The sequence below is a fragment of the Salmo salar genome, chromosome ssa11 (genome assembly GCF_905237065.1).
Source record: "Salmo salar chromosome ssa11, Ssal_v3.1, whole genome shotgun sequence".
NCBI lineage: Eukaryota > Metazoa > Chordata > Actinopteri > Salmoniformes > Salmonidae > Salmo > Salmo salar.
In genome coordinates, this window is record NC_059452.1 from 24284911 (window position 1) to 24418522 (window position 133612).

At 43.4% G+C, this 133612-nt stretch overlaps 5 protein-coding genes across 12 annotated transcripts; 3 read left to right on the forward strand and 2 right to left on the reverse strand.

Annotated features, from left to right (window-relative positions):
• The first annotated feature begins 14885 nt into the window (after window positions 1–14885).
• On the forward strand, window positions 14886–37193 carry LOC100306831 (plakophilin 3). Of its 3 annotated transcripts, none has more exons than XM_014128941.2 (14): window positions 14886–15116; window positions 16346–16523; window positions 20920–21008; window positions 21440–22116; window positions 22261–22384; window positions 22619–22823; window positions 32670–32844; window positions 32946–33063; window positions 33472–33636; window positions 33795–33977; window positions 34124–34277; window positions 34435–34630; window positions 34747–34834; window positions 36457–37193. In XM_014128941.2, the coding sequence occupies exons 1-14, from the start codon at window positions 15111–15113 to the stop codon at window positions 36496–36498; spliced, it is 2400 nt and encodes a 799-aa protein (XP_013984416.1). In that variant the 5' UTR covers window positions 14886–15110; the 3' UTR covers window positions 36499–37193.
• Window positions 37194–37804: 611 nt separating this feature from the next.
• Window positions 37805–58596, reverse strand: LOC106563532 (anoctamin-9). 2 transcript variants are annotated; one of them, XM_014129214.2, is made up of 24 exons: window positions 58295–58596; window positions 53393–53464; window positions 53123–53245; window positions 52763–52857; window positions 52619–52668; window positions 52459–52517; window positions 52220–52299; window positions 50966–51100; window positions 50725–50818; window positions 50571–50631; window positions 50196–50278; window positions 49848–49952; window positions 49555–49719; window positions 49441–49477; window positions 44415–44526; window positions 43843–43900; window positions 43628–43725; window positions 43166–43365; window positions 42798–42950; window positions 42552–42696; window positions 41470–41592; window positions 41112–41205; window positions 40635–40747; window positions 37805–40484 (listed from the first exon to the last, which is right to left on the reverse strand). In XM_014129214.2, exons 1-24 carry the CDS (start codon window positions 58307–58309, stop codon window positions 40451–40453), a joined length of 2304 nt encoding a protein of 767 aa, XP_013984689.2. In that variant the 5' UTR covers window positions 58310–58596; the 3' UTR covers window positions 37805–40450. The 2 variants fall into 2 exon arrangements, with proteins under 2 accessions (XP_013984689.2, XP_013984688.2); XM_014129213.2 differs by having other exon boundaries at window positions 52763–52905.
• Window positions 58597–58902: 306 nt separating this feature from the next.
• On the reverse strand, window positions 58903–62404 carry LOC106563531 (protein TSSC4). Of its 4 annotated transcripts, none has more exons than XM_014129212.2 (4): window positions 62138–62404; window positions 60834–60958; window positions 60407–60480; window positions 58903–60300 (listed from the first exon to the last, which is right to left on the reverse strand). In XM_014129212.2, exon 4 carries the CDS (start codon window positions 60227–60229, stop codon window positions 59291–59293), a length of 939 nt encoding a protein of 312 aa, XP_013984687.1. In that variant the 5' UTR covers window positions 60230–60300; window positions 60407–60480; window positions 60834–60958; window positions 62138–62404; the 3' UTR covers window positions 58903–59290. The 4 variants fall into 4 exon arrangements, with proteins under 4 accessions (XP_013984687.1, XP_013984683.1, XP_013984685.1 ...); XM_014129208.2 differs by having other exon boundaries at window positions 60817–60958; XM_014129210.2 differs by having other exon boundaries at window positions 60817–60958; window positions 62037–62157.
• Window positions 62405–64750: 2346 nt separating this feature from the next.
• On the forward strand, window positions 64751–91856 carry LOC106563530 (anoctamin-5). 2 transcript variants are annotated; one of them, XM_014129206.2, is made up of 20 exons: window positions 64751–65142; window positions 79907–79977; window positions 81885–81992; window positions 82657–82725; window positions 83481–83765; window positions 83862–83981; window positions 84105–84220; window positions 84855–84989; window positions 85413–85518; window positions 85793–85853; window positions 85986–86137; window positions 86240–86314; window positions 86434–86662; window positions 86921–87099; window positions 87238–87335; window positions 87553–87674; window positions 87767–87972; window positions 88144–88346; window positions 88542–88647; window positions 88847–91856. In XM_014129206.2, exons 1-20 carry the CDS (start codon window positions 65022–65024, stop codon window positions 89069–89071), a joined length of 2787 nt encoding a protein of 928 aa, XP_013984681.1. In that variant the 5' UTR covers window positions 64751–65021; the 3' UTR covers window positions 89072–91856. The 2 variants fall into 2 exon arrangements, with proteins under 2 accessions (XP_013984681.1, XP_013984682.1); XM_014129207.2 differs by having other exon boundaries at window positions 64752–65097.
• Window positions 91857–94125: 2269 nt separating this feature from the next.
• LOC106563529 (vesicular glutamate transporter 2.1) lies at window positions 94126–118220 on the forward strand. The gene is made up of 12 exons (XM_014129205.2): window positions 94126–94696; window positions 96843–97098; window positions 97645–97763; window positions 99538–99652; window positions 106382–106469; window positions 106604–106690; window positions 107313–107455; window positions 111653–111802; window positions 111981–112113; window positions 112299–112409; window positions 113928–114055; window positions 114188–118220. The coding sequence occupies exons 1-12, from the start codon at window positions 94623–94625 to the stop codon at window positions 114527–114529; spliced, it is 1746 nt and encodes a 581-aa protein (XP_013984680.2). The 5' UTR covers window positions 94126–94622; the 3' UTR covers window positions 114530–118220.
• The last annotated feature ends 15392 nt before the right edge of the window (window positions 118221–133612 follow it).

Below are 133612 nucleotides of genomic sequence, written 5' to 3' on the forward strand. Positions count from 1 at the left end.
GCAACGGGATGAGACGGCAGGACTTCGAGAACCGATCCACAACGACCAGGATTGTGGTGTTCCCCTGAGATAAGGGAAGGTCGGTGAGGAAGTCCACTGACAAGTGTGACCACGGCCGCTGTGGAACGGGGAGGGGCTGTAATTTCCCTCTAGGCAGGTGTCGAGGAGCCTTGCTCTGAGCGCACACCGAGCAGGAGGAGACATAAAACCGCACGTCCTTTTCCAAGGTGGGCCACCAGTACTTCCCCTCAGGTTCCGCACTGTCCTCTTGATCCCAGGGTGACCCGAAGAGGGGAGATTATGGGCCCATCGAATCAATCGATCACGGACACCAAGTGGCACGTACTGAACACCTGCTGGACACTGAGATGGTGCAGGTTCCAACCGTAACAGCCGCTCGATCTCCGCGTCCACCTCCCATACCACCGGTGCTACCAAGCACGATGCTGGGATTATGGGAGTTGGATCGATGGCCCTCTCCTCGGTGTCATATAGGCGGGACAGTGCGTTGGCCTTCGTGTTAAGTGAACCTGGCCGATAGGAGATTGTGAACCGGAAACGGGTAAAGAACATGGCCCACCTAGCCTGACGTGGATTCAGTCTCCTAGCTGCCCGGATGTACTCGAGATTACGGTGGTCAGTCCAGATGAGGAAAGGGTGCTTAGCCCCCTCAAGCCAATGTCTCCACACTTTCAGAGCCTTGACTACAGCTAACAACTCCCGGTCCCCCACGTCATAGTTCTGCTCCGCCGGACCGAGCTTCCTCGAAAAGAAAGCGCACGGGCGGAGTTTGAGTGGCGTGCCCGAGCGCTGTGATAGCACGGCCCCCACCCCAGTCTCGGACGCGTCCACCTCCACTATGAATGCAAAAGAGGGGTCCGGATGAGCCAGCACGGGAGCGTCGGTAAACAGCTCCTTCAGACGACTGAACGCTCTGTTCGCCTCTGCTGACCAGCGCAAGCGCGCCGGACCCCCCTTCAGCAGTGGGATAATGGGAGCAGCCACCTGACCAAAGCCCCGGATAAACCTCCGGTAGTAATGGGAAAACCCTAAGAACCGCTGCACCTCGTTTACTGTGGTCGGAGTCGGCCAATTACGCACGGCTTTAACGCGGTCACACTCCATCACCACCCCCGAAGTGGAAATGCGATATCCCAGGAAGGAAACGGCTCGTTTGGAAAACACACATTTCTCAGCCTTAACGTACAGGTCATGCTCCAGCAGTCACCCAAGCACCTTGCACACCAGGGAGACATGTGCGGCGCGTGTGGCGGAATAGATCAGGATGTCATCAATATACACCACCACACCCTGCCCGTGCAGGTCCCTGAGAATCTCGTCGACAAAGGATTGAAACACGGCTGGAGCATTCTTTAACCCATACGGCATGACAAGGTACTCATAGTGGCCCGATGTGGTACTAAACGCGGTTTTCCACTCGTCTCCTCCCCGGATACGCACCAGATTGTATGCGCTCCTGAGATCCAGTTTCGTGAAAAAACGCGCTCCGTGAAATGATTCCACCGCCGTAGCGATGAGAGGTAGCGGGTAACTAAACCCTACTGTGATGGAATTTAGACCTCGATAATCAATGCACGGACGCAGACCTCCATCCTTTTTCTTCACAAAAAAGAAACTCGAGGAGACGGGTGACATGGAGGGCCGAATGTACCCCTGTCTCAGAGATTCCGTGACATATGTCTCCATTGCCAGCGTTTCCTCTTGTGACAATGGGTACACATGACTCCTGGGAAGTGTAGCGTTTACCTGGAGGTTTATTACGCAATCCCCTCGTCGATGAGGTGGTAATCGGGTCGCCCTCTTTTTACAGAAGGCGATAGCCAAATCGGCATATTCAGAGGGAATGCGCACAGTGGAAACCTGGTCTGGACTCTCCACCGTCGTTGCACCGATGGAAACTCCTTTACACCTGCCTGAACACTCCTCTGACCACCCTCTGAGAGCCCCCTGTTTCCACGAAATATCAGGATTGTGATTGGCCAGCCAGGGAATCCCCAGCACCACCGGAAACGCAGGCGAATCAATGAGGAAGAGACTAATCCGTTCCCCATGATCCCCCTGCGTTACCATGTCCAGTGGCACCGTGGCCTCCCTGACCAGCCCTGACCCTAATCGTCGGCTGTTTAAGGAGTGCACGGGGAAAGTTGGTCCAACGACACCAGGGGAATCCCTATCCTTAACGCGAGCCCACGATCCATAAAGTTTCCAGCTGCGCCTGAATCGACTAGCACCTTATGCTGGAAAGAGGGAGAAAACTTAGGGAAAGTTACAAGTACAAACATATGACCAACAGGGAGCTCTGGGTGAGGTTGGTGCTTACTCACCTGGGGTGAACGAGGAGTGCTCTGCCTGCCATCCCGATTCCCAGAGGAGCTCCTCCAGCACCGGTCGGCAGTGTGTCCTCTCTGACTACACCGGGTACAGGAGGAGCCTCTTCCTCCGGTTCCCCTCGATGCGGCCCCCCCTAGCTCCATGGGGATGGGAGCTGGAGGGCCTGGAGGTGGAACCAACAGGGCCCGGTCTGGATGCCCGCGGGCAGCCAGCAGGTTGTCGAGATGAATGGACATGTCGATAAGTTCATCCAGGGAGAGGGTAGTGTCCCGACAGGCTAGCTCCCAGCGGACGTCTTCCCGGAGGCTACACCGATAGTGGTCCATCAGGGCCCTGTCATTCCACCCCGCTCCAGCAGCGAAGGTCCGGAACTCCAGGACAAAGTCCTGTGCGCTCCTCGTCTCCTGCCACAGGTGGAACAGCCGTTCACCCGCCGCCCGGCCTTCTGGTGGGTGGTCGAACACGGCCCGGAAACGGCGGGTGAACTCGGGGTAGTGATCCCTTGCCGAGTCTGGGCCATACCACACTGCGTTGGCCCACTCCAGGGCACGACCCGTTAAGCAGGAGACGAGGACGCTCACGCTCTTCTCTCCCGAGGGAGTCGGACGAACGGCAGCCAGGTACAACTCCAGCTGCAGCAGGAACCCCTGGCACCCAGCCGCCGCTCCATCGTACTCCCTGGGGAGAGCCAGGCGTAGGGCCCCGGGTCCGGATGCCGGAGGAGGGGTAGCAGGTGGAGGGGGAAGAGGTGCTGGGGATGCGGTAGGGAGGCCACTCCTCTCCCATCGGTCCATCTTCTCCATCATCTGATCCATCGCTGAACCGATCCGGTGGAGAATGCTGGTATGATGGAGGACCCTTTCCTCCATCGATGGGAGAGGAGGTGCGGCTGCTCCTGCTGACTCCATAATCGGGTGCAGGATTCTGTCACGATTGCTAGGAGTGGTGGTAGGAGTCAGGCGCAGAGAACAGAGGTAAGAAAAATGAGTTTTATTTTTCTCTGGTTTGACAACGGTCGACGCCAACACAACAGGCGTGAGAACTACGTGCCCAACCCATACACAACGGGTCCACAGTTCGGAAAGAAAAATAACTCAAGCAGATCGCCAGCACATCCAAAAAAAAGCACACTGACAAAAATAATCCCGCACAAACCTGGGCAGGCTAAACAGGCTTAAATAACCACAAATCAAGATACACAAATAAGGAACAGGTGCAAACAATAAGACATACCAACCGAAAGGAAAAAGGGATCAGCGGCGGCTAGCGACGACGACCGCCGAGCGCCGCCCGAGCAGGCAGGGGAGCCACCTTCGGTGGGATTCGTGACAGAGCATTTCTCCTTTGCCAAGATAATACATCCACCTGTCAGTTGTGGCATATCAAGAAGCTGATTGAACAGCATGACCATTACACGGGTGCACCTTGTGCTGGGAACAATAAAGGCCACTCTAAAATGGGTAGTTTTGTCACACAACACAACGCCAACGTGCAATTGACATGCTGACTGCAGCAATGTCCACCAGAGCTATTGCCAGAGAATTGAATGTTAATTTCTCTACCATAAGCCGCCTCCAATGTCGTTTTAGAGAATTTGGCAGTGCGTCCAACCGGTCTCACAACCACAGACCACGTGTAACCATGCCACCCCAGGACCTCCACATCCGGCTTCTTCACCTGCGGGATCCTCTGAAACCAGCCACCAGTACAGCTGATGAAACTGAGGAGCATTTCTGTCTGTAATAAAGCCATTTTGTGGGGTAACCATGGATGCGCCACTGCCCAGTTATGTGAAATCCATAGATTAGGGCCTAATGATTTATTTAAATTGGCTGATTTCCTTATATGAACTGTAACTCAGTAAAATCGTTGAAATTGTTGCATGTTGCATTTATATTTTTGGTCAGTATAGATTATCAATAGTTACATGTACACTGAGTATACCAAACATTAGGAACACCTTCCTAATATTCGTTTGGGCATGGACTCCACAAGGTGTCGAAAGCGTTCCACAGGGATGCTGGCCCATGCTGACTCCAATGCGTCCCACAGTTGTGTCAAGTTGGCTGGATGTTATTTGGGGGGTGGACCATTCTTGATACACATGGGAAACTGTTGAACCCAGCAGCATTGCAGTTCTTGACACAAACCGGTGCGACTGGCACAACAACTCCATTATGCTGATCCTCAACACAGGGGCACCACAAGGGTGTGTGCTCAGCCCCCTCCTGTACTCCCTGTTCACCCATGACTGTGTGGCCACACATGCCTCAACTCAATCATCAAGTTTGCAATGACACAACAGTAGTAGGCCTAATTACCAACAATTACAAGACATCCTAGAGGGAGAGGGTGAGGGCCCTGGCAAAGTGGTTCCAGGAAAATAACTTCTCCCTCAACGTCAACAAAATGAAGGAGCTGACTTCAGCAGACAACAGAGAGAGCATGCCTCTATTCACATCGACGGGACCGCAGTTGAGAAGGTGAAAAGCTTAAAGTTCCTCTGCGTACACATCACTGACAATCTGAAATGATCCACCCACACAAACAGTGTGGTGAAGAAGGTGCAACAGTGCCTATTCAACCTCAGGAGGCTAAAGAAATTTGGCTTGGCCCCTAAGACCCTCACAAACTTTTACAGATATACAATTGAGAGCATCCTGTCGGGCTTTATCACCATCTTGTACGGCAACTGCACCACCCGCAACCCCAGGGCTCTCCAGAGAGTGGTGTGGCCTGCCCAACACATCACCAGGGGTACACTGCCTGCTCTCCAGGACACCTACATCACCCGATGTCACAGCAAGGGCAAAAAGATCATCGAGGACATCAACCACCCGAGCCACGGACTGTTCACCCCGCTATCATCCAGAAGTTGAGGTCAGTACAGGTGCATCAAAGCTGGGGCAGAGAGACTGAAAAACAGCTTCTATCTCAAGGCCATCAGACTGTTAAATAGTCATCACTAGCCCACTACCACCCGGTTACTCAAACCTGCACCATAGAGGCTGCTGCCCTATATACATAGACATAGAAAAACTGGTCACTTTAAATGGAACACTAGACACTTTAATAATGTTTACATACTGCTTTACTCATTTCATATGTATATGCCGTATTCTATTCCACTGTATTTTAGTCAATGCCACTCCGATGATGCTCGCCCTAATATTTATATATTTCTTAATTCCATTCTTTTAGATTTGTGTGTATTATTGTGAATTGTTAGATATTACTGCACTGTTGGAGCTAAGAACACAAGCATTTCGCTACGCCCCAATAACGTCTGCTAAATATGTATATGTGACCAATACAATTTGATTTGGTTTGACACAATCCATGTCACAATTGTCTCAAGGCTTAAAAAATCTTATTTAACCTGTTTCCTCCCCATCATCTACACTGATTGAAGTGGATTTAACAAGTAACAGTCTATGTCATGGAAAGAGCAGGTGTTCCTAATGTTTTGTATAGTCATTGTATACAGTATCTTGTGATGGTATTCCATTGCTACAAAACATGAATGAGGCTTTTTAGAGCATGCTAGCAAGGAATGTGCCACTATGGATTACTTTCTAGGAATCTATAAACGAATGCATAGCACTCTCCAACACACAATTATTATCCTTGATATGTTTTCCACTTCTTTATTCAAGTCACTCAAGATCCATCTATTAAACTCAATCTGTTTGTAAATTACGTACTTAGATCGATTAGTAAAGACAGGCTTCTTGTCTTATCTGTGTTAATGTGAACTATGACCTCAGATCCTAAAGTCTTGGGAAGATATGATGTAGCCTAGGTAGGGCTGGGACCAGGGTTGAGTAAGACTAGATGTCCGTACTAACATTTACAGTCTAAAGATAAGCAGACCTTTGCAGAGGACCACCTAGCAATCCTATTGGCTAGAGCAGGATAACACAGATGCTCAGTTCAACCTGCTCATTAGGCATGCTTGGAAAGAGTAGTGAAATATCCTACTCGTGAAGAAGTACTATTATTTTAATTAAATTTGACTCAAGTAGAAGTAAAATTACTGGTGTAAAAAAACTACTCAAGTAAAAGTAAAAAGTACTCAGAGTAAAAGTAATTGAGTTAGTTTTAAAATAAAAATATTGACCTTCATAATTAGCTAATTTCGCTAATGTTACCTGAATGTTGTTACACATGATCTTTTCCATGCGTAACATTTTTAAAAGGAAAAGAGGAAATGAACTACGTTAATTTATTTTATGAGTTGCAACAAGGCACATCTGTATGTAAAAAAAATAAGGATTTGTTAAAAATATACTTTTAACATTTGAAAATAAATTAAACATAAAATCTATTGATAAATAAAAAGCAATACAAAATTAAGTGAATAAATAATAATGTTGCCAGACTTCAATATATTTCAGACTATTTTTCAGAAACTTCAATATATTTCAGAAATAAACATTTCAAATTCTTTCACCCATTCAATTCCTCATTCACCCCTCTTTTACTCATTACTTGTCCATGTGACCAACTGACATTCACTCACTCACCCATTCACCCTCACTCACTCAGTCCCTCTTTCCTCACTAACTCACTCACTGACTCAAGAAACCCCTCTTTCACTTACTCACCAGGGGTGGAAAGAGTACGGTAATATCCTACTCAAGTAGAAGTACTGTTACTTTAATGAAATTTGACTCAAGTAGAAGTAACACTACTGATTTGGAAAAATACTGAAAAAACCTCAAGCAGAAAAGCTACTCAATTACAGTAACGAGAGTAGTTATTTAGTTACTTTACACCTCAGTCGTTAGGACACCTCAACTCACCTTCTTGTGGCGAGGCACTTTGGCCGTCCTCAGCCCGGATTTAAGGCCTCACTGTAAGGATGAAGAGGCCACTCCCCTGACCCGACAGTGCTGCACAGATTCTTCACATACCAGAACAGTTTAACAACCTTCAACCAGACCCATTAGGGAATAAAGACCAGGCAAACTCCAAGAAAACCTCTAACACTACCTAAGAGAGGGCAGACAGTATACTGTATCTGGACAAGTTTCTATGTGGTCCAAGTTGTACTGAAGAATCTCACCTTATGAGAGTACTCTGTCTTTGGTCCATCTTATGTTTTGGGTCCATTTCATAGTAAATTATAATCAAAGACAAGGGTAGGGAATTATAGATTCTGGACCTGCACATAGGGGACAACGCCTACCATTGATCAAACTCCAAGACTAAAGGTAACAATGGGAACCAGCTGGCTTCATGCGCTCATGGCTATGGGGCCATGGCTTTTTATCATTACTGTATATTTTTTTTATATATATTTTAGTCATTTAGCAGACGCTCTTATCCAGAGCGACTTACAGTAAGTAGAGAAAGCATACATTTCATTTTTTTTTTAAATCCCGTAATGGTCCCCCGTGGGAATCGAACCCACAACCCTAGCATTGCAAACACCATGCTCTACCAACTGAGCCACACGGGACCACGTGTGGCTCAGTGTATGTACACGTGTATGTACACACTGCAGTGGATCTGTCCCAACAGTGGTTTTCTTGTTTAGTTCTCACCTCAATGAAGGCTCTATATATGTGCCTCGCTTTGTACCTCTCATCCTTTTTTAGCCAACGGCTGTGGCGCAAATCTCATGAGGAGTGTGTATGGTTGGTGTCCATAGTGTTTTGTTTTTGTACTTCAAATAAAGTGTATACATCAAAGCCCTCTCTCAGTGGTCTCTTTGGACTACAGGGTCTCTTTATAACCCACGCATAACATGGTCCAGTACCAATAGGTTTTCAAGATGCCTTTGAGACCATGTGTCCTAGGTCCTAACACAGTTACGTTCTGAATATACCAAAGCTGTTAGATACTTTACACACAAAATGCTTCTTGATTCTTGTTGGTATTGTGACACTGGAGTTGGGGAGTGGCACAGCTTCCATACCAATGTCACATCCTCTGCAATATGTGTCATAAAGTATACTAGCCCCATGCTGTTACTTTATGGATCAATGTTAAAATTGGTTACACCTCAATTATTGGGAAGCACTCACTGACATATTTACATTGGTAAAATAACAAAGGTCCTGTACAAAATAACCTGTGTCACACCCAAGCAGCCTAGCCGTGGGCTTAAGACCTCTCTAATCACAGAGATGATGGTTGTGAAATACTCACATTGGTCATTACTTTTTTTAAGGCTTGGTGTGACAAATGCCACACATTTCTGACATTACAGGGTGTGGCTGGCTGGGAAGTGAAAGGAGGTGGGTGTCAGCAAGCACATTCTGTTTTTGTTTTGGAAGGATGGGATGGTTGTGTTCTCCATTAGGAATGGGAGAGAGAAGAAGACAATCGATATGTCTCTGACAGTGACAGCCCTGTTGGAACTGACTGTGAAAGAATGACGAGGAGATGATTTGATTGTGTCACTGATTGAGAGTCCTGATGTGATTGAAAGTTGTGTGACAGCTGTTATGACCATCCTGAGCACAAGCATACAGTCATGCCTGATTTATAGACCCCTGCTATCAGTCCCTCATGTTAAACTGTGGCTTTGGCAATCAGGATCTTAACACCAAGCAGATTAATCATTCAAACATCTGATCTAAAATATGAAAACCAATGAATTTGTGTGACAAAATAAGCCAAGTAGCTGATTACTGCCAGGCAGAAAGTACATCAGCAGTACACTGAGAAAACAGAGTTTTGTATTCTAGAGAACTAGATGTATTGATGAAGCAAGCAGAAAGAAATAATGCTCATCCAACCTTGCCAACATCTCCCAATGTTGTGCTATCTCTACGATATGTGAGATTAACATCTGGTATAACTGCTGTTTTATGCTTTGGTTAGCACTCTCAGAAATACACAGGGGAGTGTGAGAATATAGTGGCTAGCAGCCCATTCCCCACCGGCCTGTCAAACACTAACCCAGGGTTTATCTGCATGAGCCCCTACCGGGGCTCCAAAAAAATCCCCCAATGTTTCTAGGGGGTCAAAAGCCTTCACTTCTTATTTTTCAAAACCTGGTTCAGTTGCTATTTAAAACCCATAAGAATGGTTTTGGTGTTGTTCAACCTGTCTTGAATCTGTTTACTCAGAGAGGCTAGATTACTGTTTCTCTATGATGAGCTATGAAATCCAAGAGCTCAACTGAGTTGTTATTGTCTTATTTCACAACATCCTGTGGTTTCATTGTCTATGTCACGTCCGTCGTTAGAAGGGGACCAACGCACAGCGAGGGTTGGGTTCATCATATTTTAATAAACGCGAACCAGCAAAACAATAAACAAAACACAACGAACGAACAGTATTGTAGGCTACTCACAGCTATGCAAAATCAACTTCCCACAAAAGACAGGTGGAAAAAGGGCTACCTATGTATGGCTCCCAATCAGCGACAACAAAGTACAGCTGTCCCTGATTGAGAGCCATACCAGGCCAAAACACAGAAATACAAAACAAGGATAGGGAACATAGAAATATAAAATATAGAACATATATCAAAACCCCAAAACAAACACCCCCTGCCACGCCCTGACCAAACTACTATAACAAATAACCCCTTTTACTGGTCAGGACGTGACAGTCTAAGGCAGAGTGGACTGTTCAATCACTTTCCCTGGGTTTCTATCTTTCTGAGACGTGAGGTATTTCTCAGCCTTGTCCTCCAAGAACCCAACCTGGTCTCTCTGGATTGGTCATGTTGTGATTTAGGGAACACAGCTATAAGACAATAACATACAGTGCCTACAGAAAGTATTCAAACCCATTGATTTTTTTCACATTTTGTTGTGCTACAAGGTGGTATTCAAATGTAATTAATTTTCATTTTTTTGTCAACGATCTACACAAAATAGTTTGTCGTGTCAAAGTGGAAGAAAACTTTGTACAAAATATTTCAAAAATAAAACACAAATATATCGTCATTACATAAGTATTCAACCCCCTGAGTCAATACAGTAAAGAATCAGAGTAAATATATATATTTTCCTCACCCATCTACACACAATACTCCATAAAGACAAAGTGAAAATACGTTTTTAGACATGTTTGCAAATGTATTGAAAATGAAATAGAGAAATATCTCATTTACGTAACTATTCACACCCCTGAGTCAATACTTTGTAGAAGCAGCTTTGGCAGCTATGAGTCTTTCTGGGTAAGTCTCTAAGAGCTTTGCACACCTGGATTGAACAATATTGCACATTATTAATTTTTTTATTCTTCATGCTCTGTCAAGTTGGTTGTTGATCATTGCTAGACAGCTATTTTCAAAGTCATGCCATAGATTTTCAAGCCAATTTAAGTCAAAACTGTAACAAGGCCACTTGTGTTTTAGGTTATTGTCCTGCTGAAAGGTTTTGTCTCCCAATGTCTGTTGGAATGTAGACTGAACCAGGTTTTCCACTGGGATTTTTCCTGTGCTCAGCTCCATTCAGTTTATTTTTAGAGATTACAAGCATACCCATAACATGATGCAGCCACCACTATGCTTGGAAATATGAATGGTATTGGATTTGTATTCACGACAAAAAGTGAATTGCTTTGCCACATTCTTTGCAATATTACTTTAGTGTCTTGTTGCAAACAGGATGCATGTTTTGGAATATTTTGTATTCTGTATCCTTTTCACTCTGTAATTTAGATTAGCATTGTGGAGTAGCTACAATGTTCTTGATCCATCCTCAGTTTTCTCCTAACACAGCCATTCAAGTCTGTAGCTGTTTTAAAGTAACCATTGGCCTCATGGTGAAATCCCTGAGCAATTACCTTCCTCTCCGGCAGTTGAGTTAGGAAGGATGCCTGTATCTTTGTAGTGACTAAGTGTATTGTTACACCAACCAAAGCATAATTACTAACTTGTTCAAAGGGATATTCAGTAACTTTACCATGCACAAAGGGATGGATATTCAATGTCTGCCCTACTTTGCAAGGCATTGGAAAACATCCATGGTCTTTGTGGTTGAATATGTGTTTGAAATTCACTGCTCGACTGAGGGACCTTACAGATAATTGAATGTGTGGGGTACAGAGACTAGGTATGCATTTAAAAAATCATGTTAAACACTAATATTGCGCACACAGTGAGACCATGCAATTTATAATGTGACTTGTTAAGCACATTTTTACTCCAGAACTTATTTAGGCTTGCCCTTACAAAGGGGTTGAATACTTATTGACTGAAGGCATTTCAGATTTTCATTTTTTATTAATTTGTAAAAGTTTCTAAAAACATAATTCCAATTAGACAATATTGGGTATTGTGTGTAGGCCAGTGACACAAAATATAAATGTAATACATTTTAAATTCAGGCTGTAACACAACAAAATGTGGAAAAAGTCAAGGTGTGTGAATACTTTCTGAAGGCACTGTAGACATTCCTCAACAGCCTGGATGTCACGTATACTCCCTCTCTGGCGCTCGAGGTCGCCAGTATGCTTATTATTACGCACACCTGTCACCATCGTTACGTGCCCCAGTGCCTGATCAGACTCACCTGGACTCATCACCTTCCTGAATACCTTCCTGTAACGACGGTTGAAAGGAGAGGACCAAGGTGCAGCGTGGTGAGCGTACATATTCTTTTTATTAGAAAAGATGCCGAACAAAACAATAAACACTACCCAACAAACCGTGAAGCTAAAGGCTATGTGCCATAAACAAAGTCAACTTCCCACAACACAAGGAGGGAAAAGGGCTACCTAAGTATGGTTCCCAATCAGAGACAATGGTAGACAGCTGTCCATGATTGAGAACCATACCCGGCCAAAACATAGAAAATAAAGAACATAGAAAAAGGAACATAGAATGCCCACCCTAGTCACACCCTGGCCTAACCAAAATAGAGAATAAAACCCTCTCTATGGCCAGGGCGTGACACTTCCCTATAACTGTCACTCACTTTGGTTCTTTCCCTAGGTGTTATTGTTAATGTTCCTGTGTTTCATGTCTGTACAGTACTCGTGTTTCTTGTATTGTTCCATGTTCATTTATTTATTAAATATTCACTCCCTGTACTTGCTTCCCGACTCCTAGCGTACACATTACAGAATAACGCCTCAGCAAAGGGAAGCAACAGCGATATTTTTTGATTATTTTTTACTGGTGACGTCAGGTCCAAGGGCCTCTGCCGAAGCAACCGGGGATGCCTCAGCTGGCTCGTCAGGCTTCCATGGCTCAGCTGGCTCGACAGGTTCTCAAGTCTCAGTTGTCCTGTCAAGCGTCCATGGCCGACGCTACCGAGGATGCCTCAGCTAGCTCATCAGACTCCCATGCCTCAGCTAGCTCGACAGGTTAACAAGACTCGGTTGGATCGGCATGCTCCCATGCCTCAGCCGGCTCGTCAGGCTCCCATGCCTCAGCCGTCTCGTCAAGCTCCCATGCCTCGGCCGGTTCGTCAGGCTCCCATGCCTCAGCCGTCTCGTCAGGCTCCCATGCCTCAGCCGGCTCGTCAGGCTCCCATGCCTCAGCCGGCTCGTCAGGCTCCCATGCCTCAGCCGGCTCGTCAGGCTCCCATACCTCAACCGGCTCGTCAGGTTCCCATACCTCAGCCATCTCGTCAGGCTCACATGCCTCAGCCGGCTCGTCAGGCTCCCATGCCTCAGCCATCTCGTCAGGCTACCATGCCTCAGCCGGCTCGTCAAGCTCCCATACCTCAGCCATCTCATCAGGCTCCCATGCCTCAGCCATCTCGTCAGGCTCCCATGCCTCAGCCGGCTCGTCAGGTTCCCATACCTCAGCCATCTCGTCAGGCTCACATGCCTCAGCCGGCTCGTCAGGCTCCCATGCCTCAGCCGGCTCGTCAGGCTCCCATACCTCAGCCATCTCGTCAGGCTCCCATGCCTCAGCCGGCTCGTCAGGCTCCCATACCTCAACCGGCTCGTCAGGCACCCATGTCTCAGCTGGCTCGAAGCGATCGGCCCGCTTCTGGTCCCCGGGACCGTCCCTCTGGTTGGCGTCCTGCTGCTTGAACCGCACGTCAGGGAGAGGGTACTGTCACGTATACTCCCTCTCCAGCGCTCGAGGTCGCCCGTCTGCTTATTATTACACACACATGTCACCATTGTTACACGCAACAGCTCCTCATCAGACTCACCTGGACTCCATCACCTTCCTGATTATCTTCCTGAATACCTTCCCTATAACTGTCACTCACTTTGGTTCTTTCCCTTGGTGTTATTGTTTCTGTTCCTGTGTTTAATGTCTGTACACTACTCGTGTTTCTTGTATTGTTCCATGTTCGTTTATTTATTAAATATTCACTCCCTGTACTTGCTTCCCAACTCCTAGCGTACATGTTACACTGGGTCACACTTTTTTTGTATAGTCCAGCTTTTCCATCTGAAGAATCTCTACAGATGGTCATACTATCAATAAATTATCTGTTGGTAAGCAACTGCTTGCTAAGATAACGGTCAGGGTTTGGTTTAGGTTTATAATAAAGGTAAAAGTTAACGTTAGGGTTAGTAGATAGTTAGTTAGTTGAGAATGTTACTGATTAACTATCCAAATAAAGTGTTACCACAGCCTGTAATGAGTAGCCATGGATTCTGAACAGACTCCCAAAGTGATGTCACTGTTTCAGAGTAAGGAAAGGCACATGTGATGACCTCACTAATACTTGTTTTTGTTCTCACTCAAAACTATGCAATTAGGGACTGAAATTAGTTTAGCTTGTGTCCTAATGAAACACAGTGGAAACAAAGGATTGGACTTTTTCAACCCAATGCTTTGAATGTATTCATTCATACAAAAATCCAAACAGCAATATAAATGTCTCTTATCCAATGGGCTGCTTTTCAATCACAATAATGATTTTCAATTATTTCTTTAATTTCAGTAAAATTTCAGGCCAATGGTGAGTTTGAAGGTAAGGTGTGTTAGTCTGAACTAGCTTGTAGACATATATCTGGATACATCTGGAAGGCAAAACATGAGCTGCTTTTCTGGTTGAATGTCCCCCCAACAGATAAAGTTATTGTCAAGACCTGTGTGTGTACCTGCAACCACCCTCAACCTGTCAGCTAGCTGCCAATGATCATGACAGGTCTTGACAGGTTCGGTCGTCCAACGGGAATCATTGACAGCAATCTGTTCCCGAGAAAGACTTCATGACACACATTGTCACCCATAGAATCACATGATGAATTATAGGATCTCTACGGTGCCACCTTCCTGCATCACCTTGACAGGCCTTGGCATGGTCCCCACACTACATAATCAATGACAGCAGCCTGTTCATGAGAGAACGTTGATGACATACAGTGCAGGCTATGCTAAGGTCAACCAAAGTGCTCAACACTTTTAACCCTCTAGCCCAACCCTCTGATGTAACCACACACTCATACAAAATCTTCACCAAACAGAACCAGTACACTGACATCAAACCCATTGATATCACCATAACAATTTTGGGCCCTGACAGTTACTGATTCATTTTGACACATTCAGATAAAATATGTTCTCACATCTTCACTTCTAAACTAGCCTCTCCTCTTTGACTCATCTTCCTCTCTGTCTTTATCACTCTCCCATACTCCCATCTTCATCTAAGTCGGGCCAGGGTGTGGAGTATTAGGGAAGGGTTAAGTCAGGGGTGAGCCCTCAGAGCTCGGCACTCCTTAGTCTAAAACCACCGCCTCCCTAAAAGAGCTGAGATTTCAGGAAAAGAGAACAGACGGACTAGAGCTAACTGAAGAGGACAGATAGAAGGAATACTGAAAGAATACAGAAAATATTTTAAACACTCTGGCAAAGAATAATAAAACCTATTATGATGGTGAGTCCCTTAATCTGACTATGTTGGGGTGATTGGATTATCTGATGGGATAATGATACATGTAAACCTTTTGAGTATCCTATTGTATCTTGCACCACGCTGTACCATGTACAGCACCTACATTAGGTACCTAAAACAGGGCATGGGTCAAAGATGGTAAGGCATGCAACGTTGGTTCAGAAGGAGATGACATGGTCTCAAATGATGTCCTGTCTTTTCATAGCTAATTAATAGGCTAAATAACAACATAGAATAATTTCACATCAATTCAGTAGTGAGGGAAAAACAAGATAATAAAGTATGCTGCCTGCCTTGGCTTAAAGCTAGAATCCTTAATTGAAACAGTAACAAAACGGTCACTGGGTCTGTGTTGTGGTAAAACATCGAGGGATGGGCCTGGAGAAATGTAACCACTCTCAAATTCATAGACAAGAGCTATGGATGCAACGACTGACCATCCACGATCTCAAAATGATAGTTTTAAACACGTTTTGAGGCTATACAGTGTTTGTTTCCAGATTTATTTTGCATATTAAATACAATAAATTACAATATGATTGAAATAGTTTTCCTTCCAAACATTTTTCATTAAGTTAGTCAAAAAGCAGCTTCTCTGTGTTGAAATCGTGTGGGCGTAGCCCAACAACAGAATGTTGTGGGCATATACCGGTCATTAAAAATCATGCCAGTAGACGGCTGATTAGCAAGCATTGAGATAGCCTAAAACTTCGAGGTGGCGTTTTTGAAGTGTTTTATGCTTTGGCCACACATACGAGAATAGAATGAGTCAACAACATATGAGTTAACAAAATATGAAATTTTACAAATTCGATTTTCACTGGAACAGTTCTTTTAATTTATGTCCAACCACGTATGTTGCAACTAAGGATTCCAGCTTTAATTGAAACATTCTCCAAGTGGCCAATGTGAGACTGCGTGACATCAAATAACTCCTCCTAGCGTTTGGCTCGAGGAGGCAAGCATCAGTTCAGAGAGAAGGTTGTCACAGACGGGAAAGAAGTGCAGCAGGGTGGTCTGCATTCCTATGGGAATTATAGGAGTTGAATGCATGAGTCTGCCACTTTATACATAGGAGCTGGGCGTCATTTACACATAATAACGAATAGGGACTCTATTTGATTGTCAATTTTAAAGGATTGTTTCAATTTGCGGTTATCGCAATGAGTGCGACCGTTGCATCAGAGAGCTGCTTTCTGTCCGCCCTACAGCCCAACACCGCGGTCACCACTTATGCAGTCCCGTCCGATGTGCAGTTGGGACCGAGGGGTTCCATAATGGACGAGGTGGAAAGAGCTAAGAGGGTTCAACAACAAGTCCATTTGCGCCTCGCCGAAAAGAGGTCTTCATCCCTCACACGGCTGAACGGCTCAAACTGCATTTCCCCAGGTAGGCAACTTATTATACATTTTAGCCTGTGTCCTATTTTAGAAATGTGAGGCATTTGATTTTCAACAAACGAACAAACGAATTACCAGCTGTGTGTAGACCAGACCAAATACTCATTACATTTTTCAATTACAACCTTAGGGAAGAGGGCTCAACCCTACTCTTTCAACACAAGTCCTGTCCAAATTTACTATGATCCGTTTTCCTTTGATGTACAAAACATGGAAAAGGTCATTTTATCATTGGTAGCCTAAAGACTTGTCAATATTGATTGATTAGTATTGTATTCTAATCAGTGAAACTAGTCCTTGTGTTGGCGGACTGGTCTTGCTGGTACCATATGGGGTTAGTGGCTTATAGTGTGGTGTGAGTAGTCATATTAAGATACAGCGGTTTCCCGTTAGACCACCTCCAACTCCCCATCTAGGCTATATTACTCTCTCCTACATGCCATAAAAATGCAGCCCTGCGGGTATTTCATAACATACAGGGGCAAGGTAACACATCTGAGTGATCTGACCGATGGTTCTCACATCTGCGGTCATGGTGTCTACAGATGCTACGCCAAACCAGTAACGCCTTCAATCTGTCTTGCCAGATGCCAAACTTTCACAGTAATTCTGTATATAAAAAGTTATTTATACACAGATGCTTTTACACAGAAGATGTGATATCCTGGTATTCTGAAAAAATCATAACATTTAGTCACAGCCAGGAATTATCACTCCATGTGGCAATGAACCATATTATGTGAGTGACAGATTCCTTTTCATGGGTTTGTCATTCACGGCTGTCACACCCAAGGCTTTAGATTTTAGCAGAAGTTTGATGCCTATACAGTATGAACAAGTAACAGTCACATGGTTCATAAGTGACAGAAGATAAACTCAGCTAATTATTGAAGAAAAGGGTAGTATTTTGTCTCAGAGCTTTTGATCCTTGTGCTGACTGATTTAACACTTAAGGGTTTAAAGATTATTTCATGCCCAATACTAATAGAAGGAATATTTAGCTGGATTCCTCAACATGGTTACACAGTTGGAGAATGTTTATTTTTTAACACTAGAATGATATCCTTAGGTAGCTAGATTACTAGGCAATGTTTTGAGCATGTCCATTTCGGATAGTTGACAGCTTATGACATAATTTTTGACAGGATTGGGGAGGGAAATGATGCACAATACAGTATAATATGATAAAGTATAATGGTAGTTTTGAACTGCTATTCATGGTGGTTGATAACATAAAGCTCAGATGAAAAAAATGGGACCCTCTGATGTATGGAACATTCCTGTCAATCCATTCACCTCTTCAGAATGGGTTATCAGTAGCACCAAGCTGCTCAGCTCATGTTCTATTTTGGACAGGGTTGAGTGGGTTGGGTTGGATATTGTGGTCAGATGGCGTCTCAGAAAGAACTACGTGAAACCAACACATAAATCAGTCAGCTGCCTGTGTTTTGCAATGAGAAGGCAAACAACTTGAGTTAGGAAAACTATACTGTTAATTATAGTGCTGTTAAAAACTGTAATTAAGAAAGGTATTTTGATTGAAAACATACAGTGATGGTAGGCCTATTTCACTCAGCAGTGAAGTATATTCCCAACAATTGATCGTGTGTGTGTGTGTGTGTGTGTGTGTGTGTGTGTGTGTGTGTGTGTGTGTGTGTGTGTGTGTGTGTGTGTGTGTGTGTGTGTGTGTGTGTGTGTGTGTGTGTGTGTGTGTGTAGTCTATTTGACAAAAGTGTACGTTATTGCAACTCCTATTCAAACTCAACAGGGGGCTATAGATAATACTGTCTCAAATGACTTGCAACACCATATTACCACATTGTTGCCATGGTTATACAGTCAAAACATACAGTATTTGTATACACAGTAAGAAAAGTAGATTTTTATGACCTAATGTTCAGACCTAAAGGTAGAGTAACACTTGACCTGCAAAGTAGTGGACAGAGCTCAGCTCTCACACAGTGCAGAGACAACTTTGTGCATGCAGGGAATTAGTTTAACTAACCTCCCCTTTGTTTTTGTTTTTTTATATCACTATTAAAGTTAATGAGTTAAGATATACATAAAAGGTCCAGTATTAATATCAGATTGAAGTGAGCGTCTGTAGTCAGCGTAAATCAATGTTTTTGTTGCCGTTTCCTGTGAGTAAGTAGACACTCTTTTGACCTGGCAGAATTGGCCTGTTCAGTGTCAACCCTCAGGCATGCAATCCTCCCACACAGTTCAGTTGGCCTCTCTCAGCCCCTGCTAGGTCACTCTGCCAGGAGTCAGCCTCACTGGGACATATCCACTCAGTTAACCCTCACTATACCATATTAGTTAAGCTATAGTGTCAGCATTACTTTCTAGTGGTCATTATGTGTTTAGCTGGTCCAGTATGAAATGCCAGGGTCTGTTTTAATGCACTCTCTCACAAAACAAAGAATCTCCCAAAGGTATACTACCCTGCTTGCTTAATGTTTCTATATCTCAGTACAGTGTAGCTCCAGTTTTAGGCTAATCCCCTCTAAAACATGAGGTATTATGCAATATGTCCCTGGGTGTGTGTTTACATTTTTACATGTTTGCTGCTTGGCTTGGTGTACAGCTGAGGCTGATATTGTTGTTGTTTTTCATGCACAAACATACACTGCTGAAAAAAATAAAGGGAACACTTAAACAACACAATGTAACTCCAAGTCAATCACACTTCTGTGAAATCAAACTGTCCACTTAGGAAGCAACACTGATTGACAATAAATTTCACATACTGTTGTGCAAATGGAATAGACAACAGGTGGAAATTATAGGCAATTGGCAAGACACCCCCAATAAAGGAGTGGTTCTGCAGGTGGTGACCACAGACCACTTCTCAGTTCCTATGCTTCCTGGCTGATGTTTTGGTCACTTTTGAATGCTGGCGGTGCTTTCACTCTAGTGGTAGCATGAGAGGGAGCCTACAACCCACACAAGTGGCTCAGGTAGTGCAGCTCATCCAGGATGGCACATCAATGCGAGCTGTGGCAAGAAGGTTTGCTGTGTCTGTCAGCGTAGTGTCCAGAGCATGGAGGTGCTACCAGGAGACAGGCCAGTACATCAGGAGACGTGGAGGAGGCCGTAGGAGGGCAACAACCCAGCAGCAGGACCGCTACCTCCGCCTTTGTGCAAGGAGGAGCAGGAGGAGCACTGCCAGAGCCCTGCAAAATGACCTCCAGCATGCCACAAATGTGCATGTGTCTGCTCAAACGGTCAGAAACAGACTCCATGAGGGTGGTATGACGTCCACAGGTGGGGGTTGTGCTTACAGCCCAACACCGTGCAGGACGTTTGGCATTTGCCAGAGAACACCAAGATTGGCAAATTCGCCACTGGCGCCCTGTGCTCTTCACAGATGAAAGCAGGTTCACACTGAGCACATGTGACAGACGTGACAGAGTCTGGAGACGCTGTGGAGAATGTTCTGCTGCCTGCAACATCCTACAGCATGACCGGTTTGGCGGTGGGTCAGTCATGGTGTGGGGTGGCATTTCTTTGTGCTCGCCAGAGGTAGCCTGACTGCCATTAGGTACCGAGATGAGATCCTCAGACCCCTTGTGAGACCATATGCTGGTGCGGTTGGCCCTGGGTTCCTCCTAATGCAAGACAATGCTAGACCTCATGTGGCTGGAGTGTGTCAGCAGTTCCTGCAAGAGGAAGGCATTGATGCTATGGACTGGCCCGCCCGTTCCCCAGACCTGAATCCAATTGAGCACATCTGGGACATCATGTCTCGCTCCATCCACCAACGCCACGTTGCACCACAGACTGTCCAGGAGTTGGCGGATGCTTTAGTCCAGGTCTGGGAGGAGATCCCTCAGGAGACCATCCGCCACCTCATCAGGCGCATGCCCAGGCATTGTAGGGAGGTCATACAGGCACGTGGAGGCCACACACACTACTGAGCCTCATTTGTACTTGTTTAAGGACATTACATCAAAGTTGGATCAGCCTGTAGTGTGGTTTTCCACTTTAATTTTGAGTGTGACTCCAAATCCAGACCTCCATGGGTTGATCAATTGGATTTCCATTGATTATTTTTGTGTGATTTTGTTGTCAGCACATTCAACTATGTAAAGGAAAAAAGTATTTAATAAGATTATTTCATTCATTCAGATCTAGGATGTGTTATTTTAGTGTTCCCTTTATTTTTTGAGCAGTGTATTAACCATGAGTCCAAATAGCAAAGCAAGTGGCAAGAAGCTAATCAGTCACCATTTGTCACACTTTTTGGTAACAAGGACATGTGGATTGCAGAACAGGTTATAGCTTCATTAATATGTAATTAGACTAATTGCGAAGTTGTAATCTCAGGAGAAAGTTGTGGTTGCATTCTCTGTCTAAGACAGTCTTTCTCTATCCACATGTAGACCATGGTGGCACAATGAGATATAACACGTACAACCCCAGATTCAGCTCTAAGTCAATGGTGTATAACACAGGGAGCAGGACCATGAAGGTGAGTACTGTAGGACTTCATATTTTCTCATGTTCAGTTGTGTTTATTTTTGCCTTCATGATAAACCCTAATCTAACAGCCCCAAAGTCCTGCTTTTCTATCTGATTGCCATGCCACCTTTGTCCCTTATCTAAACTAGGGGAGATGTGCGTTAAAAAAAGAAGCTCCAAGGTCCTACCACAGTGACACACTTCACAGCTGCACCCTCACAGCACATACATGCAGTATTTCACAGGATCCTACCATAACTATGTTTAGATGAGACACAGAAACAAAAATCTCTGGACAGGATTCTACTGCCCAAAGAGTCCAAAAACATCTTAAACATGACCTCATTTTTAGACTAGAGAGATTGGCCAATGTTTGCTTTTTGGGCATTATTGTAGTGTAGATAGTTAAGTGTAACAGTGTCCTCTCTGTATGGCCTCTAGATGCCTCCGGTATCCCAGCAGTACTTGGGAGGTGGGTACTCGTCTCGCTCAGCGGTGGAGTTAGGACCCAGATACAGAATCAGCCAGCCTCCAGTCAACACTGGCTACCTCCACCATGACGACATTCAGCTGGGTGGCTACCAGACCAGCCAGACAAGGACCACCAGGTCCAGATCAGTTTGTCAGGCTGACCAAGAGGCAGTGGTCCAGGGTGTGGGAGGCCTGCTCACCCTGCGCCACCAGCAGCCCAACCCAGTGGCCAGCTGGGTGGCCCGGGATGGCATGGCCACAGAGTTTCACTCCTACCATGGTGGAGGTATACCTGCTCCAGCAACGATGAGGCGCACACTCAGTGGAACCCTGGCGGGGGGTGGTAGCGGTGGGTGGAGAGAGGCGGAGCTAGTTTACCAGCACTCCTACAAAGGCCCCGCCCACCGTACCATTAGTCGCATCAACAACAGACAACAGCAGCAGCAACATCTGAGCTCAGCGTCGGGGCTGCAGCAGTGGCAGCAGGTGTCTGGCGGGGGCGGTGGCAGTGTGTACGGAGGCTGGGGGCAGTACCAGAACTCCCTGCCCCGACCGGCCTCCTTGCACAGCATGAAGAGTATGGGGAAAGGCATGGACGTGCCTGATGGGGGCAGGGATTCAGCTGACAGCAACGAGAAACTCGGAGGGTGAGAGATGCATGGACTGTTAAACATCTCCTGCAATATCAAACGGACAAACGTAGCCCTAGGTACATTCTGTTCTTCTTACATAACTGTTATAGGTTTCTGATTAACCTCACTCTCCTTTGTCTTCCTGGTGTTTGTGTACAGAATGCACAGTTTAGACATGCCCACCGCGGTCAACTACCTCTCCATGTCCGACACAGCCATGCAGGTGCTGGGAGCAGCCTACATCCAGCACCAATGTTACCATAGCAGTGATGCCAAGAACCAGGTAACAGATCCTTCTCAATAAATAGCCATATACAGTAACATACTTCATTGCCCAAAATAGAATTTACAGCCCTACTGTTTAAACTAAACTGAGTTCTCCATGCCCTTATCAAAAATGCCATTGTAATATAGAATTTGTTGTCTTGTTATGGATTAGTAAGTCAGCCTGATAGTCATATAGACTAGTCAGTCATCCACCTGTCTGTCTCCCCCTGACCCGCCCTGTCGACAACAGGTGCGTCTGCTGAAGGGTGTCCCAGCCCTGGTGCAGCTCTTCAGCAGTGACAGCCAGGAGGTCCAGCGCTACGCTACAGGCGCTACACGCAACCTCATCTATGAGAACATGGACAACAAGGCGGCCCTCATTGAGGCTGGGGGAATAGCCAAGCTCATCAGTGTCCTGAACGAACCAGATGAGGAGCTTCGCAAGAACATCACTGGTAAGATCATCTATATACTTTAACAATCAGCTTGGATCTCAAACTAAGTTCAAGGAAATACTGTCAATATAAGAGCAACAAAAGCAAAACAGTCAACGTGACATGAGTTGAGCAGAAGAAGCATACAGTATATTGTCATCAATCAGAGATTCAAGTAATCACTTTCTTTCAATTAGAGTCCAACATAAAGTTAATAAAGTTAAAATCCCAAATAGAATCCCAACCAAAATAATATAGTTTTAGTAGTGATGGACACCGATATGGAAAATCTATATCAATGCCATTTGCTTTTTTCTAACCGATATCAATATCATATAATTTAATGAATAACATAGCTACTGTGTGAATGTTTTATTTTCTGTTTACTTCTACGGCTTTGAGAATTCCAGACAACTGCTTGCTGTGTGAATGTACTAGGGGCCTAACCTACCCAACCACTTTGGATACAATGAAAAGCCAGTTGATGCCCCATCAGCAGTTAAGTTGAGAGGGTTTTGTGCTTGCAGAAATAGTCATGTATGTTTTTTTTATTACATAATTGTGTAAGGTAACAGCAAGCATAATTCAATTTGATATCAATATAGGTTTTTCAATATTGTTGCCCACCACAAATTGTTTAGGCTATATATTTTTATCATTCACATGCTGAAGATTCTGTCAAATATAACAGAGCCTAATTGTAGTCTGCAGAGATAGAATCTGTCTGTACACAGGTTGAGCATGTGGACCGGTAGTAACTATGTAATAGAGGTTCCCTTTGTAAGTGGGTCAAGCTGGGAATGAAGAATGCCCTGTAACCTGAGGACACTCAAATCCCTCAGCCCATTGAAAGGGGCAGCCTAATTTCCCAGCAGTCTCTTGTGCTTTGTTCATGCTTGGCTGCCTCGTCCTCTGAGTAAATAGTCCTTGAGATTCCTGGACCCTGTATGTATTTGAACCCTCCCCTGGGTCAACTGCACTTCACAGAGCGAGAGAGGGCCATGCTGCTCTGATCAGTTGATTGGAGGGTATATGGAGCCACTGACCTTTCATTGGCTAATACAATAACGGAGTAGCTATGGATCCGACTTCCCGACAGCTAAAGGTCCGAAGCTTCTGAGAATGTGCGGAATTCTCTACTTTACAGTCTCTGCTCCACTGTTAGGCTGCCCAGAGAACAAACTACTCTCGGGAATCAATGTCTGCAACATCACATAATGCTAGTATTCTACATAACAGAACTGAATATAATAGCATAGTATAACGTTACTGTAAGACAAAAAATAATAAAACATTTCATATATGAGATTTTAGGATGTTTGTGCAAATGGTTGGATTTTTCTTTCATGTGGCCAAAACTCAGCAATGCGCACCACTAGACAAAATATGTGCTTTGATAAAAACTAAACACAGGTAAGCTACAGTTTGTTAACACCATCTGCTAACATTTTTGCTCACTGTACATAATTGAAAACAACACTGTAGGCTACTTCACTGTTTAGCTCAAGAAGATCTACAGTTGAAGTCCGAAGTTTACATACACTTAGGTTGGAGTCATTAAAACTTATTTTTCAACCATTCCACAAATGTCTTGTTAACGAACTATAGTTTTGGCAAGTCGGTTAGGGCATCTACTTTGTCCATGACACAAGTATTTTTTCCAACAATTGTTTACAGACAGATTATTTCACTTATAATTCACTGTATCACAATTCCAGTGGGTCAGAAGTTTACATACACTAAGTTGACTGTGCCTTTAAACAGCTTGGAAAATTCCAGAAAACGATGTCATGGTTTAGAAGCTTCTGATAGGCTAATTGACATCGTCTGAGTCAATTGGAGGTGTACCTGTGTATGTATTTCAAGGCCTACCTTCAAACTCAGTACCTCTTTGCTTGACATCATGGGAAAATCAAAAGAAATCAGCCAAGACCTCAGAAAAAGAATTGTAGACCTCCACAAGTCTGTTTCATCCTTGGGAGCAATTTTCAAACGCCTGAAGGTACCACGTTCATCTGTACAAACAATAGTACGCAAGTATAAACACCATGGGACCACGCAGCCGTCATACCGCTCAGGAAGGAGACGCGTTCTGTCTCCTAGAGATGAACGTACTTTGGTGAGAAAAGTTCAAATCAATCCCAGAACAACAGCAAAGTGTTACGAGGAGCGGCACAGGGGAACCCAAGAGCAGACTTAGACGAGGAAACAGAGATGAATGAACCAAGGTATTTATTGTAACACAGGGAGATATGGAGTGCAGATCCGGGGAAGCTTGGATGAGTTGTAGGAAACCAGATGTGGAGGCTGAGGTTGGAGTGTGATGGGTTGGGACAGGGTAAACAGGTCCGGAGGGGAATCCAAGGGAGTGGTGGTGTGGTGAGTCCAGAACAGGGTAGCAGGGTGGTGAGATGTGGAACAAGAGACAGGAGCCAGAGTCAGGGCGGCAAAACTGCAGTGAGAGGATAAACGGCGTCAAGCAGGGAAACGGGTACAGCAGGGTAACAGGATTTTGAATAATAATAATGGCTAGAAGCATAAACTGACTGAGCAGAGATTACGATCTGGCAGAGTGGAAGTGGCAGAACTGAGTATTTGTAGAGGTCTTGATAATGGAACGAGTTGCAACTGATAGGGATCTGCTCTGACTCCAGCACACCTGTCTCCAACCACACAATCACACACAAACAGAAACAGAAACAGAGAGGGAGAGAGAGAGTGTACTTGTCATGGCTGCCTGAAGAATGGGACCAAAGTGCAGCGTGTGTATCATTCCACATATTTTATTGAACTGTGAAACTATGCAAGATACACAAACTAAAGAACAAAAACAACAAACCGTGACGAAGAGGTGCAACATACACTAACTCAAAAACAATCTCCCACAAACCCAGGTGGGAAAAACAACTACTTAAGTATGATCTCCAATTAGAGACAACGATGACCAGCTGCCTCTAATTGGAGATCATCCCCCCCAAAAAACATAGAAATACAGAAACAAGAACAGGACAACAGAAAATCTAAACTAGACACAACCCCGTCACGCCCTGACCTACTCTATGCTTCTATGGTCTGGATGTGACAGTACTGGGGGAATGGCTGCAGGTCAAGCAGACACCGGATGACCACTAGGGGGTGTGGCAGGAGCAGATGTGACAGTACCCCCCCCCCTCCCCTCTACGGCACAACCTGGCTTGTCACCTGGAGTGTAGACTGGAGCTGAAGCACAGCAACGGTTAGCTTGGGATTGGGTCCTGGCGGAGGCACGAAGAACAGACCGCTCCCTCCTCCAGGTGCAATGACAGCGGCGCTTGTGGTCCTGGACTGAGTTTCCGTTAGATGGAGGAAGGCCAGTGACGAAGTCCTGAGCTATGTGTGACCAGGGGCGACTGGGTATGGGAAGAGGGCGAAGCCGACCGGACGTAGGTTTGATGGAGGTTTTGTTTCCAGGCACAGACCGAGCAGGCTGAGATGAATTCCCGAGCATGGTGGGCCACCAAAATCACTGTCACGTCTGCTCCCGCTCATCCCTCCCCTGGCGCTTGAGGGCGCCAGGCTGCCCTGCATCACACACTCCTGTCATCATTTACGCACACCTCCCTTCCCTCGTCACGCACATCAGCGATATTGGACTCACCTGGACTCACTCGTCATCTGTTTATTACCTCCCCTATATTTATCAGTTTCCCTGCTCTGTTCCCTGCTGATGGATTGACTGTTTTTGTCTTTGTTTTCTTGTATGCTGACGCCGTTCCTGTCTCGTTCCATGTCCGTTCTATATTAAATGTTTGACTCCCAGTACCTGCTTCGTCTCTCCAGCGTCATTCCATGTGACACAAAGGACCTTGTGAGGATGCTAGAGGAAACGGGTACAAAATTATCTATATCCACAGTAAAACGAGTCTTATATCGACATAACCTGAAAGGCCGTACAGCAAGGAAGAAGCCACTGCTCCAAAACCACTATAGAAAAGCCAGACTACGGTTTGCAACTGCACATGGGGACAAAGATTGTACTTTTTGTAGAAATGTCCTCTGGTCTGATGAAACAAAAATATAACTGTTTGGCCATAATGACCATCATTATGTTTGGAGGAAAAAGGGAGACGCTTGCAAGCCGAAGAACACATTTACATACATTTTACATTTAAGTCATTTAGCAGACGCTCTTATCCAGAGCGACTTACAAATTGGTGCATTCACCTTATGATATCCAGTGGAACAACCACTTTACAATAGTGCATCTAAATCTTTTAGGGGAGGGGGGGGGGGTTAGAAGGATTACTTTATCCTATCCTAGGTATTCCTTAAAGAGGTGGGGTTTCAGGTGTCTCCGGAAGGTGGTGATTGACTCCGCTGTCCTGGCGTCGAGAGGGAGCTTGTTCCACCATTGGGGTGCCAGAGCAGCGAACAGTTTTGACTGGGCTGAGCGGGAACTGCGCTTCCTCAGAGGTAGGGAGGCGAGCAGGCCAGAGGTGGATGAACGCAGTGCCCTTGTTTGGGTGTAGGGCCTGATCAGAGCCTGAAGGTACGGAGGTGCCGTTCCCCTCACAGCTCCGTAGGCAAGCACCATGGTCTTGTAGCGGATGCGAGCTTCAACTGGAAGCCAGTGGAGAGAGCGGAGGAGCGGGGTGACGTGAGAGAACTTGGGAAGGTTGAACACCAGACGGGCTGCGGCGTTCTGGATGAGTTGTAGGGGTTTAATGGCACAGGCAGGGAGCCCAGCCAACATCGAGTTGCAGTAATCCAGACGGGAGATGACAAGTGCCTGGATTAGGACCTGCGCCGCTTCCTGTGTGAGGCAGGGTCGTACTCTGCGAATGTTGTAGAGCATGAACCTACAGGATCGGGTCACCGCCTTGATGTTAGTGGAGAACGACAGGGTGTTGTCCAGGGTCACGCCAAGGTTCTTAGCACTCTGGGAGGAGGACACAAGGGAGTTGTCAACCGTGATGGCGAGATCATGGAACGGGCAGTCCTTCCCCGGGAGGAAGAGCAGCTCCGTCTTGCCGAGGTTCAGCTTGAGGTGGTGATCCGTCATCCACACTGATATGTCTGCCAGACATGCAGAGATGCGATTCGCCACCTGGTTATCAGAAGGGGGAAAGGAGAAGATTAATTGTGTGTCGTCTGCATAGCAATGATAGGAGAGACCATGTGAGGATATGACAGAGCCAAGTGACTTGGTGTATAGCGAGAATAGGAGAGGGCCTAGAACAGAGCCCTGGGGGACACCAGTGGTGAGAGCACGTGGTGCGGAGACAGATTCTCGCCACGCCACCTGGTAGGAGCGACCTGTCAGGTAGGATGCAATCCAAGCGTGGGCCGCGCCGGAGATGCCCAACTCGGAGAGGGTGGAGAGGAGGATCTGATGGTTCACAGTATCAAAGGCAGCAGATAGGTCTAGGAGGATGAGAGCAGAGGAGAGAGAGTCAGCTTTAGCAGTGCGGAGAGCCTCCGTGACACAGAGAAGAGCAGTCTCAGTTGAATGACCAGTCTTGAAACCTGACTGATTTGGATCAAGAAGGTCATTCTGAGAGAGATAGCAGGAGAGCTGGCCAAGGACGACACGTTCAAGAGTTTTGGAGAGAAAAGAAAGAAGGGATACTGGTCTGTAGTTGTTGACATCGGAGGGATCGAGTGTAGGTTTTTTCAGAAGGGGTGCAACTCTCGCTCTCTTGAAGACGGAAGGAACGTAGCCAGCGGTCAAGGATGAGTTGATGAGCGAGGTGAGGTAAGGGAGAAGGTCTCCGGAAATGGTCTGGAGAAGAGAGGAGGGGATAGGGTCAAGCGGGCAGGTTGTTGGGCGGCCGGCCGTAACAAGACGCAAGATTTCATCTGGAGAGAGAGGGGAGAAAGAGGTCAAAGCACAGGGTAGGGCAGTGTGAGCAGGACCAGCGGTGTCGTTTGACTTAGCAAACGAGGATCGGATGTCGTCGACCTTCTTTTCAAAATGGTTGACGAAGTCATCCGCAGAGGGGGAGGATTCAGGAGGGAGGAGAAGGTGGCAAAGAGCTTCCTAGGGTTAGAGGCAGATGCTTGGAATTTAGAGTGGTAGAAAGTGGCTTTAGCAGCAGAGACAGAAGAGGAAAATGTAGAGAGGAGGGAGTGAAAGGATGCCAGGTCCGCAGGGAGGCGAGTTTTCCTCCATTTCCGCTCGGCTGCCCGGAGCCCTGTTCTGTGAGCTTGCAATGAGTCGTCGAGCCACGGAGCAGGAGGGGAGGACCGAGCCGGCCTGGAAGATAGGGGACATAGAGAATCAAAGGATGCAGAAATGGAGGAGAGGAGGGTACACCTTCCCAACCGTGAAGCACGGGGGTGGCAGCATCATGTTGTGGGGGTGCTTTGCTGCAGGAGGGACTGGTGCCCTTCACAAAATAGATGGCATCATGACAAAGGAAAATGATGTGGATATATTGAAGCAACATCTTAAGACATCAGTCAGGAAGTTAAAGCTTGCTCGCAAATGGATCTTCCAAATGGACATTGACCCCAAGCATACTTCCAAAGTTGTGGCAAAATGGCTTAAGGACAACAAAGTCAAGGTACTGGAGTGGCCATCACAAAGCCCTGACCTCAAACCTATAGAAATCTGGGCAGAACTGAAAAAGTGTGTGCAAGCAAGGAGGCCTACAACCTGACTCAGTTACACCAGCTCTGTCAGGAGGAATGGGCCAAGATTCACCCAACTTATTGTGGGAAGCTTGTGGAAGGCTACCCGAAACATTTGACCCAAGTTAAACAATTTAAAGGCAATGTTACCAAATACTAACTGAGTGTATGTAAACTTCTGACCCACTGGGAATGTGATGAAAGAAATAAAAGCTGAAATAAATCATTCTCTCTACTATTATTCTGACATTTCATTGTCAGGCGGTGGGTGTAGCTGGTGCATGAAGTCAGGCGCAGGAGAGCAGAGATAAGTGAACAATGCACTTTACTTGAGAAAACAGCACAAAGTAACAATACCAATGTGCGAACAATAACGGTTGCCACAAAACACGGGTGAAAACAGCACCCGGAAAAAAACCAGCCGGAAACGTACCGACCGTAACAATAAACAATTGCACATAAAGACATGGGGGAAACAGAGGGTTAAATACATGACCAGTAATTGGGAAATTAAAACCAGGTGTGTGGGAAACAAAGACAAAACCAATGGAAAATGAAAAGTGGATCGGCGATGGCTAGAAGACGGGCGACGTCGACCGCCGAGCGCCGCCTGAACAGGGAGAGGAACCGACTTCGGAAGTCGTGACATTCATATTCTTAAAATAAAGTGGTGATCCTAACTGACCTAAAACAGAGAATTCTTACTAGGATTAAATGTCAGGAATTGTGAAAAACTGAGTTGAAATGTATTTGGCTAAGGTGTATGTAAACTTCCGACTTCAGCTGTACATGCATATCCCCATATAATTCATGACTGACAGTGAGAAGTGTGAAGGGAGGGTGACCACAAAAACTGGTGAGTAAAGTAGAGGTAAAGAAACACACGAGCAGAACGTGATTGGGATCTTCAGCTCTGGGGAAAAGGGATCCAGGGGGGATGGGGCGGAATTACCTACGAATCCGCAGTCTCGGCCATTAGATAAACTAGTGTGTGGGCGATAGATGTGTCACTTATGCTCCGTAAATACTTTCCCTGAGATTCTTATCATACTGTGATAGTTAATGTATTATAGAAATAATATTTCCCATTACAGATCCGTAGAAGGTCCAAAAGGCTTCTTAACAGCTTCTACCCCCAAGCCATAAGACTCCTGAACAGCTAATCAAATGGCTACCCGGACTATTTGCTGCTGCTACTCTCTGTTTATTATCCATGCATAGTCACTTTACTTCTACCTACATGTACATATTACCTCAATTACCTCGACTAACCTGTGCCCCCGCAGATTGACTCTGTACTGGTACCCCCTGTATATAGCCTCGCTACAGTAACTTTTTTGTTGCTCCTTAATTATTATTAAAAAAAATTCTAGTTTTCTTATTACTTATTTCTTTATTTTTTTACTTCAGTTTATTTGAGTAAATACTGTCCTAACACTTTTTTTCCCTTAAAACTGCATTGTTGGTTAAGGGCAACCTGTTAGGGCTAGGGGGCAGTATTGACACGGCTGGATAAAAAACGTACCCGATTTAATCTGGTTACTACTCCTGCCCAGTAACTAGAATATGCATAGAATTATTGGCTTTGGATAGAAAACACCCTAAAGTTTCTAAAACTGTTTGAATGGTGTCTGAGTATAACAGAACTCATATGGCAGGCAAAAACCTGATTAGATTTCATGCAGGAAGTGGCCTGTCTGACAAGGTGTCGTTCTTCTTGTCTCTGTTTATTGAAGAGTGAGGATCTTAGCTGTCCCGTGACACTTCCTACGGCTGCCATAGGGTCTCAGAAGGCGGTAAAAAGCTGAATCGTGGCTTTGCAGGCTCTGGCTGAAAAAAAGTAGCGCGTTTGGGTAGTGGCTGGTTACAGTACTGTGAGACTCAGGCTCGTGCCCGCGTCGACCGAAAGCTTTGTTTACTTTCCTCTGTTTAGCTAAATGGACATTCCCGGTCGGAATATTATCGCTTTTTTACAAGAAAAATGGCATAAAAATGGATTTTAAACAGCGGTTGACATGCTTCGAAGTACGGTAATGGAATATTTAGATTTTTTTTGTCACGAATTGCACCATGCGCGCGACCCTTATTTACCCTTTCAGATAGTGTCTGGTACGCACGAACAAAACGCTGCTATTCGGATATAACGATGGATTATTTTGGACCAAACCAACATTTGTTATTGAAGTAGCAGTCCTGGGAGTGCATTCTGACGAAGACAACAAAAGGTAATCAAACTTTTATAATAGTAAATCTGATATTGGTGAGTGCTAAACTTGCCGGGTGTCTAAATAGCTAGCCCGTGATGGATGGGCTATGTACTTAGAATATTGCAAAATGTGCTTTCACCAAAAAGGTATTTTAAAATCGGACATATCGAGTGCATAGAGGAGTTCTGTATCTATAATTCTTAAAATAATTGTTATGCTTTGAGTGAACGTTTATCGTGAGTAATTTAGTAAATTGTTAGCGAATTCCCCGGAAGTTTGCGGGGGGTATGCTAGTTCTGAACGTCACATGCTAATGTAAAAAGCTGGTTTTTGATATAAATATGAACTTGATTGAACAAAACATGCATGTATTGTATAACATAATGTCCTAGGGTTGTCATCTGATGAAGATCATCAAAGGTTAGTGCTGCATTTAGCTGTCTTCTGGGTTTTTGTGACATTATATGCTAGCTTGAAAAATGGGTGTCTGATTATTTCTGGCTTGGTACTCTGCTGACATAATCTAATGTTTTGCTTTCGTTGTAAAGCCTTTTTGAAATCGGACAGTGTGGTTAGATTAACGAGAGTCTTGTCTTTAAATAGCTGTAAAATAGTCATATGTTTGAGAAATTGAAGTAATAGGATTTTTAAGGTATTTGAAAATCGCGCCACTGGATTAGACTGGCTGTTGCGTAGGTGGGACGAATTCGTCCCGCCTAGCCCAGAGAGGTTAAGGGCTTCTATGTAAGCATTTCACTGTAAGGTCTACACCTGTTGTATTCGGCGCATGTGACAAAATAACATTTGATTTGATATTGATACATTAGATATTATTTATTGGCCACATTGAAAATAGGATTCCCAGGGTTTACTTTGGCATCATATGACATGAATCCCACTGTGTTAACAGTGAATATTAAGACCTGTTGAAGTTAAATCATTTGGATGTCAGGTTATCAGCACACACTCTATCCTGGTCATAGAGGCTGTTTTGTGTATCTGACAGAGTGGTTCAATAAACCCTCTCTCTCCTCTGTCTGTCCTGCAGGTATTCTGTGGAACATGTCCTCTAAGGACAGTCTGAAGGAGAAGTTGGCCAGAGAGACATTGAGTGAGCTCACAGAGAGGGTGCTGGTGCCCCTGTGCAGTGGTGGAGATTCAGAGCTGAGCCGTCAGAGTCCGTCTGAGGCAGACATCTTCTACAACACCACAGGCTGCCTGAGGTAGCTATACCTATCTGCCTACTTGTTGTATACATACACACTGTACACAGACTGATACATGTACTGTATACAACTTCTCTGTACTCTCTTCCTCTGTTCAGGAACCTGAGCTCAGTGAATGAGAGGACGAGGCAGCAGATGAGAGACATGCGAGGGCTGGTGGACTCTCTGGTGGCCTACATCCAGAACTCCCTTCAGGATGAGAAAGCAGAGGACAAAGTACACCTCAACTGTTCTACCTATGTCACATTATTGTGTGTTTCTTTCACAACTTGATTCTTTTTCTGGGCATGTTCTATCAGGTCAAACCCTTTTCCCTGATTTAATAGCTCATATGATTTGATCTCATATACTACAGTCTTCAGCAACTCATGGGTTCAGCTGGGGTAGAGTGAGAGCCAATCATTGTATCTGTACAGTTCATCATTAGTGGTACTGTTTGTATTATCTACCAGACAGCCAGACTGGTCATGCTGTGGCCTATCTGCTGTGCCTTTTATGTAACGCAGACTGCTTTGAGAGACACAATGGCCACCTATGTTTCTCTCACCCTCTCCTCACCCCCTCTCTCACTTCTCTCTCTCTCTCTCTCTTCCCCCCTCCCTCCATCTATGTCTGTGCCTGCAGGGTGTAGAGAATGCAGTGTGTGTCCTGAGGAACCTGTCTTATCAGCTGTACAGTGAGATCCCTCCCTCAACCCTACTGCGACTGGAGGGGCCTACGCGGGCCAGAGCCACTACTGAGACTGAGTCCATTGGCTGTTTCACCCCACAGAGCAAGAAGGCAAAGGAGGTAGGTGTCATTTACACAAGGCAACCCAAAGGAAATATCAAATTACGGCTGGACATCAAGACACTGAAACATGTACAGTATGTCGTCATACAATCCTGATGGATATGGGACCATGATATGTTTTTTCTGTAATGAATCTATCCCCCTGATCTCTATAGCGACAGAACCAGGAACTGTCCACCTTCTCAGAGGTGGCTAAGCAGCCGAAGGGGGCGGAGTGGCTGTGGCACCCCCAGGTGGTGGGGCTGTATAACCGTGTGCTTCAGCACTATGAGACCAACACGGCAACACGAGAGGCTGCAGCAGGGGCCCTGCAGAACATCACAGCCGGCGAGACCAGGGTAGGTCCCACCCCTCCTCTCCCCCACGGGCTGACCTAGCCATCACTTTCACCATGACAGGCTACTTATGCTTCATTCAGATTTACAGTTCAACTGAAAATGTACTCAACACTAGTGTTGAATTCCCCTTCCTCCTTGTGTATCAGTGGGCATCAGTGCTGAGTTGGGTGGCTTTAGAGCAAGAGCGGATGCTGCCTGTGGTGCTGGACCTCCTGCAGACACAAAGCGACCAGGAGATGCGTTCCCTCACTGGCCTCCTGAGGAACCTGTCCCGACACAGCAGAAACAAAGACGACATGGGTGAGACTCAACCCCCAGTACCCCACACCGTTCATTTCTACCTCTGTCTCTCCTGCCCACAACCTTGTATCCATCCTTTTCATGCATATTAATCACAGTAATTCCCCTTATAAGGAGACTTTAAAGAATGGCTACTTCACTCCCTTCTGACCTCTAGCTACGAAGGTAGTGAACGTTCTGGTGACCAAGCTCCCCAGTGATGGCCACCAGAAGGAACCCTCCGGTGAAGTGGTGGTCAACATATGTGGGACCCTCAACAACCTGGTTGCAGGCAGCTCACTGGCAGCGAGAGACATCGCCTTCTTTGATGGACTCCCCAAACTTGTTGCAATCAAGTCTTCCCACGACAACAGGTTAGTGAATCTTGTCTCTCAGTGTTCTTGGTTTTGTTATTCATTGAGTCTGCTTTTTATTTCCAATTTCCTGTCTGGCTCCTGTTGTGTTTGACTGTGTTTTTCTCCTACTATAGCTCAGGGAAGCTGAAGGCTGCCAAGGCTGCTTCCACGGTACTCTTCAACATGTTCCAGTACAACAAGCTGCATAAAGATTATAAACAGGTGAGGCTAACACCATTTAACATAGACATTGTGATAGATGGGATTGGAGAGCAGGAAACGGGGGGGTCGTTTGGCCTCCTCCATTGTGCATGGCCCTCTAACCTCTTGTCTTGGTCCAGATGGTTCTTTATTTTCTTTATGGCCTCTAATGGTTAGTCTAACTCTTTTTTTTCTCAGTTCTAAGAATTCTCCCCTCCCCCTCCCCTGGATCTACTGATATCCCCCATAGTTCTTTGGCACAGCACATATAAATATTTTCACTAAAGCTGTTAGTTATTAGATTATTATGGAAGTGAATTTTTCTTGTGGCCCTTAGGAATCCTCATTCTGTGCAGGTACTACAGTTATCAGTTCAAGTTTATACAATCTAGTTATCTGTTATCAGTTATATATTTAGACTATCTTTTATATCATGTGTTTTTTTGCTTGAGTTGTTTTGGGGTTTATTGAACAGGACCAGTAAAACACCTTGACTTGGTGGTTGGCAACTGGACAGTCCTCTCCTTTGTGCTATAGTGCTACTTGAGTTTGTAGTGCAGTGTCTTGTGTTTCCTTGGATGGTCAGTTAAATGGTATGTTTGGAATCTGGCAGTGGAAAGCTGGGAGCAGCCAGGTTGCCGTCTCTTGCAAGATAATGGCTGTCTGTTTTTTCTCTGTGCAAAATATCAATCTTCAGTTGACACTTGTAAACAGTTTGTCCCTTCTATATGCCCTCTTCACACTGTAGAATATTTAGGCCTGTTTACTAGGGCCGGGACGATACCAGAATCGTGAAAAATTGTCATTGACTGTTCTCTCTACCTCACGGCAAGTGGTACAAGAGCGTCTGGGACCAAAATGCTCCTGAACATCTTCCACACCCAAACCATAAGATTGCTGAACAGTTAATATACTAGCTACCTGGACTATTTACATGGACACCTTTTATTTAAAAAAAAATTGCACTACCTACATCAGTGGAGGCTGCTGACAGGGGAGGATGGCTCATTATAATGGCTGAAATTGATCCAATGGAATGGTATCAACCATATGGAAACCAGGTTTGATGTGTTTGACACCGTTCCACTGACTCCATTCCAGCCATTATTAATAGCCGTCCTCCCCTCAGCAGCCACCACTGACCTACATGTACCTCTGCACATTGACTTTGTACCAGTACTCCTTATGTTATTTTATGGTGTTACTGTTTTCCTTTTTTTATTTAGCAATCATTTTTTTTGTACTTTTTAACTCTGCATTGTTGGGAAAGGGCTCGTTAGTAAACATTTCACTGTAAAGTTGTATTCGTGGCATGTGACACATAAAATTTGATTATTTAATTTGATTATTTTTAGTATCGTGGCAAGGAAACAAAAAAGTGGATTTAACTTCTTTAGCCCTAATGTTGGAAACAAACATCATTATGTTGTCATCCAGTCACATGTATTGATTTTCCAAGCTATAGCACACACTATTTCACATACAGCAGGTTTTTAAAGGAGCAAAGACTTTGATCTGCTTCGTGTTTTCATTTTTGCCATGGAACAAAATATTGTGATACTGGTATCGTCCCGGGCCTTCTATTTACCCTTTCTAAAAACAGACTGCTCTAGCTAAGTGGCCTTCTCCCTTGTGTTTTACAGAAAGGGTTCACGAGGTGTGACTTCACCGACACGGCCATTTAGAGCAGACTGCTTGGCCCTTTTACTGGATTCATATTCTGGACCTGCTGGTAGACCCAGCAGGAGGACCCCCACAATGAACCTGACACATCTGGTCTCAAATGGATGCATTGATGGAACCTGAATAATTCTGAGGAATGTATTTACCGGCCGCCAAGGACGGAGGAGAAGCAGCTTTTCTTTACTCAATATTTTTTAGATTTGATCACATTTTATTGGTCTTTCAAAATGGACTGCTTTACCAGCTTAATATTTGCATTGTCATGAGTGTGTTGGATGACTGAGGAATCTTCACTTCAGGACGGTGTGTGTGTGTGGTGTATGCCTGTGTACATGCTTGTGTGTGAATGTTTGGACTTAGTGGACTCGTCCTGTAAAAGGCATTGGATGCCTCTTTTCATCTCTGATACCATATGGGCTCAACCTGCCATTCCGACAGACATACTGTGAATACAATCCTCTATATTGTTATTTCTACAGTACATGGATGCTTCACTGAAAGACAAGCTACAGGATGGGTGCCCTCCAAACTCCCCTTTGAACTAATAATCACCAGAGCATTTTAAAGAGCTCCTGCTATTAATCAGCCCAGTCTCCACTTCATGGTAATACAATGTTTTCCTGTTCCATCCAAGGAGGCTCTTCTGTGCTTATTTTCACCCCAAATAACTAACAATAAACAGCATCTGACATGACCAGACAGTTGTCCCCAGTGTGTCCTTTAAGAATGAAAATAAACTTCTCATTATCTTACCCCTCCCTCACAGATCTGTGCTACATTGTTTGGGCGGCAGGTAGCCTAGTGGTTAGTGTTGGACTAGTAACCGAAAGGTTGCTCGATCAAATCCCTGAGCTGACAAGGTAAAAATCTGCCATTCTTCCCCTGAACAAGGCATTTAACCCACTGTTCCTAGGCTGTCATTGTAAATAAGAATTTGTTCTTAATGGACTTGCCTAGTTAAATTTAAAAAATAATATAATAATAATGGTTACTAATCGTAAACGTTCCCTGCCTCTGAAATTCACTCACCCTTGTGTCATTTATGACGAAGAAATCATTTGTAATAATGTCTAAATAAAGTGCTGAGGAGTGCTGATTATGAAAGCTGACTTTACAGTACTACCCAGTATGACCTCTGACATATTGATGTATGTCTGAGTGAAGCATAGAAGAGTTGGAGGTGTCTGATACAGGGAGTTTAACCCAACTCTGAGGCCACTGCACACACAGGTCATTACTTCTCTGCATTATTCATCTACATGGGCTAGCTCAGACTGTTAGGTTACAGTATGTGAGTTGAATTGCTTCTCATAAGTAACAGTTTAATTTAATTGTTTTGGCATGATACATGATTGCATTTTAAAGATACAATCAAACTCAAGGGAACTTCTGTTTTCACTTTTTTCCTTGGTAAGTTGAATTACATGCACATAGTACGGAGTTTCCTCTGAAGCATTTGGGCTCCCTGTACTCTTGCCTTCTCTTGTGGGAGGAATTGTTCTCATTGGCGGCAGGCCAAACAGGGCGTGTTTAAGTTACAGATACTGTTCCTCAGTCTGGCAGCACACTATGAGGTATGAACTGTGGTGAGAGGGTAAGGTTCTCCGGGAAGTCATGGGAAATGGTGGGGGAGTGAAAGGACCAGATGAAGAATAAAGACACAGGCTAACAACCCTCTTTATAAAGGGAATGTAGAAAGCCTTGGAATGCAGACAGTAGCATCTGGCTTGGTTTTATCTCCTCTGAGATCAACAGTCAGCAGAGAGAGACCAGAGAGGGGGTTAGAGAGTTTTAGTGAGAAACTAAAGTTGAGAATAGAGAAAGGAAGATTGTGATGAACTGTTCAACCATGAGTTAGTCTGATATGTCCACACAAACATGCCGTTTTTAAAATAGGAACAAAAGTATTTTATATGCTCAGTGTTACGTTAGTATTTCTGCAACCTCACTGAATGCATTCCGGATATGAAGTGAACCCACTAAGAGGATTTATGTTATTGGAACATTGAGAATATTTTTGGTTTAACTCTGGAAGAGGGGAGGAACTCTCAATGACAGGCCAGGGGACATGGATAGAATAAATAGTTTTAGCTACAGTAAGATGACATGTAGTTAGGAACTGACCATGTAGATGACACCTTTCATTTCCCTTCACTTTGCCAAAACTGTTTACACAAGGTAGGTTATGTAGTTTAGTGCTGTATATAACATTGGGCTGTAGAAGAGAAGACCACTCTGCCCTCTTGTGGTATACAGACACTATGTTCATTGAGGGTTTTTCATAGAAACCTTCTAATGGACCAATTGTCTCTATAACATCTCTCCGTTTTATTTACCTGACCTAATGTGAAAAGTATTTTTTGTTGTTGATCAGGCTCAACTTGTTAGGGAAATAGACAGGGTGTGGTCCACCAAATGGCAGTTAATTGTGTCTACTTAGTTTACCAAAAAAAGTCCTCAAGTAATCTTTGTCCCGTCTGTCCATCAAAAGTGAGAAGCAGATGGACAAAATTACAATGCACTTTCACGCAGGTGATAGACTGGTGAGCAAAACCCTGTCACATACTGTATGTACAATATACAGTAAAAAAAGCAATACAGCAACTCAAAATGTACACCTTTCCAACAACAATACAATATCCATAGGTATTGGCTCAAATCATTTCTGAATTATACTTAAAAAAATATGTTTTTACAAAAACTCTTGCTCATACACACAACATGAAGCAACCCTATGTTTGAATTTAAAAAGGGATAACACAATTTTTCCGAATATCATTTTAAATAAATAATGCAGTGGATTAAAAGTAAAGTTAAGAGATGCATAATTATATAACAAATTATATTATTCACACTTGATTCTATATGTTGAGAGAACATTGAGGTTACTAAAGGCATGTAAACAGGAAACATCAGTACAGTATTTGCAAAACAGGTTGTCACACCCTTACCAAAAATAAAACTACCGCAGTTCTTTGTAAAACATTAATATTGGCCAGTGTAAGGGATTCAATACATTTCAACTCGTGTTTTCCATTTGTATGGCATGTACAGTTTGTGAAACAAAATTAACCCCAACTCTGTTACTGTATAGGCATCCCTGCTAGGTTAACCTAATGTAGCAGGCATAAAATAAATCTACACACTGAAGAAGGCTGCAAAGTCTGTACGCTATCCCTGATGCAGTGAAAAAATGTTTGGTGTACGGACCCATCACACCTTTTCATTTATCCGATTTCACACGTTTTACGCACCAACCAAACTTCTGAGAGACTGCGATGGTCCCCTTTTGATTAGGAAAAATAAATGCCTGAAACTAGATCCCCTACATACTGGTCTTGACCAGAAGGAAAACAACGTTATCTTCTGCACTGTTCAACTAATGTGGAGGAGGAGTTCAGATGGAGTGTCGCCTTGTTAACGTCCAAAACAGGAAGTTGCGTCACAGGCTCTCTGTCCATATCCCCTGAAAACCAGAACCCCTGGTTGTTGGGGACACGGTTGAGGCTACTGCTTGGTCATCAGTCATTCAAGAAAATACAATGTTATATGGACCTCTTCTTATGAACCACAGTTGTGGTATCTGGGGTTAGTCTGTCAGTCTATTGGTTCATTTATATTGGGGTACCCTTGCTTATATGTGAAATAGAGTTTGGATCAGTCTAATCCTCGTAGAAACTTGTAGCCCCGATCGGCTATTAAGATACGTTTGCATGCGCCACGGGTGGCCATTAATCACACCGGTATAAACAGTGTGTTGGCCATGTGGGAGAAAACTCAGAGGTGTTGGGAGATGGGGCTGTCCTACCTCTCATAACGACCAGGCGCTAACTATGCTGTAAGATGCTGATCTCAGGTCAGTGCAGAGAGCATCACTTTTAATGTGTATTTTTCAAGGCTTCAAAGTCATGTGTCATGCTGGTCATGTCTCAGGGTGTCCCTCCGTTGCGGTCATCACACATCTGTGGACTGCCTGTACGTCATATCCCTGTCAACACAGACAACATTCGTTTTAATCAGATCATGGAAATCACTATGGTGATAATAAGTTCCATGCAGATGAAGTACGGCAACACTTAATCATACATGTTCATGCAAGGAATAGTGTGGTAGTCTATAACCATATGTTTTAACTCACTGCAGTTCCTCTTTGAGTCTACAGAGTTTATCCTTCAGTCTGTCGTTCTTCACCAACATGGGGGAGTCAGGCACAAACCAGGCAGCAATGCATTTAAAGATGACCACTACATGCTACAGAGAGAGGTGAAAGACAGACAGGCTTGTTCAACCATATCCATGATATTTGGCATTGCTCAATGGCCATTTGGAGTTGCAAGGATATGGTTTTGACAAAACCCTAAACTCACCTTTTAGCTTGGCCTTTAACAAGTGATTTTATTGTTTTAGACATCCTTTGCGTTTGTTTTTACAGCTTTAGTTTTATTGTAAAGTGTGTCACAATTTTAAATAATGTTTGATTTGATCATGGGTGCAGACCTTAATTAAAATCAATAACATGGAATTCAGTGATTCCTGATGTGCCACAACTATACTGAAAATAATCTAAGTAGTTTGACGTAAATACACATATTCACAGATGCAAAGAAAGACATACCTCAAATAGGACGACGAAGGCAAAGCGTACAGCCATGATGAGCCAGAACTGGGAGGTGAGTCTGTAGTCAACGTCATTTCTGTAGTCTTTATAGCTGAGAAACACACACCAGTTTCACCATCAACAATCTCTCTCAACAACTTCTGGTATCACTGGACTGGGTTTCTTTCTGTTTGTGACTGCATAGACTCTAGCTACATGTATGGATGCCTGAGGAGAATTGGTTGCTTTGGTTTCTGATTATTCAAACACTTCGTTAATATAAACAGTGAAATTAAGAGATGGGCAGTAGGGTTGAGCCAGGCTTTGGTAAATAGTAGCTTCCGTAGTGACCTAGTTGTGCCTCACAGATGCCCACCTGCATTGTGTAACATTGAAGCCGCTCCCTGTGATCAGTTGACTGGGGAAAAAGTCCTTCCGCACGTTCAGGTCTGTTATCTGAGCAGTGGATAGGGTGTCGTTGATATAGCCCTTCATACAGCTATAAGGGGGGGAAAGGGATTATGGTCATATAAAAACAAACCTGCTGTACCCTTCTCCAACTCATGAGGTTTTATGCAGCTAACCGTTTAGAGAACCCATAAAGTAATGCCCCATGAATCAACACAAAACATACATTTAAAAGCATACAGCTTAGCTTGCTTATACAAAATCATAATTGGAAATACATTTCCATATTAATTTGTCTTGGAATTTGGAAACAGAATTAAATTGCGAGCCTTTTTCACAACCAGTGTTTACCCACAGCATGGTTACTTATGCCAATAAAGACTAAACTAGGGAACTGTTGAACTCTGCCTTACAAAGCCTTTGGAACAGTTTCAATAGAGAGAGACAGTAGCGAATGTAGTCTTTATTTTATTTTTCAAAATTGGTAGTTACAGTCTTGTCCCATCGCTGCAACTCCCGTATGGACTCGGGAGAGGCGAAGGTCGAGAGCCATGTGTCCTCCGAAACACAACCCTGCCAAGCCGCTCTGCTTCTTGACACACTGCTCGCTTAACCCGGAAGCCAGCCACACAAATGTGTGGGAGGAAACGCCGTACAACTTGCAACCTTGTCATCGTGCATGCGCCCGGCCCGCCACAGGAGTCGCTAGAGCGCGATGGGACAAGGACATCCCGGCCGGCCAAACCCTCCCCTAACACGGACGACGCTGGGCCAATTATGCGCTGCCTCATGGGTCTCCCGGTCGCGGCCGGCTGCGACACAGTCCGGGATCGAACCAGGGTCTGTAGTGGCCCCTCAATCACTGCAATGCAGTGCCTTTGACTACTGCGCCACTCGGGAGGCTCGAATGTAGTCTATCAGATGACATTATCTACATGATTACTATGGCATTCATTGCTTTAAGAGTCCAGACCATGTGTGAGAGGTCTACTCTACTGTAGGTGCAACTCATGCACCAGTCACTGCACAATGTGCTACAGTAGAACTTACTGTACATTATCTTCTCCATTGGCACAGGGTCCGTAGTGGTAGCGATAGACCAGCCGAGGGATGAAGTCTGAGGACACCCCAATGACTAGCCCATTGGCAATGACAGCCAGAACACCAATAGCTTCCAGAATGTTGGTCCATATACCTGAGAAATCATATTATGGGATGAGCATACAAGCCCCAACAAAAACACGGTAAGGAGTTTACCAGAGACGCACAAGCTTTTAAATATACTGTTTAACTCACCAATATTATTGGTTTTCTTGGGGACTAATCTACGTTCCAAGCTGACCATCTTGATGGCATCCAGACGGATCTCAAAGATATTGTTGATGAGGGCCAGTAGAGGGGCCAGAGGGAAGGCTGCCACAAAGATGGTGGTGAAACTGAACTGAAGAACTGCATGAGGAGAAGAGTGTAATAACACAACAGAGATTTAACATTCAAGACAGGGGATTGGGAAGTCAACAAAAACCATCAGGGGCAGAATCATTGAACATAAGAGACCATGAATCAGTGTAAGAGAGAATCACTTCGGTGAAATAAATAAAGACGTTGGACTTAAGAGACAATGAGACATCCATGGAAGGTAGCGACTTGTTAATGTGACGTACCCATTTCCAGAAACTCATTGAAGAGACTGAAAAAGTTTACGTCATTCAGATCGTAGTTGCGCAGCCAATCATGCAGCTTGCAGATATCACATGGGTCATGGCCCCTCTTCTCCTCTTTGCGACATGCATTTTTGTTGCAGTCACCACTCTTCCTCTCCAGCTTCTTAGTTGTATTCCTTCTGAACTTACTCTTGAACCAGCTGCACAACAACATAAGACAACCTAAAGTGAGAAAGTATGATGCTCCACTTTGGATGTCCAATTCGGTTAATTAGAATTCATTCAATTCATTAACTAGAATTCATATTTACATGGGGTTTTATCGTCTGACTGACAGTCAAACGTTTATTTGCTTTACCAAAAGCTTACTCAACACATCAAAGGGCTTATTCAACCTATTTATTTCCTCAGAATGTATCTATGTTAAGCAGGTAGATAACCATAGCTATATACTGTACTTACGGCACAATAAACTCAAAGATGTTATTCAGTGTCTGTTTGAGCAACATGATTACGGCCATTTGAATGAAGAGGTCAGTGAGGCAGCCACTGGGATGACACTGGCAAGGACAGGAAAAGGCAGATATGGTAACAGTATAAATACAATCCAAACCGTTCAACCGTGTCATTATCCCATGTTAAGTAATACTTTTTTTAAATAGTGATGAGCTACCCACCTCCTCCAATCTCCATTTACCAAAAATACGAACGTAGCTGCCTGGGCGACCATTTATCCTATGCACAAGAACGGCATGTTAGATTCATTAAATGTAAGCACATATGCATAAACATTTCAAATACTTACACATTTATGGTTCAGGACTCAAACATTTCAAGAGTCACAGATACATGGACACTTGTGGATACAGAAAGCACCTTCTCCATACAGCTAGGCTGCCCATGACAGCTGACACAGAGCAGTACCTTACCAACTGTTTTCCCCTTGGTTTTAGGCTAGTCTGCAATCTTTAATTTTTATTTCTTTGATTTAACCTTTATTTAACTAGGCAAGTCAGTTAAGAACAAATTCTTATTTACAGTGACTGCCTACCACGGCTAAACTCTAACCCGGATGACGCTGGGCGCCGCCCTATGGGACTCCCAATCACGGCCGGTTGTGATACAGCCTGGAATCAAACTAGGTTCTGTAGTGACACCTCTAGCACTGAGATGCTGCGCCACTCGGGAGCCCCATGTACCATCAGCCCGATCAAATATGAACACTACACACACACGTTGCACTCAGTACCTGCCCAGGAAAAATGCCACATATATGAGCGAGGAGAAGAGAGTGAAGAACTGGAAGGTAAACATCTTGACAGTGAAGCTCCTCTCAGTGGCCGTCATCGACTGTGTCTTCTCTGCAGGCAAGAGCAGCAACATTAGCTTCATTCACTGACTCACTTAGCTAAGTACAATTCCATCTGATAGAATGACAGTGATGAACATGTACAGTTGAAGTCGGAAGTTTACATACACTTAGGTTGGAGTCATTAAAACGTATTTTTCAACCACTCCACAAATTTCTTGTTAACAAACTATAGTTTTGGCAAGTTGGTTAGAACATCTACTATGTGCATGACACAAGTAATTTTTCCAACAATTGTTTACAGACAGATTATTTCACTTATAATTCACTGTATCACAATTCCAGTGGGTCAGAAGTTTGCATACACTAAGTTGACTGTGCCTTTAAACAGCTTGGAAAATTCCAAAAAATGAAGCTTCTGATAGGCTAATTGACATAATTTGAGTCAATTGGAGGTGTACCTGTGGATGTATTTCAAGGCCTACCTTCAAACTCAGTGCTTCTTTGCTTGACATCAGGAAAAGCAAAATAAATCAGCCAAGACCTCAGAAAAACAATTGTAGACCTCCACAAGGCTGGTTCATCCTTGGGAGCAATTTCCAAATGCGTGAAGGTACCACGTTCATCTGCTCAAACAATAGTACGCAAGTATAAACACCATGGGACCACACAGCTGTCATACCGCTCAGGAAGGGCGTTGTCCCCTAGAGATGAATTTTGTGCGAAAAGTGCAAATAAATCCCAGAACAACAGCAAAGGACCTTGTGAAGATGCTGGAGGAAACAGGTGCAAAAATATTGTCATGACGTTGCCCTCTTTGGGTACAGCGAGCACCATCCCCCTCTCCCTCTCTATACCCCTTTCACCAGGCTCTGTAAGAGAGGTCGTAAATTCCTGGAGGAGATCCTCTCCTCATGGCCACAGTATAGAGAGAGAGTGAGTTTCATAGAGAGAAAACAAAGGAATTTCTTCCACCTCACAGAACTGGAGAACCGAATGACATTTATGTTCTGGAGAAGGTATAAAAGATTGGTGAAGAATCCAGCTATGAACTGGTCCGTTTGGTACAATTTTGTGAAACTCATGAGACAATACCGCCACATTACCATAACCATGTTTAAAGTAGAGTCTCAGGTATGAGACTTACATCTAATGGTTGTATAAAATGAATGAATAAGGATGAAGCTAGTTGTGAGATGATGGGATGCTATGTAATGATGTTAATGTGAGAAAATTGTATTTCTGTTTAAAGTTTCACTAAGTCATTGGCATGCCCCCAGGGGCACAGACAGGACCTGGCGTCATGAGACAGCCTTTTTCTATGTCCCGAATAAAATCCCCACCTAGGTTTTCTATCACCAGACCAGCTTACCTCGATAGCGAGAGGGCCAAGGTTTGAGAGGAGACCAAGCTTACCTCAATTACGAGATGGCTAAAGGTTGCAGACCATGCATTTCTCTTGCTGAACTTTTAACCATACCACGTGGTTAAACTCTTAGACTATCGATACCGACAGAATAAGAACAAGTCTTTGATATTAATTACTAGTCTGCAGCTAGGAATTCGGTATAATTGAACGCGAAGACCGACAACCACCGAAACATCTATCTATAACGACATGAATGAATGTCACTCAGAACTATCCATTCTAACCACGACAGAGAGAGAGAGAGAGAGAGGGCGGACAAACTCTCCAACAGAAACAAACTTTTCAACAGAGATCCCGACGACACACTGAGAGTAAATATATATATTGATTGCAATTATTCCCGAATGAGTGAGCATTCATGTGCAAAGGATAGCATTTCAATTGTTATAATTATCAACTCTGTAGTGCCTTCTCAGCTGACCCCCACTCCCCTTTTGTCTAACAAGCCGCCATGCTGGTTTAGCCCACTACGGCACATTCCTCTATCATTTCCTTGTAACCATATCTACTGTTTGTTATGCATTTCTGTGAATTACTGTCACAAATAATGTCGTTGTGTTGAAGGGAGGACCAATACGCAGCTGGAATGTGGATACTCATCTTTTTAATAAAACACGAGCAAAGCATCCACAGGAAAAAACAATAAACAATACTCACGACAAGAACAGTGTGGAAGGCTAAACAAAAGCAGTGCTCACAAACAACTACCCACAACCACAAAGAAAAACACACACCTGTTTATAGGACTCCCAATCAGAAGCAACTAGAAACACCTGCCTCCAATTGAGAGTCCAGCACCCAACCTACACATAGAAAACCTACCTAGAACCTACACACAACACAAACCCTCTGCCACATCCTGACCAAAACTAATACAATTACTCCCTCTGCTGGTCAGGACGTGACAGTACCCCCCCTAAAGGTGCAGACCATGACTGCACCTAAAAGAAAAGACAAAAACCCCAAACAACAACAAATATCCCCCTAAACTAAAGGGAGGGAAAGGAGGGTGGCTGCCGTCAACGACGGCACTGTGCTACACCCCCCCTCCCCAACCCACCTATATAGGAGGCGGCTCAGGTGCGGGACGTGGACCTCGCTCCACCTTCGGCGTCGCCCACTTAGGTGGCGCCCCTGGCTGCGCCCGGCTGGCGGGCGGCGATGGCTGCGCCGGGCAGGCGGGCCGCTCTGGCGACTCCGGGCAGGCGGGCCGCTCTGGCGACTCCGGGCAGGCGGGCCGCTCTGGCGAATCCGGGCAGGCGGGCCGCTCTGGCGACTCCGGGCAGGCGGGCCGCTCTGGCGACTCCGGGCAGGCGGGCCGCTCTGGCGACTCCGGGCAGGCGGCAGCTCTGGCGACTCTGGGCAGGCGGCAGCTCTGGCGACTCCGGGCAGGCGAGGCTGGGCTGACGCACTAGATGCCTGATGCGTGGGGCTGGTACAGGACGTGCCAGCCTGGAGACACGCACCTCAAGGCTAGTGCGTGTAGCGGGAAACACTGGACCGTAGAGGCGCACTGGCGGTCTCGAGCGCAGGGTTGGCATCACCCCTTCAGGCTCGATGCCCACTCTCCCCTGGCACATGCGTGGCGCTGGTACTGCGCGTACCGGCCTGAAAATACCAGGCCTCACCACAGCCCCTACCCCAAAGCACGGGACCTGTCCAGTCTGTTTCTGTCCAAAAAGGGTACGGGGAGCTGGCCTGGGTCTCCAATCTCGCCCTGCCAAACAGCCCTTGTGCCCCCCCCCCCAAAAAAATATTGGGGCTGCCTCTCGGGCTCCCTTACCCGCCATGTTCCCCAGTCCTCGCCAGAATTCCTCTGCTGCTTGGTCCTGGTATGGTGGGTAGTTCTGTCACAAATAATGTCGTTGTGTTGAAGGGAGGACCAATACGCAGCGGGAATGTGGATACTCATCTTTTTAATAAAACACGAGCAAAGCATCCACAGGAAAAAACAATAAACAATACTCACGACAAGAACAGTGTGGCAGGCTAAACAAAAGCAGTGCTCACAAACAACTACCCACAACTACAAAGAAAAACACACACCTGTTTATAGGACTCCCAATCAGAGGCAACTAGAAACACCTGCCTCCAATTGAGAGTCCAGCACCAGAACCTACACACAACACAAACCCTCTGCCGCATCCTGACCAAAACTAATACAATTCCTCCCTCTGCTGGTCAGAACGTGACAATTACCTAGTTAGTAAATAAATGATTTTAAGACAATTGATGTATGGATGACTCATAGTGAAGACTGGGTTCGTGCAGATAACCAACAATTTACGACATTTGGAATGAGACTAACGTGACGTAAATATTAAATCGAAGACTAATTGATCAGATATTAAAATATCTGAAAGTTATATTAGGAAAATTTAACTTTGTAATCTGAATATTTTCCTTGGTGCCCCGACTTCCTAGTTAATTACAGTTACATGATTAATCAGTTTAATCGCGTAATAATAATAATTTGATAAATACGTCTTCAGTTTTAATGATGCCAAAGACACGACAGTATCTATATCCACAGTAAAACAAGTCCTATATCGACATAACCTGAAAGGCCGCTCAGCAAAGCCCTGCTCCAAAACCGCCATAAAAAAAGCCAGACTACGGTCTGCAACTGCACATGAGGACAAAGATCGTACTTTTTGGAGAAATGTCCTCTGGTCTGATGAAACAAAAATATAACTGTTTGGCCATAATGACCATCATTATGTTTGGAGGAAAAAGGGGGAGGCTTGCACGCTGAAGAACACCATCCCAACTGTGAAGCACGGGGGTGGCAGCATCATGTTGTGGGGGTGCTTTGCTGCAGGAGGGACTTGTGCACTTTACAAAATAGATGGCATCATGAGACAGGAAAATGATGTGGATATATTGAAGCAACATCTCAAGAGAATAGTCAGGAAGTTAAAGCTTGCTCGCAAATGGGTCTTCCAAATGGACAATGACCCCAAGCATACTTCCAAAGTTGTGGCAGAATGGCTTAAGGACAACAAAGTCAGGGTATTGGCCATCACAAAGCCCTGACCTCAATCCTATAGAACATTTGTGGGCAGAACTGAGAAAGTGTGTGCAAGCAAGGAGCCCTACAAACCTGACTCAGTTACACCAGCTCTGTCAGGAGGAATGGGCCAATATTCACCCAACTTATTGTGGGAAGCTTGTGGAAGATTATCCGAAAAGCTTGACTGAAGTTAAACAATTTAAAGGCAATGCTACCAAATACTAATTGAGTGTACGTAAACTTCTGACCCACTGGGAATGTGATGAAAGAAATAAAAGCTGAAATAAATCATTCGCTCTACTATTATTCTGACATTTCACATTCTTAAAATAAAGTGGTGATCCTAACTGACCTAATACAGGGCATTAAATGTCAGGAATTGTGAAAAACTGAGTTCAAATGTATTTGGCTAAGGTGTATGTAAACTTCCAACTTCAACTGTACATGTTTGATTCTAAATGAAAATGTTCAATGCAAACATATGTTCTGCTCATCCAAATTAAGATGTTCCTCTTCAGACTCACCTATCTCACACAGCTTGAAGGCCACGGTCTTGTTGACCTATCCGGGTAAGAGAGGAGAAGAGTTAGGGACTGTGCAGGTCTACATGACTTAGAGGGGTTGCTGGTTGAACTTACTCTGGTCATAACTTGCATGGTGATGTAGTGTAGTACAGCACCCAGCATTACAGCTACAGTGTTGGCATGGTCCCTTACAAACTCCCATGTTCCTTCTGACAACACCACAGCAGCAACCACACGGAACACCACCAGAGCCTGGGTTAGCCCAATGATCAGAACCAACTGGTAAAAGAACATACACACAGTGAGAGGACAACAATGACTGAACCGGAGCTAAACACGGGTATAGCCCAGGATGAAAACTGCTATGTCTAATGCAATATGGTACTGAGTGACTGACTGGGACTGACCATGAGAGTGACCAGCACCAGAACAAGAGTGCTGCGCAGATAAGAATGGCGAAACTCTTTGGGATGGCAGTCTGGATCATTGACTACTCCCAGGATGAGCTCCTCCTGCAGGCCAGATGGAACAATATTCAGGATTATACTACAGAGGTCTGAGGTCATATCAATCACACAATGGGTCACTACCATAAGATGTCAGTAATCAATGGGACATTATTTTAGTTATTTGAAAAAGTATATGATTGGGTAATATCAATGAGTAACAGACAACAGAAACCATGCTAAAACCATCCAATAGTGTACACTATATCCAGACATATAATGGTTTCTTAGGCCTAAGTGAAGCTGTACCTCTTCCTCACACCAGTCAAAGACATTCCATTTGGACACAAACGTTGCTTTGTGTCTCTTCCACAGCTCCAGAAAAATGGTAGCTGGAAAAATAAAAAGGACATGAGTCATGACGGGGCGGCAGCGTAGCCTAGTGGTTAGAGCGTTGGACTAGTAACCGAAAGGTTGCAAGATCGAATCCCCGAGCTGACAAGGTACAAATCTGTCGTTCTGCCCCTGAACAAGGCCACTGTTCCTAGGCCGTCATTGAAAATAAGATTTTGTTCTTAACTGACTTGCCTAGTAAGATAAAATAAAATGACAATGTCAAGATTTATCTGAATTAAAAATGTATTGGATGGAAAGAATCCGTTTTATCCTGTGTGAGAGACTTACCCCAGACTGCCATGAACATAGCAAAGGCCACCGTCCCCTCATTGTCAAACAGATGACTCACCTGCACACAAGACACATTTTGAACATAAACTTTATTAACTATTTTTTTTAAAGTAAAGTTTGCAATGCAGTATGGTAGAATGACATGAGTTACCTTGGCATAGGTACAGGTGTCACGCAGCTGCCATACTTGACACCATTTGTCACACCTTGGGCACATAACTGTGTCAGACTCACAGACCTCCTTTCTGTAATATGAAGACACACAATGCACCTTCAGAAACACATGAGTTTTAAAGAGGAGCAACTCCATGTAACCAATTTTTTATTCCTACTAAAATGTCCGCAACAATCAGCTTAATAAATAATTTGGCTCAGTGGGCCTGTCAACTCACATGAGGGGGCTGGTGTTGAAGAAAGCCAGTGCATACAGGAACACAATCACACCCAGAATGGCTGCAGGGACCAGCAGGATGGTGTACCAGCCCAACCACAGGTAATACAGAGCCACCTTCTCTCCAAAGTAACTCCTGACAGATACATTTCATTTTGAATGTTCAAATTCAATCCAGGAAAAGGACATTCCTTTTCAGTTAACACCCCTTACTAGGTTTCCAGGGGGATAACACAAATATTTAATTAACATGTAGCTAAGTTTCACAGTTTAGTGTCATCTTGATAATTTCCCTTTCACACCACTGAGGTAAATGACATGTTGTATTGCTATTTGCATGCTGTATATTTAAGCAATAAGGCATGAATGGGTGTGGTATATGGCCAATATACCACAGCTAAGGGCTGTTCTTAGCTGGTTCAAACTAAGCTTGATGATGAGTTGGTTATTTGAATCAGCTGTGTGGTGCTAGGGCAAAAACCAAAACGAGCACCCAGGGGCGGGCCCAGGACCAAGTTTGGGAAATCCTGCTTTCGGTAAGCACATCACATTTAGCTGCATCGGCAAACCCAAAGTTCTGTGTGGATATAACCACTAGCTGGCATACTTCTTGGTAACAGAGTTAATTGCTTTGAAAGCGAGAGAGATAGGCCTTTTCTTCATTGGGCAAAAGTCTGTTCTCCACCCTCTCTCCCCAGTCCTCTCTCCTCGTTGACCTGGAAACCGATAAGTGGTCAAGGAGAGACGAAATTTTTTGTAGGGAAACGGAAGATGGTCCTCCCTTCCTCGATAGCCTCCTTTTGGCATGGAAGCACAAGTGAATCCTACATGATTCCTTCGCGGAAGAGTTTTTAATCTTCCACACCTACTTTGAAATCAGCTATTTTCTTGATGGAGAAAAGGATGCAAACATTTCAAAACAGTATTCTATTGATCATTTTATCTACAACATGTCTTGCATAACTAGCTAGCTACATTTGTTTTTATCACTGTATACATTTACTTGGGGATTCCACCCTGTAAACGTCATTTTCGTCCATGTGCTATTTGACAAGGAGTCTCATTTCATACAAGCACAATTTTGTCCACTTTTCCCCTTCTCGATGCCTCTCCTCGATTACCTATGACCTTTTTCAAAAGGAGGCCAGAGAGGATGGAGGTGAGAGGATGCAAGAGTTGAGCAAATCGAATTGAGGAAAGGCCACTGTGAAACCAAAAGACACAGAAACACAGCAGGATATATAGAAGGTCTTACCTGACATCATCGACAGGCTGGGTGGAACAGAGAGCAGACCATCGTGCCCACTTTTGTTTCAACACCTTTTGCTTGTTCATCTATAAAAACAGAAAGAGGCTCATACTGTAGACGTATTTCACATCAATTAATTTCATATGGGCTACGTACGATCATACAAGACATTAACAGCTACATTGCCCCTCAAAATTGAACAAGTAATCAGGTATACAAATAGTTAAGGAGATGTTTTTTTTTACCTCATGCAGGCAGAACGTGGCCTCAAAGACACCCTTCTCCTGGAGCTCTCTGAGGTTCTCTGTTGTGTTTAAATGAAAAAGAGGGTTAGGAGTGCCGAACAATTGAAGTCAGGGACAAATATGTTGCTAAAGAGATCAATGGAGGGAGCACTTCACATACCTCCTGTGTTGATATGGGTGTGGTGTAGGATGTAATGCACTACTCTGATCCTGAAAGAAAAACAGGAACAAGGTAAGAGGACATGTTGGAAGTTAACATTATTTGCATATGGAATGGCAAGAGTGAGAGTTCAATGCATCTCACCTGGTTGAGTGAGGGATTCTGCCACATTTCCGGTCGCCGCTCCAGTTGCAAGAATCAGACACCTTTAGTAGGTACCTGTACTTGTCAAAGATCTCCTTCGGGGCCCGGACACCATAAAACACCTTGTCAACATGAACGATTTTCTGACACAAAAACAGGCAACGTTCATGATGAGCATTGAACCAGGTGAAATTGGATCATTTTGGGAGGATTGGCCACGATGTTACAGTACAACTTTCACACATTCTCTACAGTTGTACACATCCCAATAAAATATTGAACACATCCCAATAAAGTAACATTGCCTCAGCATCGCTCCATATGGAATTTAAACGTGATTCAATCAAGGAACAAACTCACTGTCACTTTCATGTTTTTCTTCCTCAGGTGGTCAATAAAAGCCACCTGCTTCAGAAACTTTGGGTGTTCCTGGTCCTCAACTTTGTCAGCAACTAGAACATAATCATATGTCCTCTGCTGGTGCTGTGGGAAACACACACAAGGCTTTCTGTATTCTAGGGACTGTGTCATACAAACAGGTTGAATAATTATCACCTGTATGACTATGTATGGCTCTAAGTTATGAATGCAGTGAAATGAATAGATGATGTGTGTTGTGCGGTCTCTTACCAGAGTTGGGAGTAATGCCTCCATGGTATTGTCAAAGCCATCCATGTTTCTCTCCTGCAGCTCAATACCATCCTAAAACACAGGGTAACAAAGAGGGACAATGTGACATCTCTCTTGTTATACAAGGGCTGGCCCTCCTCCCCACCTCACTGCAGTGGTCTGACAGGCATGTGCCAGTCAGCATGGACCACAAGGAACCTCTCAGCTAACATAATGGTCAATGATGTGCCTTCATTCACTACAGCCAAATCATCATTGTGGCTTCACTATCCTGTGTCGAAAAAAGGGATACTAGGCTAATTCCTTTTTACAGTTGGTCCATGAGATGTTAATAACACACATCTCTAAGCAGTGGGGTAAAACATATAAAGGCAACTGGGCCATCCCTCTTGCCATCTCTGTTGTTATGCAGGTTTCTCTCTAAAACCTGTCAGTCTTTCACTCTTCCAGACTCCCACAGGATTTTCCAGATTACAGGCCCCAACACGCCCGTCAGTGAAAATGTTCCATAGACTGCTCCTCACACTCAGTGGGTGGGAGGGCTTGTAGGCTTTTGCTGTACAAAACGATGGGATTATTTACATCTCTGAACTAAATATAAATGTTATATTCTAAGGCCACACTGAGTTCTATGCTCTGCTATGTCTCGAGAGATATGATCCAATCTTGACTGATCATATTTTGGAGGTGTGCCACTATTACCCTCTTTAGTGCAGTTGCATAAGCTTTAATGAGATAACCTGTTTCACCAGGAGCACAGCCAAGAAGACCAGGCAAACGTTGAAAGGAGGCTGGCTCTGATGTAGGGTACTGTGTAGTGGATATGGCATGGGTTGCCAGAGGAGAGGTGTCATACATCAGGCCTCAGCATCACATACAGTGGGGAGAACAAGTATTTGATACACTGCCGATTTTGCAGGTTTTCCTACTTACAAAGCATGTAGAGGTCTGTAATTTTTATCATAGGTACACTTCAACTGTGAGAGACGGAATCTAAAACAAAAATCCAGAAAATCACATTGTATGATTTTTAAGTAATTAATTTGCATTTTATTGCATGACATAAGTATTTGATACATCAGAAAAGCAGAACTTAATATTTGGTACAGAAACCTTTGTTTGCAATTACAGAGATCATACGTTTCCTGTAGTTCTTGACCAGGTTTGCACACACTGCAGCAGGGATTTTGGCCCACTCCTTCATACAGACCTTCTCCAGATCCTTCAGGTTTCGGGGCTGTCGCTGGGCAATACGGACTTTCAGCTCCCTCCAAAGATTTTCAATTGGGTTCAGGTCTGGAGACTGGCTAGGCCACTCCAGGACCTTGAGATGCTTCTTTCGGAGCCACTCCTTAGTTGCCCTGGCTGTGTGTTTCAGGTCGTTGTCATGCTGGAAGACCCAGCCACGACCCATCTTCAATGCTCTTACTGAGGGAAGGAGGTTGTTGGCCAAGATCTCGCGATACATGGCCCCATCCATCCTCCCCTCAATAAGGTGCAGTCGGCCTGTCCCTTTTGCAGAAAAGCATCCCTAAAGAATGATGTTTCCACCTCCATGCTTCACGGTTGGGATGGTGTTCTTGGGGTTGTACTCATCCTTCTTCTTCCTCCAAACACGGCGAGTGGAGTTTAGACCAAGAAGCTCTATTTTTGTCTCATCAGACCACATGACCTTCTCCCATTCCTCCTCTGGATCATCCAGATGGTCATTGGCAAACTTCAGACGGGCCTGGACATGCACTGGCTTGAGAAGGGCGACCTTGCGTGCGCTGAAGGATTTTAATCCATGACGGCGTAGTGTGTTACTAATGGTTTTCTTTGAGACTGTGGTCCCAGCTCTCTTCAGGTCATTGACCAGGTCCTGCCGTGTAGTTCTGGGCTGATCCCTCACCTTCCTCATGATCATTGATGCCCCACGAGGTGAGATCTTGCATGGAACCCTAGACCGAGGGTGATTGACCGTCATCTTGAACTTCTTCCATTTTCTAATAATTGCGCCAACAGTTGTTGCCTTCTCACCAAGCTGCTTGCCTATTGTCCTGTAGCCCATCCCAGCCTTGTGCAGGTCTACAAGTTTATCCCTGATGTCCTTACACAGCTCTCTGGTCTTGGCCATTGTGGAGAGGTTGGAGTCTGTTTGATTGAGTGTGTGGACAGGTAACGAGTTCAAACAGGTGCAGTTAATACAGGTAATGAGTGGAGAACAGGAGGGCTTCTTAAAGAAAAACGAACAGGTCTGTGAGAGCCGGAATTCTTACTGGTTGGTAGGTGATCAAATACTTATGTCATGCAATAAAATGCAAATGAATTACTTAAAAATAATACAATGTGATTTTCTGGATTTTTGTTTTAGATTCCGTCTCTCACAGTTGAAGTGTACCTATGATAAAAATGACAGACCTCTACATGCTTTGTAAGTAGGAAAACCTGCAACATCGGCAGTGTATCAAATACTTGTTCTCCCCACTGTAAATCATAGACACTCTTCAGAGCAACATGGTCCAAGGTAAAAAGCTGACCTGACAATTTCTCAAAGATCTGCATGCTTTAGATGAGGATCATGGTGGGAGACTGTTCAGCCGACTTTGAGTTAAGTTATGCTTTAAAACACAAAAGGCCAGATAAGTGACCTTTAAATCTGTGAAATATTTTAAATTGGTCTGGGATTTTTTATAATTAATTTATTTAGCTGCTGCAATGAATCTAGCCTATACATTGCCTTCGGAAAGTATTCAGACCACTTGACTTTTTCCACATTTTGTTACGTTACAGCCTTATTCTAAAATGGATTAAATGAAACAATTCCTCAGCAATCTACATACAATACCCCATAATGACAAAGGTTTTTAGATTTTTTTGCTAATTTATAAAAAAAATTGGAACAGAAATACCTTATTTACATAAGTATTCAGACCCTTTGCTATGAGACTCGAAATTGAGATCAGGTACATCCTGTTTCCATTGATCATCCTTGAGATGTTTCTACAACTTGGGAGTCCACCTGTGGTAAATTCAATTGATTGGACATGATTTGGAAAGGTACACAGTTGACAGTGCATGTCAGAGCAAAAACCAAGCCATGAGCATGAAGGAATTATCTGTAGAGCTCCGAGATAGATCTGGGGAAGGGTACCAAAAAATGTCTGCAGCATTGAAGGTCCCCAAGAACACAATGGCCTCCATCATTCTTAAATGGAAGATGTTTGGAACCGCCAAGACTTGAGGGGAGAAGGGCCTTGGTCAGGGAGGTGACTAAGAAGCCAATGGTCACTCTGACAGAGCTCTAGAGTTCCTCTGTGGAGATGGGAGAACCTTCCAGAAGGACAACCATCTCTGCAGCACTCCACCAATCAGGCCTTTACGGTAGAGTGGCCAGACGGAAACCACTCCTCAGTAAAAGGCACATAACAGCCTGCTTGGAGTTTGCCAAAAGGCACCTAAAGACTCTCACCCCATGAGAAACAAGACTCTCTGGTCTCTTTGGCCTAAATGCCAAGCGTCACGTCTGGAGGAAACCTGGCACCATCCCTACGGTGAAGCATGTGGGTGGCAGCATCATGCATGTAACTAGCCCATCCAACTACCTCATCCCCATATTGTTATTTTATTTTGCTCCTATGCACCCAAGTACCTCTACTTGCACATTCATCTTCTGCACATCTATCACTCCAGTGTTTAATTGCTAAATTGTAATTACTTCGCCACTCCGGCCTATTTATTGCCTTACCTCCCTAATCTTACCTCATTTGCACACACTGTATATAGATTTTTTTTCTATTGTGTTATTGACTGTACGTTTGTTTATTCCATGTGTAACTCTGTGTTGTTGTTTGTGTTTGGCCAAGTTGAAGTTGTAAATGAGAACTTGTTCTCAACTGGCCTACCTGGTTAAATAAAGGTGAAATAAAAATAAAAAAGCTGTGGGGATGTTTTTCAGCGGCAGGGACTGGGAGACTAGTCAGAATCGAGGCAAAGATAAACGAAGCTAAGTACAGCGAGATCCTTGATGAAAACCTGCTCCAGTGCACTCAGGACCTCAGACTGGGGCAAAGGTTCACCTTACAACATGACAATGACCCTAAGTATACAGCCAAGACAACGCAAGAGTGGCTTCAGGACAAGTCTCTGAATGTCCTTGAGTAGCCCAGCCAGAGCCCGGACTTGAACCCGATCTAACATCTCTGGAGAGACCTGAAAATAGCTGTGCAGCAACGCACCCCATCCAATCTGACAGAGTTTGAGAGGATCTGTAGCGTCATACCCAAGAAGACTCGATGCTGTAACGTAACATAATGTGTAAAAAAGTCAAGGGGTCTGCATACTTTCCGAAGGCACTGTACATGGTGAGGCAGAAAATAGTTTCAGGGAACCTCAGCTAGAATGAGCCACAGTCATGTGTTCTCAGTCCAAATAAAATACCTGTAATATTTTATTTCACTAGGCAAGTCAGCTAAGAACAAAATCTTATTTACAATGAAGGCCTAGGAACAGTGGGTTAACGGCCTTGTTCAGGGGCAGAACAACAGATTTTTACCTTGTCAGCTCGGGGATTCGATCTAGATCTAGGGTGTGTGTGATGTTTGACCCACATTTAGTTCATAGATAAGGCACTGTAGACCACTTTTGGTACGGTAACATAACACAACTCAGCATACTCACACACAAACGTATAGATTTCTGATACAGGTTATAGATATACGGAAATAGATTTTAACCTGCTATGACCGTCACCTCAAAGTATCTAAAAAGCAGTTTCATTACCATAATCCATGAGTATAACATTTTAAAAATACATTATTCAGTCCAACTGATTTTTATACTCATTCAAAATACTGTAGGCTACATGAAAATATGTTTCCTAAACAGTTTGCAGGTGAATTGTTTATAAATAATCTTCCTCACCTGCTCTGGATCCATTAAATACGTTGCAATACGCTCGTTATCCAAATTGAGCGAATATTGAAAATCCTCATTCACATCTGTCGTTCGAGTGCCGTTTTCTTCATTACTCACGAAACGTTTACCTCTACTTCAGACAGACGGGGAGATCTAAATATAAAAAAATTATGAAAACTACTGTACTGAGCTAAAAAATAAGTTGACTTCACTTCCGTGTTTCTGAGTCAATCGCTTTCAGGTAAGTAGCGTCACTGCTTCTCAAAAGGTGAGGCGCTGATATTGAGTGCTTCTACTGGATTAGCAATGCGGCCATCTGGTCATAATAGGACAGTCGCAAACGTTTAATAGGTCTACAGTTAGTGACCAAAACTTAGTCTCTGTATTTCTCTACCCATGAAAGTGCATGCAAATGATCTGTGAAACCAACGAATGCTACGTTCATATCAACTAATTAAATGCAATGTCTATGACTCTCATAAGGACATTCTTCAAATACTGTAATATAATAACACGTTGAATAACTTCTAGATTCATCACAAATTAAACACTATTGGCTTCACATCAGTCACGGAAAATACAGGAACAAAGATTCATAAGTGACAAAGAAACGATTGAGTTGTGGGAAGACTTTACTGCTCCAATAATCAATAATAGTTACAGCAATAGGAAAAATAATGCCACTTACTATGGTCTACTACAAATACAATTGTTTACATTACACTTCCACCAGTTTACTTGACAGCTAAATTCAATATTCTTTGGACTTCGAAACAGCCATATACATTAGCATTACTGACATGTGATTTTCATGTCTGAAGTTAATATTCAAAATACACATTAATTCTGATGAAAAGTCAAGAGGCCGAAACCATTCCCTTGATTAGGAAAAAAACTCCCCTGGTTGAGGTTCTACAGGGAAGCACTAAAATACTGTCCATATTTAGGGTCCTCCATTATTTCCAGAGGACTTCAATTGATTTAGGTCATGTATGTGTACTCTCAGTCCTCATCTTTCTCTGACGTCTTGCGGAAGTTCTTCCTGTTGATGTTCCTATTAATGACGAAGCCAATAGGCGGTTGATCCTTCCTATCACTCAGTGCGCCCTCTTCGTCCCCCACCGGGGTCCACTTCCTCTTCCGCTCACTCTCCTTTGGGCGTTGAGGGGCGATTGCCAGGCCTATACCTTCCTCTTCTTCATCATCTAAGTGACAGAGACCCATCCCTACCTTCTTGGTTCGATCAGGCTTGTTAACTTCTTCAGCGTCATCCTTCTGTGGCCGGCTAGGCCTGGAGAACACAATCTTATGCTCTGAGCTACTGCTCTGGCCCTGGTTGAAAGTAGGTATAAAAGGCTCTTCAGGATCATCTTCCGTCGTGTTCTCCTTCTTCTGCTGCTGCAGGCTTTGTATGTACTGCTGAGCCACCATGCTATTCTTGCTGTCACTGGTCTCTGGCACATCCTCCAGGTCATAACGCGTCCAGCGCTCAGGATTCACCAGGTAATCTGGCACTCCTCTCTTCTGAGGAGGCTTGCTGACCAATTCCCCCACCTTCTCCCCATACTTCTTTCCACTTGGCAGCAGTGGGGGTGGAGGGGGACGTGCAAAGACCCCGTCAATGACATTGTCCTGGCCCAGATGGGACGAGGACAGCTTAGCGGCACTCTCCAGGCAATCAAAGATGCTTCGGCTGCGGTTGGAGAAGCTTGAGCTGCCACCTGTCAGACTGAATGCAGGTTTCTTGGGACCGGGACCAGGGCTGGAGTTCTGGTGCACTTCATCATCAGATGAGGACAAGTCTTCCACCTCTGGGTCTATGGACTCATTACGCTCTTCAGGGTCGGAGTCACTCAGAGAGAGGTCATCTGTCAGCTTGATGGCGTCACTGTTGGACAGCTTGTTACGGGCACCGTCTCCGTGGTCCTCTTGCTCACACATTGCTCTCAAGGGCCTGGGTCTGATACCACAGGAAAAAATGACGACTTTCACAAAGTCAAGGGGTGAAGAGCCTGGAAGAGTATGAGAGGGTTGTTCTGAGTGATAATTGAAACATATCATGTGTGAAGTAATATAGCATGGATTATAATATTTTCATTTTGCCAAGAAATGACTGACCTTAGCCTGGTAGAGCTGCAACACCGCCACTTTCTGTATCAGTGAGGTTCAAGGGTGATGGCAGTCCTTCCACCCTTAACAGACACAAAGAAAGATATACATAAAAAAACAGCGATACGGATCTAGTCATTTAAAGCTTAGGCCTATAGTGTAAATAATAAGTACATTGACAGGTAAAAACAATGAAACTATCATTTCAGAGCAGTTGCACAACATCAACACAAGATGTCAAGTGTGACGTCAAGTGTGGTGAGTCAACTGCAGATGAGTAGGCCTATAAGTCCTCTGCAGCGTAGTGTGAACATTGAGTACTGTAAGTGGGTGCATCAGTACCGAGGGCCTTCAAATAATGTCATGTTTGACATCCTACGTAATGTTACCGTTTGTGTTAGTGTGAGGACGTATCTTACTGGAGTTGCAGACTCACAGGTTGTGGGAGCTGGTTGGAATTCTGCTCAGCTCAGATAAGACAACAAATGTGTGGGGATAGATGACAGCTCCAACTTTTGCCATGGTGTGACCAATACCAGACTAAAATGGTGTAGCGACAATCTGTAAAAACAAATACACACAGATCACAGTCTGTTACCCACTCATGCATATATGTCAATAGTGATTACATTGCATACATACAACCAGTCATATGTAGATGGATCTGCATTACAACACAGTAACTCTGGTCCATCACGCAATGACAGCGAGTTGCCTTGTATACCGCCCATAGAGATATTGTAGTTAGAGGACGCAACTTTGTATCTGTCCCATTATGACATCTGCGAGAGCATGGGCAATGCCACTGAGGCCATCTCCATTTTGAAGTAGTCAATTTTCTCCTTCTACTACTACGGAGTTTGTAAACAAACTGAAAGGAGGCATATTGCCACCTGGAGTGTTGTTTGAAAAGGTATAAAGCCAAGGTTGGCGATTTACTGACACCTGCAGTTATGGGATGTTTGCTCATGAGTATAATGAATTGGCTGATCCCTCATGATGACCTGGATGAAATTATATGATCCTTCCTTAACCTATAGATGTCCCACCCAGTTCACTACTTAAAAATGTTTAAAGTCCTCAATGGCGCTGCCATCCTAAAATGGGCCCGAGTCCTCCATCTAGCTCAATGTTACCGCCAGACAAGCTCTTGTCCACGCAGCTCGTAGTGCAGATCCGACGCATACGCGTGGATCAGGGTATTTAGACGGTAATCAAAGTACTCATATTTTGGGAGAAATTACACCCTACACATACAGAGAAAAGTAATCCCGCACTCTAAAAATATGTTTACTTTGGTGAGTTACGATGAAAGGATATGGAAAACGACAGAACATGGGCATCTCGTCGTCGTGCGATGGACAAGACAAGAGCTAACACAGCGACTACGCCCCCCAACATTAGTAGCTAGTTCGTGCATCTCTCAGCAATCCTAACTAGCTTTTGTTTGTCATGGTATTCGGTGGGAAGACAGCAGAAAAACATCGAGGGTTGAGTAGTTCACCACGAAGTAAACCAGTTATGGAAATCGACGTTGAATATATAGCTAACGTTAGCTAGTAGCCTGGTTGGCTAGCTGACTTTCAATAAAGGGAGGGTGGAACACACCACAACCACACATAATCATTCTATATCTTACAATACTTCATTGGTACGTTGGGATGTGTTCATTAAACTATCTAGATACTAAATAAAGCGTTCTAAGCTGATCTGTGTTGCTAGCTGCATCTCCGGCTTTACCTTCTTCACGCTGGCGCTGCAACTTCGGTTTGCATGCTGCAATGTATGCTGGGTAGGGTAGTTTTCCCCGCTCCTGCCTTTGGTGGGCTAATAACCCAATCTTCGATACCCTATCGCCATAGTCTACTGGATTGTAAATGTAGGCCTACATCAGAGTTTCTAAACCTACATCTTATTCCCGGAGGTTTTTCGGTGGTTGGCATCCAATTTCTGTTGCATTACCGCCACCAAGACTGGGGTATAAATTCATTATTCTTTGATCCACAAAATGGGAAACTAAAAACGTTTAACTGACTCTACCATCTAACCCTACACTCATGAAAACCATCGTTATGAAGCATACATCACTCATTGACCTATCCCTCGGTGCTGTCACAGATCTACTAGGCCTACTCACAGGGATTCTCTCAGGATCCCTCACCCTTTACCCATCCTCCTCTACTTCACTGCCTCAGCATAAAACACCTTCTGTACTACTGACTCTGACCCTGGCCAACTCAACCTGCCACTCTGGCACCGACACTTCCGATCCCCAGCAAACACGGGCGCCCCTACAGTTGACACAACCTTTTCCACCGAAACTACCGATGTACATCTTCCAGTGTTTCCCCCTTTTTCTCTACAAAAAAACCCTGAAAGAAAGTAGGTTACATTTTAAGAACCATCACCCATCTTCAATTAGTACTGTAATCTGTCAGAGAGAACATCACTTGAATAAAATAGAATTATATTATAAATCAATTAGGCCTAATTCTAAGACAAAGTAAATATACACTGCTCAAAAAAATAAAGGGAACACTTAAACAACACAATGTAACTCCAAGTCAATCACACTTCTGTGAAATCAAACTGTCCACTTAGGAAACAACACCGATTGACAATAAATTTCACATGCTGTTGTGCAAATGGAATAGACAACAGGTGGAAATTATAGGCAATTAGCAAGACACCCCCAATAAAGGAGTGGTTCTGCAGGTGGGGACCACAGACCACTTCTCAGTTCCTATGCTTCCTGGCTGATGTTTTGGTAACTTTTGAATGCTGGCGGTGCTTTCACTCTAGTGGTAGCATGAGACGGAGTCGGAGTCTGGCTCAGGTAGTGCAGCTCATCCAGGATGGCACATCAATGCGAGCTGTGGCAAGAAGGTTTGCTGTGTCTGTCAGCGTAGTGTCCAGAGCATGGAGGCGCTACCAGGAGACAGGCCAGTACATCAGGAGACGTGGAGGAGGCCGTAGGAGGGCAACAACCCAGCAGCAGGACCGCTACCTCCGCCTTTGTGCAAGGAGGAGCAGGAGAAGCACTGCCAGAGCCCTGCAAAATGACCTACAGCAGGCCACAGATGTGCATGTGTCTGCTCAAACGGTCAGAAACAGACTCCATGAGGGTGGTATGAGGGCCCGACGTCCACAGGTGGGGGTTGTGCTTACAGCCCAACACCGTGCAGGACGTTTGGCATTTGCCAGAGAACACCAAGATTGGCAAATTCGCTACTGGCGCCCTGTGCTCTTCACAGATGAAAGCAGGTTCACACTGAGCACGTGACAGATGTGACTGAGTCTGGAGATGCCGTGGAGAACGTTCTGCTGCCTGCAACATCCTCCAGCATGACCGGTTTGGCGGTGTGTCAGTCATGGTGTGGGGTGGCATTTCTTTGGGGGGCCGCACAGCCCTCCATGTGCTCGCCAGAGGTAGCCTGACTGCCATTAGGTACCGAGATGAGATCCTCAGACCCCTTATGAGACCATATGCTGGTGCGGTTGGCCCTGGGTTCCTCCTAATGCAAGACAATGCTAGACCTCATGTGGCTGGAGTGTGTCAGCAGTTCCTGCAAGAGGAAGGCATTGATGCTATGGACTGGCCCGCCCGTTCCCCAGACCTGAATCCAATTGAGCACATCTGGGACATCATGTCTCGCTCCATCCACCAACGCCACGTTGCACCACTGACTGTCCAGGAGTTGGCGGATGCTCTAGTCCAGGTTTGGGAGGAGATCCCTCAGGAGACCATCCGCCACCTCATCAGGAGCATGCCCAGGCGTTGTAGGGAGGTCATACAGGCACGTGGAGGCCACACACACTACTGAGCCTCATTTTTGCTTGTTTTAAGGACATTACATCAAAGTTGGATCAGCCTGTAGTGTGGTTTTCCACTTTAATTTTGAGTGTGACTCCAAATCCAGACCTCCATGGGTTGATAAATTGGATTTCCATTGATTATTTTTGTGTGGTGTTGTTGTCAGCACATTCAACTATGTAAAGAAAAAAGTATTTAATAAGATTATTTCTTTCATTCAGATCTAGGATGTGTTGTTTAAGTGTTCCCTTCATTTTTTTGAGCAGTATATATATATTGGTGGACTGTGTTTCTTCACATAGCCCAAATTGAAGGAATTTAGTAGGCTAGTCAATTAGGCTCATATGGTTAGGCTGTACAAAATATCAATTCGTTTGGTGAGAATTGAAGGGTTTTCAAAACCGTACAAAATTGCCAAACATCAAGTTTGAGGCCATTCACATGGGTAGCATAACCCTCGCGGACAGGATTCCAATGCATGATGCACTAATTCCCAAGCGCTACTTGTGTGAATAGGTTACTTCTTTATGGACAATGATTTGCCGACAGAATGTGCTTGGTTTTGCCACTCCCCTTAAATATGTATAGTGGCTAGAGAAGCAGAATGAGTGCAATTCTAATATGATAGGATATGTCAAGACAATGTTGGGGCATTCTTTCAGCCAATAAATGCCTGAAACGTTGATTTTGGTGTGAAACCCAAGCCTCAAACTCAAATACATTGTGTCGAGGATCGAGTCGTGGGGTGGCATCCTCTCTCTCCGTCCTCACTTTCCTGAAAAAGCAGCTCCTTCCTTGTAGTCAGTGGAGATGAGAAGAATAACGGGAATGGCAAGCGAAGAAACTTTGATCGAAATGAAGAGCGCAATGGATTCGCAGATTGGAGGTAAAGAGCACATTCGGAGATTAGCCTACTTTGGTAATATACAAGGTAAACGTAGGCTATACCATAATCTTTGTTTTCATTGGCTATTAAGAAGTTTACTATAGCGCGTTCAGAAAATGTTCAAGGAAACACAACCAACTAAAGGTTGGTTCTATCAGTTTTGTGACTAGAACTACCACTGTTTATTATTTGGGTTCGGAATAATGTTTGGCTAATGGTTTACTTGTGTCTGTGCCATATGTCACTATGTCAGTGGGCTACCTAGATGAGAGGCACATACAATGTTTAGCCTAAATATGAGCACATTTCATGGAATGTACATGTTATTTATAACAGATTATGTTTCAGAAACAGTTTCATGTGTTTGTACAGTTGTACAACTAAATGTATAGTTCTTAAATGACTGAATACATGCGGTGACGTCATTCACATGCTGACAGGTCTACTGGGAGAGAGAAGGACAAACTTGAAGTTTGAGAAACTGACATATTAAAGTAACTGTTCAGTGTTTCTAGATTTATATGAAATATGACCAATAATGAATTACAATATGAGTGAAATAGTTGTCCTTCCAAAAAATGGCAATTAAGTGTGTTATGTTTTCTGTGTTGGAATGGTGTGGGCATAGCCCAACAACAGAATGGTGTGGGCATATACCAGTCCCAAAACATATTTACACTAGTAGACTGCTGATTGGCCATCTAGGATGACATCATCCTCTATAAGGAAATAACAAGCATTTTTGAAATGTCTGTTTGAGATACAGGTTTGAGGCGGGGGTTTTATAGTGTTTTTTTCTCCAATTTATGCTTTGGCCACAAATACGAGTCAGCAACATTATTTGGGTATGAGTTATCAGAATATTACCTTTTTATAGAGATTTTTACTGGACAGTTACTTAAAGCCCATTGCAGAAGTCTGTAAAATGGCATGTATTTGGACATTTCTTTGTTGTTTTATACATCAGCATTCAAAGTGATCAGTATTGACCCCAAATAAGTTCAATATTATTCATAATGATGTAATTTCCAAGCAGGTTTGTGATTAAAAAACATAATTATTGCAGATGGGTGTCTTATTCAATGCAAGCTTGATCTGTTGTGCCAATGTATAGGCCTAGTAAAGCTGATGCAAGCGGCACTCTGCTTATCTATATCCCTTTATTGAGAATTTACAGTATTAGTCACTCCACACTGCACAAGGAATGTCGATTGAAACTGGCCATTGTTGTGTCCATGCCCGCCCTTTTAAACACCATTAACTATAAACACCATTAACTAAACCATAACTTCAGTATTGCTCTCAGTATTGCTCCCCTACGTCTCCCCTTAATGTGCTCCTGTGTGAATAAGCTGTGTCCTATGTTCATGTTTTCTGTAAAATTTCATGGCGGAAAGGAAACAAGTTATAGGTAGACATCTGCAATGGTGTGCTAACACAGACATGTCCAGTCCATCGCATGTGGTTGTCCTTAACTGTCTAATCATGGATTTGTAAAATCCAACAGAAATTGGAATACTAATTGTTTTCAGTTTTTCCCTAGTTTCAGGATGTCTCAAAGGACGTCAGTAGGCCTCTAATCCATATCTATAACCTTTGCTTTGTGTGGTGCCACACTGTCCCAAGGTAATACTCACACAATTACACGCTAGAGACCAGATAGTTGTTAACATTGAGTGCATGAACACTTAAACACAATTATCTGCTGATAGTCTCCCTACCTTGAGTGCCAATCTAGACAGGGATAGACCATGATGCTACGGACTGACTGAGCAGTCACTCACTGAAGAGATCTGTAGGGAGGAGTTGGACTGTAACAGTACTACTCTTTTTCCAATTGTGCTTACATCCAGAGATGTCAGAATATATGCAGAATATATTACTAGATCACATTTGTTATAACAAACATGTCACATTTTCTCACAATTTGTGAGAATGTGGCAGTGTGCCTATACAGAGTTGCCCACAGACACGACTTGGTCTCCGGATACAGCCATCCACTGCATGATGTGTTAAGCTGTCATGGTAGCAAGGGTCCCTCTATGAAATGTTGTTGGTTGAGAGGTAGCTCAGAAAATGTAGAGCTGCTGTGGGTAATAAATATATTTCAACAATTACAGATGTTCCTTTTGTTAAAAATACTTTGTAGGCTACAATTTATTATGTATGACTTCACAGAAAGAAAAGTACGTGATCATTCATAATGTCGACAGTAAAGTGGTTTCAATAATGCCGCAGTAATTATGGTTTTGAGATATTGTTATATCCGTCTCTCCTCTGCTGGGAAATTAAGTGAGTCGGAGCAAGTTCACTGATGGATGGAAACAGTCCGGCTTCTCTCCAACCTCCCTCACACTGTTTACATCCCTCTTAGCATCTCACCCCTAAAAGGCGGCAGGTAGCCTAGTGTTTAAGAGCGTTGGGCCAGTAACTGAAAGGCTGTTGGTTTGAATCTCCGAGTTGATTAGGTGAAAAATCTGTTGATGGGCCCTTGAGCAAGGCACTTAACTCGAATTGTTCCTATAAGTCACTCTGGATAAAGTGGGTCTGCCAAAATGTGAATGGAAACCGTAAATGGAAGATTCCTCAAACAAACTCTGCTGTCCATTTTACTTATTTTGGTATTACAGAAACAGGGCCAAGCGATGTGGTTCCACTATCTCTGAGCAATAGGCATTTATGTTCTTAATGTGAAGTAAGTTGACTGAGCAGGTTCATTTAAGGACAATCTGTCACTTGCCCTTTGGTGTTAAGGCTCCTTGTTAGTAAAGACCCACCGTATGGCTGACTACCCACACTGGGTCTAGATAGTGTGGAGTTCCGTGTTGATAGACTGCCCTTTCACACCAATGACTTTGTGTTGGCTGTTATCAGGGAAAACCTTCCTGCACAATAACAGAGAAGATCTATTTATATGTGCATCTGTGTTGTGGATCACCATGTTGAAATGTTTATGTAGGGACTGAATCTGAGTAGACTTCAGGTTAATCTGCATCTATAATACAGAATCATTTATTTTGATAGTTATATTACCCACATGCTCACACTGGCTGCCTTGTTATGGCTCTCATGGCTCTAAATAATTTACATTGACAAAATAGTTGTATTGAAAGGTTCTGATAAGACAGTAGTATTATCAAATACTAGGCCTGCTATTCTACAAACAACATCTCTCACTATTCCAGTAAAACCTCTATTCATTCAAACTCAATGCTTCAAGTGAGGAGACCTAAGCCTTTCATAGTGTGTTGCCAATTCTGCATGCCTAATTGGTCTTGATCAGGGGCAGTCCTGCACAAACTAGGCCTAAATAATCATCTTTGCATTACAGCACTCTCCCTTAATCATTGATGATCTAATAAGAAACGTATTAGACAGTTGTGCACCGCTTCCATTTAAGGTGTTTTATATCTGGTGGGGAGGGCAAGCATCTTGGCTCACAGACTAGGGGGAGCCCCGGTGTTGCCATGGAAACTGGCTGAGTCATTAAATTTTCTCTTTGATAGCTGAGTTAGACAGACTGTGGGCAGTATCTGAATATCGGCGTGAGGGTTAATCCACTTTTCATTTCTGTTAGTGCACTGGATGATAAAAACATTACATGTCTGGACTTTTCTCCTTTCACCTCCATTTGGTTATTATCCCTTCTTTGGTCTTCCACAATTCCATTTCAATGGCCCTGAGCAGATTAATATATAAATTATGAATAACATTGATCGATGCACTTGATCACAGTGGGCTTTGTGATTGTGTTGCTTTGTGGGTTTAGGAAGCTCTGTGCCAAAGCATTTCATGTTCTATCTGTGGGTTAACCTGGGCATCACATCTGATTAGGCTAACAGGCAACAAGCTACGAAGAACAAAGAACAACAGTTTGTTTTCATGTACTCTGCCATATCCTCAGTGGCGGTTATGCAGTACATAACGAGGCCAAAGGGTGCAGATGAAGAAAATTAGGGGAAGGACAAAATCTGTAATATTCTAGCATTTCTACTTTTCCTCCTTATTCAAGAATGCCTCATTCAAACAGTATAGTATTAGAAGGATGACATTTCATGTCTGTTTTAGAGAAGATAAAGTATGAATTCTGCTATCTGCTCTGCCCATGATCCCTCGCTGGGAGGTGCACCGGGGTGTTGGTCCACTCTACTGATCTAACTTTCAGGGTTTTGTCAAGGCACAGTTCCCTTCCGGGACTAGGCCTATTGTATCCTGGAGATAAGAAGGGAGATTGTCACGTCCTGACCATAGAAAGCTTTTATTTTCTATGGTAGAGTAGGTCAGGGCGTGACAGGGGATTTTGTCTAGTTTATTTATGTCTATGTTTGTTCTAGTTTCTTTTTCTATGTTGGGGGTTTTGTCTTGTTTCTGTATTTCTATGTGGGGTTCTAGTTTCTGTATTTCTATGTTGTTTTTTGGAATGATCTCCAATTAGAGGCAGCTGGTCATCGTTGTCTCTAATTGGGGATCATATTTAAATTGTTGTTTTTCCCACTAGGTTTTGTGGGAGATTAATTTGAGTAAGTGTATGTTGCACCTCTTCATCACGGTTTGTTGTTTTGTTTATTAGTTTATTTGTATGTCTTGCATAGTTTCACAGTTATAATAAAATGTGGAACGGTACACACGCTGCGCTTTGGTCCCATTCTTCAGACAGACGTGACAGAATCTCCCACCACCAACGGACCAAGCAGCGTGGTCAGGAGGACTGGACATGGGAGGACATCCTGGATGGCAAGGGATCCTGGATGTGGGAGGAGATCCAGGCCGGATGGGATCGCCTCCCATGGGAACAGGTGGAAGCAGCGAGAGAGGAACGGCGACGATACGAGGAACTAGCACGGCAACGACGGAAGCACGAGAGGCAGCCCCAAAAAATGTTTTTTTGGGGGGGGCACACGGGTAGATTGGCAGAGTTAGGGTGGAGACCTGAGCCAACTCCCCGTGCTTACCGTGGGGAGCAGGTGAACAACCAGGCACCGTGTTATGCTGTGATGCGCACTATATCTCCAGTGCGCATTCATAGCCCGGTGCGCGCTGTGCCTGCGCCCCGCATTTGCCATGCTAGAGTGGGCATTCAGCCAGGACGGATTGTGCCGGCTCAGCGCTCCTGGTCTCCAGTGCGCCTCCTCGGTCCAGGATATCCTGCTCCAGCTCTACGCACTGTGTCGCCAGTACGCCTTCACAGCCCAGTTCGTCCTGTGCCAGCGCCCCACACTTGCCGGGCTAAACTGAACATCCAGCCAGGACGGGTTGTGCCAGCCATACGCTCCAGATCTCCAGTGCGCCTCCACGGCCCAGGATATCCTGCGCCAGCTCTACGCACTGTGTTGCCAGTGCGCCTTCACAGCCCAGTTCGTCCTGTGCCAGCGCCCCGCACTTGCCGGGCTAAAGTAAGCATCCAGCCAGGACAGGTTGTGCTAGCCTTATGCTCCAGACCTCCAGTGCGCCTCCATGGCCCAGTATTTCCTGTGCCTGCACTGCGCACCCGGCCTCCAGTGCGTCTCCCCAGTCTGGTGAGACCTGTTCCAGCTCCACGTAAGAAGCCTCCAGTGATGATCCATGGCACGAAGCCTCCAGTGATAATCCATGGCCCGGAGCCTCCAGTGATAATCCATGGCAAGAAGCCTGTAGGGATGATCCATGGCCCGGAGCCTCTAGGGATGAGCCATGGCCCGGAGCCTCTAGGGATGAGCCATGGCCCGGAGCCTCCAGTGATGATCCATGGCACAAAGCCTCCAGTGATGATCCATGGCGCGGAGCCTGCAGTAATGATCCATGGCACGGAGCCTGCAGCGACGGTCCCCAGTCCAGAACCTCCTGAGACAGCCTACAGTACGGAGCCTCCAGCGGCGGTCCCGCAGTCCGGAGCCTCCAGCGGCGATCCCGCATCCCGGAGCCTCCGGCGATGATCCACGGTCCGGTGACACGAAAGCAGAGGGATCAGCTGGCGGAGTGGGAGCTACGGCCCGAACCGGAGCACCTCCTATGCTGGCGGATAAGCAGGATGTGAGGGTTCTTTGTCTCACACCAGAACTGCCTCCGATGCAGGAGGATCCGCGGGATGTGAAGAGTCTTCGTCCTGCACCAGAGCCGCCACCGACATTAGACACCCACCCTAACCCTCCCTGTTTTTTTTTTTGTTGTTTAGGTTTTTGCGTTCGGAGTCCGCACCTTTGGCGGGGTACTGTCACGTCCTGACCATAGAAAGCTTTTATTCTCTATGGTAGAGTAGGTCAGGGTGTGACAGGGGGTTTTGTCTAGTTTATTTATGTCTATGTTGGTTCTAGTTTCTTTTTTCTATGTTGGGGGTTTTGTCTTGTTTCTGTATTTCTACGTGGGGTTGTAGTTTCTGTATTTCTATGTTGTTGTTTGGGATGATCTCCAATTAGAGGTAGCTGGTCATTGTTGTCTCTAATTGGGGATCATATTTAAGTTGTTGTTTTTCCCACTAGGTTTTGTGGGAGATTAATTTGAGTAAGTGTATGTTGCACCGCTTCGTCACGTTTTGTTTATTAGTTTGTTTATTTGTATGTCTTGCATAGTTTCACAGTTATAATAAAATGTGGAACGGTACACACGCTGCGCTTTGGTCTCCTTCGTACGACAAACGTGACAGAGAGTTTGTTTGTTCCATGTGCAGAAAGTCATCAACAGACGATGTGAGAATTGGGATTCAAAACAGCTTTCCAACTTGGCAAAAACTGGTTGTATCAACATTGTTTCCACATCATTTCAACAAAAAAATGTAATGTGGTGACGCTGAATCAACATGGAGAACTGATTGGATTTTTAAAAAGTAATCAACAAAAGAGAATTTAATATTTTTTTCATTGAATTTACAACCTAAATCCAATGACATGGTGTTTTGTTGAATTTGTGTTAATTGACAACTCAACCAAATGTAAATCAAAACTAGATGTTGAAATGACGTCTGCACCCAGTGGGTTTCTACCTTTAGCACTGGGAGTATGGCCTCCCCCTAAACATAGACCATATGCTGCTTAATTTAAAACATGCTAAATAAAATGTATTTCAAAATCCTGGAGTTAGCATTTGGTGACTTCAGCAAGGTAAACAAAAGCAAAGCATGGATTGGTCTCTCTTCCTACAGGGTTACAAAACCAATGTAATTTCAGTGAGGTATCCTGTATGTTGTCTTTCCCCTGAGAAAATGAACTTGGGGATGATGTCAATAGTTAGGCTATTGGAGCCATGAGTCATGTATGTTTGAGTCAGTCAAAATAAGCCAGTCTGATATGTCATGGTGCTATTTTTAGCTGGAGCTACAAGGATGATAAGAGTTTAGATATAATAGGTCACATCAGGCCATGGTAGCAACATAGTGACATTGTTGTGGTTCATTGTGTCTCTTACAACACTAACATCTTTCAACAATAGGATGTATGTTGCGCAAGCCTCACATGCTGGCCTTCTAGATGATCCATCTGCTGTGTGTAGGGCCATAAGACATATGGCCGGTTATCTTACCATGTTGGTCATGAGTGAATGAGAATGTTGTGTATGTCTGTGGCCTACAGTGTTTCCCTGATAAACTAATCAGCTCTAGTTATGTGGGGGAGGAATGACACATAATGGGCCACTGATTTCCATTTAGTACTTATTGACTTACAGTAAATACAGACATATAGGAATGCTTTAACCTTTAGTCTAGAGATCCGTCTAATTAAATAGCCAGAAACAGGGTACAGCATCACTGTGCAGCATCACAATGCCTATTATAAACTGTCATTTCATCTATTATAAACTGTGAGAATCCCTGGCCTAACATGAGATGAGACTGGAGTACTTTTTTAGTTCATCAGAGAACAATTTCTCCTTCTTCAATAAGCTTTCTCTGGTAGAGCCAACTGTAATATGATAATGATGCTCAGAGCCCTGGGTCTGGACACCTGAGGAAGGCCTGCAGCATCATCAAGCACCTCACACAGCCCAGCCATCAGCTGTTCACTTCATTACCATTGGGCAGACGGTATCGTACCATGAGGTCTGATACCAACAGGCTTAGAGACAGTTTCTATCTAGAAGTCTGATGGCTTTTGAACACTTGAACTGGACTGACCACCTGCACTGACTCTCCTCACCTTAGCACACAAGCACTCACTCACACACACACACACGCATGCACATATGCGCACACACAAACACACACGTATAAATTCATGCTACACACACATCACAACTGCTGCTGATAAATTGTGCCTTCCTGTATTATACTTATGCTAAATATTTTATTCTACTGAGCCATTTACTTTATGTTCATATTCTTATTTCTTAGTGTTGTTGCATTGTCAAGAAGGAACCTGCAAGTAAACATTTTGTTGGACATTGTATGCCCTGTGTATCCTGAACAAACAACTAATAAAACTTGAAACATGAATAACAGGGGAAGCCCAGTGGCTGAAACAGAAGAGGAGAAGGTTCATTAGAGGAAAGTAGCCTAAAGCTCAGGCCTCGTATTACCATTTAAATCACTAACCAGATTGGCTTGGTCTGATGAAATACATCATTTACCAGGCTGTCTAAAGGTTTATCTGGCTGAAACAATAGACAATCAGGAAGGCACTGTCACTGGAAAGTAGACAGGTGCCACCGGTGGGAGCAGGTGACGCAGGTGCTGTTAGGTCCTCAGCAGCATCAAGGTGACAGCTTCTTTATGGCACAAATAAAACTTGAATAATGTATTCCTGTCCTCACGCTGCCACTTGCTGTGATTGAACCAAACAGAGAATATATCAAACATATGTAACAGCTGGCCTGTTTCTTTGAGGCTAGTGTGTCTGTGTCAGTGGTGGGTGCAAAAACAGATTGTTTTTCTGCTACTCTAGATATTCTAATTCAGAATTTGTGTATTTGTGATATCATAAATCTATCTATCAATGTCCAGCAGCATATTGTTAAGCAGACTAAACCCTTTGTCCTGTGTCTCTCCTCTGAAGAAGATGGCCCTGCTATACTGACAGCATTCAGGATGATCCTATTAACAGGTACTGGCAGATGAAAGGCTTAATGTGATGCCTGTCTGTCCGTCCTTTCATCATCTCCACTCCAAACCTCACCTCATAGTCAGTGGCTGTGTCAGTGGCTGTGTCTGTATGTACTGCTGTTGGTTACTCTGAGGCTTGTACTGTGCTTGTACTCTGCCCAGCCTCCCTCCCTTCATGCCAGTGGCTGCAGAGCCAGGCTCCTCATAACCCAAACCCAGCCCTATGCTACTCTGCATCCTCTGGTCCTCTGTGAGTGAGTGCCAAGGCCTTGGGTTTACCAGTGGATCGCTCCATTTGATTTAGTATAGGAAGCAAGGAAATGACCTTTCAAATCCAATACGCTACATTTATTGAATTTACCTGCACCATATTTGACATTTAAAAGATATTTTTTTGTGTGATTTTGTTGGGATAATTTAATCTATGCATCTCTCTGTGGATTATTTGATATTTCAGAAAGGGAAACATGAGCAGAAACCTGCCAGATATCTCCCTTTATAAAGAGCTAGGGCTAACTATGTTGGTAACCGGTTTATAATAGCAATAAGACACCTCGGGGGGTTTGTGGTATATGGCCAATATACCACAGCGAGGGGCTGTATCCAGGCACTCTGCGTTGCGTTGTGCATAAGAACAGCCCTTAGCCGTGGTATATTGGCCATATACCACACCCCCTCGGACATTGTCTTGCACATCCATTTAAGCAATAATGTGAGATATTCATCACTCTGGACTGCCCACTGAAGGTAATTGTAGGTCAGCTACAGTAGGATGAGATGTTCTCTAGGACTTCATCAATGGGGTTATCAATGTCAGTTTAATTTAGCGTGTGCTGGAGACTACAGACGTGTTTACAGTAACTTGGTGTTCTGCAGACAGTGGGTGTTTATTTAGATGTACATCTTCACTAGTGGATCTCCTATTATCTGAATGTGGGTCTAGTTCCAGGAGGTGGTACACTACATGACCAAAAGTATGTGAACATCTGCCCATCAAATATCTCACTCCAAAATCATGGTCATTAATATGGAGTTGGTCCCCCCTTTGGTGCTATAACAGCCTCCGATCTTCTGGGAAGGCTTTCCACTAGATGTTGGAACATTGCTGCGGGGACTTTCTTCCATTCAGCCACAAGAGCATTAGTGAGGTCGGGCACTGATGTTGGGCGATTAGGCCTGGCTCGCAGTCGGCCTTCCAATTCATCCCAAAGGTGTTCGATGGGGTTGAGGTCAAGGCTCTGTGCAGGCCAGTCAAGTTCTTCTACACCGATCTCGACAAACCATTTCTGTATGGACCTCGCTTTGTGCACGGGGGCATTGTCATGCTGAAACAGGAAAGGGCCTTTCCCAATCTGCTGCTACAAAGTTGGAAGCACAGAATCGTCTAGAATGTCATTGTATGCTGTAGCGTTAAGATTTCCCTTCACTGGAACTAAGGGGACTAGCCTGAACCATGAAAAACAGCCCCAGACCATTATTCCTCCTCCACCAAACTTTACAGTTGGCACTGTAACGTTCTTCTGGCATCCGCCAAACCCAGATTTGTCAGTCTTGACTGCCAGGTGGTGAAGCATGATTCGTGTTTCCACTGCTCCAGAGTCCAATGGCGGCGAGCTTTACATCACTCCAGCCGACGCTTGGCATTGTGCATGGTGATTTTAGGCTTGTGTGCAACTGCTCTGCCATGGAAACCCATTTTATGAAGCTCCTGACAAACAGTTATTGTGCTGACGTTGCTTCCAGAGGCAGTTTGGAACTCGGTAGTGAGTGCTGCAACCGAGAACAGACGATTTTTACGCGCTTCAGCCCTCAACGGTCCCGTTCTGTGAGCTTGTGTGGCCTACCACTTTGCGGCTGAGCCGTTGTTGCTCCTAGACGTTTCCACTTCACAGCACTTACAGTTGATGGGGGCAGCTCTAGCAGAGCAGAAATTGTAAAAGGTGGCCTCCTATTATGGTGCCACGTTGAAAGTCACTGAGCTCTTCAGTAAGGCCATTCTACTGCCAAAATTTGTCTTTGGAGATTGCATGGCTGTGTGCTCGATTTTATACACTTCATACAACGGGTGTTGCTGAAATAGCCGAATCCACTAATTTAAAGGGGTGTCCACATACCTTTGTGTGTGTATTTATGTGTTAAACCATACTGTGGTAGTTTTATTTGAGGATATGTGTTTCCCATTGTATTCATTTTTGAAAACATTGAAAAATGTGTGTTGCTTGGATGCTGAGGTGTATGTGAACGTATGTATACTATGCGTATACTATACTGTGTGTTTTTGCATGTGTGTGGATGTGCTGCCATCTATAAATGTCTAATAAAAGTGGCCTTGTCTGTCTTTGGTAACACACTCCCTCTCTCTCTGTGTTTGCTCAGCTCTGGACTGATAATGACTGTTAGCAGTACAATCATCACAGCTTGACACAACTTCTGTGACCTTCATAGGGGTTAGGGATGCTTGTGCTCAGACTCATCTGGCTGGCTGGCAGTCTCAACATCATTCCTACCTCATGAGTTGTCTCTATAATTTACCTCTCAGCTGTACAGAGCGGCTCCCTCAAGCCTCTCATTGGCTTGCAAGGCACTCAGTAAAATTCCGGTTCTTAAACAATATCCTCCTCATCCAATGGAAGAAAGGCTCAGGGCAGAACGAGTCCTTCCTGTGGTAAGCTAGATTGTGTTATGTCTGAGGGAACTACAGGGCCTCTGACTGGGCTGCTGCTCCCTCCCCCATCCCTCCGTGCACGTAGAGGCCTAACCTCCCCCACGGGAAGTGCTTGTTTCCCAGCATTCAGAAAAAAACAGGCGGCAGGCTGCGCTGCAACATGAGCACATTCCCTCTAGCAGGGTCTGCCAGGCTGGGGGAGTGCGCTGCTCTGCTGCTGGAATGCTGTGTGTTTCTGTCTGTGTGTCTCCAGATGGAAAGTGTGCTTTTGTGATAGTGGGTCTTTATATTTATATGTGTTTAGTTCTTTCCCCTGGTTTTATCTCTGAGAGCTCTTGAGAGAGTGAGTGTCTTCATGTCTATTTCACCATGCTGTTGCCCTGAGGGCAGTCCATGTCAACACAGTGTTGTGTTGGGGTGGTCAGATGTCAGAACACAACACAGTTCCACTGACAGACTAATGCTGTTTTCTTCACATCAGCAATCCCTCCTCTCAATATAGAAGTATTACGTAATAGGAGGGAGACCGACTCGATCATCTGCAAAATCACTGGCAAATCTGTAGAAAAGGAATGTGGATGGAAACAGAGGAATGGGTCATGGGATTTCATGGGCTTCAAGTAGTGTATCTGATGACATTACAAAGTAATTGTTGTTAAATAACATAGCTTTATTTTTCTGGGATTCATTTAGCCAGTTGACTATATGTAATGAAGGTATCATACACAGTGAACAAGTTTGACAACATACACTTGATTAGAAAATGTATCTCATTAAGACCTATTAGGCTAATTGGTGTGATGAGGCTGGAATAATTACGCTTCTGGACTAGTGAAGTAAAGTATTTAGACAAACAACCCATTGCTTTCTCTCTCTTAAATAAATGAGTAGATACACATATCACTATGTAATTTGTACATTGTAAATAGTTTTCTGTTAAAGAGGCAATCCTTAGACCTATCCCTCTGGGCACAGACCACAGTTCAACATACATTTGTTTATTTACATTTGGTTGAGTTGTCAACTAACGTGAATTCACCATGACATTGGATTTAGGTTAAAAGGTAGGTGAAATAGAGACGAAATTCCCTTACGTTGATGTCTTTTTACAAATCCAATCAGTTTTCCACGATGATTCAATGTCATCACATTTGATTTCTTTTCTTGAAATGATGTGAAAACAACATTGATTCAACCAGTTTCTGCCCAGTGGGATAGATGCAAGGACTGACCTGCCAAGATATCAACATTATAGTTTTAACCATGTTTTGAGACTATACAGTGTTTGTTTACATTTACAATATTTACAAACATTGGATTAAAACTAATTTATGTTTTGGGTTCTGATGGGGTTTGACAGTTAAACTAAGCTCATGAGGCATTTTTAAGTAATATCATTCAAGAATCAATGGACTCATATACAGTATATCATTATACTATATATCCTAAGTCCAAAAATGTATGTACAGTTGAATTCGGAAGTTTACATGCACCTTAGCCAAATACATTTAAACTCAGTTTTTCACAATTCCTGACATTTAATCCTAGTAAAAATGCCCTGTCTTAGGTCAGTTAGGATCACCACTTTATTTTAAGAATGTGAAATGTCAGAATAATAGTAGAGAGAATTATTTATTTCAGCTTTTATTTCTTTCATCACATTCCCAGTGGGTCAGAAGTTTACATACACTCAATTAGTATTTGGTAGCATTGCCTTTTAAATTGTTTATTAACTTGGGTCAAATGTTTCGGGTAGCCTTCCACAAGCTTCTCACAATAAGTTGGGTGAATTGTGGCCCATTCCTCCTGACAGAGCTGGTGTAACTGAGTCAGGTTTGTAGGCCTCCTTGCTCACACACGCTTTTTCATTTCTGCCCACAAATTTTATGTAGGTTTGAGGTCAGGGCTTTGTGATGTCCACTCCAATACCTTGACTTTGTTGTCCTTAAGCCATTTTGCCACAACTTTGGAAGTATGCTTAGGGTCATTGTCCATTTGGAAGACCCATTTGTGACCAAGCTTTAACTTCCTGACTGATGACTTGAGATGTTGCTTCAATATATCCACATATTTTTCCTCCCTCATGATGCGACCTATTTTGTGAAGTGCACCAGTCCTTCCTGCAGCAAAGCACCCCCACAACATGATGCTGCGAACCCCGTACTTCACGGTTGGGATGGTGTTCTTTGCCTTGCAAGCCTCCCCCTATTTCCTCCAAACATAACGATGTTTATTATGGCCAAACAGTTCTATTTCTGTTTCATCAGACCAGAGGACATTTCTCCAAAAAGTACGATCTCTGTCCCCATCTGCAGTTGCAAACCGTAGTCTGGCTTTTTTATGGCGGTTTTGGAGCAGTGGCTTCTTCCTTGCTGGGCGGCCTTTCAGGTTATGTCGATATAGGACTCATTTTATTGTGGACATAGATACTTCTGTAGCTGTTTCCTCCAGCATCTTCACAAGGTCCTTTGCTGTTGTTCTGAGATTGATTTGCACTTTTCGCACCAAAGTACGTTCATCTCTAGGAGACAGAACGTGTCTCCTTCCTGAGCGGTATGATGGCTGCGTGGTCCCATGGTGATTATACTTGCGTACTATTGTTTGTACAGATGAACGTGGTACCTTCAGGTGTTTGGAAATTGCTCCCAAGGATGAAACAGACTTGTGGAGGTCTACAATTGTTTTTCTGAGGTCTTGGCTGATTTCTTTTGATTTTCCCATGATGTCAAGGAAAGAGACACTGAGTTTGAAGGTAGGCCTTGAAATACATACATTGGTACACCTCCAATTGACTCAAATGATGTCAATTAGCCTATCAGAAGCCTCTAAAGCCATGACATAATTTTCTGGAATTTTCCAAGCTGTTTAAAGGCACAGTCAACTTAGTGTATGTGAACTTCTGACCCACTGGAATTGTGAAACAGTGATTTATAAGTGAAATAATCTGTCTGTAAACAATTGTAAAAATGACTTGTGTCATGCACATAGTAGATGTTCTAACCAACTTGCCAAAACTATAGTTTGTTAACAAGCCATTTGTGGAATGGTTGAAAAATAAGTTTTAATGACTCTTCTGACTTCAACTGCAGACTTCCCCTTTCAACTCATCTCTGCTCGTGTTTCTTTTCTCTACACAGAGGAATGTAATGGCCACAGTCGTAATAACTCTATAGAGGACAGAGGAACACAGCTACCTGGACACACAGAGGTGAGTTTCACACAATTCACTGTAAGGTCTCCACCTGTTGTATTCAGCGCACGTGACAAATAAACTTTGATTTGAGTCCCATGACCCCATGTTGACCTGCCTGGACACTCTCCTTTCCCTCTACATTAACGTATCCCTGCCCTAGATGACTTCCCAAGCTCTCTGTGCTGTAATGCAGCAGTGTTCTGCAATGCAACGGGCAAATGAATTGAAAGCTACAACAAACAAAAAACAGATCATATTATTTACCTGATAAAGGTTAACACAATTTTGAAGGTATACTGGATTAGTAGATTCATTTTTGCACTTATGTGCATATATGGTTGTAAGAAATGTATGATTATGTGCTTGTTTTTAGTCTTCCTCCACATGCATGATCAATCCTCATCCATGATCAATATTCTTGATCAATAGCGAGTGTGTATTGAAAAGAGGTTGTTTTGCATGCCTTTGTGTACCTTGCCTATGTTGGAAACAACTGACCTCTTTCTACTACAGTTCTCATTGTTCAGTCACAAGACCTCAGTGTCTCTCAGAGAGCTCCTCTCTTTATCAGATCAGCTCTCCCCAGGCAATAAGCACACACTAAAATACTGCCTACAGAGAAAATATTACTGTGTTTGTTTTGTGTCTGTGTCCGTGTTCTCTATCCAGCATTAATCTGTTGTTCAAGAACTAGGGAACTTGAACATTTTCTCTCTCACTCATATTCAAGCATGCTTTGACACATAAAGGTGGAAGGCCATACATTTCAAACTGTTCTAATAGGCTTTCTCCAACCTAATTCTGTTGATGATCTTGAGAATTGTATGCTGTATCCACACCCTGTTTCCTTCCTCCCTGTTTGTGGGTGTGGGAGGCTGATAAACAAAAAGGGGAGGGGCTCTGTTTCTATTCCCGACCACAGAGTGTCCTCCAGAGCCAGGATACTGCTGAATATAGGGACCCGCCTGTGCTTTATCGCTAATTGGACTGAAGCGCTTTTCCTCCTAGTCACATGATGAAACAGACCCCACACAATCCTTCTTCACAAATGAGGTTCAAAAGATGATGTAAGACCTGGAATCGGTGAACATAATCTTAGCCGATTGGATCAAGAAAAGCCATTTTCCTCCACTCCAGGTCCAATGCTGTGTCAAAAAGGTTTTTTCCCCACTGTCGTCCTGACTGCAGGGCATTGCACTGTAAATACTTAGCTGGTCCCCTCAGGTGGAATAAAACCAGGAGTTAACAAACCTAGTTGAGAAACAGCCTTTAACCCACTGCATATACAATCTCCTGAATTTCACAAGCATTTATCTTTTTAACAAGGGTGCAGTTTCTCTATACTAAGACTTTCTCCTGCATATCCTTAATATGCTTATAAATAAACTGGAGTGTGAAGTGTAGCTGCAACCCTGGCAAACTGGAGTGTGGAGCATTGTGATTGAAGAGCATTGTCAGTGCCAGGTTTGGGGCTTGAATCAAGAAGTGGCTGTATACTGGTCTGGGATGATCTGAGAATATCAAGACTAGGTTTAACGTTATTATAAAAAACAAAAAGTTCATTTCAGGCCCTAGTACAGTATGTACCTCTTTGCTTGCCATAGTTGAGGGCTACGTTTAGTATAATGATAGGCATGCTTTCACTGGAAAATGTCCAGGATCCACTTCCTCCTAACTCCTATTCAAGTTACATAAGACAAACCACACAAAAGAGAGAAACTCCACTATCATTACAAAATAAATCTGTTTATTTAATTTTGGGCGTGTCCTAAACTATATACTAAACTACTACCATGTACTTTTAATGTGCTTCTAACGTACATCGTCACATTCAGTAAACAGATGTTCTCTGTTCATAGGAGGAGGAGAGAAATAGTTTGTGTGGGTTAGTGTTCTGACACTCTTCTCTGTCTGCCCTCCAGACTGACAGACTACAGCAGAACAAAGACACCGTGTTCTTCAGGGACGGGGTTCGCAGGATTGACTTCATACTGTCCTACCTAGATGACAAGGATGGAGAGAAGAAGCAGGTGGGCAGCATCACGCACCATCATCAACACAGAGACAGAGAGCATTGTGTGGTTACAGAGAGACACATGGCAGTTTATCAACACGGACATGACAGCACAGAGCATTAACCTTGGAGTGGTCAGGCTTGCTTTGAGCCTGAATGGCTTCAATAAGAACACAGCTATTTTCGTTTTCCGTTGCAAAACATTTTGTCACAGTAAAGACAGTGTCTGGGGTCAACTGACCAAGTGACCATGACTCATAATCAGCCTGAATCAGGGCGGTAAGAGGAGAAGGTGGCTAAAAGGAAGTGGCTGACAAGTTCCCAGTGGTTGAAACTTTGTTGTTCGGGTAATTGCATCACGTCTTTCTTGACAGAGGAGCAAAGATTTCATGCCACAGACAGACCATAGACAGACCAAAGGTCATTATTACAAGGCCCTCTAGCCTCTGATTTTTAGACTTTGAGAATGCTGTGACTGGTGCCAGGCAGTCTTTCAACAGAGCTTCTACAAGAACAAAATGGATTATGAGAATGAATTGGGAAGTTAGAATACAAGGATGGATGGAAGGATAAAGTAATAGCAGCGATGATAGAGGGGGAGATACAAGGGAAAATGCTTTTCTGCCCTGGTCCTTGCTATTGCTTAAAGTGCATGTGTGTCTGTCTCTGTATTTGTACAGGAGAGGAGGAGGGAGTTTGAGGCCAACCTTAGGAAGGCTGGACTGGAGCTTGAGACTGAGGACAAATCGGTGAGTTACCCATCTGTGGCACGCTGGTGTTCTCTAGTGGTCATCATGCAGCAGCACATCACATTACTGCAAGGTGGGGAATATCTCAGCAGAGCTTTCTTAAAGGGGAATTCCACTCCACAGTCTTCTTTCCTCAGTGGTAGAAGGGTGTTTAATGTATAGATGTAGATGAAGGGGATGAAGGGGAGGAGACAGGTTAAAGAAGGATATTTAAGCCTTGAGACAATTCAGACATGGATTTTGTATGTGTGCCATTCAGAGGGTGAATGGGCAAGACAAAAGATTTGAGTGCCTTTGGATGGCGTATGGTAGTACGTGCCAGGTGCACAGGTTGGTGTGTGTCAAGAACTGCAACGCATCTGGGGTTTTCACACTCAACAGTTTCCTCTGTGTATCAAGAATGTTCCACCACCCAAAGGACATCCAGCCAACTTGACACAACTGTGGGAAGCATTGGAGTCACCTTTTAGTCCATGCCCCGATGAATTGAGGCTGTTCTGAGGGAAAAAGAAAATAACTCACTATTAGGAAGGTGTTCCTAATATTTTGTACACTCAGTGCTTCTATGTTTTCTTTACACATTTTTAGGTGAAAATGTGTACTATATTCAAATGGAAATGTAGAAAATATTATAAATGTTATATAATTATTAAATGTACTCTATATTTTAAATGATTCCTCTGTTTTGTGCTTAAATGTTATTTATGGTCAGTCAAACTGCCTCTCTCTGTCCTCTCTCAACTCATTCCTCTTAGGACTCAGATGATCTGAAAACGTACTTCCTGAAGATCCACGCCCCATGGGAGGTGTTGGCCACCTACGCTGACGTGCTGAAGATCAAGGTTCCCTTTAAAGAAAGCGACATCCCCCACGGACAGGACGTTCCACTGGAGTGGCTCTCCCGACCGTTCCGCCTGCCAGAGAAGGTGATGCGCCCACAGCCTGACTACTTCACCTCTCCATTTGATAAGGACAAGATAGACTTCTTCCTCATCAAAAACCGAGACACCTTCTTCCCCCCCTCCACACGCAACAGAATTGTGAGTATAGTATCTTAACACAGAATCTAGCGAGACACACACACACACACACACACACACACACACACACACTGATCTGATGTCCCTTCCTGTCAGGTGTACTACATCCTGTCTCGCTGTCCGTACTATAAAGAGGACCGCAAGGAGACAGACAAGAAAGGTATCAAGCGGTTGCTGAACAACGGGACCTACACCTCAGCCTTCCCACTTCATGATGTAAGAAAAGCGTAACGCCCTACCTACATCTGCACATCAACATACTCACAGTAGATTTCATGTGAGGATGTCAGATTTTTTCTAAACTAGAACTGTTTATTCTCCTGTCCTCTATGCTGTCAGTGTCGATACTGGGAGAGGAACACAAATGAGCAGTGTGAGAGCGAACGCTACCACCTCTATAAGAATTGGGCTAGGTTCCTCTGTTTCTACAAGGAGCAGCCCCTCAACCTCATCAGGTAAGACAACATCGGCTGGACATCGGTTACATTTCCCCCATGCATAGACACAAAGATCTACGTCTATAACGGGGGGAGTGGAGGGAGGGAGTGGAGGGGAGGGAGGGAGGCGAACTCAGTCCGGCTTTAAACTTATTCTTGAAAGTTGTAATAGTAGAATGCACAAGGTACAATTTCTAAATAGGGTAGTGCATCATCAGTTCCTCTTGTCATGTCAGTCATTGTGTATCTTAGAGAGCGAATTATAACTTGTCAGAAATGTCAGCTGACGTTTTTTATTTAGGTTTTTTAGCCCATAGATATTGTTGTAATAATTGTTGTCACTCAAATATCACATGAATACACATTAGACATGACAAAATGTATAGAATTGCATGAAAATTTGCTTTAAACCTGCAATGTTCTCTCCACCAACAAGAGAGGTGTGAACAGTTTATATCATGAACAGTCCCTGTGCCCATAGAAATAGACGTGGTGTGTGTGCGTGTGCAGGGGAGATGCAGGATGTCCCCCAATGATGGAAGGGGGCCCCGAGTTAGAGTTTGGGAACCCCTGATCTATAACACCACGCAAATACTAAGTGTCCCTACTCCCTAATGCCAAATAAGTTAAATTATCTCTGTGTTGTTAACAGGAAGTATTATGGGGAGAAGATTGGGATCTACTTTGCCTGGCTGGGCTTCTACACAGAGATGTTGTTCTTTGCTGCGGTCATGGGCGTCATATGTTTTACTTATGGTGTGCTAAGCTACGATGATAATTTAACAAGGTTAGTACCACCAGGGGGCAGAAAGGTGCCTTATTTGAAAAATAGGAAAACAGTTAATTGGCTGCATTTAAACAGGCAGCCCAATTCTAATATTTCGCCCAATTATTGGCAGAAGATCTGATATTGAATTATTGGGCTGCCTGTTTAAACACAGCCTTTGAATCATGCCTAAGTGGGCCATCATACACACACACACACACACACACACACACACACACACACACACACACACCCCTAATGGTGTGTATTCAGTATATTAATAATAATTGTGTAAAAAAAAAAGACATCTTTGTTGTTGCACATCCAACAGTACACTAAATCACACAACTTTGTCAGTCTATACAGGACATGTAAAGTCACGTCATATCAAATGTATTAATGTTCTTTCCCACTTTCTATTCTTCCTATGTATCTCTCCCACAGTAAGGAGATCTGTGACCCCAGCATTGGAGGGAGTATTGTGATGTGTCCACTGTGTGATAAGAAGTGTAGTTACTGGAAGCTCAACTCCACGTGCCTCTCATCCTGGGTAAAGGAACATACACATTTTATTCTGTCATTCAGTCACAACGTAATCTATTACATCTAATTCTTGATGGCTCCTCACACTTAAAAAAATTATGGCTGTGTAAATATTATGCATGATTAGCTTATTGTTATATTGTTTAAACCATCCTGTCAATCAAAGCCAGTGAAATCTCTCATGCTGAGTGTGCAGTATGTCATCTTGCTGTGGCCAAAGCACAGCATGTCATTTCCTCTGGGGGGTTAGGAGCTCATCCTGTCCATGTTCCCTCTTCCAGCAATCCCATCTGTTTGATAACGAGGGGACCGTGTTCTTTGCCATGTTTATGGGGATCTGGGGTAAGTGTCTGTCCACTCTGTTGTTACTGTATTTAACCTGTTGGAGAATTACAGAATTACAGAATTACAGTCTCCCCTGTGAGGGAGACAGACTGTTACTGTTAGAGTGTAATGACCCTGTCGGTTCTGCAGTGACTCTGTTCCTGGAGTTCTGGAAGCGGCGCCAGGCCCAGTTGGAGTATGAATGGGACCTGGTGGATTTTGAGGAGGAGCAGCAGCAGCTCCAGATCCGCCCGGAGTTTGAGACCAAGTGCACTGACCAGAGACTCAACCGGATCACCCAGGTACGGGCTGACAACTGGTTATTACACACTGCTTGTGTGAAAATTCTAAAGTATTCAATGTAAACTACTGACTGGGCTTTCCGTTTATTTGTAATTGTGCAGGAAATGGAGCCATACCTTCCCCTCCCCAAAAAGTGTGGTCTCTTTTGCTTCTCGGGTGTTACTGTTCTGTTCTGGGTAAGCCAACATACTACATCAACTCTGTGTGTCTGCAAGCATTTGTTCGCCAGTGTGCAGTATACTGTTTGTGCGCTGTATGTGTGCACTGTAGCATGTGGATTTTGTATTCTCCACAGGTGCTTCTGATTGTGGCCTGTATCACTGGGGTGATAGTCTACAGGCTGGCTGTGTATGCGGCCTTTGCCAGCATCATGAAGGACAGCCCCACTAAGAAGATCCATCTGGTGGGCTCTCTCATCACCCCGCAGCTCGCTACCTCTGTCACCGCCTCCTTTATCAACTTTGTCATCATTATGATCCTTAACTTCTTCTATGAGCGAGTGGCCATCTGGATCACTGATATGGGTGAGGAGGAGAAGCTCGCTATCATGGCGATTAGATCAGGAGGAGCAGGAAATGCAGGGAGATGGAACACAGATGGCACATCAAGTTAAAGTGATGTTTACCCCAGGTCACATTAACTACCCATTTCCTGCTCATTCCCTTTTTTATATTTTCTCTCCTATACAAATTCATTCATACCTCAGCAGTACATTGCACCCGTTAGTTTAGGTAGCTGGTGTGCCTTGAATGGCTTTGACCTCCAACTACTTGCTCCAACAGAAATTCCCAAGACACATCTGGAGTATGAAAACAAGTTGACAATGAAGATGTTCCTCTTCCAGTTTGTCAACTACTATTCTTCATGTTTCTACGTGGCCTTCTTCAAGGGCAAGTTTGTGGGTTACCCAGGCAACTACACGTACATGTTTGGCAAATACAGCAGGCTGAGGAACGAGGAGGTGAGCTTTGTCACACAGCATCTACAGTATATGAACACATTCTACTATATGAAACTCACACCTTTTGAAGAATAAACTACAGTATTTATGTTTTGATCTCAAACCTAACTGTTAAACACCCACTGCAACTTGTCCCAGTGTGACCCAGGAGGCTGTCTGATTGAGCTGACCACCCAGCTGGTGATCGTCATGACAGGGAAGCAGGTGTGTGGGAACATCCAGGAGGCCCTACTGCCGTGAGTTTCACTGACCTCTGTGCTACTTCTGATAGACTGCGAAATGTACCTCGATGACCTTTCAGTTGCATATCTACTCCACCATGGGGTGTGAACCAGCTTAAACTGGCTGTGTAAATATTATGTTATAAAGATGTCTGACATTCAGTATGTCATTTGTACACATGTGCCCTCCTCAGAGTTCAATATTCTCTCAATCTATATTGTATCCTGTCAGGCTGCTGAGGAACTGGTGGTGCAGCAGGAAGGCCCGGAAAGATCAGTACAGCCGCTGGGAGCAGGACCATGACCTGCAGAACTTCAGCCAGCTGGGCCTGTTCTATGAGTACCTGGAGATGGGTAAGAAGGCCCTTAACCCACTCCACTCTCTTCCCACATAGACAGGAGACTGTGTATGGCTGTTCATCAACATTCTCTCTCTCCCTCTGCAGTAATCCAGTTTGGCTTCATCACTCTGTTTGTGGCCTCTTTCCCCCTGGCCCCCCTGCTGGCCCTCTGTAACAACATCCTGGAGGTCAGAGTGGACGCCTGGAAGTTCACCACCCAGTTCCGCCGGCCTGTGGCGGCCAAGGCCCACAACATCGGAGCATGGCAGGAGATCCTCAATGTGGTAGCCATCTTGTCCGTTGTCACCAATGTGAGTAGGATTAAATGTTATTAAGCTGTAGCCACGTTGTTGTTATCAAGTGTTCAAATCTATGTCTTTATTGTTAAACAGACCCATTTTACAATTCATATACACTGTATAATCAAAATACAATAATTCAATGTGTCTCGGATCCCCTCTCATGCTCTCTCATCTCCCCAGGCATTCATCATGGCCTTTACTTCAGACATGATCCCCCGCCTGGTCTACCTGTATGCCTACCACCCTGGCTCTGAAGCCACCATGAGTGGCTACATCAACAACAGCCTGTCAGTGTATGACATCTCCCAGATCCCTCTTCTCAGTACGCCCGAGGAGGGGGCGATTCCTGCCTGGTTCAACAGCTCCTTCATCACCACCTGCAGGTGGGAAGCGACTGCAATGCCAGGCCACTCACTTGCACATTAAAATACCCTTTGTCTTGACTTCACTTGAAGTCTTGACTATGGAGCTGTGATTGTATTAATCCAGATGTTTACAGAGGACAGGTCAATGCTTGGGGTTTAGCACTAGTGTATGTAGTTGTTGTGTCCTGACATTAGCCCTATATGTTGTCTCAGGTACCGTGACTACCGCTACCCTCCAGGCCACCAGAGGCAGTACTCCCACACTATGCAATTCTGGCACATCCTGGCAGCCAAACTGGCCTTCATCATTATCATGGAGGTAAGCCAACCAAAATATGTGTATGGAACACAGCACATCTCTCCACTCTAAACCAGCAGGTGCTCTCTCCATTATATACAGTATGCAGCAGAACCCAATCTTTGCTATCACTGTCTTTCAACATGTTATCATCTGTACTTCATAAGGTGAGTGTGTGATAATGGTATGCTCTGTAAAAACCCTCTTCCTTTCCCATCAGCACGTGGTGTTTGTGGTGAAGTTCTTTGTGGCCTGGCTGATCCCGGATGTGCCATCCGAGGTGAAGGCTCGGATCAAACGGGAACGTTACCTCATCCAGGAATACCTGCACAACTACGAGGTGGAGAAGCTCAAGATCCAGCTGAGTCAGAGTTTTATCATTGAAGCCAAACCTGAGGTCTGCACTGCCACCGACAAGCATGACGTGTTATCTGAGTGCCTGTAGGCCCCCAATCAGTAACTCACACCCACCTGGCTAACCTGGCTAACCTAACTGGGAGGGTGTTTCTGTGAAGGCTCCTCCACTGATGGCAAACAGAAGTACAGTAAAGGGCTTCTGTCAGTGGGGCAATCCTATCAACTGTTTCTCTTTGTTTTGTTGTTTGTTCATTTTCTAATGAGCAGCTAGCAGATTTCAACCTTTTCGCCTATATTAGGACTTTCATTGGAGGCAGGGACGGATTAATTTCATCGATGATCCCATCTCGTCACCTTTTCTCAGCGTCCAATGCTGATGCAATGCAAGCTCCTATTGTTCAGCTTGCTTCATATCTTCTGTGCAATGATGTTTCTTGCAAGTGATTCGTCATTCAGTGCCAGTGTTGATTGTGATAGGATATTATGGAATCCTACAAAAGTATGTGCCAACTTGTTAAATGCTATTGGGATTCATGGTATTGTACCAGACAATATACAGCTTCTTGAAAAAAATGTAATATCATGCTCACCTTATCCACAATGTCATAATATGTTACTAACATATCCAGCAAAGACTGCCAAAGATATCCCATGGCTTTTATCGGCAGCTATCTAATTAATTACCTTTAAAGTAATATGCATGTTTGATAGAATGTAACATATAAAATCTAATTTATTTGCCTTCAAATGTTGGCATGTTATCTGCTTCAATTTGGCTGTAGCTGGGCTACGTTAAATGTGATGTGTTTTCCTTTCATTACTGTCATGTATTTGAGATATTTTCATTGGAGTCAATGTAAAAACTGTAAATTAAAGGCCCAATGCAACCGTCTGTATATCAATATCAAATCATTTCTGGGTAACAATTAAGTAACTTATCGTAATAGATTTCCATAAAAATTGGCTACAATTGCTTCTGAGCAAAAAACTATTTTTTCAAACAAGAATTTTGCTAGGACTGTGGGAGTAGTCTTGAGTGGGGAGGGGAAAATTCAAAACTAGATGTTATTGGCAGAGAGGTTTGGAACTCTCTTTGTATTTGGTCTATCAACCAATTTACCACATGGTGATGTCACCATGGAAAGCCGAAACTCCTATCCATGCAAACCTGATGATTAGGAGGTCCTGTGTATATTGTATGTTCAACCAGCGATTATCAGGAAATAACACTGATCACATTTTTTCACACTTTTAGAGTGTTAGTTTCATCAGCTGTTGTACAATTGCAATATAAAACGCAGGAAAAAAGCATTTTGACTGCAGTGGCACTTTAAAAACTGTTTCTCTCAGCTGGGTAATGATAGATAGAGATACTGTAATGGTCCAAGACGGTAATACACCCATATGTCTACTGTATATATGTTTGGTCTGATAGAGCCCTTTCCAGTGGATATAATCTACACTCAGTTTGAAATGTTTTGAGTGGCATATTAAGTCATACCAGACAAAATATTAGCCCTGTGTTTGGGGTTGCATTCCTCTTCCTTGTTTAGATTTATGGCGAGATATGCAACTTGTATGTGTGATTTCTTCTGGTGTGGGACCCAAATGTGTTTTTGCCTGTGTTACTTGCACATGTATCTATCTGCTCTTTATTTTGACACTTATCAAACTCATTGTAAGCAGGAAAATCAGATTCCTCAGCCCTGTTAGTCATTACTCACTTAAGTTAAGTTGATCATTTCTATGTGCTTTTTCAGTCATACTCTATATCTGTACACAGTAGCACAATGGGAGGCCTTCTCTTTTTAATGTTGTTTTAGCACAGAGCGCTTATATGGGACTAATTGTATTTAGCCAATTAGTCTTTCAGACAGAAAACCACTACATTATTACTGTTTAATGTCAATCATTCCAACATGTCTGGATGGTCTCATATTAAAAGGAAAGTTGACTTTAGATTACATGTTTCAAAGCAATTGTTATGAAATTCAACTTCAAAAGGGACTGTAGCTTATTGAATCGATTTGAAGTTACTGTAATGTGATTTGTGCAAACAGAGGTGTTAGCTATACAGTATATAGACTCAGAGTATGCATCACAATCTCGTGTCCCATAGACATTTAATGTAAGGAAACATGCATCATTTAACCTGCATAATGTCCCCTTTACAGCAATCAGTTCACACTATGTTATCACAGCCTGTATACACATGAAGAATGTTGGTATGTACAGTAGTTGCCACATTAAGTTCAGTTAACAAATCACTTATTTAGATTGTTGTACAGATTACATTTGTAAAGTATAGTTTACTCAATGTAGGATTAGGTCTTATAATGCAGTTAATTCTGTAATATATTGATCAGATTTTATTTGTAGGCTTTTTCTAGGTTCATCTGTTTTGAACTAATCTGTTTTGTAAATTTTAATAGCCTCTCATGCTGATGGTGGAAACTATACCCCTGGATGATTTTACTTGGTATAACTTCAACTTTAAAGTCACATGCTACATCACTATCTCAGGCTTGTCAATATTCCAGTGCTTGACTAACACCACTCTCAGCCATACAGACAAAATCCCTTGGGAGACTCTTGACTCCACATGTCCTTTTTGCATGCAGGGTGCAAGCCATAGTACATGACCAGTAGATCAATGCCTTAAATGTCTATGTTCACTTTTTGTGATGTTCTTCAAAAACAATAACTTTCTATTGTTCTATTCCTGTGATGTTTCACAACTCATATGTTTTAAAATCATAGTCTGTGTTGTCATTATATGTTGTCTTGCTTGTTTTGCATGAAAGGCTATTGACCTTATTAACAACATTTTGATAATGTAAGTCCTTTTAAATAAAATATTTCAGGATTTTAAATGTGTGCACTACAATTACTGTATAACTAAGAAATCTTAAAAACATTGTCAAACAAACATGTATAGAATAGGATAATTCAAATCAAATCAAACTTTATTTGTCACATGCGCCAAATACAAGTGTAGACCTTACCGTGAAATGTTTACTTACAAGCCCTTAAACAAGAAAGAGTTAAGAAAATATTTACCACGTAAACTAAAGTAAAAATGATTAAAAAAGCAAGACAATAAAATAACAATAACGAGGCTATATACAGCGCGTACCGGTACCGAATCAAAGTGTGGGGGTACAGGTTAGTCGAGGTAATTTGTACATGTAGGTAGGAGTGAAGTGACTATGCATAGATAATAAACGCCGTGTAGCAGCAGTGTGAAAAACAAATGTAAATAGTCCGGTGGCCATTTAATTAATTGTTCAGCAGTCTTATGGCTTGGCGGTAGAAGCTGTTAAGGAGCCTTTTGGTCCTAGACTTGGCGCTCCAGTACCATTTGCCGTGCGATAGCAGAGAAAACTTGGGTGACTGGATTCAGTTGGGTGACTGGAGCAGTTACCATACCAGGCGGTGATGCAACTGGTCAGGATGCTCTTGATGGTGCAGCTGTAGAACCTTTTGAGGAACTGGGGACCCGTGCCAAATCTTTTCAGTCTCCTGAGGGGGAAAAGGTGTTGTCGTGCCCTCTTCACGACTGTCTTGGTGTGTTTGGACCATGATTGTTCGTTGGTGATGTGGACACCAAGGAACTTGAAACTCTCGACCCGCTTCACTACAGCCCTGTCGATGTTATTGGGGGCCTGTTCGGCCCGCCTTTTCCTGTAGTCCACAATCAGCTCCTTTGTCTTGCTCACATTGAGGGAGAGGTTGTTGTCCTGGCATCACACTGCCAGGTTTCTGACCTCCTCCCTGTTTCATCATTTTCGGGGCCTACTACTACTGTTATGTTGTCAGCAAACTTAATGATGGTGTTGGAGTCATGTTTGGCCACACAGTCGTGGGTGAACAGGGAGTAAAGGAGGGGACTAAGCACACACCCCTGAGGGGCCCCAGTGTTGAGGATCAGCGTGGCAGACGTGTTGTTGCCTACCCTTACCACCTGGGGGCGGCCCGTCAGGAAGTCTAGGATCCAGTTGCAGAGGGAGGTGTTTAGTCCCAGGGTCCTTAGCTTATTGATGAGCTTTGTGATGAGCTTTGTGGGCACTATGGTGTTGAATGCTGAGCTGTTGTCAATGAACAGCATTCTCACATAGGTGTTCCTTTTGTCCAGGTGGGAAGGGCAGTGTGGAGATTGCGTCATCTGTGGATCTGTTGGGGCGGTATGCAAATGTAAGTGGGTCTAGGATATCTGGGAGGATACAGGCATGACAAGAAGCCTATTCATATCAGAAATACTTCAAATCAAATATCATGGTTTAAAAATATATATATTATCACGTTTTCATCCCATCCAGTACTGCATGTAAAATGTAGTGTTCTTCGAGGATGTCTCACTGGCCTAATGCTTAAAACCTGACAGGAATTATACTAAGTGCCCGCCAGATGGCGTCAGTTCCCCAATCCATTTATACTGTATTAGCGTTAGGTAGCTGCCAGTTTCTTTAAGAATTCCCATGTCTCTCAAAGGTGTCTGGCTCTTACATTTTAATATTTCACAATGACCCAACTTCAGAATGAATTGTGGTGGAACCGCAAGTCTCTCAAAATATGTAAAAAAAACAACTTTGAGCTACCCTTTGATGCTGTAGTTACAGGTGTGTGTGTGTGTGTGTGTGTGTGTGTGTGTGTGTGTGTGTGTGTGTGTGTGTGTGTGTGTGTGTGTGTGTGTGTGTGTGTGTGGGAGCAAGCAAGGGAGAGAGGTGGGTAAAAGTGTATGTGTTGGGGGGATGCCTAAATTATTGATGAATTCCTGTTTTCATGAGAGCTCATAGGAGAAGAATCCAGCCCTCATCTGGTTTCCATAGCACCGCCCTCCGGAGGCTAAGACAGTATTTTAGGTAGGCTTAACGCCTGATATAAAAACAAATATTGGGAAAGGTTGTAAAACTGAAAATGACTTGCGTTTGTATGTCACCACGCATAGCCCTCACACTTTGTAAGGTTATGATTTCCAAATGCAATCAAACCATCTAACCATTCTTTCTTATTCCAGCCTGAACCACTCCCTAAAACAGTCGATTACAGTGTAACAACAATAGCTTTCTGGACAGTAGGCTATATTGAGTATTGCTCTGGTGATCACTTATGGGGATGCGGCGTGCACCACGCGCAGATAGGGTGCACGAGGCTGTCGCTGACCTTGGTTCTGAAAAGCCAGAGGTTCTCGCGACGTCAGAAAAACTGGCGCTCTCCACATGAGACGCGCAAGCCCAGCTCTGTGGTTTATAGAAGCAACTCCACACACCGCTAGTTCCCGCTTTTACTGGTTGTTTCTTGTTTTAAATGATATGGTTATCACCTTAGACGCTTCTAAGGTTTTTCTCTTTCGTTCGCTTTAGGAATGATCTGTTGATTTTCATTGCGATGGCATTGCATGCACTTGTACGTGAGGCGAACGATTAGTTTATATGGGGAATGGGGAATCAGAGCTCATCTGATTTCTCTCACATGTAGGCGTTTTTACAGCGATCGACGCGTGATAGGCTACAGATCTTGTCTGCTTTTCTAATCAAATAATCAGATACATCGCTTGCTCCACCGGTTTGTTCGGTCACATTGCACCGTAACATGAAGCTTAAACAGTAGACATTTTTTAGAAAAACATACATTTGGATATGGAATCCGTCAAGATGAGAGCCAAAGAGGGGATAAAGGAATTTGGGGCGAAGACCCTGGGACAGATGTACAAGTAGGTGTTGAAATTCTGTTTTATGTGCAGGCTAGTCCATGTTTAAACATAGGGCTGGTTATGATTTCTGTATTGTCAAGTGATAGGCCTACAATATGGTGGTGTAATATGGTGGTGTAATATGGTGGTGTAATATGTAACACCGAGAAGTCGGTTACTTTTATCTCAAACAGCTTGCAGTCATGGTCACGCCTCTAATAGACGTAGTGGGAAAATTATGCATAACCTCATGAAAGGGCAGGAAGGACCTTGATGCATGTGGAAAAGGTCAACAATACATTAATGCATTAAACAGATAGCTGTGAAAAGCATTTGCCGTGAACTAGCCTAGTATGTATGCGATTAGATACAAATCCACGGAGTGTTATCTTCGTTTGCAATTGGCTTGTGACCGGGTCCCTGTAATATTTGTAATATTTGACTGAAACCCTCCATCAACGACATGAGGTTATCTCTTCCATTATTTATGGGTTGGGTATCGATTTATTGCTAGTAGCCTAAACGTCTAACTGATTTGTCTTGCTAAGTGGCAAGGGCTTCATGCATCAAAGCTGGGACCGACAGACTGAAAAACAGCTTCTATCTCAAGGCCATCAGACTGTTAAACAGCCATCACTAACTCAGAGAGGCTGCTGCCTACATTGAGACCCAATCACTGGACACTTTAATAAATTGATCACTAGTCACTTTAAACAATGCCACTTGAAATAATGCCACTTTAATAATGTTTACATATCTTACATTACTCATATCACATGTATTTAATGTATTTTAAACCGTTTATTGCACCTGGCCTATGCCGCTCGGTTATCGCTCATCCATATACTTATATGTACATATTCTCATTAACCCCTTTAGATTTGTGTGAATTAGTTAGTTGTTTGGGAATTGTTAGATTACTTGTTAGATATTACTGCACTGTCGGAACTAGAAGCACAAGCATTTCGCTACACTCGCATTAACATCTGCTAATCATGTGTATGTGACAAATACATTTTGACATCTATTCTGATGCTTGTAGTTGCAGCCTAATGTCAATCAATGTATTGTTGAAGCTCTAATTGAATCTATTTCGTTTTGGTTTGGATTTTTTTTCGATTCATTGTTGTTTCCTTCGATAGGCCTATTTGGATTCCAAGTCCCATTTTAAACTTAGGTTGTATGAAATAACAGTTGTATGTTGTTGCGTTAAAAATATGTATTTTTCGTTGGGCATAACGAAATGATCACATTAATGTGGTTCATGTAAATTACACATTATGTGCAATAGTTTTGATATTCCAAATGTATGTTCTAAACAGGAGTGCAAAAGTAGCTATCGTCATTGTTATAGTGCCGTTGTGAATAAGATAGAGAGTTCTTGTAATTTTTTCCTTATGCCGATTTTACATAATTGTTTTAGCTATAGGCCTAATACTGTAACTGTAGCCTAAGCTTTATTTGGGCTTATTTTGGCAAACGAATTAATTGTGCATATGGCCAATAATGCATTTGAAACCGCAGGGTGAATGTTTGCCTGGAGAGATGAGCAACTGCCCAATCCGTGAATGCAAATGAGGGTGAAGGTGAGCGGTTGCTGCAATGCGGTGGACGCATCTTCATTCGCTTCTTGCTCCAATGTACGATGCTTTTTTTGGCATTCGATGAAATTGAACCTGGTGCCGCTAACATACAGCGCTATTTTCTATTAATAGTTGTTCAATTACCTTGCTAAAGTAGACTTTTCGTTTAATGAAAAAAACGAATACATTTTCTGGATCATGTTGGTTTTCATTCATCAAATAGCGCCCCCAGTCGTTGGGGCGAATACACTATCCTCATAAAACAGCGGATCGAATAGGCATAGATATTTAATGTAGACCTAGATAACCTAATAAAATGATGTTTCAGTACGCTATCCGAAGAAGATGGTTTTAAAATATAAATTAGTCTCCTTCCTTATTTTCAATAACTTTTACATTTCAAAGATTTTTATTGGACATGATGCAGGCTATATTTTGAAGGCTGCAGACTACAACATATAGCCCTGTATAGGTCTATCATTTAACTTAATTACAGGCCTGAATTTTTTCTACACTAAAATGTCTTTATTATTCATAACATTTTCCGACGAAATTGGATGACTTTTTTATCTGTCTGTTTGAAGGGTGATGGAGAAGCGACAGGGAACTGGTGAAGTTATCGAACTAACAGAGGATGGCAGGCCCTCTGAGGCCCCGGAGAAGAAAGCACCTCTGTGTGACTGCACGTGTTTTGGGCTGCCCCGCCGATACATCATCGCCATCATGAGCGGTCTAGGCTTCTGTATCTCCTTCGGCATCCGATGCAACCTGGGCGTGGCCATCGTGGGAATGGTCAACAACAGCACTATTCACAAAGATGGGAAGATCATCATCACAGAGGTGTGTGTGGTGCACACTTTACTGACGTCGCCATCGTGTCACCGCCCTCCCTAATTTGTCGTCCCTATAAATAATCCAGATGTTGGAGGTCTCCTAATCTTCTTACACTTGACTTGACCTTATATTGAAAATAAAAAATAAGCAAAGGCAGATACAGAACATTTACCTTCATGTATTGGTTTCACAGCGAGATTCATTTTGTTCCATGCTTTTTCAATGCAGCCATATGCCACAGCCATATGCCACAACCATAAACTATTGTATTCCATAATAACACAGCATTTAGCATGTGTATCCTACACATCGTGTACCGTATATGATAGTAATGATTATAGCTCACATTTCTGCTACTCACTATATCCCTATTTCCTGTTCTGATATGAGACCGTAGGCTTTGGTTATTAAGGTTATTATACGGCTTTATACGTTTTGTGAATTATTGTATTGAATTATAATGGAATTATATATGTGAAGAGGATTTATTACGATGTTCCATCGATTGTGTATTGTTTAATTTATTGTCTTTGTTTTTATTTCACTGGACAGAAAGCAAAGTTCAACTGGGACCCAGAGACAGTCGGTATGATCCATGGTTCGTTTTTCTGGGGCTATATAGTGACGCAGATCCCGGGAGGGTACATATGCTCGAGACTGGCAGCTAACAGGTAGGCCTACATTCATTATTTATTTTTACAAAAGTTCGTATTCCTTCTCACATTCTCAAATGCGATGTATTCGTTATTATTCAATTGGTTACTAAAATGCATCACTATGCAATGAACGACTCTCAAGAAAAAAATGAAAATAGGTCTGATTTATTTTAGTCATCAAGAGATGTACACAATACGTAACTTCCGAGCAACTGTGATGATGACGTAGATGTAGATTACTGAGGCCTGGATTTATTATCGGTTTTCAACTTGTCATTATCACACCTTTTCCCGTCAGAATAAATTGTGTGATGAACGAATTTTCAAACAAAATCAACATTTTAATGGTCTGAAAATGTTGCAGACACAATGGCATCCCATTAATGGGACGTTTCAAATCTTTATGACAATTCGGCCGTTATTGTAAATGAGAGGGAGGATTTGCAGGCCTGTATTGCGACCCAAGGTTTAACAGACAGTAGGCCTAGTAACCAGTGTGACTGCAATGGAGAAGGCCATTAATGGCTAATTCATTTGGGAGGGAGCGACAGCCGCTGACGCTGGCAGGGCTATTGAGATTTGACGGTGTCGCTCCGGTCCACAGGGCTTTCTGCCACCTGTTAATGAGGTCCCCGGGGGGAGCCGTGTCTAACTTGCTGCATTCTGGGGGCATGGCGACCAGCCCGATCCTCGTCGCCAAAGACTTACTCACGCTCATATGCACGGTGCACACTAAACATGGCTTATAAATAAGGTTTAGGCCTAGCTTACATGAGGCATGAGCAGCATTTAAATATAAGATATTATAATAGGAAATCTAGGTTCAATTACTATATATTTTAGTGGGTCTTTGGGCCACTGTTCATAATAGTATTGTCCATAATTGGTGATCGCAATTTATACCCTGAATATACACGAAGAAAAACAATCAATTTGGCATCATAGTATGTTTTGTTGAGTATATACAATATTATTATTTGTTGAGCGGGCTATTTAAATATATACGATGTATTACATTTGTATAATGTAGTTTAATGTATAACATGTTTATTGTCTATATGCTTTCTTGATTGACATTGAGATGTAATCGAATCAACCTGTCTCGTGCCAGAGAGTTGCCTCAATCGGATTAGAGTTGCCCCCCGCGTGCGGGTGGGAGGGGCGGGGTCTTCGGGTGTTTACAAGACGTGACAAAAAAAAAAAAAATACCATGTTTCGTGTTATTCATTAGGGATTGCCTCCACTGGCTCAGCTGCGCTCAAACCAATGCCGTCTGCTGTCGGCACTCCCGGTCATCACGCTTTCATTTATTTCTCCAATTGAATTATTGCTATCTAACGTAAATGAGAAGTTAACGGTGCACTAGCCAATGCTTGACATGAAAAAATCTAAGTCTTAAATATTTGAATTATGCAAGAAAATTATACATATATATATTGGACGTAAAATTGGCCATTTGATTAGAAGAAGAACAGCAGGCCGAATATACTAACTCCATTTCGATAGTAAGCCAGTAAATGAGTGTGGAATGTGATATGTTCGATGGGTCCCTGCTGAATTTAGCCCGGATGGCTATAAAACCATCTGAGATTAATAAATTAAACATAAAGTCAATGAGAGGCCTAGGCCTAAGCTATTTCTGTTTCCCGCTTTGAAGAATAAATTGGCCAAGACATAAATACAGCTTAAATAAATCACTAGGCCTACTGGACACATTGTTTATCAAAATGATGTATAGGCCTACGACATACGATATATGCAAATGTATATATATTTCTGTTTCGTTTAGGGTTTTCGGTCTAGCCATTTTCCTTACCTCGACGCTCAATATGTTAATCCCCTCCGCGGCACGGACGCATTATGGATTGGTCATCTTTGTGAGGATATTGCAAGGGCTGGTGGAGGTAAGGAGTTCTTTAAATCAAAAGTCACATTTTTTGAGAGATATTTTTTTATATGCACATTGTAATTAAGATTGAGTAAGCCTATCCTGTCAATAGCAGAGTTTTTGAAAATAGCCAGTTTTCCTTTGTGGCATTTAAATTATGATTAGGCTACAGTAAGTCAGAGGCAATGGAATAGAGACAGTACAACAACCAGAATGCACCCTGGGAAATGTGAGACTGTTGTATTGATCTGCAGCTGGGGTTTTGTTGTGGGAGAGTCCCCTCCTCTGTCTGTTCTAAAAAATATGTTATACGTTTCTTACACAAAAATGAACTGTTGTTGTACAGGCTCTGGTCTTGTCCCATCTTGATTACTGTCCGGTAATATGGTCAAGTGCAGAAAAGAAAGACCTAGTAAAGCTGCAGCTGGCTCAAAACAGAGCAGCACACCTTGCCCTTAACTGCACATGCCAGTCTTTCCTGGTTGACGGTTGATGAGAGATTAACTGCTGATTAACAGATGAAAATTCCAGATTGTCTGCATAATCAAATAACATACAGCTCAGACACCCATACATACCCCACAGGACATGCCACCAGGGGTCTCTTCACAGTCCCCAAGTCCAAACGAATTGACGGCAAAGCACAGTATTATACAGAGCCATGATCGCATGGAACTCCCTTCCATCTCCAATTACTCAAGCAAACAACAAAATGACCTTAAAACACACACACAAACACACACGCACACACACACACACACACGCACGCACGCACGCACGCACACACACACACGCACGCACGCGCACACACACGCACGCACACACACACACACACACACACACTATCACACTCTAACATACACAATCTACACACACATTATTCTTTAGTTGTATTGTTTATATATATTTTTATTTTAAATTTGTGACTGTTCTTTTCTATCAGTGTATCAGTGTTTTCCCACTGGGCACAGATGGCAATTTAACATCGATTCCTTGATGGTTCAATGTAATTTCATTGAAATGACGAGGAAACAAAGTTGATTCAACCAGTGTGTGCCCAGTGAGTTGTTACATGACATGTTTTATGTTTTTGTGTGGGCCCCAGGAAGAATAGCTGCTGCTTCGGCAAAAGCTAATAGGGATCCGAATAAACCAATAAACCTGCTGAAACATATCTGCTCTGCTCTACTCTAGTAACATATCTGCTCTGCTCTGCTCTAGTAACACCACAGTTAGGAAAATGCTGGCCAGAATCATATTCCCAAAGACAATGTGCTGATATATCAGCAGCTCATGAATCCACTGTCCAGTAGGCATAGTGAAACAGAGATGTTGGCAGCGGCTGCCTTGTACAGTAAAACATGATGCCATGTTGATACTGAAGGGCAGGCTACATTCACAGTCTCATAATAAAACACATCCAGCTAAACCGATCAGATGTGGAAAAAGTACTCAAAGGTCATACTTGAGTAAAAGTAAAGATACCTTAATATTTTAAACGAGTCAAGTAAAAGTGAAAGTCACCCAGTAAAATGCTACTTGAGTCCACCAGATGTGAGACAGTAGGGATGACCAGGGACGTTCTCTTGATAAGTGTGTGAATTTGACCTTTTTCCTCTACTGCTAAGCATTCAAACTGCAACTAGTCCTTTTGGGTGTCAGGCAAAATGTTTGGAGTAAAAAGTACATACTTTTCTTTATGAATGTAGAGAATTAAAAGTAAAAGTTGTCAAAAATATAAATAGTAAAGTCAAGTACAGATTCCCCAAAAACGACTTATGTAGTACTTTAAAGTATTTTTACTTAAGTACTTTACACCGATACACCATCCTGGCACCAGCCAACCATTGAGAAGCATTTTGAACACCATAGATGGAATTTTAGAATAATACTTTATTGTCCATTATCTTGCAGAGAATGGAAATGTGTATTTATTCTCACAAACCTGACTCATTACTAACTACTTTCAATGCAATAATTCTCTTAAAATAATTGTCTATAGGCTGTGTTGGCTGCGAGTGATAGAAATAGGGTTCAAATGAATGTCTTGTGATAATGAATGGTGTAATTCAATAACAACAGCACATTTATGTGTTTGGCATTGATGGCTGAGGTGAGACTGGGCCAGTAGCTCCCATCTGGGCACACACTGGTTGAATCAATGTTGTTACCACGTCATTTCAATGAAATTACATTGAATCAACGTTGTTTCCACGTCATTTCAATGAAATGTGGAACGTGGAATAGACATTGAATTGACGTCTGTGCCCAGTGGGTCCTTGATTTGAATGAGCCATCAGGTGACAAAGGCTGATGGCTGGTTATGTATTGGTTATGTATTGTTTTTGTCTCTGTAAGGAAAAGCTTCAGTGTTTTGGGTATATTCAGTAAATAGAGCAATATTAATTAAGTTTGGAGTGGTACACATTCCATGAGCTTCCAGGAGGACCTAAAAGTGATTCATATATAGTGATCTCAGATCAGTCCAGTGGATAGCTAGGATAAATCTCCTCCTAGCATGTCCATGCAGATTGCATTTTGAAATAGCACACTCTGTTCCAATTAGCAGCTAATGAACATTTAATGGCAGCAGCATTGTCAGTGTTATGAGAGGCTCATCAGTTAGCTCAGAGCACTGCGTCTCTTATTAATGTTAATCAAAAAGGCAATGAAGAGAGTATGTTGGTTTTTGTTTGTGATCATATTTGATTTACAACCATGGCAGCTCATATCTAGTAGTATCATCTCTTGTGATTGTCAGCTCAGTGCAGGCAAATCTATTATCAGTATGTCTTATGTTTACAATTTCTCCCATTATTCTGTGACAATCTGTTTGAAACCATCTGTTTGAATAACAAGTTCCCTACATTTGTGTGTGTCAAATCGGAGGGCTTGTTGTCCGGGCCTCTGGTAGTCTCTATGGGGGTGCCACAGGGTTCAATTCTTGGGCCGACTCTTTTCTCTGTATATATCAATGATGGCGCTCTTGCTGCTGGTGAGTCTCTGATCCACCTCTACGCAGACGACACCATTCTGTATACTTCTGGCCCTTCTTTGGACACTGTGTTAACTACCCTCCAGACGAGCTTCAATGCCATACAACTCTCCTTCTGTGGCCTCCAACTGCTCTTAAATACAAGTAAAACTAAATGCATGCTCTTCAACCGATCGCTGCCTGCACCTGCCCGCCCGTCCAGCATCACTAGTCTGGTGCAGTAGTGACTCAGACTCTGACTTAGAATATGTGGACAACTACAAATACCTAGGTGTCTGGTTAGACTGTAAACTCTCCTTCCAGACTCACATCAAACATCTCCAATCCAAAGTAAAACCTAGAATTGGCTTTCTATTTCGCAAAACAAAGCATCTTTCACTCATGCGGCCAAACATACCCTCGTAAAACTGACCATCCTTCCGATCCTCGACTTCGGCGATGTCATTTACAAAATAGCCTCCAACACTCTACTCAGCAAATTGGATGCTGTCTATCACAGTGCCATCTGTTTTGTCACCAAAGCCCCATATACTACCCACCACTGCGACCTGTACGCTCTCGTTGGCTGGCCCTCGCTTCATACTCGTTGCCAAACCCACTGGCTCCAGGTCATCTACAAGACCCTGCTCAGTAAAGTTCCCCCTTATCTCAGCTCACTGGTCACCATAGCAGCACCAACCTGTAGCACGCGCTCCAGCAGGTATATCTCTCTGGTCACCCCCAAAGCCAATTCCTCCTTCGGCCGCCTCTCCTTCCAGTTCTCTGCTGCCAATGACGGGAACGAACTACAAAAATCTCTAAAACTGGAAACACTTATCTCCCTCACTAGTTTTAAGCACCAGCTGTCAGAGCAGCTCACAGATTACTGCACCTGTACATAGCCCATCTATAATTTTGCCCAAACAACTACCTCTTCCCCTACTGTATTTATTTATTTATTTATTTATTTTGCTCCTTTGCACCCCATTATTTCTATTTCTACATTGCACTTTCTTCCACTGCAAATCTACCATTCCAGTGTTTTACTTGCTATATTGTATTTACTTTGCCACCATGGCCTTTTTTTGCCTTTACCTCCCTTATTTCACCTAATTTGCTCACATTGTATATAGACTTATTTTTCTACTGTATTATTGACTGTATGTTTGTTTTACTCCATATGTAACTCTGTGTTGTTGTATGTGTCAAACTGCTTTACATTATCTTGGCCAGGTCACAATTGTAAATGAGAACTTGTTCTCAACTTGCCTACCTGGTTAAATAAAGGTGAAATAAAAATAGAATAAATAAACATTTAGTCTTTAAAATGGTTGTGTGCAACCTCATGTTTTTAAAAACATTTTTTTTATATGTATTAATCAGTTGGGCCAAAATGGGGGAGGTATTTGAAGGACATGTGAAGAAAGATTAGAAGACAAGGTTAAGATGACAAATGAATGTTGCATTTTACCTAATGAATCCAATAACAGGTGGTACTGTAACACGTTACACTATGTCTCAGCTAACCCGTTAAGGGTGATAGACTGTAACAAGGCTCAAGATTCAAGGCCTGCCCACTGGGCAAACACTGATTGAATCAACGTTGAATTGACGTCTGTGCCCAGTGGGTGGTTATTTCATGTTTACCTAATGAAACCCATAGCGGGTGGTAACACTAACAAAAGGCTAACAAGTATAAGAGATTACATGTTACCCCAGGAAAGGTAGCCTATTGGTTAGAGCGTTGGGCCAGTAACCGATTGGTCGCTGGTTCAAATACCTCAGCCGACAAGGTGTCAATGTGCCCTTTAGTCAGGCACTTAACCCTAATTTGCTCCAGGGGAGCCGTACTACTGGATGACCCTGTAAAACTGTACCTATCAGGTATATGTGACAAATAAAACATACAGTACTAGTCAAAAGACACACCTACTCATTCAAGGGTTTTTCTTTATTTTTTACTATTTTCTACATTGTAGAATAATAGTGAAAACATCAAGACTATGAAATAACACATATGGAATCATGTAGTAACCAAAAAAGTGTTCAACAAATCAAAATATATTTTACATTTTAGATTCTTCAAAGTAGCCACCCTTTGCCTTGATGACAGCTTTGCACACTATTGGCATTCTCTCAATCAGCTTCATGAGGTAGTCACCTGGAATGCATTTCAATTAACAGGTGTGCCTTGTTAAAAGTGTATTTATGGAATTTCTTTCCTTCTTAATGTGTTTAAGCCAATCAGTTGTGTTGTGACAAGGTAGGGGTGTTATACAGAATATAGCCCTATTTGGTAAAATACCAAGTCCATATTATGGCAAGAACAGCTCAAATAAGCAAAGAGAAACAACAGTCCATCATCACTATAAGACATGAAGGTCAGTCAGTGCGGAAAATCTCAAGAACTTTGAAAGTTTCCTTGAGTGCAGTCACAAAAACCATCAAGCGCTATGATGAAACTGGCTCTCATGATGACCACAGGAAAGGAAGACTCAGAGTTACCTCTGCTGCAGAGGATACGTTCATTAGAGTTACCAGCCTCAGAAATTGCAGCCCAAATAAATGCTTCACAGAGTTCAAGTAACACACTTGCGTGGGCCAAGAAACACGAGCAATGGACATTAGACTGGTGGAAATCTGTCCTTTGGTCTGATGAGTCCAAATGTAAGATTTTTGGTTCCAACTTCTGTGCTTTGTCAGATGCTGAGTAGGTGAACGGATGATCTCTGCATGTTTAGTTCCCACCATGAAGCATCGAGGAGGAGGTGTGATGGTGTGGGGGTGCTTTGCTGGTGACACTGTGATTTATTTAGAATTCAAGGCACACTTCACCAGCATGGCTACCACAGAGTGAAGGAAAAGCAGCCAACAAGTGCTCAGCATATGTGGGAACTGGTTGAGAGAATGCCAAGAGTGTGCCAAGCTGTCATCAAAGCAAAGGGTGGCTACATTGAAGAATCTCAAATATAAAATATATTTTGATTTGTTTAACACTTTTTTGTTACTACATGATCACATATGTGTTATTTCATAGTTTTGATGTCTTCACTATTATTCTACAATGTAGAAAATAGGAAAAATAAAGAAAAACCTTTGAATGAGTAGGTGTGTCCAAACTTTTGACTGATACTGTATATTTAAAAGAATATATTAGATTTTTTTTTAACCCAGTGTGTGTGGTAACTGTAAAAAGTCTATACTTAGCTTTACCCCAGGATATCAGTTATTAAGAGCTGTAACTATAGAAACAAGGTAGCTTTATTCACGTCAGGGGAATTTAGAGGAACAAGCTTGCTATATTCACATCATGGGAACTTAATGAAAAGTGTCAGCCTATTTGCAACGCACCTCCTTGTTATTGTATTTCCATTGTTGTGTGTTTCACCTGCATTCAGTAGTCTATGAATCACATGATTATGAAGGCATAAATGTATGAAAGCATGTAGACTTATTTACAATGTATGTAGTTCTGTCTTGTGATGTACTTGTGTACATGTATTTTGTCATGTTTTATGTTTTGTGTGGACTCCAGGAAGAGTAGCTGCTGCTTTAGCAGTAGCTAATGGGGATCCTAATAAAATGCTAAATACTAAATGTTAAGCAGTGTTGCTAGAATCCATTGCTATTGCCATAAGGAACAGGATGATCCGAATTTTCTGGCCATCTTATTCATTATAACTTAAGAATAATTGCAGCAGTATGATTTACTTTAAACCAGTTACCTACTCTTAGTTGCTCATGGTTCTGTGGTGTGTGTGACCTACCCAGGGAGTGACCTACCCAGCCTGCCATGGGATCTGGAGTAAGTGGGCTCCCCCTCTGGAGAGGAGTCGCCTGGCCACCACCTCCTTCTGTGGTAAATCCTCTTTTCAATAGTATCTTATCTGTCACACTATGGTAGTGAAGCAAGAGGTACAGTAGTTGTACTTCCTTTGTCTATTTAGATTTCCTTTTTCTTCTCATCCCCCTCTCTACCATTTCCTCTTACAGGTTCATATGCTGGTGCTGTCATAGCCATGCCTCTAGCAGGGATCCTGGTGCAGTACTCAGGCTGGTCCTCTGTGTTCTATCTCTACGGTAAGATAGAGTTCCATGGCGATGTTATAGCTTCCAAATGTAAAAAGCATGAGCTGATGCACACCCATCCTGAATAAGTCACTGCGTGCCGAAATGTTGGTTAGGTTTACCCACTCAATTGTTGGGAGCATATATAGAGTTTTCCACTTTCTTTCTATCTTTTTATATAGCTTCCAAATAATTTTTTTACATTTTTTTTAATCATCATCACATTCTAACCAACAACCTATTTTAAAATATTGAAAATATGTTGGGACATTTTAAAGCTGGTTGCTGATGCTTTCAGACCTCCAGACCATTGATTTCTTCCCAATGTTTTGGTGTGTCTGTTCTCCAATCATTTTCCATCTCTCCCTGGACTAGATGAATTTGGCCTTTCTGTCTGGGGTTTAGTCTATGGGGGATTTCTAAAAGATCAGGCTGCCTTTTAAGAATGTAATGTTATTGTATAGGCCAATCTAAGCTTTTCACATGTTCACATACAACAATGACACAATTAAAACACATTTACAATAGGGTTTCTGTAGCTTTGCTGCTTGGTTCCCTAATGACTAGAAGATATACATAATCCACCACCCATATTTTATTTATCCTGTGTAACAATCCCAATATCATTGTGCAGGGTGCTTTGGGATCTTCTGGTATATGTTCTGGATCCTTGTGTCCTATGAAAGTCCTGCTGTGCACCCTACCATCACCCAGGAGGAACGAGTCTACATAGAGGAGAGCATCGGGGAGAGTGCCAAGCTCATGGGCCCTGCTGAGGTGAGGGACAGGGCTTGAGGTTGGTTGAATAAAAGTTGTTTGAAGGGTTTCAAACAACTTTCACTCAACTAACCTCATGCCCTGCTTCTCTGTTTCAGTCAAATAATCCAAATCTGTGTGAAAGTTTGACAAAGTTTTTTAGTAGGCCATTATATTTTCTGAGTGATATTAGGCCAGTTCTCAAAGTCTTCAAAGTCCACTTCTCCTTAAATCGATTCCTATGATATTAAATTGGGAGATGATGCTATGCCCCACTTCCTACTCAGGCTTGTTTTGATCTCTGCTCCCCTGAGGCCTCATGCATTAAATGTGAGTATGTCCAAAATATACCACAAAGTGTGCATGCGCCGAATCTTGAGACAAAACTTGAGACAATGTGCTAACCTATCCGTAAACTTTAGACAATGTGCTAACCTATCCGTAAACTTTAGACAATGTGCTAACCTATCCGTAAACTTTAGACAATGTGCTAACCTATCCGTAAACTTTAGACCATGTGCTAACCTATTTGTAGACTTTAGACCATGTGCTAACCTGTCTGTAAACTTTAGACCATGTGCTAACCTATCCGTAAACTTTAGACCATGTGCTAACATATCCGTAAACTTTAGACAATGTGCTAACCTATCCGTAAACTTTAGACCATGTGCTAACCTATCCGTAAACTTTAGACCATGAGGATGCACATCTCTGAAAATCTATGTGTTTAATTTGATTAAATCTAACATATAGACATAGGAATCTTTTCCTATTTATTTTATTTTCATAACCATTGCAGAATAAATTCCTTACCTTTTCTTGCCATGACAGGTTCATATTCTTGAAGTAGCCATACATCAAATTACAATGAGCATTTCTCATTTAAGTGGACCTTGTAGCCTAGTAAATAGATAGGCTATATACAGTTGAAGTCGGAAGTTTGCATACACCTTAGCCAAATACATTTAAACTCAGTTTTTCACAATTCCTGACATTTAATCCTAGTAAAAATTCCCTTTCTTAGGTCAGTTAGGATCACCACTTTATTTTAAGAATGTGAAATGTCAGAATAATAGTAGAGAGAATTATTTCTTTCCGCTTTTATTTCTTTCATCACATTCCCAGTGGGTCAGAAGTTTACATACACTCAATTAGTATTTGGTAGCATTGCCTTTAAATTGGGTCCAACATTTCAGGTAGCATTCCACAAGCTTCCCACGATAAGTTGGGTGAATTTTGGCCCATTCCTCCTGACAGAGCTGGTGTAACTGAGTCAGGTTTGTAGGCCTCCTTGCTCGCACACAAAATTTCTATAGGATTGAGGTTAGGGCTTTGTGATGGCCACTCCAATACCTTGACTTTCTTGTCCTTAAGCCATTTTGCCACAACTTTGGAAGTATGCTTGGAGTCATTGTCCATTTGGAAGACCCATTTGCATCCAAGCTTTAACTTCCTGACTGATGTCTTGAGATGTTGCTTCAATATATCCACATAATTTTCCTTCGTCATGATGCCATCTATTTTGTGAAGTGCACCAGTCCCTCCTGCAGCAAAGCACCCCCACAACATGATGCTGCCACCCCCTTGCACCAAAGTACGTTCATCTCTAGGAGACAGAACGCGTCTCCTCCCTGAGCGGTATGACGACTGCATGGTCCCATGGTGTTTATACCTGCGTACTATTGTTTGTACAGATGAACGTGGTACCTTCAGGTGTTTGGAAATTGCTCCGAAGGATGAACCAGACTTGTGGAGGTCTTGGCTGAATTCTTTTGATTTTCCCAAGATGTCAAGCAAAGAGGCACTGAGTTTGAAGGTAGGCCTTCAAATACATTCACAGGTACACCTCCAATTGACTCAAATTATGTCAATTAGCCTATCAGAAGCATCTAAAGCCTTCCGACTTCAACTGTATATTTCAAGTTTTGCAATCCCATAGGCAGCACGGTTTATAATATATTTTAGAATTTAACAGGTAAACAGTTGATCTTTTACATTGAAGTAGGCCTATGTTGGCGACTGTAATACACAACATAATCTCAGGGCAATCTCTGACACTCTGACACTCTATTTAGTATGGTATGTTATGTTAGCCTCCTGTGACCCGGAAAAAATTGTTTGGAGTCTAAAAATATGGTTATTTATATTTTAATGTATGTGCAAAATTGTCCTCTGTACCGGTCATTAGGACTAAATATGACAAAATTGACGTTACAGTCAATGGGTAAAGTAGATGAAAACATAGTTGCGGCATGTGGGTGTCCACTATAGAGCACATTTTTTTATAAGCTCTTGTTTAGCTCTTATTTAATGTGAAAAAAATATTACAAGTCCTGACAACTCACTTAACTATTCCTGAGAAATCCACTTACTAGAAACAATTTGAATATCAAACTCACAAAAATGATAATTTATAATTACACACACTTCTTTTCAAATTACCATAAAATGTGTACATTTTGAACGGCATCCATTATTTTTAAGAACCAGGGAGATAAAGTTGTCACGGTCACACCCCCACATGTAATATCATTGAAAAGCCCATGATGTCCTCTCAAAGGGACAACAGGTCTTAATACAGTGGCTTGTATGGCCTTAGAGATACGGATCAAGAACTGATGAATTGCTGGGTCTCAGGAGGTTAGGTTTATTATGAATGGAATAGCGGTCGTACAATATTCTATGAATTAGAGGATGTATAGTATCATACATCTTACCCAGTCGTACAATAGCATACGAATTGGATGACGTAAGTTATCATACATCTTGAATGACGTATAGTATTGTACGTCTTGATCTGAGACCAGGTTGCTTGTTGCACCATAATAACAAAGGAGAAATATGGAGAGAATTTATGTTGGCGGTTAGGGGAACTAACGACAAAAAGTTAGGAGAACTAAAATGATAAAGTTTACGTGAATTTATGTAGCTGGTTAGGTGAATTGGGTTAAGGTTAGAATAAGGGTTAGGAGAAGGGTTAGCTAAAATACAAGAGTTGTCCCTGACGTGACTTGAACATGAAACTTTTGGATTGCTAGTCTGCCGCGGATTAAGATGTCAGCATGCTTCAATTTGGCTGGTGCTTAGCCAAGCTTGGCCAAGTGAACCGAACGAGTACTACTTTAAAAGTCCTTCGTTGAAAAATGAGAAAAAGCATCAGTAGTACTGTTTGTCCATTTGGAGATGCCATAGCCAGTATACGCTTCCTCAAAATAGTCAGAATTAATCTAAGATAACTCAAGAAATTGTCAATTATTTTCATAGTCGTGCAGTTTTGCATCTGACTAGGATGTTCGGTGCAGTATTTTTTCGCAGGAGGACGAGTCGTCTCTCGTTGAATGACAACAGACACTTTGGCTTCCAACTTTGGCTTGCCTGGAGAAAATGTTTTGTGTGCCCGAACAGCCGAAAAAACCCTTGCCAGTCCACAATGAAGAAAAAAGTCACAAAATGTAATCAAAATATATGCACAAACTGTTCCGAACTGTTTTGGCCCACCAATCCTCCCCGACCAACCTCCCTATTTTCGCTTATGTCCAAAGTAACTAGACCATTAGTAGGTATGATACAGTACGTCTTGGAGGTGCTCAGAAATTCGTAAAGTATATTGCATATGGCTCTGAGGCCAGGCTGATGTACTGCAATAGATGTGTTTTTTTTCGAGTAGACAATGTTTCAGAATTTGCGTGCAGACCATCGTAAAAAGGATTGGGGAAAAGTTGATGCAAAACATTGTTGAATTCAAACTTTCTGCTGACAGGTCAAAAACAATTTGCCATTGTTTTCTCTTTCAGAAACTGACAGTTCTTTTGCCAGCTACAGCATAAATTACTGCAAAAGATTAAAAGATTCTGCCAACACAGTAAATAGACCGGTAGCTTATGTAAAATATTTGACAGTATGGGTAGATACAGTATTGCTGTTTGATAGGAGCGTAACATCATAGCCTATTTCAACTCAGAGCCTATAGGAAGGCAGGACATAGAAACCCAATGATATAATGATAAACTAAATATTGAACAACAATTCGTCTTTTGCATAGACGTGTGGGCTGTAGCATTTAGCCTACTTTTAAATTGTTTCAAATATACAATAAATCTTGCAGAATGTGCAGACAGGCACTCTCTATAGGCTGCATGTATGTGTTTCTCTCTTTCTCACCCCTGCTACCCTTTCACCGGTAACTCATGTATTTCCCTCCCTTTTGCTCCATCGTAGAAATTTAAGACCCCCTGGAAAAAGTTCTTCACCTCCATGCCAGTCTACGCAATCATCGTGGCCAACTTCTGCAGAAGCTGGACCTTCTACCTACTGCTTATCAGTCAGCCGGCCTACTTTGAGGAGGTGTTTGGGTTTGAGATAAGCAAGGTGAGACCAGTGGAGCAATCCCAGGATAGGGCACCAGCTTAGCCAAACAGGATTTCTGGGGTATGGTACCTGAGGCCTAGGTGAGGGATGTGTGAAAATGTTGAGCTAGGCTCTAACTGACTTTAATACCTTTTAATACCTCTATGTGGATGTTGATTGCAACTGTTCCTGTCCTCAGGTTGGCATGGTGTCTGCCCTGCCCCACTTGGTGATGACAATCATTGTGCCCATTGGAGGGCAGTTGGCTGACTACCTACGCAGCAGGAACATACTATCTACCACTACAGTCAGGAAGATCATGAACTGTGGAGGTGAGAGAGCCCCTCCAGCACATTATGTACAATTATATCAAATATGTTTGATAGAATAGTAATGCTTTTACACTATCTGTATGATCGTGATACAATGACTTTTTGGGACTGTAATTAAATTGCAAATGTGATGGCCCATAGCCCCTGGGTTACTGTAGCATGTGTGTGACTGTCTGTCTCTGCAGGGTTTGGCATGGAGGCTACGCTGCTGCTGGTAGTGGGATTTTCCCACACCAAAGGGGTGGCTATTTCCTTCCTGGTCCTTGCTGTGGGCTTCAGTGGATTTGCCATATCAGGTCAGTGTCTGTTAAACACGTAGTATCAGAGAGTCTGCCAGTATAGATCACAGCTGCCTGTAGGATACTCCTCCCTTACTCTTTGTAGACAGAGAACAAATCTACCAACTACACCGTAGATTCTGTCTAGAATGGACACTATTTATTGCATGAATCTTGCCATGGAGGCAGAACTGAGTGATTTCCTCTAGATGGGCACATGAAAAATCGAAATTGGCTATATTGTAAAAATTCAAGAAAACACAACATAGCTTTTTGGTCTTAATTTAAGGTTAGGCATTAGGGTTAGCAGTGTGGTTAGGGTTAGGGTGAGATTTAAAATCAGATTTTATGACTTTGTGGCCTTGCCAGCTAGTGACTACCCTGCAGAGCTGCCTCCAGAACAAGATTAATGATGAAAACTCCAACTTGCCTATTTATCGTTCAACAGCCACCGATGTGGTCTAAAAAGGACTTGCAATCAGCAATATCCAGCTACAAAGGGAACAGGGTTGATTTCTCACATTTCTCAAACATCTATTCCAGCTGGTGCTTGTGGCTGCAAGGCAGACCTTGGTTTTACTACTACTCATTTTTCTTGGGCTTTCTCCTGGAGTATTTAATAATTCAGCACAAGTCCCAGAGGAGCTGCCATACAGGCTGGCTGTGTGCAGCTACAGAGGACACTCAGTGTGGGGGAGGAGATTCGCTGGCTAGCTACTCCCTTTACAACAAGATGGCTGCATGGTGCTTTGTTTTTCATCGCAATTTCATTTCCATTACATTTATATTATGTTTGGGGTATTTCAGTAGTTTTGATACATCTGCGTACTAGTACTCCGTTAAGGGAGACGTGTTCTTCATTAAAGAAAAAAAGGTCATTACTAATGGTGGTTTTTATTACCGTAAGGGCTAGAGCCTATCAGATCTGCGCTAGCCGACACCCACATAGCGGTTGTTTTGACGGTGTCTGAGGTGGAACTGCGTTAGAGCTGTCAAATCCATAAGCGGCTCCTTGCGTCAGCTTATCGCGGACACTGCCATTGGATGCAAATACGAAACTAACCGACTTCATAATCCAACTTTATAATTAGAAGTTCATGCAGCCGCGTTACAAGTTCAAACACTCGAATGCGTGATGTTTTATTGTCTGATAGGCTATAAATCTCCCCATCCAAATTAGCATTAAAACATGCATTAGCCTACACGTTCTATCAGCGTTTTGAACTTCTACCGCAGTGGGGATACTAAGGAAGGCAGTGGTTTGTGACACAACAGCAGCCACTCACTTATTTGTCAGTTCATACCGCAGTCACACCTCCAACAACAGTCGCTATGCAGATGTCAGCCAACGCCGGTTTACACTCGATCTGATTGAAACGAGGTCTAAGTTATAGTGAAATCAGTTAAACCACAAGAACTATAACCACTTGTTTTTTATTTAATCAAGTGCTAATCAATTGTTGTCTTAGAGATCTGTCTTACAGAGAGTAACTTCACACTGAAAACCTTGAATTTCATTCTGAACGTTCTTTTCAGGATTCAATGTCAATCACTTAGACATTGCTCCACGCTATGCCAGTATCCTTATGGGCATATCCAACGGTGTGGGCACTCTGTCTGGCATGGTATGCCCATTGATCGTAGGTGCCATGACAAAAAACAAGGTAAGACATTCTGTTACCCTTGGAAAGTCCATAAAACATTATGGTTAAACGTAGATTCATTATCGTCGGATAGAACTACAATTCTCTGTGACTTTGTATAAGACACTTTATATTCCATCTGTCCACATGAAGACTCGAGAAGAGTGGCAGTGGGTGTTCCTCATCGCTGCTCTGGTTCACTACGGGGGAGTCATCTTCTATGGCATCTTTGCCTCTGGAGAGAAGCAGCCGTGGGCCGACCCAGAGCTGACCAGCGATGAGAAGTGTGGCTTCATCGATGAGGATGAGTTGGCAGAGGAGACGGGCGACATCACCCAGAGTTACGGTGCCCTGGGCGGCGGTCCGGCCAAAACGTACGGTGCTACTACGCAGAACGGGGGCTGGGCTAACAGCTGGGATAAGAAGGAGGAGTTTGTCCAGGAAGAGGCAGAGGGAGGGCCGTATGGCTACAGGCAGGACCAGGACAACTCCTAGAGACAGCAGACTCACTGACCATCAAACGGTAGACTTATTTTGTATTGTTTACCAGTTTAGATGAAACGAGTCAAAAACCAAACAAAAAAGATAACAATCCATTGTTGTATGTTTGCACAAATTCAAATCAATATTTCAAAAGAAAAAATTTGTTCAAAAGATGATTTTATTGTACAAATAAAAAAAAGAATATAGCGATGTAGCACATCAAATTGGCAGATCTATTTGTAAATGTAATATGCATATAAATTATAGATATATGTATTTGGAGTGCAATTGTGTGTAAGTGTGAACCATTTCCACCTCATCAATCTGAGCTTCTTCATTCTGGAGAAGCCTGTTATGTACGATCAGACAAGATTTAACTGGCTTCCTGGATCATCATGCCTAACTGGTTCTTATTACAACTCCTCATGAGCCAGCCATCGCAGTGTAAAAGAAACATGTCACTGTAAAAAGGGGTCTTAACCAGGAATGAGACTATGTCTTAGGTTGTACAGTATCTCTTCTGAATGCACTGAAAGTAGTGTGTCCGTTTAATGCATAATCATTTTATTTTTTTATTATGTGTTTGTATAACTGTCTTTAACACAGAGGCATAAAGATACAATAACGTTTTGAAGAACGACATAACACTTTCGCTAGCTGATGTAAAAGTCTTAAGATGCATGAAAGAAAAAAAGGATGAAGCGTTGCTCACGTGTTTACAGTGCCGTTTTGAGAGCTTGGGACTATACGGTTCTATCTGCCTTTTTTTCAAAATGGAGTTAGTGACATAGCCTTGTTCTGTTCAATGTTCTCTACCTATATACCCCAATTCAAGTTAAGTTCAAAAGAATGCAAGATTAAAAATAACGGACACCATTCAAACCACTGAGGGTTCAGGAACTTTCAAGCCAATTATCTGTAATGAACACGACAGAGAGCTGGTTTCAAGCGCAGGGCGCAGTGTTGGTTTTTATTGCAAAGGACCACAGGAGGAGGCAGGTAGCTGGGTCCAGGGGCAGGCAGAAGGTCATACACAGGAGGAGGCAGGTAGCTGGGTCCAGGGGCAGGCAGGTGGTCATCCACAGGGGGTCCAACAAGGCAACAGTACAGGCAGGGAAAAGGCTAGTAACGTCGTCCAGGAGATCAGGCAATATGTAGATAACAGGAAATCCGATAGGCTAAAGTACAGGCAGGGAATAGGCAAAAGGCATCGTTAGTGAGGCAGGCAAAAACTATCATACACAGGAGGATTAACTTACGGGAAACCCAGCGCTCCGAATAGAAGTGTGTCACAAAACAAACAATACCTCACAATGATGGGGTGCAAAGAACTGAACTAAATAGTGTGTGATAATGACATACAGGTGTGTGAACAGGTGATCAGAATTCAGGTGATTGGGATCTGGAGAGTGAGCTGCGTTCAGGGGATCTATGTGTTTGAGAGTGTGAGTTGGAAGCAGACATTACATTATCTAAGAATCATCTTTTTGCAGATAGAACCTTATAGTCCCAAGCTCTCGATTTCATGCCTATAACAATGTTACATCTGTTGTTAAATGTTTATGTTTGGAGGTTACAAACATTCATAACTCAGTTATGTCATTCTTATGATCATTATGTCAGTTGTATTATCTGATCAATTCAAGTCATTTCAAGGCATTTCAATTCGATTTTTTTTTTTTTAAAGGTAAATGTTTGTCTGAGGTGACTAAAGAAATATAACTAAGAGCACATGGACAATATAAAGAAATGCTGCCTGGCACTATGAAGGGCCTGTGCAATGCAGAGAAAGACCAGCCAGCCGATCCAGAAGTAGCCAATCAGTATATCTACTGTACAGACAGTCCATCAGCAGGAGATATGTTTTGCTAATAAAAAGGGAACTTTTTTAGACTGGGATAGTGATCCAGATAGACAGTTGTTAAAGAAAACTATACCTTGCCAGTCCAGGAGGACAATTAGCCAAATTGGTGAGTGAGATTTATATTACGTCTACATGTAAAAACATTAGAGCATTACTGAATTAAAAAAACATGACAGTATAGCTGTTACTGCCTATGTAATGTATGTCACATTGAACGTTTACCATTCCTAAAAGAGTAGGTAGACAATCAAAAGAGCAGCAAGACATGATTTAGCCAGTGTGTATAGAGTGGGAATGACCAGTGTAGAGATACTGGGTTCCAGTCAATGATTTATATATACACTCGATGACTGACAGGGGCCTTGTTTAGAAGCCACCGTGCCTCCATCTTGGCACTCCCGCACATTGTAAATAAATATTTTGGAAGCTATAGAAATGTATTTATTATTGTCTACATTTGTTTTTGCCACATTTATTATATTTCAGAACATTTAATGAATACTTTTAAATTATATTATGTGAGCTAAACATTAAAATAAAAATATATTATAAAGAAATCCTTAAAAGTATAATTTTTTGAAAGTTCTAACGTTACTGTCCCCAATACAACAAGAACAAATACTTAAATACATGAAATTCTGTCCTATAAACATTTAATTAAAATACTGTAGAATTCCATTCATTCCAATGGAGGACTGCTCCTACTGGGGAGTGCCAATATGGCTGACCGGTGGCTTCAAAGCCTCTCATTGGCCAATACATAGCATCAGCAATCCAGGGTTAATATACACCATTGGTTTCAGTAGCGTGTCAGGGACCTAAACCTGCTTTTCACTGTCTGTCTGTGGAGACCTGAAGTCAGCACTTCACAATGTATTTATGGAAATGTATTTATGCATGGAACAAAGCCGTAGTCTAAATGTTTTAACATTTTATTTCTTTCACAAAATGTATTTTGTCTCTCAAACTGTTACTAATGTGTCAATTTCTTTGCACAATTAACCAAAGGTAACGTGTCAAGCTGGGTTTGAACAGGAGGGCTATATACTAAGGGAATTGCTGGACATTGTAGTGAAGGCCTCTGTAGGCCTCTCCAGGTGGCGCTAACCATACTCAGTGTACAAAGCAATAAATCCATGGTAACAGTTGTTGTCAACCATTGAAAAATGTAAAACACTAGCATATGTAACTAGAGCGTTTCTTTTACGTTTCAAGTCGTGTTTTTTGTGATATCAAATATAGAAAAGAACAAACACAAGTACTTGTAAAAATAAAACCTATGTAGTTAGAGTCCTCCACACAGCTCTTTGACATGCTGATAATGCAAGGAGTTTGTGAGGGGACTGCTCACCAGAAGAGAATGATACCCTGGGACATTCCTGTGACATGGATGATGTCCTTCTCCATATCTCTATGGTTCCACTCCTGTTGGTGTCTGCGCATCCGTTGTTGTTCTGTACAGTTTCCAGTGGTCGTTTTGGAGGGTGTGCTATTGTTCAGTTTTCTCTCTCTCTCTAAACCCTGTTGGTTTGATTGATGTGTGTTCTGCCAGTGGCTGGACCCTTATTTCCCCCTTAACCATCTCTCTCTAACTACCTAAACCCCTTCCACTGTTGCAATATTCAATGACGTGAAGATTGTCTGTAAAGGTGATCTAACATTTACAAAAATGGCAGATGTATAACATGAAGTAACGGTACCTTCTTCCTGTTTTGTGCCTCTGAGTGAAGTTACAGTGTGATTCTATGGCTTATTTTGCTGTGTCAATGGAGAGATTTGTTGATGTCAAAATGAAATGCTCTATATATCCATTTTATAAAAAAACGAATGAACAAAACATAACTTGTGTCTGTATTTGTGTGAACACATCCACAATCATACAGCTCAGTCAGTGACGTCTGTATAGGCAGATGAAGAAGCCTGGCTTTAAGTCCAACTGCGGTATTTAGGATACCAAAGGAAAAAGTGGCAAATGTGTCTGACTACTAACGTTGGTACAGTGGACCTTCAGAGTTACAAGCTTGCTCCAGAGCACCCTCTCTCCCAGAGAATTTGCTTTATGGTATACCTTACATGATGTCTGCGAAAGACCAGAGTCCGTCTTGCACTAAGCTTACAGGACATGGTGACCCCTCTCCACTAAAGGACCCTTCCTCCCTCTCTATTCTCCTTCTTTGACTTGTAGTGAAATCAATGGACCAGTCCCTCGTGCTCAGCCGAACCTATTGACTGTTCTAACCTCTTAATGGAGATGGGAGGGAGGAGCAGCACTTATAGGGCTATTTGGAAGAACTGCTCGATTCAGAGTGACCCTTGGGACTAAAGCCCCCCTCATGGTGGGAGACCCACAACACTCTTTATGAAACAGGCCCAGGAAATATTTCCTCATGTTCGCAACATTCAGCACTAAACTGGTACACCGGGTTTATATATTTTTTACAGATTGTTAAATCGATAGATTGAGTGATTGTTAAATGGTTGCTGTGAAGACCAGCATGATTGCTAAGAGTGGTTGCTTAGAAGGCACAGATGAATTGTTAAGGGCTTCTCCTCTTGCATTCACTGCTAATTGATACCAACAGTCAGTAAAAAGATGACCTTCAATTCAAATAAATATTGGCAGAAACTGAAAGGTTACAGTCTCTGTTACACTTCCCTGTGTCTCAGCATGTGTCTGTGCATTAACAGAGAATCCTGTCACCCTGTCATGCCAATTGAATTAGCTACCTTCACTTGCCAACTAATTTACAACTGAAGAGATGAGTAACTCCCAATTCAACTTCATTAACTGTGATTAATTCATTACATGTCCCTTCCCCTAAACCCTACAAAGGTAAAACTATGTGTTAGCATTCCGCTATTGTCCTGGCTTTATTTCCATTTAGTAGATAAACTAATTCCAAATAGAATAGGCCTGGGCCTCCCGAGTGGAGCAGCGGTCTAAGGCCCTGCATCACAATGCCAGAGGCGTCACTACAGACCCGTGTTCAATCACGGGCTGTATCACAACCGGCCATGATCGGGAGTCTCATAGCTCAATTGGCCCAGCGTTGTCCGGGCTAGGGGAGGGTTTGGCCAGGGGGGCTTTACTTGGCTCATCGTGCTCTTGTGACTCCTTGTGGCAGGCCGGACGCCTGCAGCCTGACCTTAGTCGTCAGTTGAATGGTGTTTCCTCCGACACATTGGTGCAGCTGGCTTCCGGGTTGGCAGGTGTTAAGAAGCGCGGTTTGGCAGGTCATGTTTCGGAGGACGCATGACTCGACCTTCACCTCCCGAGCCGGTTGGGGAGTTGCAGCGATGAGACAAGATCAAAATTGGGGAGAAAAAGGGGGTGTAATACCTTTTTTTTATATATAATAATACATTAAAAAAATTGGCCTACTGTCAATACATAGTTTTGTCACATTGTCAAGTGTTGACTGGTGCCCTGGAGAAAACCAAACTGCCACCTTTAAATCAAATATATCTTCAGCTGCTGCTCAATAGCATTTAACACCCGATGAAAGGTACCAGTACACAGGGACAGGACTAGAGAGTTTTTTCAACACGTCTGTTTTTTGGTGCCTCTGTGAGGCGTATTTCCTGGTTTCTCTGCTAAACAGCAGAATGTTTGCAGAAGCCATGGGGGCGGAGCTCCTTTGCTGATTGATGGCACCTTCTGGATCAGCAGAGGATAAACAATCAAGGGGGAGGGAGCGTGTAGACACAGACACCCTGCAATTACACCATGAGCCGTGTCCTGGCTCAGCCCATTGCTTTCGTTAATTTGACAGGCTCGATAAATGTGTCACCAGCCCCTTAAATTATGTTTTCTCCCAGCCAACCAGCCAGAATGGTCATGGTTCTCATCTCATAGCAAACAAGGGGAACTGACCCATAACCCTCTGTGTGACCATCAACCCATCTGTTATAACTAAACTGTCTATCCCTACTCTGTCCTATATGATTATTAAGGCAAGAGAGCAAAATAGAAGTGTCTGTGTGAGTGAGTGTGTGTGTGTGTGTGTGCGTGTGTGTGTGTGTGTGTGTGTGTGTGTGTGTGTGTGTGTGTGTGTGTGTGTGTGTGTGTGTGTGTGTGTGTGTGTGTGTGTGTGTGTGTGTGTGTGTGTGTGTGTGTGTGTGTGTGTGTGTGTGTACGTGGTGTGTGTATTTACATGTATGTGTGGTGTTAGTGCATATCAGAGGGTGTATCTACATAAGAGAGTGTATGTCCATATGCTCAGTGGTTTAAAGATGACTGCTCATCTGTGGCTGGGGGACAGGTGACATAGGGGCCTCGGGGGACCATATGGGGAGGCTTTGGGAAGCCAAAATCACTCTTTGATGACTGGGGCAGCACTGGGGCCCATGAGACCCTCTGGGCTTTATAAATAACATCATGTTCTCCACATACAGCCTCCATGATTCACTGAGGAGCTACTGAAATCATTGTCCGGGGACACAACACCCCCAGAGATGATAATGTGAAGCACACCTATCATGCATTTCAGCATCTCTGTGCATAAAACACTGAATGAATGAATGAACTGTCAGTTGTAAAGCGCAATGAACAGTACAACCCACACAGCCCAACCCCTTCTCCAATGGACCACTGCTACAGATCTCATCTATAATTTGGAGGTTTCATTACATTTGTGCAATAACACACGAAGCTACCGACTGATTTTTTATTGACTGAACTCTGTCGTTCGGATTCCAGACTGGAACAACTAGAATGTAGAATCTTATTAGTGCAATGTCCAGGTTTCCTCTGGCATCCCTGGACGATTCCAATCTCATATCGCATGTCCTCTCCCCAGCCATCTTCAGTCATGAAAAGCCACGGGACTTTTTCACATTGTTACATGAATGATCATAGTAAGGCAGGACGCGCATTTGGCAGGGGAGAGGCCTGGATTGGCTGGGTGAGAACCCGCCTCTGGTTCTGGCAATGTGATAGAGAGTGGAGGGGATTGGCACGTGTTGCTGAATTGCATCACCCCAGCTGGTAGGTGTTGGCCCCCCCTCATCTGTGTGAGATATGAGATGTGCGTCACAGGTATGAAGCCACGGGAAAGTCTCTGGGGTGTGGCACGATAATGGTTAGAGGGCTGAAGACACACGCACTCCGCTTCATCTGGCTTCCTCTCAGATCACACTCTACAAGACCTGCCTACACAAGCAAAAACACAAGCATATAAACAAACACACACACACACACACACACACACACACACACACACACACACACACACACACACACACACACACACACACACACACACACACACACACACACACACACACACACACACACACACACGCGCGCAGACAAATGGACAGGTGCTCTCCTCTCTCTGCTCAAAGAACTGACCTCTGTACGTAGTTTTCCATTAGTAATATTGTTGCACACAATACTGTCTCTCGTACTGTTTTCAGAATGTCAGTGAATGCAATCTTCAAAGGATATGCCAGTGTTTGTAGTGCAGCCTGCATCTAGAGTAGCATCAAAGGAGATGTTTACAGGATAGAAGAGAACATATAAGGGAAATGTTTTTCAAGAGGACAGGTAAAAGTGAGAATGAATATGAATATTTCGTACTATATTCTCATAAGAGGATTCAAGGACATTGGTTCGGTGTTAGAAGCATTCATTTTTCAGAATGAGACACAGCGGGTTTGGGAATATGGGTTTGGGGATGTTTTTCCGTGTGAGAGATGATCCTGACCTATAAATAAAATCACATAAAAATGTACCACTAAATAAAAAGGAGAGGATGCATCACATGGTTAGAAATTGAAAAGGGTTTTCTATGATAACATTCTGAAAAGCATTGAAAATCTATAAAAGGGAAATTGCATTATTGCATTATTCATGCCAAGGGAATGACCATGTGGTAGCATGTTACAGAAGATGGGATGGAAGACAAAAACCTGCATGTACAACCAATGCATGTCAGAAAAGCACCAAAGTCTCTGTGTGATGGAGATAGCGTAATGATCTGTTTCAGCACTGGACAGCTCCACTGCCACCAACCTGACAAAAAAATGCCAACTGAGGAATGGAAGGGAAAAAACAGATGTGTGTAGGGGATGGAGAATGACAGGAGAAGTAGACGGAGTAGAAAGAGTGAGACACAGGAAGGGGGGTTTCAATTAATGGAGCTTAGGTACGTGTGTATGGGGGGGGTCTACTGCCAAGAGTTTCTCATTCAGCCCTGCATGCCTCTCAGCCTCTCAGGAACTCTTCACCAGATGGGAGGTAGGGAGGGGTGGAGGGTCGCGAGGGTAGGGGGGCTCTCCTGAACCCCAAGCATTAGGCCTCCCTTTGTCCTCTTGGCTGTCACCGATGGCAGCGCAGTGGGGTAACACAGGCAGGCACACTGCAAATCTCATTAAAAAGTGAGAGGAGTGGCCGAAGGAGGCTTTAGGAGGCTTTCTAATAACAATACATGGGGAAAGCTTGCATATTGGATTCAATCACAAACATCTGCCCCCACCGTAACTCACTCTATCCACAAAAGGTCTTCAATAACCTCAGCTACTTTAAGGATATTTGTTATGAAATGAAGAAAGCATCACAGTGTTATAGACATTTTACAAACTGTCGTATTTTACCATGACAAACACAAAACAAGACTGTCTGTGACTTGTGTTACACATCACCAGCATTTTAAGTCAACCAGTTTTACAGAATGATCTTCTCTTCCTTTCAAACAAATGTGTTCACTTGTCAACCAACCAACACAACCACCCACACTCACAAACACTGCCCTCCTCCCTGTCCCTGGTCCCCTCCGCCTACCCTAGTCCCTTCCTCCACTTTCTCCCTCTATGCTTTATTGATTTAATGTTGTCACCACACCTCTCTATCGGATTTCATTAGTCACAGTGAGGTGACACATCAGATGGAGGGATCTCAGAGAAGGAAGAGGACAACACAGGAGTGACAGTATCACAGTCTCCCATCTTGTTCAGTGTTAAGATGGAGCACAATGTAGTACTTAGGGACTGAATGGTTATATTATACTGTATGATATTGTCTCCACAAACTTAACTGAGGGATGATTTCCAATGTGTGTATGTCTCTGTAAGTGCAGGTGGTCCTCCTTTGAACACTGCTCATTCGTCACGTCACTGACCCTGAAATTTACAGTTTAACACAGTGAATGGGGGATTCAACAACCCTGTCATTTCACTCATTGTAAGATTACACACACACACCGATTGGCCTATCATCCAAACCCTATCAATGTTACAGCCACTCGGATAACCAGATGAATGGCTAGCTCTTTCCTCCTGGCAGATACACTATTCGCTGCCAAATAATTTTAATTGTCTTCTGTCTTTTCAGCTTCATGATTCCATCTTTCTTGCATTTCTGTGAGCGTTTTGGTGCATTCCAATTGTCACTGGGCGATTCAGTGAGCTTCCTGATCTATGTTCATTCATTTCTTCTGGATTTATATTCGATTTTGTTTGTCTCTCTTCTTCTGTCCTCGGTTTTCAACTCTCTTTCATCTCTCACTCGCTTTCCTTTTTCTCTGTCCTGCTTTAATGAGCATGGTGTTCACTGCTGGGGCGTACTGTCCCTTTAAGAGCGGAAGGTGTGAGCGCAGACACCTTGTGATGAGTGAGAGGGAACAAACCATAGAAAATTAACACATACAAGGGGAGGCACACAAGAGACAGTGCCTTGACATTTACTGAAGAGAGAAAGAGAGTGCAGTCTGATTCTCTCATAGACAAAGACATGTGCAAGAAAACCGCACAATATAGCGTCTCGGCACCTAGGCAGAACTATAGAAATCAGCACAGAGTATGCTAGATAAAGAAGGTGTCAGAGCATAATGTATTGAGTGGGGGACAGAATCAGAAAAGGGTCAAGATGAATGTCAAAATGAGTCAGATTGATATAATATGTATGACCACTGTCGCTGTATTTCTCTGATTATGTCCATTCCCTGTTCATCTGCCCCTCTCCCTCCCCCTCTCTGTGTTTGTCACTGCATGGTGACTCAGACACAGCAGAACTGCTAGGTCTTACATGATATGAAATTAGTCACACTGCAACCGGACGTTATCTAGCTCTCTTTCTTATACACACTCATACACACTCATACACACACATACACACTCATACACACTCACACACACCCATACACACTCACACACACTCATACACACTCACACACACACACACACACACACACACACACACACACACACACACACACACACACACACACACACACACACACACACACACACACACACACACACACACACACACACACACACACACACACACACACACACCAAGCATTTAGACTCCCTCAGTACTACCAACCCTCCCCTGCAGCTCGCCCACAAACAGCCTGGCATTGACAGTGAGCTGGCGTACTTATCAAAGAAACTCCATCACCAGACTGTGCTCTTCCAATGTACCTAGACACCTGAATAAATACATCAACTGATTTTAATGATGCTCTCTTCACACTGCCTTGACCACACATCTCACAGGATGAATGCACACACTGGCTGAGGCTGTCAATCTACACGCCTCCCCTCAGAGACATCCTGCTCTCTCTCTGTCTCTTTCTCCATTTCTCTCTCTCAAATTGAAAGTCAGCACTGCATGGTTGGTATGTCAGCTGTGAAAAACCGCACAGTCTTTTAAAAGTATTTTCTTTGGTCTCGAAGGCCAAGTCAGTCAAGCACAGGCCTTCAATTGAAAATAAAAGTGCCCACTGCCCCCAGATAGAATGTGACCATGAAAGGAAAACTGTTCTGCAGAGATAGGCCTGAGAAGAATGCTTGACATTCTTTTGTCATTTAGCTTTCAGTGACATTATGAGCACTCTGGGACGGTTGATGTTGCTTTAACAACTTGGTGCACAAGCTCTTCAAAGTGCCCTCGCAAATTGATTACTTACTGCCACTCCCCTCCTTCAAATAAACATGCACGCTGTTCTCACAGACCTAATGCTTAAGTGTCTTGTTACTGTTGCAGATAAAATCATGTCCCCTGAACGGGTATTGGCAGACATGTTCGTACTGTTTAGAGAGAAAATTATGATGGGAGGGGGAGATATAGGGAGGAGTGGGGAGGAAGGAGAGACAGGAAGGAGGCAGGAGTGGAGAACAAGGAGGGCGAAGAAAGAGGGGTGGGAGAGGGAGAAAGAGCAGGAAATAAGGAGGAGGTGTGGTTAGGAAAAGCCTTTGTAGTCCATCTGACTGCTCCCTGAGTAGCGATGCAGCTCCCACATGAAAGTGAGGTGTGTCATATGTGGCTGGCTGTGGCACGACGCCACGTCACACGACCCCTGAAGTCTAGCCAACAAATAGGCCGTCTGGAAGCCAGGAACACAGGGGACCACAGACAACAGACGGAGAGATGGCAGGGGGAGAGGGAAAGAAAGAGGAAGAGAGGGAGAGAGTGACCGAGTGAGTGAGAGAGAGAGAGAGAGAGAGAGAGAGAGAGAGAGAGAGAGAGAGAGACAGAGAGAGAGAGACAGAGAGACAGAGAGAGAGAGAGACAGAGCGAGAGAAACAGTAAATTATATGACACATAATGGAAATTAGTAGTGAGAAATGTAGTGGAACAGAAGGCTGTGGCACAGCATACATGTAGTATATGTGTTCCCCTCCCCATTAAGGACAGAAAATGAAGCACACAATAAGGGGACTGGAAAGAGGCAGAGCAGTCAGTGCTAGTTTGATGTGAAACCAAGTGAATATGTGCCGGCGTCTACAACGCACCACAACAATACAGGTCTTTCTCTACCTAGTGAGAGGGTCTAGTTTTAAACTTAAACCCTGACTCAGTGAGACTCAGCGAGGGTCTGTGTCCCTGTGTGTTGGGTTGCTCATCAGAAACCTTGACTCAGAGAGGGTCTGTGTCCCTGTGTGTTGGGTTGCTCATCAGAAACTCTGACTCAGAGAGGGTCTGTGTCCCTGTGTGTTGGGTTGCTCATCAGAAACTCTGACTCAGAGAGGGTCTGTGTCCCTGTGTGTTGGGATGCTCATCAGAAACTCTGACTCAGAGAGGGTCTGTGTCCCTGTGTGTTGGGTTGCTCATCAGAAACTCTGACTCAGAGAGGGTCTGTGTCCCTGTGTGTTGGGTTGCTCATCAGAAACTCTGACTCAGAGAGGGTCTGTGTCCCTGTGTGTTGGGTTGCTCGTCAGAAACTCTGACTCAGAGAGGGTCTGTGTCCCTGTGTGTTGGGTTGCTCATCAGAACTCTTGACTCAGTGAGGGTCTGTGTCCCTGTTTTTTTAAAAAAAGGTATTATGTTTTTTACCTTTATTTAACTAGGCAAGTCAGGTAAGAACAAATACTTATTTTCAATGATGGCCTAGGAACAGTGGGTTAACTGCCTTGTTCAGGGGCAGAATGACAGATTTTTACCTTGTCAGCTCAGGGGTTTGATCTTGCAACCTTTCAGTTACAAGTCCAACGCTCTAGCCACTAGGCTACCTGCCGCCCTGTGTGTTGGAATGCTCATCAGAACTCCTGACTCAGTGTACCTGTGTGTGTCTGTATTAGCAATGGCAGTGTACATCCAGTACATGACTAGGTGTGTATGTGTGCATGTAGAATATTTGTGTGTCCTTGTCTAGTTCTCTTTTTCTATACACCTTTTGTCCATCTTTTCAAAGCTGAGATAGGTTGTCATGGAGACCGGGACAATTGTGGAAAAGGAAACAGGCAGAAGGGAGAAATCCAGTTGTCATGAGATACTCTGAGATTGTGGGGTCGAGGAGAGAGAGAGAATGAGAGTGAGAGCGAGAGTGAGAGCAGGAAGACCGCAACAGCGACAGAGAGTGGTGAAACCACAGGCACAGCTGAAATCATGCTTTCCTTTCTCTGCTCAGGCCAAGTGGCGTAAATGTAGATAAGAGGACAAGTTGAAACCATATGCACATGCACACAGACACCAGTCCTGAGGAGGCTTGGCTGGGACCTTCCCTAGAACCTGTGGTTGTGTCTGCTCGTCATGACCAGGTATCCTCCAACATGTTTAAACAGGCTTCCACCATCGGTCATAACTCAGGGACCAGGGGTATACTCCTTCACCTGATGACAGGGGTTAAGAGACCGAGGAGTGATAATATAGCCATCACAAGCACTCCATCACATGATAATCACATTTCAGTGGCACTCCATTGCTTCCACACTTTAAGGATAATCTTGTTAAAACCGAGTGGTCGGCATCCCAGTGATAGAGAGAACAGGCAGCCTCTCTCATACAAAGGCTCATGGAGCAGCCAATGTCTGAATGAATGAATGAATGCACAGTGTGGAGGAGTAAAGCTTTTGTTGAGTAACCTTGGTGCTGGAGAGCAACAGTCATGCAGTGGTTGGTTCAATAATCTTTTTTTCCTTGTATTAATTGCTGAAAGATTGGTTCATTTCTGATTAAGAATATACTGAAAAAGGAAAAGCTGAAATTTCACTAGAATTAAATGTGTTGGTTGTATTATAATGTAATCAAATATAATATTCCATTATGATGAAGTCATTAAAATGGCATGCAGGGTGAGGCTGGAACCTGAACGCCACAATGGATAAATGCATTGGAAAGAACTTGCTTAAAATGATTCACCAATATACTTCAATACATCCCCTTTTGTCAGGAATGGATAATCCAAGCAGAACTGTTTGTATCCTACACAGCATATCATATTATGCTGTCTCTCTAGACATTTCTCCTCCCTTTTTCTTGGCTAGTATGCTGAGCAGTCTACTAAATAAGTAGCTATGTCTCCCCTGGTGGCTGGTTTAAACACTGCAGGATCATGAACATACAGTACTGCATCTAAAATATCTTACAGATGCTATAGAGAAGAACATATTGCTTTATTTCTGCAGAGCTTAGTGACTCAATCACCAAATAATGCCATTGGATAGTTTAGTTTGTCAAATTCCGATCCCTACTGAAATATTTGTAATTTCCAGTCCAAGGCTACCTCCGTCTCATTTTCCATGTAAGATCAGCATTGTACTGTGACAAAGCAGACAGCCAGTGTAATTACTTTAGAACTGTACCCTGCAGCTACTGACCTGCCGCCCTGGCAGCCCAGACTCCAGTAATATCAGGTTCATTTGTCTGGCAGGACTGACACATTATCCATTAGACTTTTTTATGAACGTCTCACAACCACTCCTATGCTGTCTTTGAGTTTGATTGAATTTTCCAGCACTGGTTAATTAAGAAGAGGACAGCAAGCTGATTAAAAATGAATAAGTTCTGTTGAGAGCCAGAGTGAAAAATAACGAAGTACTTCTTTTTTTCTACAACGGCAGACAGAAAATACTTTCTGACTGGCATTTAATATGGCAATGCTTTTCCACTGATTGTGTTCAGTATTTAGTGTGTGAAACATTACTAACAAGTTCAAGGGTGCCGTCATCATACACAGGGTGATCTGGAACTACATGCACAAACAAAAATGCATGATTATTAAAACATATTAAAACATTGCCCATTAAACTTCTATGGTGAAAATGGTATTACTTGAGCGCAGCATTTACCCCTGAAAACGAGATCTGTCCATTCTAATTTGACAGAGTGATGAAACATTGGTCTATACTTAATACGTGTGAACCCATCTGATTGTGCACGGGTTCTCTTGACCCTGGGGACCAATTTGAGTGGTGCACAGCACAGGGTTTACTGGATTTCCATCACCCCCATACACCATATTTGGGGAGACACTAATGCTTCTGGTTGTCTTGGCAACATGTGATGCCATCTGTCTGGGTCCTGCTCACTGATCCATGTAGTGTATCTGAAACATTGTTTTTAAGACAGTCTCTGTTCACCCTCAGCCATTGCAAAAACAGAGAACCATGCACTTATGTTTTGAACAGGGTAGTTTCACTTCCAATAAATTATCCTATAACAATACATCTGAAGCACAAATACTGTAGTAAACATTTTACAGCAAAATTTGAATTTACTTTGAAGGATTTCAAAATAGGACATTTTGGCAAAACACATTTTGAAATCCACAATGAACACATGCTGTTTAAAAAAGTGTATTATAGTACATATGTTCTACTGTATAAGCCTTCCTGTTGAAGTCTAGTTCCAGACGCTCTACTGTTAATGAACTCTGTTGGTGCTTCTGAGTCATTGTTAAATGGGTTTAACATGCCTTTAACACACTGGCAGCATGGCCAATACACACACACACACACACACACACACACACACACACACACACACACACACACACACACACACACACACACACACACACACACACACACACACACACACACACACACAGATTGATTCCTCAGGTCACATGAGACGAGTCCCAACTTCAATCTGTCCATCATGAGGTCAGCTTCTTCAAAACTCTCTCAAAGCAATCTTTCAGACAAACATTTGTTTATGTAAATATATTTGCTCTCTCTCTCTCTCCCTCTCTCTCTCTCATTAATAAGCACACACATATACAGGAGTCTGATGGGCTGAATGTTAACCAGTGCAAATTAGGGAATGGGCTAGTGGCAACTGAGAAGGGGTGTGTCTGAGGGGTTTATGGGCACAAGAGATCTGTCCCCTGGGAAGGAGTGGTGGATCAACCCCACCTGCGACCCGACCCTCCTCCTCACAGGGGTTAGCATGTCAGCGCCTCAGCGCACACTAGATGGATAGCTGCCCTTAAGCTGCACCCCCCCACCCCTCCCTCTCTTTGACAAAAAGTGCAATTACTTCTACCCCCCTCTGCTTCAGCACCAATAAACTTGATATTAATGAGCCTGTAACAGGGGCGGGAGAGAGGATGTAATATAGCTGGTTTACCAGCTGATGTCATCCGGAAACAGGGAGGTGGGAATAGTGGGAGAATGGTTTGTACTGGGCTAGCATACAGTGGGTACACTCCATAATTGTCATAGGCTACAGACAGACCTGCAATATAAATCAAGAACTAAACTGTCAAGACTGTTTCCTTTATTTTGATGTGTAAACTGAATTGAGAATTATGGACATATGATACACTATACAGTTGAAGTCCGAAGTTTACATACACTTAGGTTGGAGTCATTAAAACTCGTTTTTCAACAACTCCACAAATGTATTGTTAACAAACTATAGTTTTGGCGTGTCAGTTAGGACAGCTACTTTGTGCATGACACAAGCAATTTTTCCAACAATTGTTTACAGACAGATTATTTCACTTATAATTCACTGTATCACAATGCCAGTGGGTCAGAAATGTACATACACTAAGTTGACTGTGCCGTTAAACAGCTTGGAAAATTCCAGAAAATTATGTCATGGCTTTAGAAGCTTCTGATAGGCTAATTGACATCATCTGAGTCAATTGGAGGTGTACCTGTGTATGTATTTCAAGAGCTACCTTCAAACTCATTGCCTCTTTGCTTGACATCATGGGAAAATCAAAATAAATCAGCCAAGACCTCAAAAAAAATATTGTAGACCTCCACAAGTCTGGTTCATCCTTGGGAGCAATTTCCAAATGCCTGAAGGTACCACGTTCATCTGTACAAACAGTAGTACGCAAGTATAAACACCATGGGACCACGCAGCCGTCATACCGCTCAGGAAGGAGACATATTCTGTCTCCTAGAGATGAATGTACTTTGGTGCGAAAAGTGCAAATCAATCCCAGAACAACAGCAAAGGACCTTGTGAAGATGCTGGAGGAAACAGCTACAAAAGTATCTATGTCCACAGTAAAACGAGTCCTATATCGACATAACCTGAAAGGCCGCTCAGCAAGGAAGAAGCCACTGCTCCAAAACCGCCAGACTACGGTTTGCAACTGCACATCGGGACAAAGATCATACTTTTTGGAGAAATGTCTTCTGGTTTGATGAAACAAAAATAGAACTGTTTGGCCATAATGACCATCGTTATATTTGGAGGAAAAAGGGGGGAGCTTGCAAGCCGAAGAACACCATCCCAACCGTGAAGAATGGGGGTGGCAGCATCAATGGCTTAAGGACAACAAAGTGAAGGTATTGGAGTGGCCATCACAAAGCCCTGACCTCAGTCCTACAGAAAATTTGTGGGCAGAACTGAAAAAGCGTGTGCGAGCAAGGAGGCCAACAAACCTGACTCAGTTACACCAGCTCTGTCAGGAGGAATGGGCCAAAAAACCAAATTCTAATTGAGTGTATGTAAACTTCTGACCCACTGGGAATGTGATGAAAGAAATAAAAGCTGAAATAAATCATTCTCACTACTATTATTCTGACATTTAACATTCTTAAAATAAAGTGGTGATCCTAACTGGCCTAAGACAGGGAATTCTTACTAGGATTAAATGTCAGGAATTGTGAAAAATTGAGTTTAAATGTATTTGTCTAAGGTGTATGTAAACTTCTGATTTCAACTGTATATACAAAAGTATGTGGACACCCCTTCAAATGAGTGGATTCGGCTATTTCAGCCACAACTGTTGCTGACAGGTGTATAAAATCGAGCACATAGCCATACAATCTCCATAGACAGTCATTGACAGTAGAATGGCCATAATGAAGAGCTCAATGACTTTCAAGCTGGCACTGTCACAGGATGCCAACTTTCCAACAAGTCAGTTCGTCAAATTTCTGCCCTGCTAGAGCTGCCCCGGTCAACTGTAAGTGAAAATGTCTAAGCGCAACAAGGGCTCAGCCGAGAAGTGGTAGGCCACACAAGCTCACAGAACGGGGCCGCCGAGTGCTGAAGTGCGTAGCTCTGTCCTCGCTTGCAACACTCACTATCGAGTTCCAAACTACCTCTGGAAGCAATGTCAGCACAAGAACTGTTCATCGGGAGCTTCATGAAATGGGTTTCCATGGCCGAGCAGCTGCATACAAGCCTAAGATCACCATGCACAATGCTTGCCGCCATTGAACTCTGGAGCAGTGGAAACCTCTGGAGTGATGAATCACGCTTCACCATCTGGCAATCCGACGGACGAATCTGGGTTTGGCGGAAGCCAGGAGAATGCTACTTTCCCGAATGTATAGTGCCAACTATAAAGTTTGGTGGAGGAGGAATAATGGTCTGGGGCTGTTTTTCATGGTTTCGGCTAGGCCCCTTAGTTCCAGTGAAGGGAAATCTTAACTCTACAGCATACAATGACATTCTAGATGATTCTGTGCTTCCAACTTTGTGGCGACAGTTTGGGGAAGGCCCTTTCCTGTTTTAGCATGACAATGTCCCCGTACACAAAGCGAGGTCCATACAGAAATTGTTTGTCAGAAATTGCAGTCTGTGTGAAAGAACTTGACTGGCCTGCAAAGAGCCCTGACCTCAACCCGATCGAACACCTTTGGGATCAATTGGAACGCTGACTGCGAGCCAGGCCTAATCACCCAACATCAGTGCCCGACCTCACGAATGCTCTTGTGGGTGAATGGAAGCACGTCCCTGCAGCAATGTTCCAACATCTAGTGGAAAGCCTTCCCAGAAGAGTGGAGGCTGTTACTGCAGCAAAACGGGGACCAACTCCATATTAATGCCCATGATTTTGGCATGAGATGTTCAACAAGCAGATGTCCGCATACTTTTGGTCAGGTAGTGTATGCTCTCATCCCACTTGATGGTTATCAATGATAAACAGTGCCCTTTACTGCTAAAACTGATGAAAAGTAGTGTTATATTATTTGAGGGTTTGGGCCTACCTACCTGACACGTATTGTTTAGAAATGTCAAACTAATGCCAAAAGCCCCCCTTTTGAAGAACAAAATTGCTACCTTTTAAACTTTCCAGGGTAGCTGGTGTAGGGAACGCTGCCTTCATCTTCTTTAAATGTGTATTGGAGGATCGTAACTAACTTGAAAGGTGCATACACCGTCACATACTGTACTGGAGTTTGAGGCCGGTCTGGAGAGAAAAGCAAGTCACAGGTATTGTCCCGTGACGCGCGGTGAGGAGCGTCCGCTCCATCTGGACAGAAGACACAAAAAATCACTTCGAGATACTTTCAGCGATTCAACAGTCCCCACCCTCTTCTCCACCCATCCCGAAGGCAAGAATCCATTCTCTCCAAAAAATCTCACTCCCACTGGGCCAGAATCATCTTTGTCATCACCAGGATGAGGTCCGAACTCAGCGGTCTTCGTGGCACCTGGCAGGAAATTCACTCTCATCAGGTTACATTTCAGAGCTACCTGAGTGCATTTCTCCACGCTCTGCGGAAGAGTTCATGGCTCCTCTCATACAGGAGTAATATATATATTTTAATTATTTATAAATATTTGTTAATATTATATTTGTTTA

What these genes read in the sequence shown, in the direction of transcription:
- LOC100306831 (XM_014128940.2), top strand. Translation starts at nt 16,298, where the DNA reads ATGAGTGCGACCGTTGCATCAGAGAGCTGCTTTCTGTCCGCCCTACAG. An exon ending in AGCAACGAGAAACTCGGAGG is followed by an intron (nt 22,117 to 22,260) that starts GTGAGAGATGCA and finishes GTTTGTGTACAG; the next exon opens with AATGCACAGTTTAGACATGC. An exon ending in GCAGTGATGCCAAGAACCAG is followed by an intron (nt 22,385 to 22,618) that starts GTAACAGATCCT and finishes TGTCGACAACAG; the next exon opens with GTGCGTCTGCTGAAGGGTGT.
- LOC106563532 (XM_014129213.2), bottom strand. An exon ending in AGAAAAACATGAAAGTGACA is followed by an intron (nt 52,906 to 53,122) that starts GTGAGTTTGTTC and finishes TTTTTGTGTCAG; the next exon opens with AAAATCGTTCATGTTGACAA. An exon ending in AGACTCAAAGAGGAACTGCA is followed by an intron (nt 40,485 to 40,634) that starts GTGAGTTAAAAC and finishes CTGTGTTGACAG; the next exon opens with GGATATGACGTACAGGCAGT.
- LOC106563531 (XM_014129212.2), bottom strand. Translation starts at nt 60,229, where the DNA reads ATGTGTGAGCAAGAGGACCACGGAGACGGTGCCCGTAACAAGCTGTCC.
- LOC106563530 (XM_014129206.2), top strand. Translation starts at nt 65,022, where the DNA reads ATGAGAAGAATAACGGGAATGGCAAGCGAAGAAACTTTGATCGAAATG. An exon ending in CTACTTTGGTAATATACAAG is followed by an intron (nt 65,143 to 79,906) that starts GTAAACGTAGGC and finishes TTCTCTACACAG; the next exon opens with AGGAATGTAATGGCCACAGT. An exon ending in GTGTTACTGTTCTGTTCTGG is followed by an intron (nt 86,315 to 86,433) that starts GTAAGCCAACAT and finishes TATTCTCCACAG; the next exon opens with GTGCTTCTGATTGTGGCCTG.
- LOC106563529 (XM_014129205.2), top strand. Translation starts at nt 94,623, where the DNA reads ATGGAATCCGTCAAGATGAGAGCCAAAGAGGGGATAAAGGAATTTGGG. An exon ending in GGAAGATCATCATCACAGAG is followed by an intron (nt 97,099 to 97,644) that starts GTGTGTGTGGTG and finishes TTCACTGGACAG; the next exon opens with AAAGCAAAGTTCAACTGGGA. An exon ending in GAAGATCATGAACTGTGGAG is followed by an intron (nt 112,114 to 112,298) that starts GTGAGAGAGCCC and finishes CTGTCTCTGCAG; the next exon opens with GGTTTGGCATGGAGGCTACG.